Genomic DNA, 144,179 nt, shown 5'->3' with positions numbered 1-144,179 from the left:
TTAAATCATTTCTATTTATAGACAGATTGTCTAACTGTGGACTGATTATTTTGTATTATTTTCGCAGCTTCATGAGAAGAAAATTGTTAATCTTAAAATCTGACTGTATTTTAAGGAAAAATCTATATAAATGTGGGAAGTTCCAAAAGGTTCACTTCCTTCCCTCTGTATTTAGCAGCCACGTTGACATGATAAGACTGGTGAGGTAATGTGTTTTCCCTATGTATTCAATAAAAACCATAAAAGGACGAAAATAACAATTACTGCATTTGTGGAAAAAGCTTATCCCTCTGTGCAATAGACGTTTTTCACTCCTGTTTAGATAATGTTTGCCAACAGTTCCTGTGGCTAGCTGATTTAGGAAACTACTTTGCATTCTCTAAATAAGACTATATTTGTTTACATCCTCAGTTGTTAGGAATGGGCTCATGCGTGACGATTGAAAGGCAGCATTGGTTTTGGTCTGTCATGTTTGTTGACATTAGAAAAAAATATAGAATAACAGCGGCCTTCCCCTTTAAAATGCTAATGACTGGTTTTGGTTATAAATTGGAAACAAATTTCACAAATACTATCTCCTCCCTGAAGTTGCAGGAGCTTTTTGGGTATTTGATGTGAAAATCATATGTTTTTCTGAGTCCCATTTAGCTCTGAATTGCTAAATGTAAATCCTAACAGTCAGAAAAAGGCTTGTGTCGGTGGGAAAAGGTGACCCTAAATGCATCCTTCAGTGGCTGCACATTGATGAGCAGAAGCAGGCGAAATTGTCCTTCAAAGGCCGTTATTATTTGAGCAAGCTATTGCAATGCACGGTGCACAGTGAGCCCGGAGCACGGGTTGCATTTGCTGTACACTCCACTGCAAAATGAGACTAGTCAAGCCCTAATGTAACCAGCAAAAGCTGGATAAAAATCTATACAAACTCAATTATGAATCAATTTGAGTTTGTGTCAGACAGTCTGGTGCCAACAGAGTGGATTTTTTATTAACTTATGGTCTGGGAAGAATGAAACACTTTTCATTTGTGTACTTCAGTATGTTGCTTCATGATTCAGAGGAAGGGTGTTCACACTTTGTCTTGGAGGGACTTATCTCTCTCATGGCGGACGGGTGGAGAGACGCAGCGTTTTGTCTCCTGATTGTGACATTAAAATGCTTTGTTTTCAGTTTTGTAACTTGGCTGTTTAAGATTGTCATGTTATGGAGATGTGAGGAGATAGAGACGCAGTTTAACGGAGCACAAGGTAGCTCAACAGTTGATTGAGTAATTACAATTAAATCCCTCCCACATTGATTCGTATTACCGCTGTAGTACACAAGTTCAGATGGATTTTTTTACCTTGCACCCCACTGTCCTGCTCCAGCGTATCAAACTAGGTCACAGAACAGACTTGAATATTCATGATCCTCTATGACAACTCCCTGCTATTCCATGTCAAGACCTATGTTAATTCTGAGATTTGCACATTTGAGCCTACTTGAAACTCTTTAACTCCACTACCTCAAATTTTGAGCACTGCGAGAGCCAGCTTGACAACTGCAGCCCAGCTGAAAAGAAAATATTGTGCCGCAGAGGACTCCGGCCATCCAGCGTTTGGCAGAGATGGAGCAACTTATTTCTTTGCTTCGCCGGGCATATGGCTGCCATTTTGGAGGGTCACTCAGGCTGCAGCTGTGATAGCTTGAGATGATATTGATTTGAACAAGATAGCCAGGTGGCCAATGTGGTTTCCAGCGGATGCTGTTGTTTTGCACATAGATGGATTGTGCCCCGATTCTCATGTGTCACCGGAGAGATGACAGTTGAGACTTGAATATTCCAAAAGGTGTTTTGTCTGTTCGACCCACCGCTCATCAACATTACAATCCATCTGTCAGTCACTGTCCACCGCGCCATTGTCATCAGCCAGTTGCCGTCCGTATTGCACTGCCGTGTGTGTGCGTGCACGTGCCAGGACGGGGCACTCACACATGCACACAAACACACACAAGGTCCCATTGGTTCCATTAAAAATTGCCCTACAGTAGTTTGTCCCTTTTTTGTCCCTAACTCACACACCTGCCAATTGCCAGGAATACCTGGTCTGTCCCATAAGGTCAATAAAGCACTAAAGAATTGCCCAACAGAAATGACAGCACTTCCCCCTGACATTTACTCTCAGTGTCTGATGACCTCTCATTAGTAAGAAACTGGGTCATATAGGATCTGGTACTTATCAGTTCTTGAGTGAGAAACGGAAGCTGTGTATACTTCATCTTGGGAAATAAAACAGCCCTCTTGGTAGTCATTTACTACTTTGCTGCCAAGAGCACCATCATTAATTGGAAATGGTGTGGAAGCCTTGGCATGGACCTTTTCTAACAAGTTGACTGAGAACCGAAGCTTTCGCAGCCAAACTGTGGGGCGCGTTCAGGACAGAAACTGTAGGGAGAGTAGCAAAAGTGACGCGAATGTGCCATCTCAGGCGAAGAACGGAAACAAATTCATTCAAGAGGTGGCTAGAAGAATCCGAATTAAAGCTAGCTCTGCGGAAAAACTATGTCCTGTTGTTGTTTTTACTCTTCTTTTCATTTTCCTCTATTTTTTTTCCCAACCAGTCATTCAGAATTACCACCACCCTGTTGATGTATCTTGAAGATGATTATCCACCGAGATTGGGCTTCTGTAGCTGAACACGCCCAGGGGAGCCTTATCACCCCCGCTGTAATAGACGAGAACAAAAGGAGTGGAGAGGGGAAGGAGAGGAGAGGAGGCAAGAATTCCACTGAGCTACAACAAAGAGCACAGTCAAATCTTCACCCCTCCACCACCCCCAACACGCCCGTCTGCGGCAGCCGCTCAACCTGCTCTCTCCGTGCGAATTGCTCGATCCTCGCCTTACCCTGGGAGAGAGATATTCCGGGGCATATTGATCATGGTCTTCTTACAGCTGTCATTAATTCAGACAACTCTGAGCTTAATGAGAAGTTTTATTTCTGCTGTCAGTTCCTTTGTTACTGAGTTGCATTAGACACGCACACACACACGCACAAACACACCTACTTAGTGTGACATAGATGCTGCCCCCCCCTCCCCCTACCCAATCCAACATTTAAAGATTTATCTCTTAAATGAGAACCTGTGGTAAACAGGCTAATCTGTTTGGCAGCACTCACGGTCATGGCTGAATAAAACATTTGACAATGCTAAGCTCCTGAATCTTCCTATCTCTCGCTGGCAAAAGGCCTCTCTTTGCCTCCCTTTAGGGCTCCTCCATTGTTAATCCCACCGATCGCATTCTTCTGGCTTTTTTTTTGCAGTGCTGCAGGGGTGTGGCCGGACTTTTGTCTCGTCTGACAGAGAGTTCATTATGAGATTGGCGAGGAGCTAATGCAATAACGCTCATCGTGTGCCGCTACCGGGGCCAAGTCCAGCCGTTCATGCAGCACTCTGCTCTTCTTCCTCTCCCCTCTCTCTCTCTCTCTCTCTCTCTCTCTCTCCCTCCCCTCTCTCTCTCTCTTCCCCTGTCTTGAGGGGGCAGCCTGCCACCTCTCCTGTGGTGACAGGTTTTCTCTGAGGTATTTAACCACTTGTCTAGCAAAACCCCTTTTAATTGAAATTACCCATTGGCTGATAAGCTTCTGGAGCCTTATCAGAGAAGAGATATAGTGGTTAGGGTCTTTCATGCTGCAATGTTTAGCTTGCTCTTCTCACTATGTTTCTAATTGTCTATCTCTGTAGCTCTCACTTCAGATATGTTTCTTTTATTCCAAATTGATGATCTTTTATTCCTGTGTATTTCTAACGAGTGCAGTACCCGTTCTTAACCCCCCTCCTTTGAAAGGACTGTCCTCTTGGTCTGTGTTTCTACTCTAGAGCTACTTCAGAATTACTCCATGTCATTAGTGAGTCCTCTTCAAACACTTCTACAATATACGTTAACTTTTTTATGGTTTGTGTGCTGGACGTTGTCTGCAGAGCTTTTTAAGTAGAGTCTATGGTGTTAAGTTAAGAAAACTTTGCGTTCATCCTACCTGATTCATTTCCAATGAAGCCGTAGTACCTCCACGGTCGTTTTACAGTCAATGCTTTTCATAAAGGGAACTGAATTTGCTGTATTACTGTTCACTCAATCTTTAACCTTAGAGCTCTGTAAATTCAGCTCAATAGAAAGCATTGCAGCCACAAAACGAACGTGGAGCTTTTCCTCTGAAGACAAATTGCTTAAGAGGAAGTGATTATCTGAATGTTGTCTCCATGACAGAGATCAGCAGCTGCAACACCCATGAATGTCTGTGTCAGTCCGATATGGGGAAATAAAAGTAATGAAATTATCAAAATGATCTGCTAGGATCGCCAATTGCCAACCACTGCTGTAGTTTATCCGAGGGCGTAGAGGAGGTTCAACTCGGTCTGGCGGCTTCCTGTTAACCCCTGCTGCCCCCTCCCACTCACTGCAAGGCGCTGTTTGCCTCTTTATTTAAGTTTAGTTAATATTGAACATTAAACGCATATTCGACACTCCACATCCTTGAGCCAACAAGCCAAGTGTGAAGATCATGAGATCAATGGTTTTTGAGGCTTTTTCTTTTTCTTTTCTCTTTTGCCCCCACTCGAACATGTAAAGCGTCCTTGGGTCTCTTGAAAGGCGCTTTATAAATTCAAGCTATAATTATTATTATTAATGTTATTATTAGATGTGCGTTCCCCAGACAGACAGACAGACAGACAGACAGACAGACAGAGATTTGTGGAATGAGATAGATTATCCGTCCCTCACATCGTTTCTTTCTTCTTGCTTCTCCTCCACTGTTTCCCGGTTTGAAAGTTGGCCGCTCAAGCATTGTGCCCTGTCTCTTTGGTGATACAGGTGGTGTACCAGCCACAAAGTGTGCAATACACTACATGATCCAGTGAGCACTTTGGTTTTTATCTGACATACACAGACCTATGAGCCACTATGACACGCCTCTCCTGTTGTGAGCTGTCAGGAGTCAATGGTTAACAAAGCTGAAGGTGCTTCAGCCAGTAGCAGCACACACTGGTATTGTGGGTTTTTAAACCTGATATTTCTGCAGCGGATTCATCAGTCAGCACACAAATGGCCAATTTATCGTTCTGCTGGTTCCGGCACATTATACACTAATGCTTAAGAACCATAATTAGGTCAGTAACATTCTGTTATTTAAATTCTGTGACAGTCAGACCTTGACAACCATTACAACACTGTGATGCTGCTTTCTGACATGGTACTAAGTCCGGATTTTCCAGAGGGGGGTGTGTGTGAGAACGCAAATGTATGAGTTAGTTGCTCTGGACATTTTCTGGAACTTTTCCTGCCAGCCACCCAGAAAAAATGTCCAGAAATGTCAGAGTGAGAATACAGCAGTAACATTTCTGGAAAGTTCAAAGCAAGCGAGTGGACGTGTTGATGACGCTTCTAAAAAGAAGAAGCTGTCACTGGTGTTGATGTGCAAACACTGTGCTTTTTGCTGGGGAGTAAATGCATCATCTCCTGCCTCCCATGATCTACCCAGGTGTCACCCCCCCGCCTGACTGTTCCGGAAATGTTCCTGTTGAGGTGAACGCATCTGACCAAGACAATCTCCTGCTGCGTTCTCCATATGTTAAAGGCAAATAAACTCTGTCCGAACCCAATGGCGACATTTTCTGGAGATCATCTGAAAACATCTGCGATAACAGAACCAGGGGCAGCAATGAATTTATTCTTTCGTAATGCAAAGGAACATTTAGCGATGACATTATCATGTATGAAACAACTGACTCTGGCACCCTGGAGCATGCACACTCCCTTTGTGTAACACTGAAAGAAAAATGATGTTATCAAGTCAAATACCTCGACAGTGCATCGGCTTTGCCAATGGAAATGCACATTAGCTTAGTTCAATATCGCCTTTTGAATGGGATCCAACTCAGCAGGCTAAATTCAATATGAAAATGCAATCAGCATAAAGGTAAACAACCTCAAATGTATCTATACCTTTCCGGAGATGACATGAATAGATGCACAGTGGGACGTGGCCGTGAGTACACACGGCTCAACAGATTGCTTGCATGTTTAACAAAACACATCACATGCTTGGAGAGATAAAGCCAGGGATTTTTTTTTTGTTTGATATTCAAATACTTCTCCTATGAGTCAGTAAATCAACTTCAACCCCTGCCCTGTTGAATATAATTTGAAGGCTATGCCCCGACGAATAGAATCTGATGAGCGCTTACCTTTGCCGAAACTCCCATCACTCTTCAGGCCATGACACAAATGAGTGGTCATTTATAATGAAGAGGCTGTTTTTATCAGAACAAAAAAAAATCAATGTGACACCGTTGTTACAACTGAATTATTCATCAGCTGTTATTAGGAACTTTCATTTACATGTACTAATTGGACTGACTGCTGCGCACATGCCTGTATGCTTATAGTTATGCTTAAGCTGTCAAGTGCATATAATGGATAATAGATGTTTTATACGCATAGGTGCTTGACTGTTTGATTGTTGAAATGATGTGTCAAAGTGGCTGATGTTTCACAATAAAGCAGCAAATGGTTAATATGATCCACAAATGACTCAGTGTTTTCCTCCACTTTCAGATGTTTTTCTGGATTGGTCCAACATTAAATACAGGTTGTGTGTTGGCCTCACGATTATGTTTGCAATGAATAATTTTACCTGCAAATTAAAACTTGTGCTAAACCTGACAAAATCAGCTATTGGCAATACAATGTCAGCTACTAGTCACCAACTGTAGTACTATTAGAGCTCATTGGTTTATGTTTGTGCTCTCATGGTATTCATGGTATGTGTTATCTTCATGTCTTGCAGAGGCCAAGTTGTGTTAAAGGTGCAGCTGCAGGTAACTGTTACCTTACTGCTACTTGCAATGCCGACTTTAAAGTGCCTTTTTAAAGTGCTTGTTATTTTAATAACACTTAACCAAACAAATATAAATAGTTATAATATATGTGATTTAGTATGTAAACGTAATTTCTAAGAGATAGAGTTAGAGTCACTATTATGCACAACAATGTAAGAGTGAACTATTCAATGGTGTAAAGTACTGACTTGGAGTTTTTAAAAGTTACATTTCAGAAATAAATATTTCTTACTCTACATTATCTAGCAGCTATCACTACTATATACTCTACACAAAGTTTTACCTTTTGTGATCTTACAGTATTTGTACTTCTTAACTTCTCAGTTGGTTTAATGAAATTTATTATTTATCCTTATTATCCAATGTTTCTTTACAAAAAGCAAAAATTTGAGAAAAGTCAAATTTCACAATTTGTAATAACAAAGTAATAACAAAACTTGATTGTAATGAAGTGTTTTAACTTTGCTGCACACTTACCTCACATTAAGTGGATCTGATTATTTCATCCACCACTGTACTTTCATAAATAATCAGTATTTTCTACCCGTGTGTAATCCAGCAGACGAGCACAAAGCTTAACTGAAGCTGCAGAGGAAGAAAGTCTTTCTCAGTGTGACCAACAGGTTAAATGAAAGTCTTAGGCATTCGTATTTGAAAGTTACTCAAGCATGTTGCAAGCAAACTAACACGACTGAGGACTTTTAAGTAGGAGAATGAGTAGATTAAAAAGGGCTCCTAAAGAAAGGGGAACAGGAAGGAGGAATGAGCTACAGATGGCGGCGAGTGTGGAAACGTGCCGGCGCTCCGGACGGGCGTGACCTGAGAACCAACCATGTGGAGGTAGAAGGGCTCGCTGAAGCCACCTGAGCCTCGACTGTGTCTGAAACAGGAGTGCTTCGTTGACAAGCCATCAGTCAGAGACTCCGACAGGGCTTTCAGCAGACCCCCCCCCCACCCATCCTCCCCGGGCCCCCTCCCTGCACCAGCCCCCTGACACACACGCTCGAACCCTACACCGCAACGTATGTCAGCACTGTCATTAGGGTAATTGCTGATTACACACACAGTTGTCTCACCCAAGTCTGCCGTGCGTACGTCAATCCACAAGCAGCTTTTCTTTCGTTTGCCATGACTGGTCTGAATGCAGATCGTTCAGGATGTTGAATTCCTATTTTTCTAACAAACTCTGCTGAGAATGGTGGAATGTTTGACTTTGACCAGTTTTAGTGTTTCACTCCCGTCCCTCTCTCACAGACTGACGGCCTGTATGAGATATGACTGTCCACACGCTTTCGTTTTGAGCCCTGCAGATGGATAAGTGGACAACGTGTCTCGGACAGCCAGCTCTGAAAAATCACACTTATTATGCCTTTTGACAGTCGAGGTATCTGAGTGAGTCGAGGAATAGAAAGTCCCTGTGGGGTTTTTTGACAAACTATTAGGCTTGTTGTTGTTTTTTTATGCTATCTGTTGTAAACTGCTTTCAGACATGCACTGAACTTTGGATATTTGACTCAAATTATCTGGAGGGGCTGTATGTGAGAATGCAAATGTCAGAGTAAGATGCTCTGGATAATAGCTAGACTTTTTCCTGCCAGCCCCCTATTAAAAACTCCAGCGAATTCACAATGCAGGAGTGTGAGCGTGTCGATGACGTTTCTAACATGTGAACGACACATGACCAGAAGAATATCTCAGAATGTGCCAAGAGAAGACTCCAATGAAGATTTCGGAGCTTTGAGCTGAAACGATCCATCGTCAGTGTCGATGTGTTGTAAACAAACACATGATTTATACATTTTGTCCGGCCTCCAGCATGATCCCCCCTCACCTGAACGCTCTGCACAATGTCCTGCTGTTGTGAACGCATCTGACCCGGGGAAGCTCCTCCTGCATTGTTCACATGTTTTGGCAATTGGGTCTGGATACTGTCGGAACCTTACATTATCCAGAGTTCGTGTTTGAAAACAGCAATAGTCCTCAGTCTCTGCACTCGAAATGTCAGCGACCCATTATTTCTTATGTTCAAATTCATATTTTAAAAATAATTTGACCACAATACTCTGCAGATTCACCTGTTGAGTTAAAGCAGCAGCTGTTTACGCAGTTTGTCCACAGCACTGGCTTCATCAGCTACATTTCAGCCTGGCACAGTCCCGCTGATGAACGCTCCAATTTGTATTTGGGGACTAAAATCAGCTCTCCTTGTTAAAAATGCATGATTTCATAGCAGCTCCATGATGAAAATATGAACCCATTCAAACAAAGGCTCACCTTTGCAATTGCACCAATCAGGAGTGCTATGAAATGGAAGCCATGCTGATTTGGCCTTCTATATTTATGTCCTTATCGTGTTGATATCAGGCGATCACACAGAGATGCCTTCAGAATTTGTTATTTATCTCTGTTTGTAAACCCCGCGAGTGGGAAATTGCTCCCGCCTCATTCCTTTGCATTTCCCTTTTCCCAGGGCAAACTCTGGTAGCGGTGGTGAGGGTTGAGCTCCGTAGAGACGGCGCTTGAGGTGAGCAGTCCCCCATCAGTGCCAGGTGATGAGTTTATTCGCCCTCGCTCCCCGGAGGCCCCGAGGTCGTGACCTCCCATCCGTTCCCTCACGCTCTCATTCATTTCACTTTCATAAGCGCCAGTAATGACTTTGCAACAGTGAAAGGCAGAGAAAGGAGCCTGAAACACTTGTTGGGCAGAAGGGGGAATCTTCTTCCATGTGATGGCAATTGGTTGTGCTCTTGGAAAATGCAACGAGGGGATAGAGCTATCACAGAGGTCACGCAGCACAGGGACAACAATTATTTTCACCTTCTCATGTATACACTGCCTTATGCAGCTGGTACTCAAACAGATTGACACATGCCTAAACGTACACACGCATGCATATAGCACGCACACACTCCCACTCACACAGGGGCTGGTGGAACGATGGCTCTGTGCATTGTAATATGCTTGGGAGCCTGTACAGGGATTAGCAGCTCATTTCAGTGGCTGCACAGTTGGCCTTCACAGTCTCCCAGAGGAGCAAGACAGCTGTGTGGGGGTCTAGGGGGCTTGTTTAGAGAGTGGGTTGCAGTGTGTGTGTGTGTGTGTGGAGGAGGAGTTGGGGCACGGCGTATGCTTATCTGACTCCAAGGGGCAAATTTGAGATGGTTCAATACCAGCTTAACCAATACACACCACTGCACTTAACTGAAACGGGACAAAGCAGCCGACTCCCACCTCTCAGGAGATCTCTTATCATATTGCTCCTCAGCTTAAACAAACTACACGTTGGTGAGGATTTAGAGCGGCTTCAGCGCAGGCATGTGACGAAGCATGAACTCGTGCGCTGGAGAGGATTTGTGATGATTAAAAAAAAGAGAGAGAGAGACCCTCAGAGATCCAACTTAATTTTAAAGTAGGTTCCAGCTAATTTGAAAAGATAAACACAAACATTGGTTTCTTTTTTCAACGGAGTACTGAGGGCGCACGAGGCCCAGACTCTGTTGTGATAATTACATGTGAAACCACTAACTTTAATTACATTCTGGTCAGAGCCAACCACTCCGGTGACTCGTGGTGATAGGATCCAGGTGGACCTTATTATGAAAATGCAGGAACGGTCTTGAGTGATGAGGGGTCATGTGAAGATGTGCTGCGGTGATCTCATCTGTGGAGAAACAGGAGGTTTCTGCAGACACCCAAACGCAAATAAATATTGAAGTGGAAGTTAGCTGCTCTGTCATCTGGAGACTTTGGATTCTTGACTCACGGCTTCTGAAGTGACAAGGTGTGAATTCTCCGATTTGATGACCTGCACTTAGGCCTCTTCGGTCTGTCTATTTATATAAGTTTTTCTTCTTTACAATATTTGCATTCCACATCTCGGTTTTTGAAGCCTGGCATTCGGAGAGAAATGCTGCCACGAAATACTTTTCCGATGAGGATTAAAGACAGGTTTACACATGCCAACATGTTTCTAGCATTTATGGGCGAGGTTGTCATTGTTGCCAGCCATATAATAGCTGGATCTTAGCTTCTTTGTTGTTACAGTTTAAAATTTCATGCCTGCTGGTGGGCCGGCTTCCGGAATCCTAAAACGTCATCTTTCAGCTCCAAAGCAAACACTGCCGACTCCGGGACGAACGGAATAAAGGAAACAGAACAAATCCAGAGTTCAGCGTTCCAAAAACACAAAGTCTGCCCTAGTAATACAGTCGGACATGAGTCAGGGACTCAGTCCTCTGGTTATTTCCCAGGCAGTCTGAGAGTTCTACAGAAACTAAGAATAAAGAAAAAAGATCCTCACCAACTGATGCCACAGTTTGCAATTTTGCAGACAAAGGAACCTTTTTTTTGTATTGTATCCTTTCTATTATGTCGGTCACCATGAACTTTTGGGACTGGTGGCGAGTCCAGGCTCCATCTCACAGTTAGCCGGCTCTCTAATCCAATCTAGAGCAATGGTGTTGGCATTGCAGTGCCCAGGCTTCAGCAGCAGGGGTCTGCTTTGTGAGGAGAGGACGGGTGTTATAATTTTGAGACCCCCTAACCATGGAGGGGTCACTGGCTTTGCTTTTCTGGTTTCCTCTTACTGTGTCGACATGAGGTGTGGGATTGTGAATTCAAAGGCAAGTTTTGCTTTGAATCACTGGAGATGTCACGATGAGAAAAAGAAAAGAAGGCAAACAAATAAATATACACTATATAGAAAGTGTTTTCTCCTCTTTCTACTAAATGTTGCTGGCTCTATTTTAGTTTGAAAACTCCAGGGCTGCATCCATATGGTCGAGGAAAAACTGAAATGTTCTGAAAAGATGACGCCAATGATCCCTCTCTGATTGGTTCTTACCAGTCGCAGCTCAATTGAAAAACTAGAACCTTACGAACTCTTACGGCCTCTAACAGTCCATCTTGTCCTCAGTGCGAGAAAAGAAATCCTCTGTCCATCGTTGTTTCTGGTTCATGGTTTCCACTGGCACTCACATGACCATGTATATGAGTGGTCACATGATGTGTTTGTTTTACGGTGTGTTGGAATGGACAGAGATTAGTGATACGCTTAAACACTCACATGAGAGGAGATTGATTTAGTTTTTAAAGAATTTAAAAAGGTTTAAAATGATGTGTGGATGTAGTTTATGGATGTGTCAATCTAATGGACAAGTGGATGCCTGCTCAAATAAGACCTTCCTATCCTCACACTTGAGGATAGGAAGTCCTCTGAGACAAAGTTAAGATATAATTGCTTTCCGTCAGACCTCCAACTCCGTCGTCGTTCCCCCCCCCCCTCGACAGCACATCTTCCACTGAGGTTTTAATGTTTGGGTGCCGGAGAGGTTTGAGAAGAGTCCTCGCCTCATTGTCCCCGGACACAACAGCTGTGACTTAATGAGTCCTTTCCAAAGTGCTCACCCTTTGCCCGTGTCTGAGCCGCTTCCACCGCTGCCTCCTCATTGACCACATGACCATTGTCGCCAAGTTATTCACTGGGTCTTAATGGTAAGACACAGAAGAATGCAGCGGTGGCTGAGCCTTTGCCACCTCGGAGCAATGGTGGGAAAGCTCCTGAACTCAATTCCAACAGCTTATGTTTACCATGACAAACCAGTGACCTATGGGTTCACTCTAGCAATTTGGGGGAGAACCTCCCACACACACACTTGGATATATTCTCCTATCTCTCTTTCTCTCATTCCTCAGCTCCATTTAATCTACTTCAATATGTTTCTGCCTCTGGATCCTAACAAGGACGTTCACAAAAGGGAAAAAAGAAAAACCTGACACAAAAAGTTGGTTTGTAACCATTTTTTTTTTTACCTTCATTTCGAGAACTAATAGTTTCTGAAATGGAAAATTCGGCATCCTCATTCAACCCAGACAAAATAACAAGGACGGAATTCTTGGCTCTCTCTCTGTCAAAACATAATATCATTACCCGAAAAAAGGCACTCGTCTCGCAGCGAAAAACTGGGTCCTGTGTGATCTCCGTGGCTGGAGGTTGTGGAAAGCTGAAAAGAAGCGGGGAAATGTGATGTGGTACAAACCTGCAGCCTGGCGAGGGAAGTTCGGATGTTGCCATAGCAATTGAGATGAAATGCACAAGTAGTTGTTTAATTAAATCCAGCCTCTTTTGTAGATTTGACAGTGAGTAGGGTGGTGACAATAGGCAGCGATAATATTAAAAGTCCATCATTAGACACGTCTTGTGGAACCATGCGAGTAAATTCATTTCACTTCCACACTCAGGCGATTCGACTGGGACGGCTGGAAACAAGCTTTTTGGAATTTTTCTCACATACTCGGCTCATAACGGAGCCGCCAAATAAAAAAAGACACTTAACATGACCATAAACTCGTCTTTCATTCCGCTCCCTCCTCACCTGAGCTACACCCATGTGAGGGGACTAATTGTGTGGAGTGTTTGGTACCCATTTATCCTTGAGGGGAGAAAGAGCGCCTGTCAACCCCGCCGCATATGCATACAAAGTGGTACGCTTCTTTATTAAGGACTATACAAACAAGACTGTATTAAGAGCCGCGAGCAGAGATGACGGTGAAGAGCCTGGAGTTACACGCCCTTAACCCCGGCGACAACGCAGCATGGAGCTGTCATTCCAGTCAGGTGTCATTATCGCGGCAGGTCTGGGTTCTTAGTGAAGGCTGGCAGCTTTATGATTTGATTCACTTGTGCTGTGAAGTAATTAAAAAGGAGGGTGGCATTAAAAACACTTGAAGATGAAAAGCAAGACACCTGAAATTGTGGTATCCGTAAATCCTGCACAGCTAATATACTTCAGCGTATTGAAATGAACAAAATCCTTATAGTAGATTAATATATAATTACATTAACGTTATGTCTTGAATCTCTTAAATGATTTAATATTGCCCACTTTTTCTAGTATCGGAGATCATATTGTGAACTGAAATCCAGACATGTGTCGTCCACCCACACCCTGAGTTATCAGAGGGTAAAAGTCAGTGTGTTTGACACTGGACATGAACCTCAGAGAGGAAAAAAAAAGGCTTGTTGAAAACCAGATTCCCGATAACCTTTCCCCTCTGAGGTTGTGCTGCGGAGGCCACGTCTCTCCCAGCCTCCCTCTCACGTCTCCTTGACATGCCATGCAAAGTGAATGACATGATATTAAAGCACTTCCTCATCAAGATTGAAAGGCGTACATTCTTTTTTTTCTTTTTTTTTTTGCCTGCAAGCAGTCAATTATTTGACAAGTACACATAATGAACAATGCAAGACTAGTCAGAATTTAATCAAAAGGCAGAGACAGGGGCCTGGTGCAGATGGGAAATGATTAACACAGTTAATCAAACATCCCAGCGTTAGGTTAAACATGGCAAGCCTATCCCATCATCTGAAATATGAATGGGATCCCTTGCATATTTCCATTTTTCCATTTCCTTTTGCCCATGGAACATTTATTGCATTTATTATGTTGACCCCTATTTATTCTGCTGCTTTCATGAAGGTATTTATGTTGGCCCTGACATCTGGGGACTCATTTCCTCCCTTTGGTGTGAACCCTAATGCAGACAAATTCGAGGTAGCTGACACTGAAGTAATTGTCAAACGCAGACTAATCCGAGGGGTATTTATGTAAAGGTTATTTGGTTTTGCTTCTCAGTGGGTTGCTATTGTGAAAAATCATGGGGGGGGGGGGAAGAAACACCCACATAGAGTTGATAACACGAGCTCTCTTTCGAAAAACCGATGCATCAAGCAGGTCAAAGCATAATAGGTGAGAAAGTGTTCAGACACAGAGACATATTTGATCCGTGGCTTTTCTCTGGCACCACTTTGACAGAGACCCATAAAGAAAGAGAGAGACAACTTTGTCCTGATGTAACACAGAACAATTATCATCTGACATTGGCGGAAACTGATTATATACTCATTAACAAGATCCAATTTGAATGTCCTTGTCCTTTACGTGACAGTTTTCTGCTCATCCTGCTTTTGTACTTGTATGCAATTTGCATGGAAACATATTTTTTAGCTCAAGTGACTAGTGAGGCTTCTTTCCAGATCACGTTTTGACATACAAAATAAATAACACAAAATATGGCACAATAACAAAATAGCATATAAAGTACAGTATGATATAAATTATAGAAAATGGTCGCTTTGGATAAGCAATACTCAACCAAATATAAATAATACATATAGGCTGATGTATCAATAAATAATGGTCGAATGATATAATTCCTGCATTATCAATATGTTCACTTAAATGTGTTCTGCTCCACTTACTTGTTATAAAGAATGTTTAATATTGTAACATTGCTTTAATTAGGTGGAAAATCTTAATTATTCCTTCACCAGTCTGGTGTATATTTAGTCTATTCCAATTAACGAGTGTCTTTTAAGGTACAGGATCAAAATAAGAAGGGGGATGTGTTTTTGTTTGGTCCTCCACAGCGTTGAACTTGTGAAGGTCTCAGTTGTGTGGCGGGGGGGGGAACTTTTGTGCAACTTCAAAAAACATCTCTTCATTTCGCAACCTCGCGCAAAGTCTGGAACAACGAGTATTGTTCCTTTTTCCACTTTACCATGCAACAATAATTAGCCGTGATTACAAAGTATCTCTTGAGAAATTGGGACAGAACAATTTAGTTCATTGTCCTCGGAAATTAGAGTTGCCCTTTCTCTCCTTGTCTTTTTCCCCTATTGGATTCATCTGTTCCTCAGTGAGCCAGGGAGAACACACCACTAATCAGGCAAACAATTTGATTGGCTTGAAAGAGATTTCGCTCTGACTAATTTTGCCTAATAAACAGTTGTGTCAAATGATTGGAATGGGTGCAATTGCAGACTTATTAAGGGATGCGTATTAAGGAAGGTGTTTTGCTTTTTTCAATATGTATATGTACGCCCTCGCACATTTGCACACACGGCCTGTTTCCTGTGTGGCTGGAAACACATCACCTCGGAAAAGTTGAGCTGTTAAGTCATATATGTCGAAGCTTTCTACAAATTGAACAACCCTTCAAAGATTGTTGTTGACTCTCTAATAGCTTTAGGCATCAGAAGCAATTGCCATCGTAAATTTGTCCATTTTTATGCCTTGCTGAGCAGCCTCCGTATTTAGAAGAGTAATGTTTTATGGAAATAAGCTATATGTATTTAAAACTTATAATTGTGTTCCTTTATACTGGCACAAAGCAGTTACTTTTAAATTAGTAGAATTAATCAGAATGCAAAATTGAAGGGAGGAATGTCCGTCCGCAATGATGAATGCTTAAGTAAGATTTTGCTTCAATTAAAAATTCAGGCAATTATAGTAAAAGATTATTGACCTCTAAAGGGACTGGTGAGGTCACATGTTTTCCTCCGTCTTCACAGTATAGTGTTCATCTTCATTAGGGAGAACAATTGAAGGCGTTTTCGGCTCGTACGAGAGGGTATTAACGCAGACAGATTATCCTCTGCACACTTCACTAATAAAGTTGATTTCTGTTATTGTCTGCCCAGGTGAGGGGAGATTTTGAAATATTGCCTTCTTCCCACTGACCTACTCGTCCTTCTCATCAGTGCTTCTTTGGACTTTTTGTTTCCCCCCATTGTTAATATGCCAACGGGAAGATTGATGTGTAGTTGTTTTGTTCTGTCGGAAAGTCATCCAGACTTAGTTTTAGACCCAGAACTGTGAATTTGTCCCAAAACATATAAACAGTGTCTAGTTTTGACTGAAGTTAATGTAGAGCTCGGTTGAAAATATGTGTAGGCCAGTCATGAAGCCGTCTTTGTGCCAAATTCTTTTTCCCATTTTACTTTGTCAGGTTTATACATGATTGTAATCCGGAGTCCAACTCTTTTTTTCCAGTGCTGTGGGAATATCGAACTGAAATTGTACCAATCTAAACACATGCTCTCAAGCAGAGGGAGCGAGGCCATTTAGGCGATGTCCGAATCCATTTTTTGCAATTGGTTTAAAGGGGTTGTACGTAAATATCTCTTAATTATTAGTGTGTGGGTTTTGGGGGTAACATGCCTTTAACCAATCAGAGTACTATCTTCCATTCCCTGTACAAACCGGCTGTGCCTGCACATTGGCAGATTGTTGGTGCAGGTAGTAAGAGAGAAAGCTTCACTGGTTTCACTTTGCACACGAGCATTTACCATAGTCTATGTATTCGCATTTAATTATATTATATTATATTTGGTTCGGATCCAGGAATTACTTATTTAACTTTCTGTGACATCGCGTAGAGGGCGTTTTTTTTTTTACATTTTCACCATTTTCCCAGGGAATAAATTACAGGTCTTGATGAAAAAAATCAGGCCCATTTAGTTAACTGATGTCCATGAGTGTGTGAAATTTGGGACAGCTTGATTAAATTTGAGGGACTGTTGGCGGAGGCATACGCCTTATTGAGTCAAATATAAAAGAGAAAAAAAAAACTCATATATTTTCTTTGGTGCTGAACAACTTTTTTTTATAATTATAATATATCAACTTGATAAATAATAACTGAAATAACATTGTGCTCGGCAGAAAAACCCTTTGGTTTCAAATGTGTTGCAATCGAGAGTTAATGGATCTTTCTTTCAACCCAGTCGTTTCAAAGTGTACCTAGCAGTCACTGCAGGTTTACAGTGCAGACGCCAGATCTTGTGTTTGAAAAATATGTCCACATTTACACGACACAGAGTGCAACACAGCAAAGTGAGGCAAATTGGAACTGTTGGCCTCTGCTGAATCATATTACCAGTGACCATATATCACTTTTTATAGGTCACAGGTGAAGCACATCTGTTTCCACTTGGCTAAGTTTCCATACAAAAACATTTGAATAGAGATTCTTCACCTTTATCTGTTGCTCTCGTGTATTTGTTAAAAAACCAGCACGTCGCTCGTACATCAAACCTGAGAGAGAGCAAAAGGCTGCTCTGTAAGAAAGCATGTTTCTGAGAGGTTTGGATTCGAGGACACAGTTGAAGGAGTTGTGAGATTCTTGAACGTTTACTTCACGTCACACTTTTGCTTTAAATGATTTGTTTATGTGGTGTGGTCTTTTACCAGGCAACTTATTTGACAGTTGTGCAAGCCAGAGCCCGACGTGCCCACACTGGACCTTGCTTTTTTCAAAGTTGATCTCAAAGCCCCTCATGTGTTTGACTTGTCTTTAATTGCTTCCTGTCTGCTGGGTCAATTATAAGTCCTGGACTCTTTTTAGGGGGGAATGACTTGGGCAGCAATTTTTTTTCTTGAACAGACAGAGTGATTAAATAACTGAAATTTGAGCAGAATGATGAGATCATTCATTGGGACTTGATTTGATAATATTTTTCTTGGTGTGCCAGCTCCCAGCGCACATGTTGATTTACATTTAGACAGGAATTGATTTTTGAGGCTTTCTTGGGTGTGTTTAATGGGGGAAAAGGCACAGAGACAAAGAAAACTGTAATGATTTTAAAAAGGCTTAAGATATTCTTACTCTTTTATCCTCTATTGATTCTGGGTCAGATGCATGCTGGTGTAAATACCCTATTACTATTGTATTTAACACGTGATATGAGCTGTAAGAAAAAAACACTTTGATTGACAGTCGGCGAGTGAATTAAAAACACATAATCAGCTTTTTATTTACATGTGACAATCCTTTCATTCTGAATAAACTCCAGCAGTGAAGTAAAAGCAAAATAATCTCTGTCTAGTTAATGATTGATCATGATACAATGATTGAAAATGTCTGGCTACAGTTTGGATGAGTTTGACTTTTAAAAAATTTGTAATACAACATATGGTCAAACCAAAGTATAGAGAAAATCTTAAAAAAAACAATGAAAGTTAAATTGTACCCAGCTTTTCTCTCATGTCAAAATCTATATTTACAAGCAAGTCTAAAGGAGCTTTTACTTCAAGGACCCTGGCGAGTACGCCTAACCCCATTGTCCACTATATGTTTGAGCAGAGTAAACACTTACAGGTATTTGTTCTTGAGTATAGTTCACGTTTACTCAGGTACAGCTCACATCAGGTGTGAGCCATAGACTCTATATAAAGATGGACGACGTGACAGCTCCCCAGAAGTGAAGCCAAAGCGTCTCCATCGCCCCCCTGGTGGCTGGCTACAGCATAGGTCCTCCTCCATGTTAGCAAATGGGACATGGACCAAACTAAAAAGTCAAAGAACATGGCAAATAAAGTTTCCTCAGAGATGGTTTCTGTCATTTTAGGTGCTTCTTATCACACTGGTGTGTGGTCAAGCGTTATATTTTCCAGTGACTTTGGTTTTAATTAGCTCTTTGATGCTGTTAAAAAATGGGGTGAAACTTCATAATTGACAGCTGAGACTGATTCGTGATTCGTCGAGTGCATGTATACAAATACCAATCAATACCATGGATCCAACCAACAATGGCTACATCACTGGCTCTGACTCCAAATGAGTATTGTTATCTGAGATATTGTGGCTACAACTCTTCACAGTGGGCGGAAGTGACGATGTGGAACTCAGACAGCAGCTGATGCCTTATATATACTTATATATTTTAACGTAGGCTTGATGTCATCAAGGAGACCAGAAGGTGGAACAATATACAAACGCTAACAGAGTAACATGAGAAATCGTCACCCCCAAGTCTGAAGATGTCTCCCACAGCATCCCAGTATATCTCCCTCTACTTGCGTCACCCATTCCAACAGCACATCCATGAGTGGTTAGACTTGATGTCACTCTCTGTGTTACATGTAGGTGTTCGCATCCTATTGGATAGTTAAGTATAAATATGCATAACTAAATCACATTGTGTCCTTACGTGTTGCCTCTGGTGAAATACGCAAAAGAGTTGAAGTTGGTGCCTCTCTGTCTGGGCACATCTGAGTTAGATATGAAAGTCCCTCAATGTAGACACTACAATGTACTGTTGATTGGCCCTTTATCTATAACCTGACCTTGTGTACTGCTGAAAGAGAGAAGGGAGTATGTGTGGAACAAAACAGGCCCCCACTCTCCCAATGGTGTATACAGAAGTAATGTTATATACACTATATACATAATATATAGTGGCATATACAGGATGTGCGAGGATGGTCACAAATTCCTCAACAACCATAACATGTGACATCATAATATTCCATTCAAACATGGCTGCAAAAGGATCCCTAAGGTTTCATGGGAAAATGAACTACTTTGTTTGAAATGTGAGCAAATGAAAACATAGAGTAACAACTGGACAATAAATTTAAGAAATATTTTAAGAGTATTTCCATGTGCAGAAGTAAACTCAAGGCAGCAGAGACATAGTTGATGACCCAAGTGCAAGGCATCTTTTTCTTTTTTGTGTGTATTGGCGGATCGCAATCCACCTACATGCAAGCTCCCTCCTCTAATATGAAAATGCCCTCACTCCAGAGCTATAAAAAATGTATTTCCCATCACATCATTGGCCACAGACTGAAGTTAAACAACTTACTGATAAGCTTTGTAAGTAGTCGAACTTCACATTATTTGCACCAAAACCTCAGTTTTTATTTTATTCTATTTAAATAAGCCAATAAAAGCCCTGTTGCGTCTTTAAATCAGCTCTGTGCCGACTTCTTCCAGTGCAGAAACAGGGCAGCTCCTCGAGGTGCTGCAGAAGTGAGGTCAAAACTCCACGCCGCATGGTTACCCGTGGCTACATAAATATTAACCAAGTCTCCACTGTGTAGAGAGGCCTTCTCTGATTATGAGTCTACTCCGAGAGTGTGATATCCTAGGAGACCACTAAAGCCAGCTTGACAAAATTGATGAGAGAATACCGAGAAAGTCGGTGCAGTCGTGATGTGGAGGAGTTTCCTTCGCTTTGGAACAGATCAAGCTGCAGGATTTCATGCAGACGATGCAGGGGAAAGAAGCACCACCGGCTCGCACTACTCATGCATCACTTTGAACTTCTGCTGCAAAACGGCAGGGAGAGATGTGACAGGAAGAACACGAGGAACACAACTCCTTTCGGTGTCCTAAAACGGATTCTTTTATCTGCACCGTGCACCAGGCAATACGGCAAACACACCACAGCTTTAAACAATGTGTCATTACTGGAGCGGTTAAGCGGACGAGTACATGACACGAGCAAAACTCTGAAGCCGAGTGTGTCCACAGGTCAAGCTCAGAGAAGTTGAATGAAATAAAGGGAAATAAAGTAGGTCAGTCACTTCAGGAACAAACGATTGAGTGATGGAGGTTTTAGACGCAGCTTTGTTAATTGTGCTCTGAAGCGCATAACAGCCACGGCCAAATCTTTGTCCTTCATCGGCGAGAGGACGCTGATTTGTCGGGGGTGGGCTGCGGTCCTGTGACTGGTCATGTGTGCCTGAGATGTCAATCATGTGCAAATATTTTGGGAGGGAACCAATAAGCATTGTGAGGTGAACAATTGAAGGTTAAGAGGCAGGCTCGGAGCCACATGCGGAACGAGGAGACGTTGGCTCTCAGGTCCGTCTGACGCATCCGCTTGAAATCACACCACAGTTCTATCTTTACTAACCTGCAAACATACGTGTTCCCTTTTACTGCAATGCATAAAATCAGTGATCATTTCTCTTGTTGTTTTCCACCTTCTTCAAAGAATCAAAGACGGAAGAGAAACCATTTATCATGCACCATTTGGCGAGTGATCATGTGCAATATTGTGCCGCTGTTGCGCGATATGATCATATCAGAGTCCATTATAACCACTTGCACATAAACAATTAATGTGCAACTCGTCAGAGAAATGGCTGCGTGAGCCGAGGTCACAAAAACAAGGTGGTCCATAATTAGCAATAAAATAAATGAATAAACTGAAACGTGTGATTCTATCATATTTCTGTCTTTGCCTACTTCATCTGCTTGTGAGTTATGTTCATTCAGAAGAATAGCAACACAAGTCTAATGCCCTCTGTTGACAATCTGAGGAAGCAGATTCAAATGAATTCGGCAGTTTAAGCTGCTCAACGCTGAAGCCGTGCAGACACCACATGTGTTTTTGCTCTGGGCTTATAAATAAACATTTCTCCAGATATGGATATCTGCCACTGGGTGACCTTTTATTACATCTGTTTTCCCTTTTTTTTTGTCCCTAGCAAGAAAAAAAATGGCAGTATTATTATGTAAAATTATGCTTATGAAAACGCAAGTCTGCCCCTCTCCCGCGCTCACCTTCACCTGGCAAGCATGACTCAACTTCACATTTCCCCACAGAGGGTGAAAGGCAGTTTCTATTGAAGCCAGGTGTGTACCCATGTCCTGTCTGATAATGTTTCTGGACATAATTCCTCAAGCAGATCATAACATGGTCCAAGTCTTCAGCAGATGGAGAAATCAACATGAAACAGTTGTGACCTGTGTCGTCTTTATTTTCAGCTTTTTTTTTTTTATTCAAAGATAGAGGCTCTGAGGAAAATATTAAAATATGTACCAGCTGCACTGAAAATTAGATTTTTTTTTGTATGGAGAAATGAGGTTGACTTTTTATGAGGTTTTAATGAAGATTAAAATTATATATATAATGTCTTCGAAAATCTAAATGAGCTGTGATCACCTTGCGTTTTTTTTTACAGCGAATACAAATCATGGATCACCACGGCGGCGTACAGTATATGTGGAGCGCCAGGGTCGAAGCCGCGGCCGCCCAGCAGAACTCCCTCGCCTGCCAAATGGTGTCATGAATCATGTAAAAGAAAAGTGCAGCGAGGGAAAAAAAAAAACCACACACTCACAATTGAGGAGAGGTTCTTGGTTTGGAAAAAAAGTGCTTTGGCTGTGTACCCACCAGCAGCAGCAGAAGCTTGACCACTCGCTGCTGCTGCTGCTCAGGCCAGCGTGTTATCCTGCAGGGGCCGGTCGGAGGGAGGGTGGAGTGGTGGTGGGGGTCTCTGCCTGTACTTCCATGTTCCTTTTGATGCTTGGTAGTATTACAGTAAAATGAGTCCTCTTTCATTGGTTGAATAGGCCGGACTGCCTACTGTGACAGAGCGTGAGGCCTCTCGTGCCCCGAAAGGGAAAGGCAGCGTTGCATCTCCAAACAGAGAAGCCCAAATAATGCGGGCGACTTCGTAAACCTTGAGCTAGAGGAAGAGGAAGAGCAAGAAAAGAGGAAGACGATGAGCTGAGTCCTGCGTGCACATGATATTAAGTTGATGTGATTAGTGTCTTCTTGCACAGACTCCGAGTCAGTGTGGATCCGGAGTCCAGTCCGGGTTTTGGCTGCGGCCCGCTGCTCACACGGCTCCTGCAGGCAGCGGCTCCGCTCCTCCACTGCGCTGGCGCTGTTTACTGGAAGCTGCCCGATCCTCCACCAAGTGTCTGAGCACCGTGAGCGGGGTCTTCTCCACAGGCGAGCCGCCGCTGAGCTCCAAACTTCACCCAGCCTCAGCCAGACACAGGAGCCCGGAGGAGAGCAGCGTTCGGCGGCTAGAAAAAGTAGCGAGGGGGGGGTTCTGTCTTCTCACCCCGGCACCAGACACTGAAAAAAGCCACTCTTTTACCCTCTTTCACTCACTCTTGTTGCTTTTATAATTTTTTTTAAAAAATTGATCCTCCTCCTTCGTCTTCTCGTTCCTCTTGTCTGTTGCTCCTTCCCCGGGAGTGAGAGCGCACGCAGGCGGGAGACCCAGGGCGCACGAGCCGCTCTCAGGGCGCATGAGGTGTTGGGACTGAGCGCAGAGCAGAGCAGCACCTGGCCGGCCATGGAGGCGTGTGTCCCGGGCAGGGGAATGTGAGGCTCCGGGGCTGAGTTTTTTTCTGATTTTGGAAAAGGGGGGACCTGCCTGCCTGATAGCCCGAGCCTGTGTCCCAGATCGAGGGGAGCATGCCTCAGACCTGCAGACTCTCCGCTGCAGAGGAGTTCCCATCAGACTGTCTCTCCACAATCTGACATTTTATTTTTTTCCCCCACCACATTTCCTCTACATTCACTTTTTTTTTTGTATATCCTTGCTTGGCTTCACTGAATTAAAGGTAAGAAGCAGTTTTTTAAATTACTTTACAAGTCAGATCTAAGCAGCAGGGGGTGTTTAACTGGTTGATGTGAGGTGTAGCAACTTTTCTTTCATTGCTTGGTCACTTCAGAGTCATGCGTTTGCCTTTTTTGCACTTATTCAAACAAACACAACCGAGACGTAAAGCTGCTTAAGTTTTTTAGTTGGTCGTATTCTTGCTTTTTAAAATGTAAAAAGTCAGATTTCATTGCAAGAAACATTGAAATTACAACAAAAGTCTTTTAAAACAGAAGATCCCATTTCACTAGGTCCAAGGCACTAATTGAAAAATGGTTAATGAAAACATAACCAGATGTGGATTGATTTGTTCGGCTGAATGGAAACTATTTAAAAAAAAAAGTATGTCGTGGAAGAGGGGCAGTGAATTTACATGTGAACCAGAACGTGTAAAGCGCCATTTAAGGTGGAATTTCTGCCTTTAAAAAAAAGTTGAGTTGGAGTTTAATGGTGGTGAGTATATTTTTCAATCCACTGATGGTCCCTGTAGTTGGGTCTGAATGGGGAGGGGAGGGGAGGGGGGGGGGGGGGTTATGCTGGGAGCTGTGACCTGAGAAGCCATGTCGTTGTAACTTGTAGAGAACATTCACAGGCTAATCCATTATAATTGGGGCAGGGGCTATTTGTCCAAAAGAAAAGAGAAGAGAAAAAACCCCAGTCAAGCCTCGCCTACCCAGTGTTATAATAATTAGTTTTGGAGCCAGAGATAGCCCATGATGCAATGGTTCTACAAGCGCAGGAAATGTCATGGAAATCAATCAAAGAAAGGAAAAAAACCCCCCAGAAAATAAAAGGAGGGGTTTGGATCTAACTCCAACGCAGTGGGTGCAGAGTGGCAGTAAAATTAGATCCTTTTTACTGCACATGTTTTATTTAGGGCCGCAGATTGCGTCTTGTCAAGCATGTGTTAAAAAGAGTAGGGCAGCAGCAGCAGCAGGAGAAGAAGCGCACATGCCTTCTCCTTGCCCCCGACAAACACGCGGTCAGACCCGGTGATGTTTGGCAGCCAGGAGCAGAGCTGCAGCCTCCAGTGATCGATCAGTGCAACGGGATAAATTTAGCTCCGGTCTTTTCGGTGCCCTCCGTGTTTTTGTTGTTGTTTTTTTTTTGGGGGGGGGGGGGGGGGGGGTTGTGCCTTTGATCTTTAAAGAGAAACGCAAGACTGGGAGAGATCCATGAATTCCTCCTGCCTGGATTAGAGTCCCATCAATGTGTCTCATTCCTATGTTTAGTCTGTAGAACACGTCCACCACCGTATCTGCCCAGCGGTGGGATACAGTTACTCTAAAATATCCCATTTGTCAAGCTGTGTGGGTTTTTTTTTTTTCCTCAAGTAAATGTGTATTTAAATGATCTAATGCATCAATCCTGGGTAAATAGGCAGAGCTGCACAACCTTTCCTGTGACACAATTCTCGAGATTATGCAAAACAAAAGAACAAACCGAGTGTTTCTGAGGATGAAGTGGCTTCATCTCCCTCCCTGCACATAACAAAGTGACATTCAGTGGAACACAAAGGCAACTTTTTCTTTTTTAGGAATCGGTATGAAATAAGCTACATGCTTTTAATCAGGCTTCGGGAGCTGTGCGCTGCTCCTTCAAGCCTCGCTACTGGATAAGTCCAGTTTCACATGTTTGGGCATTGGGGGGAAAAAAAATTGTATGAATTAGCACAAGTGCAAATTCCAAGTGTTTGCAAGGAATACATTAGCATATCAAAGTGGTCAAAGCCTCCAACACAATGGAAGGAGTCGTATTTTCTTGCCACAGGTTTTTTGGCTGAGTCTGAAAAGGCTCGAGAACGAATGTGTGAGCTGGTAAAACTGAAAGACGTGTGTGTGTGTGTGTGTGTGTGTGTGTGTGTGTGTGTGTGTGTGTGTGTGTGTGTGTGTGTGTGTGTGTGTCTTTCCCCCATTCTTGTAAGCAGGACTGCGTTACATCTCATGTATAACATCATCTCGATTTGGATTTGTTCGTACGCCGGTGTTGTCAGAGCGTCCTCACAACAAGGTGAATGCAATTGCAAAAAGAATGAAAAGTGGAGACAAAAGGAAACATTTGGGAGTTTGAAGTAGAAAATCTGATGTAATTATAAATTCTTAAACAATGTTTATTGTAGTTCTCAATTTGTCTAGAAGCAAAATTGTAGAAATTGTTCTTCCATTTGTTGGCTTCTAAAAAAAACAAACAGGTGTATCTACACTCGGTGGACGTAACACAAACTCCCCCTGAACGCGGATTTAAGAAACTGTCTTCTCAAATGTCTGGCTGCTTGATATCTTTAGCTGGAGCACGCCATCATGAGCGTTTTGCCGTTGATCCCAGGCGGAGAGAGTACGTTTTCCCAGTCTATATAGCCTTGTTTCCTTGAAAGTGCGTCCGGTTTCAAAGAACTGCAGCTGCTCTTGATCTGCTACAGAGCACCAGATTGCCTCTCTTGGCCTGTGCGTTCAATCTCGAGGCGCTGATCAATACAGCCCGGCACACTTCTGTGTGGGTTTGGAGGAGAAAAAAGTGCTACATATCGCGCTATTCTCAACTCTTTATGTCACTTATTTTTTTTTTTTTCTTGCAGCACACAAGACTCTAAAGAAGCCAGGGAGTGTGAATGAGGGAGGGAGTGTGACCGCATCAGAATTTGTGGACATGACGGACTGTTGCTGTTGCTTCATTTTCCGCTGGGTTATTTATTTTTTTTCTCCCCACAGCAGCTGAGGTTTTGTACTGTTACGTATCTTTGACGCGTGCGTCACACGGATCACAATGCAGCTTTCGTAGTCTCTCCAGATTTTTAAATTCCAAGTAGCCAGGTTCTTCTACTCCACCTTTATCAGGGAATCTGTTATTAATTTACTTCGACATGAGCTCACACACGCTCACCAGGAGCTACATTCGCTCATGTCGTTTTTTCTTGCGCAGTCTCACAAGCGTCTTTGTTTGAGAAGCGATTGGCGAGTCCCTATGCCTGATTTAAAGGTTGCATTGTGGCTGAATGGATTGTTTGTGCCAGTGACACTAAGGGGATGTTGGGCTTTCATCCACGGTGAAAACCAAATTGAGGCTTGTGTTTTGTTTTTCTTTTCCTTCACTAGCATCACACTCTTTGTTAGCTAACAATGTACGAGGAGCGAGGGCCAATTTCAAGTTGCAGTTCTTACAAATGAAGTGTTTGCTGCTCCGTAGCAAAACCAGACGAGCGGTGGAGGCTGTGAATGTGTCCGGAGTGGAGGATTTCAGGGAGTTAAGGCTTTTAGATTTACATCCCGTTGCTGATGTGCCTCGTAAATTGTGGCTTTGTGTTTTCCGATGCAATCTTTTCTGTTTTTAAACCACCTACATGGAGCCATACTGTGCGGATAACTGTTCGCCATTAAAGGGAATAAACAAGGCTGTAAAAGAAAGCTATGGCAAATTTGATGTAATGTGCAGGCCTTTGGTGGGCCAGAATATCTCCCCTTTCATGACTGATTTTATTTTACGATTGGCAATCAGTAAAACGCTGTGCGCCCGTGTGTCTCCCCCCCCACCTCCCTGCCATTTTGTGAAACATTTGTTTCCACTTGCCAAAGGCCTCTGGTGCAGCGGGGGATTCGGTACCCCTGAAATGGCAGGTGAAACTTTCTGCTTGCCTGAATAATTTCCGAGCAGAACGGTACACAGCAAGGACATGGGCGGTGGAAAGTTAGGGTCAATACAAACTCTGCTGACAAGAAACAACATGGATATTAGCCGGTGGCTCTCGTTTAGCTCTGGTTAAGTGGCAGCCTCCCTTAGCTTATCTGGCATCTCTTTTTTCACGATTGCCTCACTTCATTTTGTGCTTCTCTGAAAGGTATTCAGGAGAAAAGGAAGTGCAAAGTGCAAACCTGTGTTGTAAAAAAGCCGCCACCCTGGTCATAAACCGACGTGTGCAACCTATTGGCCTGGTTTCTGATCGTAGCTATCGCATTTTACAGCTCGTTGAAAACACAACGTGGACTTACAAGATATGCTGCGTGCCATTAGCGCTGTGTGTTTAGGTCACTCCCAAGACCAGCGAGGGAAATGTCTGTCAATGAGGCGTCATGCAAAAAAAACACGTTTAATTGTTTTTACAATTTATTGTTTCACAGATAAAAAATTAAAGCCGTTGCATGAGCGACAATTACTTTCTATCACTTGGATAATTTAAGGATAATTAGAAAATTACAAACAAACATGCTTTGAAAAAATTAAAAAAGTGCTTGTTTTCATAATTACATTTATAAACCTGATAGCTATTTTTCCTGCTCTCATTTATTATAGTTTATAAAAAAAAAAACATTTGAAGACCTACAATGTAGACAAAACACACACACACACACACATACACACACACACACACACACACACACACACACACACACACACACACACACACACACACACACACACACCCTGCCTGTCTCAGTCTTTTTGCTATGTGAACAGGACTCGTCCTTATCTGTGCACAGCTGCAACACTATTTGGGAAAATATTCAATTTCTGTGTGACAGAGGAGAACCTGGGAGGCAAGGCTCTGAGCAAACAGCAGTTATTGCGGCTCTGCCATAGCAGCCGAGAGCAAGGTCTGGCTGGGAGAGAGAGGGGGGATCTGCGGACGTCTGCCAGGGGAAGGAGTAATGTCTCGGCTGGATTATAGGAGAGCGGAGCACATCCACACTTAAAAGCCCCCTTTTCCAGCAAGACAGGGCTGTTATTTAGGCATAGTGCGTGTGTGTAAACACTGCAGAGCAATATACGTCTTCCATATAGGCGGCTGTTGTCCTTGACAACTGTGACTCATTGCACGTGAGAAAAGTTAGACTCCCCATCCCCCTTTTTTTTTTATTTAAAAGAAATATTTAATGTTGGGCTGTGGGCATTCTTCAGATTAGCATTATCCTCAAAACTAGAGAGCAGTGTTGAACATTAGAATATTATTTTACTTTCATTCAAATGGAAGTGTCTTTTTTTATTTATTTTATGCAGGTTTTATTTATTTATTTTCTTTATTCATCTTTTTGGAACTTCACTTCTGATGCTGCTCTGGCCGTCTATTTTTTTGCACAGCAGTTGTGGTGAGTTGCTATTTTGCATTTAAGTAAAAAAAAAACATGATACTGTCCCAGAATACAGAATATGAATACCAAAACAATCTGAGATAGATGGCATCAGTTGGAAGAAAATCACTCCACTACAGTTATAAATATATATATATGACATATATTAAAAGACACTACTACGTCTTCCAATGGGTGAAAGTGGAGGCAAGAACTAGTTGTGATTTAGTGAAATTATGTTGCTCGCTAGCTCTTTTGATGTGTGTGCTCATTGATGTACTGAGAGTGCTTTAATTCAGACGACTACAGTAGACACTCTCCTGGATTGAAGTCCATGTTGGAATGCAGTTTGTTGATTTGTAATGATCAAATCGACCAAAGCGTGAGTGAAAAATACGAGAAAACGTGAAAAAGTGCATCAGTCATATATTTCATCTTAAATGCTTGGTTATGTAGTTCCATTGGGAGTCTGAGGGTTTGATGGATGACATTTTATTGTACAGTATTTAGTTGGGGAGAGTGGAAGCTTTGTTCCAGTAACGTGGTTTGCCAAGTCAGATGGAGTGGAGCGTCTGGTCTGGGAGTTTCAGAGGAATATCACAGGCACGGTAACTTGCTAAAAACTAAGCTAATCAACAAAATAATTGTCTGTTCAATTGCTCGCGTGCCAGAGACATCAAACACAGCCGAGGTTGAAAAAACAATCAAATTATCTCTTAATGATTGCTCACGCTGACAGATGAGCACTTGTGAGCTGGTTGTGTTCGAAGGCGACATATGTGAGGTAGAATGAAACTTTGTGGTCGCTCATGTGTTCAGTTTGAGAATCCATCATCACGTGTGGTAAAAAGCATAACAATGTTATCTTATTGTGTGGTTTTTGGCGTCGGAACAGAGAGAAAGCTGTATTAGTCTGTTAATTTCCGACAGTGAATCATGAATCCTGCTGCTTTTTTATCTGCGCTGTTCCCACCATGTGTGGTCCACAAAAAATGTTTCTGTTTCCTCTGCAGACTGAAGTTTGGCCCCTATGTCTGCTCTCTTTCTCTCTCTCTCTCGCGTTCTCCCTCCCTCTCTCCTTCTTTCTCTTTCCCTCTCTCTCTCTCTCTCTCTCTCTGCGTAGATAATGTCTCTCTGCAAATGATTTAACCGCCCTCGTCGAGGCTCCTTCCAGTAATTGAACAAGCAGAGACTGGGAGCTTTTTACAGGAAAACAATAGTCATATTATCTCAGATCTCTCACTGTAGAACTCTTGAGATTCAACCAAACTCTTAGCTCGGACCGGACTCTGCCGACTGCTCCGAGGGTCTGAAATGAAGCAAGGAATCAGGTTGGCTTTCTCGCAACAACAAAAAAAAGAAATTCAAATGGGTGCCATTCATTTTCATGCCGCCAAGATATATTGAAAGTGTCGCATGATTGGAATGCATGCCTTGCAAGATCCACCTTGGGGTGTTGTGCAGCCTTGGGTGGTACTTGGTTGACTTCGGATGCAGGAACGCCAGAGAGACTCGGTTGTAATTAATCAAATTGTTTTTGACAAACAACGAGGGCGCTTGTAGCAATAATTAGTTACAATTTTTTTTATATTATATTCTATTAAAATGGCTATTAATCGCATTTACGTGTATGCAGAGTTTCTATGTTATTATTGTTATTATAATAATTATTGTTTAATAGATGAACCTCTTGGCTTGACAATGTGTCTCAAAGCTCCGTATTTACGTGTGATTTGCCGCAGGTTGAAACGTGTTTTGTTTTCTGGCAGAGCAGGGGGAGCTTTGATTGTGTTGCCGTGGAGTTGGATTGACCTTATGTGTCAGAATGAGGTTTTTCTAAGCCTTGTTTCATACAGAGCACTCTTAGACTAAAATGGCCTTAGGAGGAGTCGATCTTGACAGAGATGCATTGTCTCAGGCAGCCAATAAACCACTGCACTGAGTGGGTACATCTGTGAACCTCATCTCGACTACAGTGTGGGGCGAGCAACAACACGGCAACTGTCACAGCTGCACCTGCTGCTGTCTCAGTACAGAGCGTCCCTCTCTGTTGCCCGTAGAACCGCATCACTCTTCCCTCTCGGTGACAAGCCAGAGGCGGTGGTCTCTGCTTTGGGTCAACCGGAGACGAGCTTCTTGGGAAAACATTTGAAAAACAGAGGACAAAATGTCAGTACCCCCCCCCCCCCCCCCCCCCCAAAAAAAAGAGATGTTAAAATGAAATTTCTGCCCCGAGGGCCAGGATTTGGTTCCATCGGTGCGTGGGTATAAAAATTCCCGTCTGTGAAGCATAGTGGGGCTCGTGAATGCTTCTGGCATAGTAAAACCTGACCACCACTTGAGCGCTCATTCCTCAGTGCATTTGTCCAGCTACGGTAACAGTGTGGGGTATGATATGACAGCGAGTTGTCTCGTAATATTGTGAATGATGAACACAGATAAACGGAGCTGACTGGTCTGCACACGCGCCGCCCCTGCTCGTGTATTGAGGCCATTCAGAAGATGATCTGATCAGCTAAGAAGAGATTCAGCAGCATTAAAGGCTCTTAAATCTCATATGTGCTCATATTTGCCGCGCTGCTGTTAAAAGTCGCACGGGATCTAGCATTGAAACAGCATTACTAAACCCCTCACACCTCATTTGGTTCACTGAATAACCCGGAAAAAATAAATATATCGCAAAAAATGACTATTTGATCAATTGTACATCAACACACAGCCATCATGCCGTCTCAGAGAAAGAAAAAAAAGATATAAGGGGAACAATGCCGAGAGGATTTTTTCCAGCCTGGAGAAATGATGCAACATATCCACTTTCCTGCCAAATTGAATGTAGGAGTGTGAACAGCGATGCAGGGACGTGAGGAGTGGGTCTGACGTGGATGCAGATAGTGTGGGATTAACGCAGGAGAAGATTGAGCGACAGTGGCCGGTGACTTCTCTTTACAGCTTTGCTTGTACAGCTGTGCCAGGCCTGGCATTCACTGCTGCCTGTTGGATCCAACTCCTCCTCCGCCGCCGGGGGGAGAGGTAATGAACATCTTAAATACTGCAGATAAGTTGAGCTCCTGAATGTGTGTAGATTAATCATGAATTTCTAATGAAAATTGAAATACTTTTTATTGACACCTTGGCGGGATTCTTTTACGATTTGATCTTTTTTGGCGTGTGGGCAGGAAAAGTACATATACAGGCTGCCCTCATTATTCATCATGCCTCCTTATAAATGAGGTGTGAGGCGGCTCCGCTGGTGTGAATGCTGCTATAAATCACACATACCCTGACTGCTTTATCCATTAGACTGCCCTGTTTGTCTAATTCAGCTATTCAGTCCCGAGCAGTGGTTTAGGTAATAAAGCCAAGTGTGAGAACCTCAGCTTTCCACTAACACCTGGTGTGTTATCACTGGGAGGGAGATGTGGAGAAGCAGGAAGGAAGGGAATTAGCCAGAAAATGACAATCAGGTTACATCACAGATTCCTTCAAGTCTTTACAGCACATGCCTCTTTGACGCAAGCCTATATTTACTTTATTGTAGTGACTGCTTTTTAACAAGAGAAGTGTAGAATGTAAACATATTGATTCTTTATATTCAAATTTTTCAGCTGATCCTATAATGGGCTATGTAATTTAAGAAATACGAGAATTGTCTCAGTCCATTTCAGAAACATCCTTAAAAAATTAACTAACCACATTTTGAGATACATGATTTTCTTTGGACAGCCAAAAAAAAATAGGAAATTTATGTCCTCACTGTTTGTTGAACTTTAAAAAAGAAACAGCTTTACTTGTGTTTTACGCTGTGACCTGTCAATTGCAAAGTAGACAGACTTTGGCTTCCGACTGTATTCGGAGTGCAGAAGTTTCCTCAAAAAGTCATTTCAGGTTTTATAGAGAGTTTAACGCAGCCACACTACATAAAATCAGTCAATAAAGCCTGAAAAGACTTTGAGGAGTCTTAACTTTTTTTAGAGGTAGCTGACACAGATCAGTCGACATTAGCTAATTAATGAAGTGCTGAAAAGACATCATTGGCAAGCTACTTTAAATATTTTAATAAATAATTCACACTAAACAGCTGTGTATGCTACTAGGAAATGAGACAATGGAACATTGAATCAATCAAATGTGTTTGTGATTACGAATCACCCAGTGATAAAAATCTAAACCACAGTTAAATGATGACCAGACACAAAGCTCTGAGCAAGCTGCACAAACCCTCATGTAACCGCATCTGTGCCCGGTAACACATGTTTCATTTTTAGCATCAGCATCCGCAGCTGAACCAATGTGATGAGCCGGTTTTCTGTGGTAGTTGATGGAAATGGAGAAAAGAGGCAGTGTAAAGAGGACAGTCAAATGGGAGGCATCAACGGGGTGCATTTTTGTCATTGCAGAAAGTGGAGCCAGTGGCATTTCTGTCATTCATCAGCCTGAGCTGATTACTAGTGAGTCTGGAGTGAGCTGACAGGATGCGGCTCCCGCAGCCATTACCATCAGAAATAGGTCCAGCAGGCCCGGAGGTAGGCGAGGCGCTGCAGCCCGGAGAGGCAGAGACCTAAAGGATGGAAAAGTTTGCCCTAAAACACGTTTCTGAGTACGACAGTGAGGTAGAATATTTAGATTAGATATGTAGTTTGACTTTAGAAGTTCTGCCTATGATCTTCTGCTCTGTAAACGATGTGATACAGACAATAAAAGTGAGACTGAGTGGGACTTGCTCTCAACTGGAAAGTCTCATAGGCTCCTGTGCGTACAGTGCATAAAACGGAGGCGTGTGCAGACATTACTTGGGGACAGTCAGTGATGTAGCCTAGTTTATTGTATTGGTTATACTCAGACTTATCAGCTCTGGGACGGGAGATCCAAGTGGATAAATCCATAAAAACTTTATGGATTTCTGTCGGTCCACTAGCCCATCGATGCGGCAGCCCACTGGGATTTGTCCAAGGGTGCCCGATGGCCAGTACAACACTGGATATGCTGCTATGATTCACTCCCGGCCTCGTACACACCCCGGTCCCTGAGCGACACCCCGTTAGAGCCACTGCAGTGGTACTTTGGTATTTAAACCGAAGTTTAAACATTTTGTGCCAACACTAAAACATGTCATGTAGTTTACACAACACAATTCATACAACTGGAGCAATAGTGGCACCAAACAAAAAGTGCAATTTGATACTGTGGATATTTTGGGGTATAAAACAAAATATGGTTGACAGAGATGAAAAATATTCACAGGACAGGATATTATATATTTATTAGTTCTCCTTTTAAACTTTAAATTTTTTTCATTTTATTATTTATTATTGTGGTTATTATTCACACAGACAATATGAGTGACTGTAATTAAACTTTACGGGATGCAAATCAACACACTGCTTTTGAAGCTGCTGTTTTGTTCTTCGTCAGTTTATCATTAATGAATTCTTGTCAGATGCTGAAATCATGCTCTGCATAGTGATAAATGTTGACTTAATGAATTGTTAGATAACACCTTGCCTGGTTAACAATAAAGTACAAAAATATGCTTGTAATTAGGCCTTAATCCAATTCCCATTTAATTAGCATTTTCTTTCCTGTGTTTTGTGATGATTAATTTTCAGGTATTTTTTCACTCTGCTGCAGAGATAAAAATACAAAAAATTACTTTTATATTCAACATCCAACTTAACTGCTTATACACGCAATAATAGTGTAATGTAAAGGTTTAACTACTTCTCTGATATAATCGACCAACCATTTGATTGTGTAGGGAAACGCCTCCTGGAGAAGCTTGCTGTTGAGGGAGATTTCCTCTCCTGCATCTCCACCACCATGGGACTTTATCACACTCACTTCATATTCATAGTGTGTCCCATTCTTCTGTCGTTATTTTGTACAACTTAGAGCTGTAGCAATTACACTTCAGTGGATTTACCTACGCAGAGATTCAGAGATTAACATCTCGGCTTCATCCTACCTTCGGCGCTGCAGTTCAAAGGTGCGACCCAAACCCCAATCCGCTATCGTCTGTCAGTTCAATTGGTCGACTTTCCACACTTTGTTTGGGAATTTGAATCCCTTTGTTATTCAAAACAGGAGGACCTTGTGACGGGGGGGGGATAATTTCCTGTTAAATGTTTTATCGCTGTCCACTTTCACAGTCCCCTGCGTTTGCCTGGTCGCTCTCCTTGTGGCTTCAGATTCCCTCGACTTTGGTCTCGTTATTCTGAGGAAACAAATAAAAAGAAGAAGCCCTATTTGTTTTCCCGCCTGTTTTTTTGTTGTTGTTATCACCAAAGAGCAAACACATATTAACCATACACAAGGTGCAGAAGCAGCGATTGCTGTATCTGCTGTCCTATTGTGGGTGGCGGGAGATGATAACATAAGCCATGGATTCATTTACATAATTTTTAAAATCATGTCAAGCCCGAAGCCCGAATCATGGTCAGTGGGAAGCCGGGGGACATTCTTGAAAAGAGATATTTTTTGCCTCTGTGATTTTGCGCTCTTTAACCGAATATGCTGAACATTACATTTTATAATTGTCCCTGTTTTGTCATCTGTTACCACCGGAATCTATTTCGTGCAAGCCAAGTGTTTGCTAGTTGACATCCCTCATCCAAACCGAGCTGAAAAACACTCTGGTATATAAATACCTTCACTCTCTCTGTCCCGGAGATGCTGCTCCATTGTACAGTATAGGCAGGAAGGAGCGAGATCCTATAGCACCTTAGTTATTGAAATAGGGGGCAGGAATGAGCCAATGGGTGCTTGTTTGCATCACAATCCCCCCACTCAGTCCTGATGTTATGCTAATGAGCGCTGTGGAGAAGGCTCAGCCCCAAAAACTGTCCCCTCTCTTTCTTAGCTGAAGGTGGGCAGAGGGCAAGGATTAGTGACACTGAAACTGCACCGAGGAATCTAATGACGGAAGCCTGGAAATTCAAAGCAACTTAAATGACTCTTTTGTGCCTGTCTTCCCTTTTACTCCACCAGTGTTTCCTTGATATAATGCAGCCGAGTGCATCCAGTTCTGATCAGAAGCTACATGCCTTTTAAACACTGTCATGACATGTATATCTTTGAATAAAAGCCAATATACCGTCATCAGGTTTTACAAGCGCCATTACCTGTCAGGGCAGTGCTCAGTGAAGATATATGGCTGACAAGTGATTGTATCCGGAAAAGACTGCACCCACTTCTTTTGTCATGAGCTTCGTGACAAGACGTGTTGCTATACCTCGTTTTAGGTTGACATGCGCCACTTGCCTTGTCTGACAAACGCATCCGTGCCATCTTTTTTCAATTTAAGATGGATACGGCAGCACTGGGACAGAAATGTGCCAGGATGAAGCCGGCTACATGAGATCCGCTCCTCTGCTCAAATCATCGGCATGGTTTTGCTCCTGCTGTAAGGTCCTTGTGTCGTCTTCTATTTTGGTGCGGACTAAGATTATGCGGTGTCCCTTATTCTGGTTGTTTGTCCCTCTGAGCCACAGAAAGATTAAAAGCCTCAATTAGACACCGAGCCAAGGTTGGCCACATTTTGCGCAGTGCCTCTCATCTGAAAGAATTAGCACCCATCAAAAATCGAAATGTCCACCACTCCAGAAATGCAATCACTGCTTTCCAATCTTCGGCGCTTTTATGGTTTTTACGTAATTTTAGAAAAGACCGTCTTCTTCAAAGAAATGGATACAAACACCAAAACTATATTGCATATGCTTTCCTGCAATGATGAGGTTAATCCCGGTAAAAGCTATTATTAAGCCTTGGTTAAATATACCGGTGACAAAAAGAGGAGACAAGCGAAGCAAACAAAGAGGAGAAGGATTTTGGGGCTTTTAGACAATGGAGATGTGGATTTTTGGAAACGGGCTATGACTTCATATCTGGATTGTACATTAAATGTAAGCCAAGTATGATTTAATGACACATTCAAGGTTAAGTAACACCCCCCCCCCCCCCCCCCCCCCCCACACACACATACACACGCACACACACTCACGTTGTTTTGTCCCAAAGATATTGCTCGGTTTCTCTTTTGTTTCCCGCATCAGGCTCTGTGAAGATGAGGAAAGAAATAAAGGCAGATAAATGGCTTATTTTCATGCTCACTCCACATCCATCTTAAACGTCTCTCACAAGTCATCTTCTCCGTTACCTTCTTCATGTTTTGTATTGCTGCCCACCACCTTAAAAATTAATCATCCTGTTTAATAACGCCTCACGATCACAGTGCATTATTGATGGTGAGGTCCTTAATAGAAGGATAGAGCAGGCTTTTTAACCCTTCAGCTGCTCATTTTTAAAAGGGAGCAGGGAGGGGGAGTCAAAAAAAGCGGCTTACTGGTGCATATCCGAGTAAATACAGCGCATTATCACCGTAGACTAAAACCAGGCCCTGTGCATCCAAAAGGGAATGGTCCCTTTTCTGCAAACAAACGTGAAATAAAATTAATAAGTTACACAAACTGCCGAACTCGCCAACAGTTTTCAGTGAACGTGACTTCAACGAGGGAATCTCTGACCTCCACTGTTGAGTTATTTGTTCCCCCACAGTTCAGTTTGAAGCCGGCTGACATGCATAATTTAAACATTTCTCACCTGACACCGAGTAGCTCTGTGTGGCTTTGCATGTGCACTTGTTCATGTTTTTGTCCCCGACTTTGCTTGGCCACATCGCATTGTGTTATTTTTGCATGAACGCAACAATGATGTACTCGTGCTGAAATTGAGAAGATGAGTCGGGGAGAGTGTCTGGGCCAACTGCCGAGCTCAGTTTGTATAATCCCTGATTTGTTTTGACTAATTTAGCCATGGTAAACTGGATCACACAACAAATGTTTCTTTTACGGTGTCCTAATGTGCTCTCTGAGCACAAACCCGGAAAGTATTTATGTGCACATACTAATTGGACATGGTTTCTGGACAGGGGAGGAGGCACTACATATTGCATACGCTCTGTGTATTCCAAGGTGAATCATGCCGTGTCAAGGACTTATTGGACTTGATTGGCAGGTACTATCGCCATGAGATGCCCATATAATGGCAGGGCTCCCATTCCCGACCTTCCTATTTATCTTTCTGTATTAATGTCAGCCTATTAATTCCCAAGCGGAGGAACATTTGGCAAAGACACCGTTTAACGGCCCTGGCTGAATCATTCTTATCTCCACAGACCTGAAAGGAATAGTTTTGTGCTATCAGCAAGTGGAAATGACATTTTCAAATTTCATTTGAGATAATCCACTTCACTTCCCAGTAAAACATCAAAATTACAACTAAAATGTATGGAACCTGTATTAAGACTTTGTTACCATGGCAAATTATCTGACTATAATCCATGTGGACAGACAGGTGTTGGTATCTGTTGGTGCTAATAGGATTTTTGTTGCATTGCTAAAGTGATTATGAAGCTAGGGGTTTAATATATATATACAGTATATTCAGGCAGAGGGCAATATAGCTGTCAGTGCCTCAGGACACTGCGGAAAAATAACATGTGAGACCTATAAATAGCATATACAGCGAACATAAGAATATTACTCACTGATAAACACAGTTCTCTCGCGTAAAAATCTGCACCTGAAATACGGTTGCATGAATTTTTTTTTCCGACAACGCCTACGTTTTTGTTTTGTCTCCATAAATGTATTGATGAGCCGGAGTGTTCCAGGGTTTGGTTCATGACTGCTTTATTCAGTAGCCATATGTCCTGACCAGTGGGGAGTACTCTAATCGATTAATTGAGTGGCTCATAAAAATGATGAATGGCGCAAACACTGAGAGCAATGAGCATGACAGCCACCGCGCTTATGTCACACGCTCTGGCTTTTACAGTGCGGCCCCGCAGGAAAGCTGGGCAGTGATTAATTTAATTTGCGTATTCTGATCCACAGATTCAAACAAAAGTTGTTTCTATCTGCTGGCAGAAGATAGAAGGGTTAGATGACCCCGGAAAGGATAAGCAGCTGAAATTATGAAATAAAAAAAAATGGATGTCCTGATGAGACAACTTAGATTGCGATGGTTTTGAACAATCTGGAATGATAGCTCATGGTAACGATTCGTCAAAATGTTATCTGCCAGCTTAAATAACGACCCCCCCCTCCCTCTCTTTGTTTTTGTTTTTCCCTTCTGTCTCAAAGATGTAATTCTCCCTCAGTGCCTCCCTTGGCCCCCCACCCTCCCCTCGAGAAGCTGTCCTGTCCTGTTGAGCAGCATGTTCCTGGTATTTCCCTGGCTGAGCTCCTGTCAGGGTCAGGGCCCTTGTTTCGGGCACCAGCAGTCAAAGAGTGTTTGGTTGGGTGTCATTCAGCTCCCCGGGCCCTGCGCTGCTCTCAATCATTCCCCTCAGCGGAGGGGTCATCCTCTGATTCCTCCCTGCCCCATATTTGACTCAGCAGGACTCCAGACTCATCCGATCACCGGCCCAATCTCTCCCCTCTAGAGTGCGAATTTTCTGATTTACGCTTGCAAATTGTACATCTTCAGCAGTGTCGAAAGCGGGAACACAATCTCTTTGGGGAATATATTTCCTCTACAGCTGAGGCTGAGCGTTCCCTAACTGAGCTCTATGTCCCCCAAGTATTTCTTTTTTCTTTTTCCTCCTCAAAATTGGCAAGAAAAACAGAGATAAGAGGAGTCTTATAGCATGTATGAATTCATGAGGAGGCTGTTGGGGGGGAAGAATGCAGTAGAAACCGAATGTGTTCCCCTCATTCAACATGTGGTGGTCAGTTTGCTCCTGATTTACATCTCAGTAGATCTCCGGCCCCATATTTCCCTTCCTTTGCATCCCTGTGATGTTCCGTGACAATTAACATCCCAACTCTTTCTTGAGATTTGTTGAAAGCTCGGGGGCTAATTCAAGGGTCAAGCAAGACTTGCAAGCTGTCAGTCTTTTATTGTAACTCGAGTCCCCCTCCCCCAATTGGGTTTCTTTATTCCGGGCCCCCCTCCCGCCCCTCCATTCTCCCAGACCTCGTTTGATAGAAAGGCCGGACTCTTCTTCTATTCTCCTGAGGTCCTCTAACAGCTAGAGAGGGACAACCAGGAGCTTTGTCTGAGGAGCCCGGCATTCTTTCACATCTGCCTCTTGTTTTCAGACCCCCGCTGCATTCAAAATTCAAACTGTCCTTTTTCAATCAGCCCCCCTCCCCTCCCTCCTAATAACCCCTTTCCTCCTAGTTACCAACTCTTTCATTTTGTCTGAAGAAGACCAACTGACAATTTTGTCACTCAGTTGTCAATTACAAGGCGAATATATCAAGTGTACATATGTTTAAAGCCTCCGGGCCCGCGCTCCTGTGGCTTCTCCGTCTCTCTGAACACACGAAACATCTGTGTGCAGTGGCTTCATATTTAGCCCAAACCGTGTGATGCCTGTTGACATCTTCGCAATCTGTGCTCAACAATCAGCAGAACATCGCCTCGATCATGTGTCCCGTGCCTGAGGAGCAGCCGCGTTGACGTCGATGCTCTTCATCATTTGTCTACCCTCTCTCTCTAAAAAAAAAAAAAACGAAAATCCAAACCTTGGCCTTGCTGCAGATGGTGAAACCTGCTCTGAGATCCCGCCAACCAGTCGAGGGCTTTTTGAGAAAACAGTCAAGGTTTGGTCGGCGGCGGTTTGTGTTACAAGGTGAAGAGAGAAGAGAAACCCCCAGCTGAGAGGGGAGACCTCTGCACGGTTAATGAGAAGCATGGCAGCCAGGCAGTCTCCCTTCAGTCTGCGCCTTTGGTGCCTCAGCATGTTAAACACTCACAGCATGATACAGAACATATTAAAGTATAGGACTGTTATCATCGATTTACAGAACACCCATCCCCACATACTACGGTTTAACATTCTGCATTTTTTTCGTGGCGGGGGGTCTCGACTGCCTCGGAGGCAGAACTGTTTCAAGGCATCTTGTCTTTGTCTTCACATACTGACACCAGAGGTCTGTTGAGCATGCTGCCTCTGTTTTTGCACTAAGCAATGATGACAGGGAAGCAGGAAAAATCATGTTGACTCAACACTGTTATCTCAGGCTGAGAATTATAATAGTTTTTTTTTTTTACATATGTAAACACCCACAGCCTCCAGAGACTCAGAAACATACTTAAATGCATACGTCTAATAATAGTAATTCATATGGTGCTCCGTCATATGGTATTTTATTTACAAAGTCTTAGAAAATACTACGTAGAATGAATCGTTTTGGGATTAAAGAAGTAGTTTAGGGGTTAGTGTTTTGGTGCAGCACGTAATCCACAGCATTAATCTCAACTGTGAAAAGATCAGCGTGTTTACGTGCTCACTAATAACTCTCGTCCGACCAGCGTGTGGCCGAACACAAATTATTTCACCTATCATGTAAAGACCTTAAACCAGGTTAGCTCGCCCGTGTCAAGGTCGCGAGCCCGTGCAGGCGCAGCATCAGTCTTTGAAATTGCACTTGGCATGTATATCCCATAGTGTCTGGTGTTTTCATTCTGTGCGTGCACCGCAGAGGTCACGGAGCGAGCCAGATGGAAAGTGGGACTATATTTGATAAAAGAGTGACAAGGCAGGGGATGGTGGGAAAATAAAACTCATTCTTTTGAGTGACGGTGAAACAAATTTAATGCAACAACTAACACCTCAAGTGCCTGTGTTGAGCCGCTCCATGAGATTTAATGCTAAAAACACCAAAAGAAAATCTATTCATTATTTATAAGATCCACCGATCAGCCACGACATTAAATCCAATTACCTGTTGTGTCTTTCTCTTTTCCGTTTGAACATAGCCTGTCACCCATCCCTACTCACATTAATTTACAGATCAAACACCCAAGTAAACTCTCAATTTATTATTACAGAACTCTGGTTTCTGTGGAGCATGTAAACGCTGTAACTTTAATCATAGCTTTGCCAGTAAATTACTTAATGTGGGAGAATGTAATGGCTGAATGGGATAATCATCACTCAGATCTCCACACAAGTGAATGTGTGTAATCTAAGTATTGTCTGTCTCATTAAGTGGACCAAACAGTAACGGCTAAGACTCTGTGCTTAAGCCTATATGCTTACTGTACTGCTTTATTGTGGAGACAATCTGCTTAAGGTCTCATTGTACTGAACCCTCAGTCGTGGGCTGATTATTCGTAGCCACTTGCCTGATCAATTTAATTGCTGCCGCATGCACACATCAGCTGAAAAAAGGGGTTAGGGGTCTTTGTCGGGATCCAGTGTTTGGTCTCCGTGCTCATCTGTCATTCGTCGAGTCTCCTGACTGCACATTATTCCATTGAAACTAAATACACTGTGGCTGCAGCGCTCCTGTTCCTGTTAACCTCTTTTAAATGGCTCTAAAATTAGAGGTCTCAGGTGAGGCGTAATGTCATACTAGATGAGCTGATTATGGCGGGTTTAATTATAACTTTGTTGGCTAATGTGTGCGCTCCGCATGTTTTTCCGGATGATGAATTATTACACTGTCTGAGAACTCAGACAAAATAGATCAAAGGCTCCTCAGCCTGTGAGTATCCTCCAGTGGAGGAGCCGACCGGGGCCGACTCTCTGCAGCTCTGACTTTCCATGACAAACAGATTCCTCACTGTCTCTTCAGTTCACTTCTCTTGTTAGCTGCAAGTATGATGGATAACAGTCAGTCCCCCTGAATCTTAGCGAGCAATCGCAGGTGGCAGACGGCGGAAAAAATGGAATGTTGTTTTTGAATGTGCGAAATAATAAAGAGGAAAAAAAAAAAACAGTTTCTAATGGGGTCCTGTGTGCCTTGTTGCCTTAGCGATGCCATATCCCATGGTGAATGTGCTAATGGTTCACGGGAGTGAGAGGACTGAGCTTAGCCCGGCAGTGTAAACACGCAGACAAAAGGGAGCTGTTAGTGGTGCGAAACACATGCCTGGGCGCGCAGGTAGGCATTAGGTTTCACCCGACACCGCTCCAGCACTGTATCCATGACAAGGGGAGGAGGCCATTTGCTTTTGTAGCGAAAGAGAGCAAAAACAAACAGTCAAACAGACGAGTACTAGAGGGGCAGGTATGGACGAGGTGGGGAGAGAGGGATTCAGGTTTGGAGGGGTGTCAGAGAGAGGGAGGGGCTGCAGAGATAAGTTGGTCTGTGGTCAGCCACAACAAAGAAGTGACCATTTGCTCGTGGTGTTTCTTTATGTGTTTGTTTGTTTGCTCAGGGGTTGGGGGGGGTCACAAAGTATCACTCAAACAGAAGCACTGTTACTTCTTGAGTCATCTGAAATAGCAGTCGTAGAAGATTCTGCTTATATAACATTATAATGTAGCACAGTTATTTATTTAAGTAAATGTGACTCAGCTGTTTACAAGGTGACATATGAGACTGTTTACGTTTTGAAAACTAGAATAGAACTCGGTAGGGATCATACAGCACCATGGTATATTTAGCAGTTCCTTAAATATGCATGTTTTTTTATTATTAGTTATTCCCTGGAAAATTTGTGAAAATGTTTAAAAATAACAACCTTGCAATTTGAAAGTAAACAGTCCTGGATCCGCCCCCTGATCCAGATCCACACCAAAACTTCATCGTTTCCTCCATCCAGTAGATTTTGTGTAATGCTGCCAACTAACAAACAAATGCAGATGAGTTATTATCATTATGCTGCATCTTTAATTGACCACGTAGACTTTCTAAACATAATTACTTAATTACATCAGTAACTCTTTTTCCAAGCTAATGTGAACCGACGTGACTGTAGCGGGATGTAAAGCTTTCTGACTAATGGATGTCAAGCTATTTCCGTGGATAATTTAAGCATTCAACATCACTGTGAGGTCATTTAACATCGTGAGTTTTGATGATGTGGGATTTAGCAGGTAGCAACATGTTCTGTTGTTTTAATCCTTTAAATTTAAACCTGTATGAAGGATTTTTTTTGTCCACAACAGAGAAGGAATTCTAATTTTCTTTTATCTGTCAATATCACCACTCATACGTCATGATGGTTCCATATACATTTTTATGTAAAAGCAACATTTTAAATACAAAAATAGTCTGAAAGTTAAAAATATGTCCTTTGCAGTAGGTGTAGAAAACAGAATTTGACACAGCACTGATCAGGTTAGCATCACTAGTTATGGGTCACGAGGAGATAGGGGGGGGGGGGCGGGCCTTATCTGTTTGATAACATCACTGGTCCCTCCCTGCTCCTCCTCCCTGCCACTGAATTGGTCAACGTTCAGCCGCCATCAGGGGGATTTCCCCTCCTCAGGACTATTGACCCTCTGAGCTGGTTTTATTTTAGTGGCTTGCTCGAGTTTGTCGGATTTCACAGCTTCAGGTTCAATGCTGCAGTGGAATGTATATGCAGCATCAAGTGTAAAAAAAAAAGAAAGAAAGTGTGACCGGGTGACTTCCTCTGTGAAATCAGGCAGGGGACAGAGCTGGCACATGGAATAAATTTCATCCCTGACCTGAACGTCTGTCTCGCTTTCTGCTCCACAGGTGAGAGGATCAACGATGAGCATCTCTGAGAGCGGTCGGCTTGGACTTTTTTAATCAGAACCTTTTTAGTCCCAACGCAAACCTGCCACAAACCATCACCGCCAGGCGCCATGGCGTGCTCCTTGTGGAAACTACACAACTTCTGCTGGTTCCTCATCACACTAGCCCAAGTGCACTCCACAGAGGGTAAGTAAAAAAAGAAGCCGTCGTCTTTGTCTTCTATAAAAACATTGTGTTTTGATCTCATGTCAGTATTTTTTTTATAGCATCTTTTGAATGAGTATTGTTTCAGGCTCAGTGGCAGCCGGTGCCAGGAATCTCTGTCGTCTTACTTATAGCATGAGCAGTGAAATTGTGACTCAAGCCAGAGCTGCTCCTTTGAGAGCGAGCAGTGCTTGTGTAAGTAATGCAGCTCTGAGGACAGTGGGCAGAGGCGGATGGGGGATAATCTTGAGTGGTTTCATTAGTTGGTAAATTGTGATTTGTCTGAGATTTTCTGCTTGAAAGCGCCAGTTGTTCCCAGTGGCATCAGAGCTGGATCCATTTGTGAATTCCTCGCTAAAAATGTTCTGCCTCACGGTGGGCACGCAGATTTCACACCTCGAAAAGTATAAAGCTCGGATGTGCTTTAATCATAGTGTATTTAGCTTTCATTAAATCACTCTCAGCTGTGTCGTAATTACAAGATTTATGCATCCGAACCATGTCTCATAAACTGTATCCCGTTCGTATTAGTGTTTAATCAAAGCAATAGAGGCCAATTTCTCAAACGGTTGATGACTGGATTTAGAATAAACTAAAGTTGGCATCTTTTCAGTGCAGTTTATCAGATAAGACATTACAGATCTGGATTACATAAGCGCTGGCAAACTGTTCACTATACCTGCTTTATTGATTTATTTAAAAAAATAACTCCTATTACTGATTAAAGTTTGGGAGGTAATCATTTCTCAAGGTGCCTAATTTACACTGTAGCAAATCACACTGGCAGGGTTTATGATATCTGCGTTTCTCCTGTATCATCTGGCCTGGATTTGATTTTCCATAAAAGAAGTGTGCGATATGAGTAGTGTGTGGTCTCTAAAGGCTCCGGTGGCTTTAGGAAGCACATCACAGAAATCACGTAAACGTGGCTATTTCTAATCATATGTATTCTGTATATGTTAGCGGTGCATGCCACGTGCAAGATAAGATGTTACAGCCTTTGAGATCTGGGTATGTATAAACCTAGTGGGGGGGGGGGCAGGGAAGATAGTTGCCTCCTCGTGGAGTTTCTGTCACATGTTTTACTACATCGGATTTCACCAGGCGTAGGGTGTTGACAGTGTTTGTAAGGTGGGAAGCCGGTGAGGGATTCCACTGAAAACTCAGACATTAACTCTATGAAAAAAGAAACAGAGTGAGAAGTGTTTCTACAGCTGCTTTCAGACATGCACTGGACTCCGCAGTGCAAATGTCCTGGTAAAAAAGCGGTGTCACACACATAGAGGACACAGACGGAGATGTCACGGACACCGGTGTCTGTGTGTTGTCGAGAAAATCACGTGATGTCCTCAGCAAAGTTAATACGTTGCTTCCTGTCTGCTGCATGGAAATGGGTCTGGATGGTTTCTGGAGTTTACCATTCACATATGAAGAATGCAGCCGGAGATTGTTCGGGCCAGACTCGTACCCATCAACAGGTTAATGTATGGAGCATGCAGGCGAGGGGGGGTGTGAGGGTAGAGCAGGCAGCATGCAGGAGGCAGGACATGACGGAGATGTTTTCTGCTGCAGAAATCACACATTTTAGTTTAAAGCACATTCACCCTGGTGTCGACCCTTCACGCCAAGAGCTCTTGAATTTCCAAGTTGACTGATCTTATTGGGTGTGTTCTATGTGTATGACCCGTGTCTTTTTCATCTTGAGATATTTGTGTTCTTCCATTTTCGTGTCCGTCGGGTGTTAGAAATTTCATCAACACATCCACTCACTCGCTGTGACATTTTCCTGCCGCATTCTCACACGGGCTCACGCCGACATTTTACTGACGTTTTACCAGGGGACTGTGCAGGAGAAGTTCCAGAAGAGAGCAACGTACTCGGACATTTGTGTTCTCACATTTAGCCCCTCTAAAACGTCTCTGTAGTTTCTCTATGGTTTGGTCAGGGTGCATCCACCACCCTGAGTGAACCTTCGTACATGGGAGTCACTGCTGACAGGTGATTCTGTGAGGTGACACCCAGCAGCTCCAACCCTCCCCAGGCAAACACACAGAGAGCGATAAGCGACTTCAGTTTGGCATAAAAACCCCGAAACTGAGGTCGAGGTGGAAACTGTAGAAAACGCCCAATCCAAATCAAGGGAAGAAATGAGTCAACACAACAAAGCACAAAGCCCATTTATTCATGACATTTATCATTCACCTTTCCCCCCCCCTGCACCTTCCCCCACTCCCACACAACAACAAACCCCCCCCCCCCCATTTCCCATCACAGCCTCAGAGATCAGCCCACAAACAGTTCATTACAAACAATATCCCCAAGTAAACATGCTTCATTAAACTGCGTCTACCCCTAATATCTTTTTAATGCATTTTTATAATTGAATTAAATGGGTTAGTGGAATGCTGTAAATAGTTTAAAGTTTGTTTTTTTGCCACTTGTTTTTTTATGTCTGAAGAAAGGGATGCAAACACACACACACACACACACAGACACACAGCTGGGATTGATACTGCAGCTGTGGGGGATTGTGTTCGTCGCTGACCTCCTTCTACACAACATTTCTCATTCTGCTCATTTGACTGCATTTGTTTGACTCGTCTCCGCAAATGTTTTAATCTGCTCAGCTGACTCGCCCTTCATCATCCATTTTCTGAACATCTTAACCTATACATATATGTGTGTGTATGTGTTTGTGTATACATATAAACACACATATGTATTTATTTATGGAACCCTGGGGACTACAGCCTATTGAACCTAATGTTATGGAATTAACCGGTTATACGCTGTGTGTTTTAGTATGGTCAGTACAAATACTGAAGTGAAGTGAATATCTTGCTCTATGAAGATATCATTTGGTCATTCAGAGTCAGTGAACAACTTAAACCAGTATAATAATTATTTTGCTGTAATACAGATATTTTTAAACAGCAAGAGCTCATACAGTACAGAATGTCCGTAATCGTAAAAAGACCCAGGGGTGCTGTCTTATGACATAGATACAGTAATCAATATGGATATTAATAGGGAAATCCTGATATGATATTAAGAATCATGATTCTCAAAGGGTCGTCGTGTGTACATTTGGCCATTTGGTTTAAATTTCACTGAAGAGCCATTCCAATTTTACACGTCAACTTTTTTTATAGTTCCGATAAGTACTACTCGAGTGATGTCAGATTTCGGGGGTAATCTGGGTTTGGGATAAAGACTTGTATTAGATGGAAAGTCAGCATTTCAAACTGAGGGCGTGGAGTGGACATGAAAGAGGAGCCAACAAAAGACTGATTTAAGATGCGGTTTGGGAGGAGCTGACTTCAATGCTTTTGGAGCTTGATCCATATCAGAAGGAATATATACATATACTTTAAATAAAATAAAAAGGTTTATGGAGTAATTTTTGTTTCAGATTAGGGCTGGACGACATGGACAAAATTAGTAATGAAATAAAAATAAAGCATAGATACAAATATGATTTGATAATTAGCACGATAAATGCCTAATTGTTATTTGTTTTATGATTAAATACAGATTGTTGCTCCTATTGAACCTCTGTTATATGCTATTGATGAAAATTATATTGTGATAATTATTAATATCGATTAATTGCCCCGCCCTAATTCAGATGATCGTACAAAGACAATATATGTTCCTCAAGATCTGTGATCACTTTAATCAGCTTGCTTTACTTTGACCTGCTCTGATATTTATTGGTATTACATCAACACAAATTTGCCCTCTGGCATTTGCAGTGATCTTCTTTGAAGCAGCAGGTTTATTTAGTGTCCTCTGTGAATGTCACCATAGCAACCCAGCAGAAATGAGGTGTAATTTATAATAATGACAATAATAATAACTTTATTTGTATAGCACTTATCTAAACAAGGTCACACACTGCTTACAAGGTTACAAAGTGTTTATGAAGTAATGACGTTTTCTTTTCTTGTTTTGCAATATGTAAAAACAGTGATGACTTTCCCTTGCAACACATGATTAAATTGGCTCACATGTCTTTCAAAATAATTTAGTCAAGTCTGGTGGGGTTAAAAGGATTTGTCTGTATCAGCGTCAGAATAACAATTCACACCTAGCTCTGCCGCCGCGCTCCCCTCTTCAAAGGCTTTTCCGAAGCTTGTTAAAATGACGGTGTCGCAGAATTAGAGAGCAGAGCAAGGATTCTGTGTCAGGAGGTAGAGGGAGGGCAAAGTTTGCCAGAAACCAAAGAGTGCTAAGAATAAATCAGGAGAAAATGCGTGTGCGTTAAGTTTTCTGATGTTTCAGATGGGGATCCATCTCCACTCATTGTGATCAACTGAATTGTTTAGAAATTAGTGTTTATTGGTGGTTTTTCAATATGTTGAACACCATACTCTATCGAAATATATACAAAATCAAAGTACTGTGTCGTTTTTCTCCAGACTCCTTGTTATTTCATTACTGTGGCGCTGGTTATGTTTGTGAGGTGACAGGTATATAAAGAGTTTGTCATGATATAAAAGCTGTGTTTCAGTGGCAGTGCTGAGAATTTCTGTTCGCTCCTTACGCCCAGAAACCGTGCTATTGTTTCTCCTCGCAGCTTTCAATGTTCGAAGCACTTGAGATTTCTCAAGGGCAACAGGGAAGGTCACCTTTAAAAGTCCTGTTTTTGTACCATGTGAAAGGAAGAGAGAAGACACTTAAAAACCTTCACCTCAAAGTGAATGGAATGAAATAGACAATCAAGGTGTTCTGAAATGTAATTACTGGAAGTAAAAGCCCACAGCTTAATGTAAGACAGAACCCGCAAGAACAGGATCGTGACACTCTCAGTGCTGCGCCGCTACCTATTTGTTCTGGTTAGCCATGAAGACATATTTATATAACTTCATGAAGAGGACCCGATCCCTCAGAACTTTTCTCCTGACCCGCGTCAAGTCGCTTGTTTTCATGGAAAGCAGATAATCATCTAACAGGGGAAATTCAATCAGGTTAAGTTCATCCATGTATCATAAACCCACTCTTCAGAGGCAGAGACACCATCTCTGTATTTGCCGACAGTCTTTTCATTCTGTCCACTAGGGGCCTCTTAATTACTAGTTTCACTTGCGCATTTTATGTTGGGGAAAAAAACAGAAAATACTGTCAAGCAAATATTTGTGGAACCATGGGCATTTTGGGCAGTATATCTTTTAAAGAGGGTCCGTGGAAAAAGAGAATAGTACCACACTGCGTCACCCCCCTCCCTTTCCCTGACCACTTAATTCGGTATTTAAGGTACTGATTGTGACTCAAAGCCATTAGGGCGGACGGTGAACTTTTCCTTGTCTCATATGTCTTCAGTCAACAACTTCTGTTGGTTTTGTCTCTCCACCTACTGCTTGATGCCATCGCGGTTGTTTGCAGCAGACTGGGGAGTCTGGCTTCCCGCGGAGCCAGGCAGGCGTGGGGCCTGTGTACGAAGACCCACCATGCTGTCATGTCTCTTTCATCGCCAGCCAGGCTTGGCCAACGAGGAGATAAGGAGACAATGACTGGGAGAGCAAGCAGTGGCAAGGTGTAACCACAGCCCCTGGGTCTCCTCCCTGCTGAGCACTTCAAATCCTCATTAGGATTTTCAGCAAAGGAAGGAGGGATTTTGTGGATTAGGCCTTTGTCACAGCTGGCTCCAGGTTGGTGTTTGTCATGCAGGAGAATAGCTGAGCGCTGACATCTTGCCACCCTTCTTCCTCCCACCCAAACACAGACCCTCCCTTCACCTGCATGTTCGAGGCAGTTAAAACATGCTCCACCAGCCCAAAGTGTGTGAAACTCATAGTTAATAACTCACTGCCCTTGCCACCAATGTTTTTAATGTCATTCCAGTGGTATGTTTGGGTCTGTGGGTTTGAGCTGCTGCATTAGCATTCTTCGTCATGGTTATTTATGCCGAAATAACCTTGGGAAGCATCATTAGTTTTTTGTTTGCTGTCGCGGTCCATAGCTCATGCTGGGATCTTTCTTGGCTGTGACTCGGATGCGGCGGTTCATGCAGGAGGTACGATGCCTTTTTTTCAACCCCAGTTGCTCTCCTCCACGTATCAGTTATGGCTGGAGCAATGTAAATGGTATTATATGAGGCTATTTATCCCTTCACATCTCACTTATTTCAAGGTTCCCAGCTTACATGGTTTTCCTGGGTTTATTTGCAGAGATCTGGCTGTTCGTCTAATGAAGTCAGGAGTCTTGTGATCTTCTCACACCAAACAACAGGACTGTGTTTCTCAACACGTGGATCAGCCTCTAACATGGCCCTTAATTGAGTTTCAGACTTGTCTAGGAGAGTGGTTCAGCGTGACAGGTCTTCAGACTCAGTGTGAAACCTAACTTCTCCCATCATTCTCGGTGCCGAGCTCTGTGGAGGCTCTTGCCGGGTGGGATCTCAGGCACACTAGATTACTCATCTATCCGCATGTCCCCATCTGCCTTGTAGTTTACCGTCATGCTTTATCTCACTTTGTTCTTGCCCAGGTAGAACCATGTGGGTCCCTAACAAGTATATCCCAGACAATCTACAAAACATGTTCTGATAAACCATACAGTCTGCTCACCGAATCCCAAATACGGGAAGACAAATCTGACTTATCAATCTCCAGTGCAGTGGTCTATAACCAAAGACCCATTGTTCATGGAGCATTTGTTGTTGTGTGCTTTTGTTGCTTGCCTCTGATCTGGCCGTGGCAGACATGACGAGCAGTATGCGGGCATTTTTGTATAAGCAGGCTTCAATTTGTCAGAGATATGCCTCCATTTTAAGAGTTGTGTTTTTGCTTGTTTCTTTGTCTCACATTTGTTAGTCGTGGTGGTAGAAAGAAAAGGCAACATTACCCCAGGGTGGAGGGTTTGCTTTTAAAGTTTCTGGTATATGTAGTGAAAGAAGGCGTGCGTATAGAGAAAATACCCAAAGCACGTATGATAGCAGATGTAGGACAGACCCTTTAGTTCTAGTTTTTCTGTTGCTGCAGCCTGTGTAGTGGACATCAAGGACTGCAGACAGACCTCACGCAAAGACTGCTGATGAAGTGCTGTCTGGAAGGGGCGGACGAGGGGAATGCTTTTGATTATCCTGTGTAGATGGTATTTCAAACAGGAACCAGCATGTTCACCTTGCGTCAGACAAATGAACCAGTACAGCTGGTCAAAGGGCAAATGCAGTGTGGCTTCCTGTTTGCTACCGTAATACTCTGGAATCTTAAGGTGATTAGACTGCAGTGTTTGGGTCACACGGAGTGCAGCGTTGCAATATTTAATTGCCGTCTCGACCAGCTTTTTCTGTGATTTAGAGGGTGATGTCACTTGTCATGAATGAACTGTGGATACTGTGCACTTTTCCTTCATACGGTGAATTACATGTGTTTATCAGTGTGAGCAATTTAGATCGTCTGCACCCTCTGATTTGAGCAAATAGAACAACTTAGACATAGAGGCATTGAAGTCGTCTCATGGGAACCGCCATTTATCAAAAACCATTGACTCATGCGTGTGAGTTTTTTATTCCATATCCGCTGAAATACCCAATGTAAACAACAACAATCTGCAGGTGTTCGAGGGGTATGTAATCACATTTTCATTGTGAGGACGGCGTTGAAAGGCATGTTCACTGAAGCACGGGGACGTGTGGTTATGGTTTGGATGACATGCAATGAAAACTGATTGCAGAACATGTAATGACAGACTCTGCTAAGAGAACATAATACATCGGAAGGCTTATGATTTCACAGCCTTTGCCGTTCATGCTCAAGAGTCAGATGCAAGATATTCCTGCTCGCCCTCAGTGGAATCCTCTTTGTCCTCCTGCTTTCAGTCCTGATTTAGAGCAGCTATAAATCCTGAAGAGGCTCCTGTAAACGAGGGGTGGTGAAACTACGCCCATAAATATAAAGGATTTAGAACCAGGGCCCTTTGAAGGAACTCTTGAGTGTCCATTTATGAAGCTTGTTAACTTACACAGTTTCCCTGGTAGGTTTTTCTCCTTTGTTCAAAGTTCTTTCAGCCCTTTCATTTAAACAGTGAAGCTTTTCTAAATGCTGCTTGACCTAAGGCAGGCTGCGGAAATACGTTGTCTGTCAAAAAACAAGGTTGTCTGAGCTCATTTCCCCTTTTTTGTAAGTTATCATTTAGCTGGAAAAATTAGAGAAGTGTGGGTGTACTCGCTGTCAAACATAACAGATGTCAGCTCAGTCCATTTGTGCACTTGTAGATCACTGCAGCTTGACCCCCTGTGACTCAATGTATGACCTTGTGAGTCATAATGACCCCTGAGTGCGTCCGTATGTCAAGGGCCTGGGTCGCTGCTCTTGAGCCCCCCACTCTCAAGTAAATGATGGGCTGAAGAAAACAATCAGTCAAAGACAGATTTCCACTGCGGAAATATAACAAATCAATATGACTGAAATAACTCATTTTAAGTCTACCCCACTTACTCTAAGTGGGTGTCTTTTATAAAACTGACTCAGCTCAGCTGGACCATTTACTCTTGCTTTAAATTTGCTATTGTACCTTCATTTCCGTCGCACACACTAAATTATATTTTAAGTAGTCAACAAGCAATAACTAAGGCAGAAAAACCAGACGGACATCTGATAAAAACCTTCAAATGAGAACTTCAAAGTGCCCCTGCTGTGACAATGTGAGGGCTGGAAACAGATGGAGGAGGGATAATGTTAGGGAGCAGTCTGTGATTCAGATGGGGTCAATACAAATCTAAATTTGTTCTTGATTTGGGGGCAATCAGGTCAATGAAGGGAGAAATACAAGTGTAATGGAAGGTTTTCATGATAATATTCGACCTGCGGATTATGAGGAATAGCAGCCAGTAAATTCTTGATGTATTGTAACAAGAGTAAAATTTAATTTTAGCCCGGCCAACTTTCTCGTCAAGTATAACAACAACATGTAATCCTTGAACCACAGGGAATCTGAAGAAAAATCTCCCTTTGATTTAAAGATTAAAAAAAAATCATAAAAATAAACACAAATAGATGCTGTTGTTGTCCCTCAGTTATATTTGACAGATGGATTACTGTCAGACGGGAGACAGAAGCCTAGGAAGCCACTGCATGTGAGTAAAATAGCATTGTGTCACGTGACAGTACTCTTAACTGAGGAGGAGGCAAATCTGCGGTTTAGTCCGACTAAGAGCTGCATAAAGAATTCAGTTGGAGCAGCAGTCGTGTCACCGGGGCATGACTATCCGGTTGGTCAGGGAATTTAAATGCCAGGTGGGGGGTCAGTCGAGGAACAGGCTGAATAATATGGCACAAATGCATGCACATGAGTGCAGAGTCTGGGGAAGAGGAGCTGCTGCTGTGGTCTGCTTGAGGAAGTGCACTCTGGGAATGCAAACCAAGCAGATGGACCTTTCTCATTTGTGTGTACTGCCACTGTTGACCCATTGGGAAATGCTTCCTTATTGAATCGAAGAGCATCAAACGCTTCATTGGAGCAGAGAAGGAAGATCCGGGCTGCCCAATACATCCATTTTGTTCCCTCCATCATTTGTAATGGAAAACTGTGGAAATTATATAGATTAGAAGTAGAGCTGACAAACACAAAAGCACGTCCAGTCTGAAAGGTTGAAAATATGACTCATATCATATTTTTGAAAAAGAAAAAAGGCTGAGTAATGACGTTCAAACAGCTGGACTGAAAAGCACCATAGCTTGTAGAAGGCACTGCCCTATATCAATACTCCTGGGGGATGAATCATCAGACCCGTCCACTGCTAATCAAACAAACCATGAGTCAGTTTGCTTGATTTCAAATATAAGGTGTAATCGCGGTTCACCCAACACCGACCAAATCATTCATTTCTGAATTGACTGTAGTTTTGAAGGACGTTTTACTCCCTGAATTTTTAAGATTGCTCTCAATTTACCTCAACATCGTCATAATGAATTGGCCAAAAAACGCCTTGACCCATCTGCGATAATCTCAGAAAATGTATTGTACTTCAAGGCTCAAATTTACCAGTGACCGTTTGTTAAGGACCATGAGACAAAATTTACTGTTTGATGGTCATCGCAGCCATTTCATTACCACAAGATGTCCTTGCTTTTTTGTCGTGTGACCTAAAAAGCACTCCCCTCCCCTCCTCTCTCTCTCGCTCTCGCTCTCTCTGTCTGTCTGTTTGTCCGTCTGACTCTCTCTCTCTCTCTCTCTCTCTCTCTCTCTCTCTCTCTCTCTCTCTCTCTCTCTCTCTCTCTCTCCTCCACACACCACCTGGCCCCAGGGCTATCCGATATTAGACAGTGAGATGACATTGTGTGCTTGTGCGAGTGCAGTCAGCCGACATGTGCAGATGATGTGAAGTCAATAATGCATTATGAGAAAAGGGGATTTATGACCTTGATGAGCCCCATAGAGCTTAATTAGGCCTAAAGGTTGATTTACATACAAGTGTACATGGAATTTGATGAGGCTGTGTTTTCCTACCGGTGCTCTGCACTTTCTCGCTCTGTCTGCCGGCAACACTTGATGCTTTCTATCTGTTCAAATTCTTCCGGATCAGGGGAAAAAAAAAACGTGAACATTTCTTGGCTACCATCTTCACAAGTGCCTGTGTTTTGTCTGGACACAGTAAAATCAAGTCCTGAGCTATGGGATCAGATTTCCTTTTTTCCTGGGCAATGATGGTATTTCCTGTGCAGGCTTATGTGCTGGTTAGAGATGAGGAAGAGAGTAAATGTTAAAGGAAAAGTCCCTGACAGGGCACATTTCTGTTTAAAGAAGCCCACCTTACCACCAAGGGAAGAAAAAAAAAAACCACAGTCTTTTTTCCCCGGTGTCTATTCAGAAAGAAATGACAGGATCTTTTTCAGAGTCATGTACCTATATCAAAGATGCTCCTGATAGCCCCCCTGCTGTTGCTATGGAGGTAGCAGAGATGTAAATGAACTGGAGTGAATTGCCTGGTGGAGAATACAAATGAGGTTCGAATGCTTGTTCCCCTGCTGCTCTTTGCCTCTTCTTCTTCTCCCAATATGTTTTCCTCTCCTGTCTCCCTCTCTCTGCACAAGTGTATTTCAAAGACTTTACCAGTTTTCCCACATATTTTTTATATTTATTCTTTCAGGGAAAAGTGGATTCAAATGTTTCCCCCCCCTTATTTTTAAGCTATGTCACAATGGATGCTTTCAAATGACTTTTTTCTGTCCTGCACTGAGCATCATGCAGACGAATGGATTAAATAACAACAGAAAAATCAATTATTTCCCCCCCCCATAGAATGACTCATCATCTCTGATACAAATATGAGCCAGGATGACGTGTCAGTCTATTCGGTGCCACATAAGTCAATGCTTCAGCATCAGTTGTCAGAGTTAAATAATCTGCAGATGTTCTGGGCTGAATTACAGAGGAGAAAAAACCTCGACATCAGTGACTGTCGTTTGCTGTTAGCCGTGCCCAAGAAATGACGTCAGCTTTCAACACACGAAGCAGAGGAAAGAAAAAAATCTGAAACACAGCCTTGGGTTAAAGTTAATGTTTAAGACATTAAGAAGAATATTAAATTCCGGCAAACCAATAGCGTAATTCTTTTTTTTTTTTTTCACAATGGCCACACAGAGTCAGCAGTCTACCTCATACCCTGCTGTTTGCAGGATATATGCAATATTTTCTTTCTTCTCCTCCCCTGTGTGGACCTGACTTCTTAAGAATACACGCTGTTGTAAAGGATATCTCTGGATTATAGAATCAGCACTGTGGGAAGAGTCTCGACTTAAAGGTTTCTTTTCCTTCACAGACTTCCTTTGCTTGTACCAGGGGGACGCAGGGGTGGGGATGTGGGGGTGGGGGGGTATGTGTGGCAGAACCTGGAGGACTCAAGCTGCGTGTCCTGTGTCTCCAGGCTAATGCCATAGGCCACACTTTTCTTTAACCCCAAATCCCCCCAGCAAGCGACCTTGTCGGCTCAGGAGTGCCGAATAATGGCGAGCGGCGAGTGGAGATGCTAGCTCATTTACAAGCAGCTGTTTGGCTCCCATCAGAACGGCGAGGAGAATCAAAGGGCCGCGTTAACGGCGGACGACAAGCGTCAGGAGCGTCCCCGTCACACTCCTCATTGGCTCTCGACAGAAAAAATTATCTGGTTTCACATCAAAATAATCTGGAGAGCTCTTTTGTGCTCTGGCCACAATGATGGCAGCGTGAGTGGCTGAATGGGCCTTTTGATCGGCCTCTGCTCTGCCCCTTGACTAACTCCAGAAGCATGTGGAACTCCAGGTACAAAGGGTCATTTTAATATGAAAAGCCATTTACTGGATGGAAGATAGCCCTGATGAAAAGCGAAAATAGTTCCGCCGTCATTTATGTTGCATAATCAACGCTCAGCAACAGGGAAATAATTTATCTTTACTGACGGAGACTCATGTTTTGGTGCCCTCATTAGACGTATGGCTCTTTCAGAAGCTGCATACGTTCAGCCGTGTATACTTCACGTGTCCTTCATGTCACGTCTCGGTGATTGATCATGGTAATGCGTAGCTTCATGGGACTACATGGTACACTGTCCCTAAATGGCTGATGAAGATCCTAATGGCTCCTCGTTGCTGTGAAATAGGAAGACATTTTGTTTTATTGCCTCTGCTTCACTGATAGTCATATCCTACCAGATGGTCACTTTCCGATTGATTTGGCTCATCTGTGGAGAAAAAAAAAAAGAATTAAAACGTTACAGCACCAAGGAGACGGTATGTAATGGGTCGCTTTTACACACGGGAGTTTCTCACCATTCTTCAGCTGCGGAATCATCACAGAGGTTACACATGGTAGTAAACGCCAGCCTGGGAAGCTTTAAATAGAGGTTCCTCATTGGTGTAATAAAGTGCTATTACCCATGGAAATAGAGGTCCTGTGCGCCCATCAAAATCAATTACTAGCAGGTGAGAACAACGTGTACAATAAGCCCGTGTCAAAAGGTTTAGGGATCATGTATTTTAAAATGCAAACAGCTGTTTTCTCCGCTGGCAAAACACAAAACTACTTAAACTTTAATTTACGCTAGTTGGTTGTGAAATATACAGTATTTTTAAGGCTTAGAGTCTAATTTCAGCCTGTGTAAAAGAAAGAGTAGATCCCCGACTGAGTGGTTTGCCTTCATATAATGGCACTGATCACTGCTCAGTTCAGTGCTTGCCACATAGCTGATGAAGAGGAATTGAAATGCTTTTCTAGTGGTGGGTGGGTGACCAGAATGGTTGATTAGGTAGAGTGTCAACAAGGCCATGATAAGGATCTGGCCAGTAATGTCTCTGCTCCACCATGTTGCCATGGTCACAGGATTGAGATTTTTCACATATTTTATTCTGCCTCCAAGCCAGCGACAGATATGGCCAGCGGCAAAATAAATCTATTTTAACAATCTAAACGCATGAGCTGAAGCGCAAGATGCAAGTGCATCTACGGCGTGTGCACATCCACTTTTTACTGGTTTAACTGCAGAAAAATATATATTGCTGCGCCAGGCACATGGTTCAAAAAGGTCGTGCTCAGTCTCGTACTTAATCATGGGTGTGTTTTGCATGTAAGATGTAATAAATTATTCCCTTTAGAAGCCAGGTGTGCTTGCCTCTTGGTAGATAGCTCTTACAAGACTGTATTTGCTGAAGGGAGCAACACTGAACGCTTCTCTGCAGAGGAAACACTTTCTCGTTCAGGTACGAGCAGCTCGATGCCCACGAATGCAGGTGCAAATAGTGTTATCTTGATAACGTGACTTCAGATCAAGCAGAATCACCACAGCCTCAAATAAGAAATTTGCTAACAATATCTGACCGCGCTGCTTTGCAATGGGTGTTAGATAGGGCGGGGGTTTATTTCAGCTTGTAAGTCTCGGCCACCAAATGTCATCCCAATCTCGTGAACGTAATATCACAGTAACATAAAAGGGAATTTCTTCTATTTCCACACATGTTCACTTGAGCTCAAGGATCAATTGAGTTTCGGTGTGCACATTTGGTGAAGTATTGAATTTGCGTCTCGGGTAGCTTGGGTGGAAATGTGTGTGAAACAATCAGGTTTATCAGTCTGTACCTTCTTTGTAGCAGAATTCCAATTTGAACCATAGTCTCTCCGTCTTGACTACAACATTGTTTAGTATCAGAATTGGGTTTAGAATATGAGCACATGCAAGTAGTTTGACAGTTTGTTTCGCTCAATGAACTCACACAGCGACATACAGCAGAACAGGATGAGCGTGGCTTAACTAAGTCGAATCAAATCAATTTTATTATATTATATTATAGTATGAGTTTGGACAGACATGAGTGTAAACTGCAACTTGACTGGTTGGCGGGGGCATACAACAGCAAGGCAATCATTCTACATGCCTTGATCCTTTCCTGCCGTTTAATTAGTGCTCAGAATATAAAAATCCTCTTTTTAGGTATTTGATTGATAGTCATCTCCCTTGTCAGCCCTTGTATAGGTTCGGATGTTCTATCACAGTGAAAGTACATCAAAGCTGAGAAAATAACATCTCGTTTTTTGAGGAGGACTCTGAAGTGTGTGCTACCCGTGAAGAGGGGAGCGTTGAATTTCCCCTTTCAGTGTGCACAGTGTCTGTGTAAGATCCTAAAACGAACTCGACTACAAATCCAGTTACGTGACTCTATTTTCGCACCTATATGCACCAGTGGTGTGCCCCGTGTCTGGCACCGTTTTGTTAGCTCAGCAGCCTCTTGCCAATCATAAAAAGCACAGAAAAGTGAAAAGGCCTCAGACACACAATAGCATTTACTTTCAGCTGCTGCAATAAATGGTTGAGTTCATTCAAGGTGATTTCATAAGACTTGTCTCACAGAAAGCTTCAAAGTAAAGGGAGTTAAGGGAACTCGATATGTTAACACACACTACATTTTGATATTCTTTGATGGTTTACTGTCACCATATAGAGAATAAGTATTTTTTGTATCATACACTCCCTGAATAATTACAACAATGACCCCAAGAGAAAAGAAATGATTGTTTTTATGGCTAATTTGAATAATAAAATTTACGTGACACTTTAGCATATTCCGTTTATAATTGCAGTGCATTATCATGCCAGAGCACGATCAATAGTGTTTTGGTGCCTTCATATGACGAGAATAATAATAATAGCATATGGAAACAGAGAAAACCTTTGCCTGAATTAAACCCTCCATTATTCAATGTAAAAGAACTTAAACCAGTCATTGTACCAATGTCTATCGTTATGCCTCACGGCCGGAGGTGTTTGGTTTATGGGTTGTCTGTTCGTCTGTATGTTTGTGTTTTCATACGTCCAATTCTCCAATCGCGATATCTCTGGAACCCCCCGAGGCAATTCCTTTAAATATCGTAGAGACTTTCACCTGTAAAAATATACTGATTCAATTTTGTTGATAAAAGTTCATAGGTCAAGTTCACTTTGACCTCACGTCCATTCCAGTCTTGTCAACATATTATATCCACAAGTGCCTTGAGGGAATTCCATTAAAACCCTTGCTTAGATTCAATGATGTGTGGCCATAACACAAGAATCTATACACTAATCATGACAAAAGTTCACATAAATGTCATATAGGATAAATTGACAAAGAGATGACATTTGATATTTAAAAGGACAAAGGTAAGCTTCACTATGACATCATAATGTTCTGCAAACACACTTTTATGACCATCATTCAACACCATAACTCAGTGAAACAAGAAGAGAGTGGGACCATATTTCACACGTGGTTAGAATTGGTGACACTGAACTTGGGTGTCCACCATGAAACTGTGGTGATTATAAAGATGTTCTGTGCTGCCAGGTTGGAGATGTGTGTGTGTGAAGCAGCCATGTTTCAGAATGTGTCGGTTCTTTGCGGCAGCAGCCACATGTAAAGTATCGTCCTCTGTCATGACTACAACATTGTGTTGTATCAGAATCACCTTTAATTGGCCAAGAATGTGAACTCATAGAAGTAGTTTTGACACTAACACAGTAGACATACAGCAGAAAGACACAGCTTAACGAAGTCAAGTCGAATACAATTTTGTATTCGTCTTTGTATCGTAAATCAATAAATACACATAATAAATCCTATTAAATTCATTCAAAGTCGTCATTACATATTATATGGGTTTGGACAGACATGGATGTAAATTACAACTGGACTGGTCGTCGGAGAGACAGTAATTCTAGCCCTTTAGCTCATTCACTGCCATGTTGAAACTTCCTGTTGCTGTCATGGTTATACCGGGGCAGGTATAACTCATACTGTGCTCAATGATTTGATTAGTAATGGTGAACTGGTATTTGTGTTCCCGACATCTGGGGTGATTTAAAAAAAAAATCATGGTATCAGTTTACTGCAATTTACTGTCAGGGCCCAGCTCTGACTGTATTTCTCTACCGTGTCCAGCAGTAGTTGTGATCCCTGTTTTAACCAACTGATATTTCTATACATGAACATTGCTGTTGAAATTACTCAAACTGATCCTAGTTTGATTTTGTTGTTTCAAGAGGAAACATTTTCTGACGACTTTGATTCTGAACAGGATATCAAATAAGATAAACTGAACCACATTCACAAAATTAAAATAAACATTACATATAAACATCAGAAAATGTATTACTTTATAATAGATGTTGAAATAAAAGACAATGAATCTCATTTATGGTGCCGGATTTAGTTTGCTGCACTACTGGGTGTCCCCATTGATTTATCTGTGTCGCTCATCTCCCCATATACCAAAAGTACCATCTGACACCAGGGAGAGAAAGTAGTTTAGCCTCAGGTCTAATCAATAGAGAGAAGCTTTTGGAGGTTGTTTACAGCTGTGCTTTTGGTCCATGATGCACAAACCCAGCTGGCCAATAAAATGCACTTAGACGAGAGCAATTTTGTTTGATTTCCAGAGATTTGAACACAAAAATGAACCATTATTACAGGGCCTGTCATCAGCGCGGCTGAAATGTTGCTAGTGTATTTCAGTAAGAGTCAAACTGTATTCTCAAGCACGCATTTATCTCCTCATACCGCCGGCCTCTGTTTTCCTACTTAAGCAGAGACTGCATCAATTCTACAACACAAAACCAGAAGCAGAGATTGTAAAGGCTCTGAAGAGTATTTAAGTGTTTTAGCAGCGTTCCAGGCGCACGGAGCGTCAGCGGGTTTTGGCTGCGGACTCGAAGATTAAACTCAGACGTCTTGCATATGGCCAAAGAACCCGGGCACTTCCAGCCATGAAGTGGGCCAGTGCAAGATAATGTATCTTACCAAGCAAGCCATACGTAACTGCTGCCCAATTGATCCATGTAAAGTCTGTGACCTCTATAGCTACACAAACCAGAGTTCAGTTCATTTACTTATATAATGCTACAAGCCTGTCCAATTCTTCAGCTTGTCCGTTCTAAAAAGCTTTTAAAATCTCATCTGCACCATATGCAGACAGTTTTTCCCCCTTTTGATCAGACAACTGGTGAGAACAGACGTGTCTCCATCATAGGTTTAACATTATATAATGTGGCATTTAACTGATGCTTTCAGCTGGTTCTCACACAGCTTGGCACGATCTCAGACCGGGCCGTCAAGTCTTGTTCCCGACACACCGTTTCTTCTCTCTTTTTTCACACCTGGGCTTTTTCTCTCAAGCCATCGGCTCTGATAAATTGTTTGTCACTGAGCGTTAGTCTTTGACTCCAGAGAGAAAAGGGGCTGGATAAAAAAAAGAGAAATATGGCTGAAACCTATCATATTTGAAAGCCTTTTACTTTTTCATGACTAGCAGTCACATGAGAAAGTTTGATGTCAAAAATAGAAGGTAGAGTGAAAAAAGATCCTGCCTTTTATGTTTGTATGCTCCCAAAACAAATGAGGTTTTGAGCCGTTTTCAAACACAAACTAGGGAATTTTTTTATAAAATTGGGTGCAGACATTTTCCAGTTTGCCTCTCACATATGAAGACAGCAGCAGGAGATCATCTGAGTCGTTCGCAATATCAGGAAAATGTCCAAAACATTCAGGCGAGGAGTTGAGCTGTGGAAATCACATATTTGTGTATACAGCACAATGGCGTTGGCCCCTTGTCCCCAAAAACTCAAATCTCATCGTTTTTCCAAGATGAAATCTTCTACGTATACAACACCTCCTTTTTATCCTGAGATATTTGTATTACTTTTGTTTTTTTCAGTTTTGCATCCATCATTCACAAAAACTCACAAAAGTACCAGAAAAAATGTTCGGAGCAACTCACTCGGACATTTGCGTTCTCACATCCAGCCTCTCTGTTAGGTTTCAGGAGAATGCCCAGGGTTCAGTGCCTGTCTGAAAGCAGCTTTATAGAGGGTAAAGAGTCCAGGACAGCTTCCCTCCACCGTACAGTTATATCCTTTGTTTAGCCTGAGCTCTGCACTGAGCACCTTAGATGTAAGACTTTAACCTGATTGGTGCTCGAGTGGAAGATCAGGGAATGAAAACTGACATTTATCTTCCTTTTGTAAAATACCACAGGAGCATTTCCTGGTGCGGGGCACCACACAGAATGCAAATCCCCTGCATTGTAGCATAGCATTTAATCAGACAGAGATAATGATATTGGTAGTTAACCGATGAGGCATCCGATGGGGTAAAATGAACTCGGCCATTCCCGGTCAATTTGGCAGAGCTGAAGTCGCTGGCTTTAAGTAATCATCTCGCAGGATGACTCATTAAAAATAAACAAGTGCTATGTAATAGTATTGTAAACAACTGTATTGGCCAGACTGAGAAGTTGTTACTGCACCTTTTTTCCCCCCCTTTCTCCAGAGACTGTGAACTAAACCTCTTTAGGGAAATAGAAGCTTGGAAACACTAACAACATAGCCATCAAGCAAGTAGCAGGAAACAACACTGTTATTTAAAGGCACAGGAGGTGATTGAGTCACGGCAGAAATGAAGGGGAAATGTAGGTCCACAGACGGGCAGCTGCTAAAAATGTTTTTTAAGCTTTATTCCACTCTCTTCTCATACTTGACATGACATAGCCGTAAAAAAAGAAATAAAAAGGCTCTGTCCAAAAATATCTCGTACTGGGTTTGGTGTAGTTGTGTATGTGGCTTTATGTGTTTGTATGTAGTTCACTAGCAGTTTAAATATGGCTTTTGGCATTGTTGCAGAGCACAGAGCCACAATATTGATTTCTTTTCTATTTTTCCTACCCCCCCTCACCCTCTCTGACCTGACACTCACACACACACACACACACACACACACACACAAACGCAAACACACTGTTTTTCCCTTTTTTCCAGCCTCCCAATGGCCGTGGTTCGATTGTCAGCACTGCGATGTGGATTAAATTGCACTCATGTTGTACGGATGCTTTTTGTACTTTTTTGTTTTGGGTAGAAAAATGAACAAGTGAACCACAAGTCCCCAGTGACTAGTGACTCTGTGGTGACAGCGTGTCCCCACATTGAAATGAATCAAGGGACATTGGTAACCCAGAAGAAAAAAAAAAGGTAGCTGAGCGTTTGAAAACAAAGAAGCATGACAAAATGAATTCTTAAAGGAGTTCTATTTTTCTATCACATCAGCTGCTGTCACATTTGGTTATTGATGTTGTATCAGTGCGCTCACCGTACATACTAACACCATTAGCTCGCTATTGACATCTGAACTTATTATTCTGATGTATGCCAAGCAGGATTCACTATCCACATATCAAGTGTGATTTATTTTGCTGAACAGTTACAGCCACTTAATTTAAAATAAGAAAGAACGAACATGCACAAAACTGCCACTCTTGTGTACATTCAGCACGTCCAACTCAGATATCCTGTGTCCTCCGCCTCTTACCATCTTCCCCTGCGTCAGCCGAACTATCCAGCCCTCTTCGATTTTCACTGATAGAGCTCTTTCTGCCTCTCTCTCTCACCTTCTCCCTCAGGGTTCAGTCGAGCCGCCCTGCCATTCGGCCTAGTGCGGAGAGAGCTGTCTTGTGAGGGTTACCCCATCGATCTGCGGTGTCCGGGAAGTGACGTCATAATGATCGAAAGTGCCAACTACGGCCGGACAGACGACAAGATCTGCGACGCCGACCCTTTCCAGATGGAGAACGTCAACTGCTATCTTCCAGATGCCTACAAGATTATGTCGCAAAGGTAAAAAAACGCAAATGTCACAGAACAGTGTCAAAAATGTTTTCCCAGAAATGAGGCCAGACTTACAGGACCCTTAGAAAATACTTGATAGGGCTCAACAGCAACAGTTGCATAGTTGCCCTGAGCAACCAGATCTGGAACACAGTCAAGCATTTAATTTTGTCTGGTTGCCCCTGTTGGCATCTGTTTTCCCATGTTTAAAATCATCTTGTGCATCCCTCGCCTTTGGAGTAAAATCCTCCACCGAGGAGAATAACAGGGCAGATGTAGGACTGATTTACTGTTATCGGAAATAGCAAATCTGATTATCTGAATGTAGAGGGTGTGGAGGGACAAAAGAGAAAGTCAACAGCAGCCTGTCGGCATCAGTAACCTGCAAGACATGAGCGTTAGCACTGAGTGAGCTGAACCTGAACTAAAGAGAATCAGAAACTCCATCATAACTTGAGGAGTGAAGCCGAGCTGATAAACAGAACAGAGCAGATTGCAAACATCCACAGTGATGTACACTGACGCACTCACAATGGACACCAGATTCACATGAACACAACAAACACACAACAGGCTGAACAGACTGTGAAACTGCACTGATCTAATCTGGCTGCTGTGAGGTAATTCTTCTGTCTATTGTAATTTACTCTGTTAAATACATTACCTTGCAAATGTGCAATCTAGATTAAGTATGCTAACATTAGTCTATTACACTTAGCTTTGTTTCGCCTTATTAGTGTAGCTGAGCAACTTGCTTTTAGTGAAATCCATTTAGTGTGTGTGTGTGTGTGTGTGTGTGTGTGTGTGTGTGTGTGTGTGTGTGTGTGTGTGTGTGTGTGTGTGTGTGTGTGTGTGTGAGAGGAAAAAGCAATTACAAAAAATGTATTAAAAATTAAATAGCAAATAAAATAATGTTAGGTTCATTTTGGTGTTATAAATTAAATATGATTTGAATCCAGTCAAATAATAAAATGTAAAAAAAAAAAAAGAAAAAGAAAGGTAGAATCATTCACCTTATTTCACCAAAAAAAACAACAACTGATGGCTGTTTGGCAACATCCCAACCTTACCCTCTGATTATATTGTGGTGATGATGGGTCACCGAACAATTAGTCTGTCATTGGTTCTGTGTACTTCTATAGATCAGTCACACAAAGTAATATAGAGTGTTTTAGGCATTGTCTTGTTAATGCAGAATATTTAAAAAATAAATTTTAATTAAATTAAATATTACAGATAGATTAATCACCAACATCTGACAGCTGACTGCAAAATGTGCTTATTTGGAGGATTTCCTTGTGATGAAAAATAACTAAGTACATTTTCTCAAGTAATATAGATAAGTGCAGTTTTTAAGTATTTATAGTGAGTAGTTCCACTGCTGCTTATTTGCTTTTACTCGACCACAATCCAGTGAGAAATATTGTGCTTTTTGCTGCACTATGTATTTAACAGCTATAATTATTAGTTATTTATATATCAACCTCGTGTATAGAAAACATGGTCACATAATCAGTTTCTAAATTGAATGCACCGCTATGGATTAAACCAACCAATACTTTATATATAATTGTTAAAAAATAGGGTGTAGTTATAGTAATCCTGACAGGGACAATTCTCCAGGTTTCACTTGTACTTTAAGTACATTTTGTTGCCAATACTTCTGTACGTTACTGTAGTAAAATACTGATCGCAGGACCTTTATGAGTAATGTTTATAGTGTGGTAATGCTCAGTTAAATAATTGAAATACCTCGTCGATCACTGATATTTCCTTAACATCAGCATACTGCTCCCCTCCATCGGCCCCTCTGGTACATCCTGTTGGTCAGATTAAGCGCTGGTACTTGGCAGGACCAATTTAGAGATGCTCCATATCTCCTAAGATCCCATTGATTGATCACCGGTCACAGAGATGCCCCACATTTTTAAAGCCTCTGTCTCTGTAGCCATCAGTCATGTGAAAGGAAGGATGATTTAGTGTGGAAAACAAACCAACCGAGGTACATGTTTCTGCACGCACACACACATGCACCACGGCGGGGTTCCACTGGCAGCGCTGCATACATGAGACCCTATACATGAGACCAGTTGTCACAAAGGTATGCCATCTGAGCCAAAGCGTGCGGGATGGAATGACATATGAGTGCCACAGAGAGAGATATTGGATGGTATGAGAGCGTCAGCAACTCTGGTGAGTCGCCATGGGAAATAAAAAATAATGAAATAAAACAGTCAAGCCCTTGTATTCAGGGGTTTTATTGTCAAGCCGTGTTTGATGAAGTCAGATAGCTGACTCACATTGTCTGTCTTGAAAGGCTACAGCCTGCCTGCTCCCTGCTTGTGACCCTGTGTATTACGCTGCCCTCAGCCTTGCTCGTATCTTCATATTAAAAACAGCCCACTGAAGCACAAAAACACAAATATCCAGCAGGAGCCGGCAGACGAGAAAAAAACCCCCCAAACAGTCTCGTCCAAAAGCTCTCCAGCAGAGGAGTCGGGTTCATTCCTCATGTGCATATCCTAAGTGTGCCAGAGGCCCGGAGTTCAGATGTTATTTTAAATGTGTTTTTAGAATTTCAATGTTTCTGCTGAACTATTGTACTGGGAGCAGAGAGGGAAATGTGTGCGTTCGAAGAAAAAGCACTTTGGTACAAAAGGTCTCTCTCAGGTGCGCGGGTTAAAAAGAAATCACACAAAGAAGAACCCCATAAGAGTTTACATCTGATACCACAGGAAGGAATCTAAAGGAGATCTGCAGACACAAAATACTGACAGACACATATTTACATAACGGGCAGATACATTGATTTTTTTTGTGCAAATTCCTGTGAGATATTTCGCCATGGAAAGTGTGTGAGTTTATCAGCTTCGCCAAGGAGGTTATGTTTTCATCGGCGTTTGTTTGATTGTCCGTTAGTTAGCAGCGTTACACAAAAACTGCAATACAGATTACCATGAAACTTGGTGGAAGGAACTGTGGGTCAGAGAAGAACCCATGCAATTTTGGTGCAGATCCAAAATTTTATCTCACTTTCTTTAATATTGCGAAATAAGGCAGGTTTTTTAACATTTTCACAAATTTCCCAGGGAACAACACATGGATTTGAAAAAATCTATCATGTTAAAGGTTGAGTGCGTACGATTTAGGTGAAAGGGATCTATTGGCAGAAATTGAATTTAAAATAATCCTAGTGATGTTTTCACGAGTGTGTTTCATCTACATTGTATGAATTGTTGTTTTCTTTACCCTAGAATGGGCCCTTTTATATGTAAATACTTTATATTTACTTTTAGAGCGGGTCCTTTCTACGGAGGCCGCCATGTTTTTTACAGTCGTCCAAACTAGAAAAACACCTTTTGAGTTTTTATGACAACTGAAGGCTGCCACAGGTTCTCTTTAATGTTTTGGAAGGGGAGGGTGAGATGAGGGGTATTCAGCTGCAACATGCAACTTCACCACTAGATGTCACTATATTCTACACACTGAACCTTTAAGGGGACTGAAATCTTTAAGTTTTTGCAATTTGGTGCGGCTTCATTGAATTTAATGCAACTTTTGGTCCTTGGCAGAGGAATGTGCTGTACTGAGGGTTATTAGAGTCATAATTGCAAAAAATTTACCACATAATTGAAATGAATAGTTACATAAATCCCTATGTAGTTGATACTACTAATATTTTGCTCATCTTACTGATATTACAGAATGGCTGAAATATAAAACAGATTTGAGGTCAGTTGACAAATGCCCCAGATTGCATATGCGATGAGGAGTGATTTTTTTTTTCTTCTCCTCGTGCCATTCATTTACATTAATAGACTAAAATATGAAGCAAATGTGATGAAACAAAAGCGCTGCTGCCAAACATTTATATCCTCAGCCAAGAAATCTAGTGAATTCTTTGCCTATTTTGGATGCAGTGTTTGTTTCACCGTTACAAGGTCTGAGTCCGTCACTGCTACACCATATACTCACCGTATATGGGGGGGAAAAAAAGTTAAGTATTTCCTACTGTACACTTTCCCATAAATAAAGGAGCGAGGTGCCAAAAATATTTGTTGCCATAATAACCCTGCCCTATTAATTTCAGTGTGTGCGTAAAATCACATTAGCACTTGTGTGGAAAACTGTGTTCACTTTTAAACATCCGAAATTGATGTGTTCCTGAAGTGTGGAGAATTGGATTGAGGCTTCGCTGAGTTTGATAGATCCTGTTGGCACTTCAAGTTGTTTTTATATCTGGCTGGCATATTATATTCATGAGCACAATGATTTTATGAAAATAGCCCTAGGACTGTTGTGGCTCAATTAGAACATTCAGCTGCAAGCAATTAGTCGACTCAAGTGGGTGATAATCTGTACAGGAATTTTTCATGTGGACACCTCCCCAGCAGATGTGAAACTGCATGGCAGTACAGTTTGAAATAATTAATTCATTGGTAATAATAGTCAGCGAGATGATTTTTTATGTGATTCTTCTTCAGGATTTTTAGTTTTTAATCATTACATTTCCTCATCTGCACTGATGATAATGATAATTGCAGCCACAATGTATTCCTACCACCGATAATATCCACCTGATTAAAACTGTGATTTAAATACATTTAAATATTTCTTTTTTTAAATTAATTTACTACATGCATTAACCATCTGGTTCTTCGTTGTTATTGATTTAAATGTGACCACTCGTCCTTATCACAGCAGGTTTGAGCAGCAGCAAAGATGACAGTGACACATCTTGACTAATAAGTCTCACATATTAAGATATAGAATGTGAATAAGCAGCTCACATTTATTGATCACCCCTTTGACTAATGAGCTCCATTGGAAGTATTCGATAACAAGGTCATTGATTGGTGTAACCGAACATGGCTGGGTCCTGCCATGCTTGTGTAACGTTGGTTCTTTCCAAAGGGCGTGTATCATTTCCATGAGTGATCAATGCAGATGGGTCTCTAATTGAGGACGTGAAATACATCAGGGGGATGACGGGACAACTATGAGCCAGACTGAGCTCATTTTTATTATTAATCATTAATTAAATATATGAAGTATCACGAAGGATCATTACAGCACACCGTTGGGTATTTAGAAATTTCCAGTTATCTGAACAGCTTGACTCTGACAAATATTGGTAATTATAATGAATTGGTGAGGTAACAGCTGACTTTTGATGTTCAAATGACCAGGCATTAGCTTGTAATCGACTGTATTTACCAAATTCTAGTCAATAAAGTGTGCAGCAGCTCTGCAGACTAAATGATGCCTCTTCCACTATTTATATCAGTGACAAGGCCGCTTGCAGGGCTCTCCGAGGAGCTCCATTGTTGCCGCCTGACAGCGCGCTGCCTTGTTCTTCCTCTCTGTACATACAGTGCTAGTGCGTTATTTAAAGCACAGCAGATTAAGATTTCATAAAGATCAGATTCAGCCCGGGCGTTTCTGAGGGGTGTACACAAGTTCATGAGCCATGAAACTGCTCTCTACTCAAAGACCATATCAGTGATGATGTGCTAAATTAAAAAAAGAAAAAGTGTCTGAACGGTCGTCAGTGGCTCTCATCAAGCAAAAAATACTGCTAATGCCAACAAATAACACTAATGGAAAAAATAATGTAAATAAAAACTTTTCTTGCTCATTAGAATGTGGAGAAATTGATTTTGATACATTTGCCATTACTCTTACAGTAACAGCCTGAAATTACACCATATATTTTCTTTTTGTGGAGGCTACCCCTTTAACACTTCTGGATCTATTAGAATATAGTGGGTTTACAGTCAATAGCTAATATTGATTTAAGGCGATACTGGTCAATGCTTGTTGCTCCAATGCAAGAAAATATCTTGTTTTGGCAACTTTTTAATTTGGCTGCATTAGACCTAACATAAAAAATTAAGCTGATTGTTTCTTTGAAAATAAATCGATTGATGATTCAATGATAATGAACATTAATAGAAAGTAAATTTAATGTAGTTTTTTTATTATAAAATTAAGTGGAACAGATCTCTGTAAAGTAATATGAATGAATTAACTTATTACAATTAACTAACCAATAACAAAGATGAAACTTCTCAGTTTCAGATCTTGACTGGTAGCTGGCCAGTTTAGGTTATTTTCATTGTTGTCTTTAGCTTTTGCTTTATACTCTGGTGAGCTTCCATTTCATTCTTCTGTCTTATAAATGTCACATTTCGACCTGCAGAATGTCACCAGAGCATTTCCACCGACTTAATTCAGTGGCACGACGATATACCTTTGCTGGTTTAAAAATCAATAGTTGATGGGCGGATGTGAGTCAGACAGCCTCCCTCCTGACTCTCTAAGAGCCTGGAATCCCCCCTTCAAGCACCATTGGCAGCTTCAGTAAATATAGCATAAACACAGGCATATGACAGTAATTACACGTTTCTGGGATGCCTTACCCCGGATATTGGGTCATACCCCAAGTTGAAAGCAGGATACTAATGGTTAATTTTTCTAATGACCTATTTCCTGAAACATTATTGGGCCACCCTCTTAGAAAATTCTCTAAATAGACCGTTATGGGTGCTCAAACATCTAACGTGTCTGCGGTGCATCTGTGTTTTGTGTCCTGTGTGCAACAGATTGTGCTTTTTTTTTTTTTTTTTGGTGCCATGCTCTGGCCCTGGAAATGATTTAATTTTTCAATGGTCTGTCTGCTATCAACAGGCTCGCCTCTTGAGAGAGATGTCTGCCTTGATAATTGTGCCGTGAACCTCATCAGCATTTCAGATGAAATGGAGCTAGACGGGTCACTTTGAGTTTAAGAGATGCTAATTTGATTGAAATTCAAACTGGGAGCACCAGGAAGTAGATTGTGCCTTTCTCTGTAATGTGCTCCCCTCACTCACGTCGTTTTTCTCCTCCTGTTACACAGCCATTGTTTTTGTTGCTCCGCCTATAATTTTTTTTATTGTGAATTCCAAGTGGCTGCTTAGGGTTCCTGAACTCTGTGGAGTCTTTAGGGGTAGAAAGTTGAGCGGTGGGGGTAAATCTGTCTAGGATTTGGGATTTAGGTCTTACTCCTTAGTTTAACCAGTTATGTCACATGAGCAGCACATGCCACATTAGCGGCTTTAAGTGTTTGCGAAAGACCTCCGTGACTTTCTGCCACCGGTTTAATTTGATGTGTGGGAGGTGGTCGACCAAAACCAAATTGTTAACCGGATTTTCAAGATTTTACACAATTGAAGCATTACATGTTTAAAATTAGCCAATGATTTTTTTCCCATAAACAAATCAACAGAATTAACGTGATTATCTATAAAAATAAAGGCTGTGTAACAAACTGCACTGATCTACTGCACACAACATCATTCATTTGAATCACATTTTATCTTTTACAAAAAATGGATCATAGAAAAGCAGTTTGAATTACAGTGATTTATGGTTGAAGCAGATGTTTAAGAGAAACCTTTTACTCAGTTTCTTATAGTGGAAAATACATTTTCTATTACTTCCTCTTCTCATGGCAATTTTTTTTTTTACACTTAGCACATTATCTTTTTGTCCAATTATTCCTCTGACATGCTTTGTGATTGCAGTGGAAAAGGTTAAATTGCGTGTGGATACATGAAATCAGGGACGCTATCAGCTGCACCTTGTTGGCATCTTATCGCACCTTACCCCTGTCAGCGGGGAGTGCTCCTTCTGAAACGAGATTTGCACCATTGCACGCAGCATTTTCTATGACACTTTAATTGTACTGATGTCTGCCTCTTCCATATGGTCAGAGATGTGATGGGATTACGGCTGGAATACTTCAGTGTGATTAACAGGCCGATCAGGGAAATGGAAGCAATCAAAGCAGAACATTATAGCTCCATCCTGCGCTTGGTTTTAGTTCAAGAAAGAAAATATTTTAGAACTATTCTTGAAGCCAGGAGATGTTTTTTTGTATGTAAATATTATTGTGTAAATTGTTAAAAGATATTGAAAATTATGGATGTAATGATAATGAAAAGCTTCTTTACTTTCGTCAATGTGGATTTTTAACATTTAGTCCTATTTGTCTAGAGTTAAAAACACCAAAAACCCTTTTAATTTTCAAACTAGACATTCCTAGAAGAAAACGTGTCACAAATGTGTTCGCTACAGTTGCACCAATTACTTTAATTGAATTAATAGAAATATGTGTTAATTTCCACAGATGGCATCATGTTTTTCTTTATATGAGGACACCAAATAATTACATAATGTCCCTGCCACAAATATAATTATTCCCAACAAATTTTGGCTTATCGTACTTCGTATTGAGTCCGTTTTTCCAACCGGCTCATAATTTCTTCTCTTGCACCACAGGATAAATTATATTAGTCGGCTCCTCTTTCCACTTTAGCTTGAGTGAAATTGTTGAGCGGCCAAGGTATTTAAAGAAATGGAATGTTTCACTCTGGAGAAAAGTGCAGAAAAGCTTCCTTTGACTTAATATTCATTATGTGCATGATTAATTACTATATAGCCTCAGACTATCAAAAGATAGTCAGAGATATCATATTTTACATGTATTTAATTAGTGTGCACTTTGAGACCTGTGCCCTGGCAGGCCCGAATGCTGAACTTTTTATGCAAGGAATTTCAATTACCCACGCTCCCTCAATCTACGGGCTAGGTCTATACATAGAGTCATTAGGGCTTTTTCAATTGGTCTCAGGAGATGCCCGAGGTTTCACAGATGAGACGGAATAAGAGTCATGCAATCCCATAGATCATGGCGCCCCTGCTCCACAGCTCTAAAATTAGGGCAATATATCAGCAAGAGCTATCAACACTTATGTCAACATTGTTTCAAAAGAAATATGAGGGTTTTTTTCCTCCCAGTGCTTGCGTCCTGTTGTTTAATAGATTTGACTGAGAAACGATGGCAGGTCTATGTCTCATTAGTGCCATGAATTTTATTTTTGATATCATTCTGTTTCATATGCCGAATATAAACCAGGCATTCATTTCCTGCTCCCATTGGAATCTGTTAGATAAAGCACTGTAATTTATATTGCTCCTGCGTTATATGCTTATGCATGAGGAAACGGGACGGAATCATCAAAGTGACCATATAATATATGGAAAGTACTGCAGAGTCATGAAATATTACCCACAAAAAACAAGCAGCGCATTATGGGCTCAGCGTGAGGTGCATGTTTTAATTCTAAAACAGTCATTAATTTCCATAAAAACAAATACAATATGCTGATATTCTCATCTGTTATCACGTGTGAAGGTCATTAATAAAGCGAAATGCCCCTTTGAGACCTTTGCTAAACACAGATGCACACACACACACACAGATAATTGTGTTATTATGGCTGTGTGCTACAAAACAGCATTTTAACATGAAGAAAAAGAAAATCCCTTTTCTTTCTTAGTGTAACTGTTCCTTGTCAAATGCTTTTGAGGTAAAAATGTAGCAACTATCTTTAAAAGCACACATGCTGATTGGAAGAAATAGAACAGGAGGAGGAGGGAGATGAATTTCTTAGTAGTAGTTATTGAAATAATAATGGATAATTCCATTTCCTGCCGTTGTTTTTTTACTTGAATTCAGGTGCAGTTTGTTAAACTGAATAAATGTTTGTGTGTGTAAACTATAATATACAGCATTCCTTCATGGTATGCAGCTAAATGGTGGTTGTTTTCAGGTTGTTTGTGTCTGATCAATGCCATGCACCTCACGAGAAACCAAGTCCTGAGTGTCCACTGACCTATATCTTATATAATAATGTTTGGACACAGAGCAGTGATTAACTCAGCAGCCCAAAGCAGAGACAAAACCCAAAGCACAATACAGTGCAACCAGTAATGCGTTTTCCAATGATCTGCTGTAAATGGGTGCACTGGCCTGCGATAAGAAGAAACAAATATCATCTCTGCTCCCTGCTAAATCAGCAGAACACAGTTATTGATCTGGCTCCTCGCATTGCCAATAGAATTTTAAGTCCCCTCGGTAGCAAATACGGCTTTCTCGCAGTATTGATGTCATTATCATGATTTCAGTACAGCAAAAGGGTGGTCACCTGCAATTCCCCGAGCCTCGGAGCACCCCACAGGCTCAATTAGAATGTCTGCTCTCCAGATGTTAGAGGCAGGACCTGAATTAACTTTTGACACAGCTGCAAGGGGCCGCTAAAAAGATAAACAAGCACATATTTGTATGTAACAGCAGAGACATAGGATTGTCAATTTCATAAAAAATACTAGAATGGCTTTAGGTAGAGGGCATACCTCTGTGAAGCCCCAACAGTCGCCTTATGAAATCACATTTTAATTCACTAGATCCAGATTTTTATTTGGATCTGCACCAAATTCACCAAACTCATACATATCAGTCTGCTAAACATGACAGATTTTTTCCCCCCATCAAGATCTATAAATTATTCTTTGAGAAATCAAATGTTAAAAAAGAACCTTGTCTCATAATGTTAATGCAATGGAGTAGAACGTGCATATTTGTTCTTATAATAGCATAAAGTCTTCTCTCTTCTTAATCCCACCTGACTCTGACAACTGTACTATGAACTAAACATATTTTCCTCCACACTGAGCTCATTCTGAAAATTTCAAACTGTAAACGTGCTTTGAAGAGTGATATGGTATTTCTTGCCTTTCTGGGTAGAAATATTATAGAAGCTGGGCTGGTGACCATTACTGAGACCTTTGATGGGTGCAAATTCAAGTGGCACATTTAGATACTCAGCATGTGGATCCCTTCAGAGAAAGAGCAAACTCAAATCAGTATGTTGGGACATTTTAGTGAAACACACCAACTTTTGTTTATGTGGGGGGGTCGGGTCACATGAGGTCCCTATGCAGTTGTCATCCAACATAAAAAAAGGCTTTATAGTTTTCCTTTGTTTGATTTTGTTGCCTTGGTTTGTATGGTTTATGCATATCTAATAATTCACACACATTCTTGTACTTCTTACTTAGTGGGGGCCGACTAAAATGTCCTCACTCCACAAGGTCTATGTTCAAAATGGTTCTCACAAAGATAAAGTAAAAGTAAACACACACCCGCGTATTTGATAAACACTAGCATGAACAAGGTTACAGAACAGAATGTCTGAAAGATTTATTCAGAAACCAATGAATGTCGGCCAGTTAGCGACGAGACAGGTCATATTGCATTAACGCAAAGAGAACCAAAAAATTCCTCCACAGGCTTTTTGGATTCTTCCATTCACACAGATTATCTAAGCCCTTGCAAAACGATAAACAGAATAAATGGTTAGTACAGGGCACAAAGGACTTATTTTACTCCTTACGCATAGCTGAGAAGATCCAATAGGCAGAGAGCTGAGTTAAAAGCGATTGAGTTGTCCCTGACTGTATTGGTAGTCGACTAAACAGCTCTGCTAAATGGTGACATCAGTTCACCTTTCTTTTGGTTTTTACTTCTTTGTTGGTGAATATGAATATTTCAAAGTCTAAACACGAGTTAAGAACATTTGTTTTTGCATTATTGAGGAGTCTGTACTCCACGAGTACACAATGTTTTGACATTTCTGCATTTTCGCAATTTGCTCGAAAAGAGTTTTGTGGTTAAATGTGTTAATGTTTCCTTGTTTTGTTTTTGACAGATGCAACAATCGGACCCAGTGCATTGTGATCACGGGTTCAGATGTCTTCCCTGATCCCTGCCCAGGAACCTACAAATACCTGGAGGTCCAGTATGAGTGTGTGCCCTACAGTAAGTACAACCCCTCTGCCATGAGTTGAGAACTTTCCCTCCCCCACCCCCCTCCACCCTCACATCCCCAGTTTCTCTCCTCCACCCCCCATCTCTCGTGTCATATCATATCCTGTCCGACTTCTTCCCCCTGCCTTGTCCAGACAGTCTGCTCCCTCCGTCTGCAACACCTTCCAGCACCATTTTCCACCGTCTCTTTTTCCATCTGTGTCACACCATGAACTTTTCATGAAATATGACCTGTAAAACCCTGTGGTCCTTTTTTCTACACTGGCTTTTATTATTGATGTGCTCACCCGTGTTTCCAGCGGATCAACGAGGCTGGTTATGAGGCAGCAGAACATAGGGAGGGAAGAGGAAGTCATGCTGACTCCTCACGATGGCAAGCGAGTGGTTCATTACTCTTAAGTCTTGCATGGAGAAGTCTATCAGGCAAAGAAAAAAAACAACAGCCTCACCTTGATGGCTCAATATACAGTACATCCAATACAACAGGTGTTGAAATGTGTTAACAGATGTTTCATTATGTAACCGAACAGAATGGCTCCACTCGTAAGTCAACACGGTAATATTTCATTGAAAAAGATAGTGTTAACATTTTGTCTCCTGCATGGATGCTAAAATATTCATTGCCATTCAGCTTCCAAACAATCTTTAGGTTTGCCCTTTGTATTAGAATTCCCCTTTGTCCTTTAAGCTGCCATGTTCATTTGCAATTTGTGGAGGAAATTCCCCCATGTAACCTTTACAGGCTGATTAATGGCGAGGATTAGATGATTTGCGAGAATCACTAATCAGGTGGAACTGAAATAATTAGAGTGGGAATGATGGGAAGGATTTTAAGTATTTGGCAGCTCATGTATGTCGATTCAAAAGGGTTATTTTGCACATTGATATCATGATAACATCATATTTTAGTTCTGAATCTTCTGAAGAAAAAATATGCCCAAATATAAATAGTGCACCTTTATGCCCCAGCACTTTAACACATCACTTATACATAGCTCATTACCAGTATGCCTGTCCACACTGCTACCCTCAGTGTTGAATCAGAGCATCATTAGCTGTTGAGACTCATTTCAACTTAAAGGTTAACCTCTCCAAGGCTTTGAGGACCAGTAATTATGAGCCTCCACACTGAGCAAAGCCAAATCCTGTCGCTTCCACCTGAAACACCCAACTACTTGTTTTTTTTAACTCTTCTTGTTGTTTTCTTTTTGTGGACACTTGCGTCATAGTTAAGTGAAGTATTGATTCTGTGTCTTGCTGTGTTACCTCAAACTGTAATAGTGGGATTAGCCTCAAGGTGCACTCATGTCCACCCAGTGCTATGATTATCTTTTGCCTCCATCTTGCACCAAGGAGACAGTCAAGCCTGCCATAGTGTGGTGGACAAAAAAATAAATCTTCAGCCCAAGGACTTCCAGTTCTGGCAAAGTCTGTCTAACAAAAAAAACAATTCCAAACAGGTCCTCACTTCACTCTGAGCAGTTTCAAACATGCATGTCTGTAGCCCCATCTTTTTGCTTCTCAAGGTCCATGCCCCACCAGAATAGGACCAAGAACACAGAATGTATCCTATCGCAACTGCCCCGGTAAGTGCTTGGTGTTCTCCCAGTTTGACCCAGTCCACCACAAGCCCAGTCTAGCCTTTCCCACTCAAGCCCTGTTGTAAAGTGTGATAGACTCATAGGCCAGTTCCATGTTTTGTTGTTTTCCTCCCAACGATCCTCTGTCTCCTCTTACCCCCAAAATAAAACGCATACAACCCGGATCATTTAGTAGAGTCAGACAAACATAGAAAAAGGCCACCATAAGGGAATATTTACTGAGTTTTTCCACACCAGAGCGAACCCTCCCCGCAGTTTTCTGTCAGGATTGCAAAGATCTTAGCGTAGTTTTCTAGTTTTCACATGAAATAGATCATATGCCAAATACCAAGCGTTGTGATTAAAAACATTGCAGTGGATCAGGAGCTTAGGATCCCCAGGATTTGCTGGGATACAAGACTTGAGAATTTGTTTTGCAAGAAAACGCATTAAATCCCCATTAAGCTGATCAACGACGGGGCCGCAGACAGTGTCCTCATTTTGACTTGTAACCACTGCCCCTCAAAGTCTGTCTGTCCCATGAAATACAGAAAGCAGTTTAATAACATAATGTGAAAAACTGTTGCGTTTTATGCCACCGACTCAATGCAGTGGGGTATTTTATTAATGCATTCCATTGTCTAAGCATTTGCATAATCACACAAGCAATTTTAGTTTTTTCACTTCTGTGCAAGTGGCCTTTGCAACAAGTTGAATACATTTGCACCATTTCCATCCTTTTGGCTTTGTAATTTGGTTCTTGTCATGAACTGCCCTCATTAGCAGCATTATCTTCACTTTCCAGCCAAGGATGTAAATTTTGCCTTGGCACCGAGTCACCTCTGAATTGGCTCTAGTATTTTAAATTTTTTTGAATGAAGCAACATAAAATCCATGATGTGTCTTTATTAAGCCGTCTCTGTGAAAGCTGTTTGTGATGGGGAAAATGTTAAAAGTAACCATCCCTATTCTACCATTGTAAATCTGTAGAATAGTGCCAGTGAGCCCATCAATGATAATATTTTCATTTTTTATCACATGATAGCTCCAGTAAACCCTCAGCTCCTTGTGATAGCGATGGCCAGATTATAAAAATTAAAGTTAAGCTGTAACCGCATGAGTTTTGGGTCCCCTGTGGTGTTTTTGTTTTCACTTTCATCCCCTCTTTTTATTCAGTGTAGTTTACATGATGCATAACTTTAACAGAGGAGTCACAAACTAAGTCTCTAGTTGACAGTACACATTCAACCATATAGCGATGCAACATCTCATTAACAGTCTGGATAATTAGATTAGAAATATTTTGTAGAAAGCAGTAACTTCCTAGAGCAGTGGTTCTCATCCTCTTCCAGTCACGACCCAGTTTTAAACACATTTATTGCTCATAAACTGTCTGCATCTCTTTAGCCACATGTCCCAGTAGATGCTGGAGAGTGGTTTCGTGCTTTTTTCTATCTAAATATTTTGGCATTTTATTACAGCTGAGCATGTGGGTGTTTGTGTTGTGAAATGAGTATGAGCTAAATTAGGGGGTGCAGGTGTGGCACTGTACATATTACTGAAACAGAGCTGAGAAATGGACAGACAGACAGACGAAAAGAGAGACAGACGGAAAGAAAGAGAGAGAGAGAGACAAACAGACAGAAAGAAAGAGAAACAGACGGACAGAAAGACAGACAGACTGAACACATCACTTAGTTCGGTTTTTCAGTGTTCTTGTTCTTCATGTTTTTTAAATAGAACTTTTGGCCCTAATTCCATTTCCCCCCCCATTGTGGCCAAACCACAGACAGAGAGGAGACATCAGTGCATTGAAGGGAGAGAGAGAGAGAGAGAGAGAGAGAGAGAGAGAGAGAGAGAGAGAGAGAGAGATGAGGTTTTGTTTTCGATAAAAAAATATTTATTTGTGATGATAATGATGCAGAGAGTCTGCTGTTGAACTTTGACATGACCCACCTGGAGACGTAACCTCTTGCCCCAAGTCATGGCTGCTTGGTTTAGACAATATGGTGGCACAAAAGTGCCAAAATCAAAGGCTTTTTTGTGTCCAAGTAGAAACTCACACGCACTCGCACTTTGTCTTCTTAAACAATAAAAGCTATTATAAGACAAATTATATCCCCAGTACGATTTGATGTAGAAGTGTTCCACCAGTTTAAAAATGTTTATATTTTTCTCCACAAGCATCTGACAACCCTCAGTAATTATCCTGTGACCACCTGTGGGACCCCAGGTTGAGAACCACTGCTCTAGAAAGTCAGTTTGGTGGGAAAAGTTTATGGTGTCGGCGGTTGGGTTGTGTCGTATCTGTTTGTTTGTATGTTGCTTATATTGAAAGTGTCTGACTCTCTTCCCTTCCCCCTGTGCAATCTGCAGGAAACCTCCTCGGCTTTCTGACTCTCTCTCTTCACCCAGTGACCGATTTCTGATCACACTGATTGCTATTTCATTTCTTATATTTCCACTAACGTCATCAGGTTTTCTGTCATGTGTTCTCCTTTTCTTTCCAGATTTGCTTCACACCCTCTTCTCTCTGACCTCTCCTCGGCTCCTCTGCCGAGGCAGCCTCTGACTCAACTGTTGTTAATTTGTTTGCTTCCTATCCTCGTTTGATCTCTTAGTTAGCTGCAAGACAGAATGGCGAAATGTTTTTTTCATGGATCCCATTGAAACTCTTTTTTTCCACTGAAGCCTACGTCAGATTCATCAGTTACCGCAGATCCAAAGTCTCATATGAACCCGCACTAATTGGAACTTGAGGGTTGCAGGATTCAAGAGGAACCTAATTTAAGATTGCTCCAATTATCTCATGCTGCAAACTGGCCCAAAATGTGTAGGCTACATTTTGTATTTCAACCTATGAGGGAGGACTACTGTATATAGTCTCTACTCTCTACTAAAATATTGCATTGTTGAGAGTATACGTCTCAAATATAGTGATGTCCAACAGCAAAGTCTCCAAATCAGTCCACATTTGTATAATTTCTTTTAAGTAAAACATTTTTCATAACTGTCTAAAAAAGCAGTTCAATTCTTTTTGCAATAATATATTTCCCAAGCTTTTCTCTGCAAAGAGTGAGAAGAAGTACAGTTGAATCACTGCAGTTATTTTTATGTAATACTCGTCTTCTTTCACACTCAGTCAATAACTTGCTGAGTGAACATCAAGCAGTAGAGTTGAATTGTTTTGTAAAGTCGATTTTCTGACCTGGGCTTCAGACCACCCTGAGAAACACGTCTGTTCTGAAGAATATTTATTGCATCTGTGTAGACTTGTCTTAAATAATTTTCTTAAGAAATGTTGCAGTCTTATTGTTGTAGTTCAAACATAAGATGTTGCTTTTCATGCAATGATGTTTTATTTTAGTCTTAAGATATGATTTATACTGTAGCCAGTGACTAATTGTGAGGCCGGGTAATGATTCTTGAGTGTAGCTTCTTCAGAGGGCCTTGTTTCAATGTGCACCTGTTGGCTAAATCATAGTGGATTTGCATTACAAAGCACAAAATAGCTGAACAAATGAAACACAGTGTTGTGGAATATGGAATTAAATACATCTTTCAACAGTGAGTGCACATAGTTTATATTAATGTATTTTGCACCAGTGATTTACATTGATTACTTGCTAGAGGCCAGCATTGGTTTGTACGTAAGGTTAAGTCAGATTGGTACTTTGCAGCATCTTGTCATTAGTCAGGTGTCATATGGGTGCATAATATGAAATGGAATGTTTATCGTATACGAATATATTTTTAAATGATTTTATTATTTTAATTTTAATAGATATTCATCTACACTGAAAAATGAAGCAACTACTTTTAATTTAATTTTACTTTTCAAAAAGAAAAAAATACAACTGTCTTTATTTTTTACATTTTATTATTCTTTTACAGCTTTTTACCTGGTTTAAAGTGGTGGGTAGATTTATAGAGATCACAGTTTAGATGCTACTTGGTTTGACCTTCCAACCAAACCAGGGTCATGCAGAATTAAATATTATATGAAATATATTCAACATACATCATTGACAATAAAAATGCTATTAATAATTATCACAATATAATTTTCATAAATAGAAATATAACTTAATTACAATATATATGAATATCTTGCTTATGTATTTTGCACATAATTGATCCACCTCAGATTTATCTGTGAGTTTCTGCTCATTAAGAAAAGTAAAAAAACACAACATTCACTCAGGATCAAAAATCTGTCTTTAAACATAAAAGAAATAATAATGTGACATTTATCGTCATAATTACAGCCGTAATTTTTGATATCGCTAGATTTTAAATTTTTATCTTGATATAATAATAATTTGGCCATATCACTCAGCTCATATTGAAATTATGAAGTAAATCAAAACGTTCTCCTGTAATATTCACAGGATGAGCCTTGGTTCTCTTAATGTTTATATACTCATGATTTTTAACACATTTATAACTAAATGGATATAATTTCCTACATGAATCCACAGAATTGATATCTTGTGTATTAAATATTATCCTTTACCTGTGAAAGTCCGATGTCGAACCTGACTGAAGTTGTGCATCACTAATAGAACATAGTTAATTAGTTCAAATTAAAAATAAATCCACCCACCACTGGGCTATAAACCATCTGTCACCATTCTCAATCTACTGATCAAACCATTTTTCTTAAACAGGACCCTGGCAGCCGTGTGTCAACTTTCTCTGTTTTCCTCCTTCTCTCTGAATAGGTGTACCTGTCTTTGTCCATGTCTCATAACATGTTTCTGCATGTGTAAGCATAGCAATGACAGTTAATTCATATTAACCTCTTTTTTTCCCCCTTGCACCCCTTTCATTCTCTCTTCCAACGCTTAAAATAGAAGTGGAGCAAAAAGGTAAATAACAGACACGATCCAAACCCTAGCTCCTTGTTTTGTGGCATCTGGTTGTAAACTACCTATTTTCCCATGGTGGCCCCTACAATCCCATCGCAGACGTTACCTGTACAATCCCCCCCTAACTGTAATATTGATGGCTAGTGTTGTACGACAAGCGAAGTAAGGCTGGCCATAAAAAAAAGACAGTCAAAAGGCAGCCAAAAGATGTAAATGGGGGTATATTGGCTGCAGTCCATAGGGGCTTCCTCTCCTCATTCTCCCCCGGTGCTTTCTCTACTCAGCAGAATCTCCTATTGCCTGGCTTCCCAACCCTTTTCCATAGCATGTCATGGTAACAGTGTTTCTTGGCCCCTTTTTCCCAAGCTATTGCTTTTTCTACTATCCCTTTGCTGTCCAAGCCCCCCTCTCTCTCACTCTTCTCCCCATTATTCTCACCTGACCACTTGCTGCTTTCCTCTGTTGATTCTTATGCCTCCTATGCCTCAAAGCCCAAACACCAAGAGACCCCTAATGAAAGTTTTTTTTCTTTTACTCTTTAATTTTAATGGTTGTGACATCTGCACCACTTTGTAATGACAACCCTCTCAGGTATATACCGTAGCAAAGGTGGTGCGACCGAGACACGTCTAGGTGCACACAGACATTTTGCAGACTCTGCCGACTCCTGCTCTCTCATAACCTCTCCCGTCTGTTGCCGTGTGACTTTAGCCAATTGTTTGGTTAAGTTTTGTTTCTGTTCTATTTCCCCTCATTTGTGTTCTATTCCCAACAGTAAATGCCAATGAGGCCAAGCTTCTTTTTTTCAGACTACTTTATATATTTAAACATTATGCTTAATTAACTTTCCTGTTTCTTTTTTTCTTTCTATGCACAAAACCAAAATCCGTACACTGCTTGTGAATATTGGCTATAGCTGTTAGTCGATTTGGCCACTCTTCAATGTGTGTTTGTCCCCACTCCTCTTGGACAACCTGTAAAAATAAAATGAAGACATTAGACATTTTATTGATATCATATATAGTTTTATATAGTGTTATATTTCACCTGTTAACCTGTGCCTGTTTTTTTTTTTTTTTATTCTACTCTTCTCCCATTACCAGTTTTTATTTGTCCTGGGACTCTGAAAGCTGTCGGTGAGCCTTCCTTTCTATTTGAAGCGGAGCAACAAGCCGGCGCCTGGTGCAAAGACCCGCTGCAAGCCGGCGACAAAATCTACTTCATGCCTTGGACTCCTTATAGGACAGACACTCTCATTGAGTATTCCTCCCTGGATGACTTCCAAAACGCCCGGCAAACCATCACCTACAAGCTGCCCCACCGGGTGGATGGGACCGGGTTTGTGGTCTACGACGGCGCAGTGTTTTTCAACAAGGAACGTACGCGCAACATCGTGAAGTTTGACCTGCGAACTCGTATCAAAAGCGGCGAGGCGATCATCAACAACGCAAACTACCACGACACGTCGCCTTACAAGTGGGGCGGCAAAACTGACATTGATCTGGCGGTCGACGAGAACGGGCTGTGGGTGATCTACGCCACGGAGCAGAACAACGGCATGATGGTGATCAGCCAGCTGAACCCCTACACATTACGTTTCGAGGCTACCTGGGACACGGCCTATGATAAACGCTCAGCCTCCAATGCCTTCATGGTTTGTGGAGTACTGTACGTGGTCCGCTCCACCTATGAAGACAATGAGAGCGAGGTCAGCAAGAGCCTGATCGACTACATTTACAACACCAAACAGAACCGTGGGGAATACGTTGATATCCACTTTCCCAACCAGTACCAGTACATTGCAGCTGTGGATTATAATCCGCGAGATAACCAGCTCTATGTGTGGAATAATTTTTACATCCTGAGGTACAATCTGGAGTTTGGCTCACCTGATCCAGCACATGGTAAGTACCCAGCCCCCAGTCATTTCTCCTGCAGATAATAATGGTTAGATTGCACTGCTGAAATCGAGATTTTAGTCACTGTCAAGTGCACTTTGATATTCTTTTGGTATTCCCCATCTATGTATCAAGTGTCACAGCTGACTGATTTTTAATTTAGAATCTAATATGTGCTAGATATGTTACGAAAGCTTTGGAGTGTAGGAAATCATCTCAGGGGGGAACTGTGTGGTAAACAACACCTCAAAGCCAGTTTCCATATCATAAGGGATCAGTATCACAGGGATTTGGTGAGGTTTGCCTACTGGGTGATCCCTTAGTCCCTGGTGCTAAGGCTTGAGGGAGCCCTGCTAGCATATCGCCTTTTTTAAGAGTGTAAGACCGGGAGAGAGAGGTGTACTCTCACCCCGGGAAACATACATGCCTGGACAGGTGCAAAGTCTCGCCTGGGGCAAGGTTAGATCATTCTCCCAGTGACGCTGAAGCTCCAAATCTCCATCGGCCATTAAAAGAAATATTTCACACTCTATGGGAGGATTGTCAGGATTTAAAGTTCTGTCTGAGAGCAAAAGAGATGAGAGACACAAGGGAGACGAATCAATCACCCTGGGTCATATCATTAAAAACATACACTATGTTTTTAATTTAGCTGTCAAGAGCTGAGGGGAGGCTAGCCTAGGCTTGCTATAGTCCTTACGCTGAGACTATAATAACAGTAATTACCCTAATCCCCTCCACACCCAGACTTTAAGTCCACGTAATGTCCAACACAGTCAGTAATGAGCCACGGAGGTCAAGCAACTTTTCGCAGATTATCCAAGAGCTCAATATTTGTTCATGTGTTTGCAAGTCCAATCTCTTATTGATGGGGCACGTATGGGTGATGGTGGCTAAATCCAGTGGAGCCTCATCAATCTAGCCCGACCACGGCGAGCTTGACATTAACAAAGAACGCAGTCCAGATCTGAAAGCAGCATTAAGATGCAGGGGGGGGGGCACTGAGTAAAATCCTGTAACAACCATGAGAAACAAGATTAAAAAACATTTTATTTTTTATTTTTCCAACTCTGAATAACATCTTTGAAGTTAGGCCATTTTTAAAATTAAATATTTGCATGTAACAAGTTAATTTAGAACAGCTCAGGAATATGCCACAGTCTGATAACGTCCTTATTTTAGTCATGTCCAAAAAATAATTTCATTCACTTGTGCCGAGAATTTCAAATGAGCTGATTTGTAACCAGCACTTTGAATTTGCAGACAGCTGCTGTAAAATTGTCATAATATTACCCATTTCTGCTCTCTAATAAAAATATATCTAAGCATGTCTTTGCATGTCTTTGCATGCCATTATATTTTTCCATACAGTAAATTGATTACCCAGCAGTCAAGCAGCAGCCTCCACAACACCTTTTATTTTTTCAGCTTGGATAGTTATGGATTCTTGGAATAAGCTTCGCATAGATTGGCTGCACGCTCAATTGATTTATTCAGCTGTTGAATGGACGCTGATTACCGATAGCGAAATCAGAGGCTTTACCCTGAAATGAGACGGCATTCATGTTATTGTTGTGTGTTGTGCCTGTGTGCATGTGTGCAGGAGAAACATGCTTTACATTGTTGATCCTCACAATCAGACCCCCCCAAGCACCCAAAGGAACCCACTACACTTCCTGTAGAGTATCCTACTAATGAATCCAGAAATCTGTCTGTCCTAAGAGAATCTCAAAAACTACTCATCGGATCAACTTCCGACTTGGCGGACGTGTTTCAGAGAACCTAACGCTAACTTCACACTGCACTAACCCATTTTCACTGGTCAAAAAAACCACTAGCACCCACTAACATCTGTCTTTTGTCTGCAATGGGAATGGATACAATCAGCATTTACTCCCGGGTCAAATGACTCTGCAGTAGACACAGTTTTTTATCACCTCCAATCAGCACTGATGGAAACACGACACCCGGGTGAACGTGGCAATTTGTCAAGACGGCGAGGTGGGAGAGCTTCTGTTTTGCACTGGGGGGGGGGAAACAGGGAAGTAAACTCCTCCACTGGCAATGGCAAATTACCCGCTGAAAAAGATGCCTGCGATTACCCTCGTATACCCTGTGTATACCTGCTAACGTTGGCCCTGGTGTATACCGGCTAGTGTTGGTGTAGAAGCGGTAGTGTATTTGATGATTTGGTGCAATAACATGAACATCAAAGAATGTTGCTTTTGGAAATTATAATACCTTTTAATCATTTTGAACAGAGCAAAAACATAGTTACTAGTATTTAGTCCCAGCACCAAACTCTGCTCTATTTGCTCCCGTATTCACACATCTTTATTTTATGGTCAATACGGAATCAGTTTTCTTTTCGTGACAAAGGAGACATGAGTCTGGCCCCGCCGCTGACTAATGTATGTTGAGATGCAGTTGATGTGTCGAAGGGGGAATGGTCCAAGACGATCATCAAGATGTCAATAAACGTGTCCTCCCACACGGCTGATGTTGGCACATAAATGATGGCACTTTTTTCTGGCTGTCACTGGACGCCCTCTCTGCAATATCTCCATGTCTGCTTCACTAAGCACTAAACCGAGCCGTCACAATGCCTCTGTGGCGGTAACAGTCGAAGGTACGTGTTTTTAAACGGCGTTCTGACAGAAAGAAAACTTGCAATGAAAAATAACATTCCAGCTCTGTTCAAATTATTGTAAGCACATCATGAGAAAGCCCAGCACATTAGCATGCAGGAGGCATTGTTAATACAACACAGCATGGGTGATTATTAATGTAGATGCTCGAGCTGTGCTAATTGTTTGGCTTTTTTCTTCAAAAGAAAAGACAGACGATCTTCAGGTTTTGCATTTGAACGCTGAATTTTCCTCTTCAAGAGAATTTCAGAGCACGCACAGAGGATGTGTCTTCGTGGGGAGCAAGGTTGACACTGTGTGTATTTGCTATCGTGCACTGCACTTCCTACTTCCTCCTTTTCCAGATTTAGCAAATGCACAAAGATGTCTGTCACATGATTCGCTCCGTCATGAAATTCAATCACATCAAAGTGATGTTCAGACCCTGTGTGGCAGACAGTTGGGTACTTGTCAAGTCCAATAACGTTGCTCGTGTCGAGGCAAGATCATCTCTTGTAGGATTATGGGGGAGTAGATGGGGTCACATCCAACAAGCGGCTTCACTGGAAGTGGACATTAAATGGGTCAGTAAGTCCCTCGCTTGGCTTTGACCAACAGCGCAATAATCCACTCATTTAACCATGGCTTCATGCCTGCTTTCCCTTTTGCATATAGGATCTAATAGAAAGACATATTCCTTTGTCGCATATTGTAAATGAGATGATTAAATTGATTTAAATGAGGTATACCCAGACAAAACCCATTATGCACCCATTTCTATGGACCATTTATTCACGCCAGGCTCTGAAATGTGGTCTCAAACCACTGAGTAAGCATATCAAAAGCTATTTTTTACCAGAAGTATGCACAAACAGAACGATGGGACACAGGTGAGCCCTGGAAACCTTTTATTCATCCCTCGTTGCAAAATTAGATTCTGAATCACTTCCGTATAAAAGCCCCCAGTGCTGCAGTTAACACCCACACAAATCAAGACCTCCTCTTTAATTGTTCAAATGTCAATACATTTGCATACAGTTTCAATCTTTGCTGCACCCTCAAATTATACATTTGCATGTGGGGATCGTAAGGGAGGGAATGACCCAATTTGTTTGAAATTATAAGTTGCGGCCCGGTGACGCGGCGTGCCAATTAGCTTACACAACTCTGCATGTGGTCAAAACAATGCCCGGTAGCTGCGTGTTCGGAAAGTGCTTTACAATGCAAAAATGCTCAGCTGTTACCGACGCTTGTGAGTCACATGCATTAGCAGCCGCCCCAGAGAGGCTCCCTCTTATAGTCTGATGAATATACAACTCTCGAATAAGCGCCACCATGATTCATTCCCCGTCTTCTGCGGGGCCTATATAGAGGTCAACTTGTGCACGGCAACATTTAGAGTGAAAAGGGACACACGCACACACACACACACACACACACACACACACACACACACACACACACACACACACAGATATGGATACTTTTAACGACAACAGCTTTCACAGCCATCTCAGGTGGTAAAATGGCTCAGACGTCTGGCTGCTACATGTGTGACAGTGGCACAGGAGAACGGATCAGGATCTGTTAAAAACGGCCAATTTGTTTGTTTGCCTTGACAGAACCCCCCCCCCCCTTTTCTTTCTCTCTTTTTCCCTCTCTCCGTTCCTCTGTCAGCTGCCCAAGTGGACAACGGTGTGAAAGCAGAGTGTATTGATGTGGAAAATCACCTTCTTTGTTTTTGTTTTTCGGTCCCCCTGTCATATTCTTGTTCTTGCTGTTTCCTTCCCTGTCTGCCTCCATCTCTCTCTTTCATTATCTCTCTATTGCAGCCTTTTCTCTCTTCGGTCACTCTCTCTTTTTTCCTATCTTCCCTCCTTCTGCCCGTAGACGCTCATTGTTCTCCTCAGTTCGCCTCCTCCTCCTCCGCGATCACCCGTGAGCTGGGTCTTACATCTGGATACGTGCGCACATACCCGTATATGCGTCTGTTTGGCTTCTTTCCGGCTTAAGTCCTGGTCAGACTGTTCAAATCATGCCCGATGAGAGCGGCGTGCACTAAATGACAGGATTTAAGTAAATCCTTCGCTGTGCCTTTGGGAAACTGTAAACACACACACACACACACACACACACACACACACACACACACACACACACACACACACACACACACACAGTGACAGATGACCATCACGCACATGACAATCAGGGGATCACACACAACATAGAAACATTAGTTCAGTGCTGGAGCAGATTGGTAGATAACAATGTTTATATTTACAGGATATTGTTACACTGCAAATCCTGATAAAAAGAAATTGGGGTTAGTCTTAAATTCAATTTTGTCTTAAATTGCTCTGGATTGAGCCAGGCTTCTTGAAAGGTGGCGTTTCTTGCAGAAGCAGCAGAAGTAATGGAATTTCTTCGCATTTAAAATACATCAGTTAAAGTTTTTTCTGGTTCTTTCTCACATTTTCACCAGATCTAAGCTGTCGTCAACCAACAATCTGCAGCAAACAGCTGAGACTGGATGTAAACATCCTCTAAAATGAGCTTAACTTGTGGCCGACCTGTGTGGTGGTGGTAGCAGGAACAGGCTAATTCAACAAGTTCCTTATATTTTTATAGCACTTAAATTTGTCCGTAAATCTTTGTCTTTTTGAGTCGTTAGGACACTATTGGCAAGCGTATGTTCAGCAAACGGCCTCCGTCTTTACTGCTGGACTTGTATCTCCCTATATGCCAGCTTCTATTCTTCATTCCTCCCCTGTAGCTTTTTTAACCACCATTTTATGACATAGTGTGACGTTATGCCGTCTACACCGTGACCCACTGGTCTCGTTCTCGGTTACGATATCGGGGGTGAATTTAACTGGGGCGATAAAAAGGGGGGGGAAATCCCACGATGGGGATTTACAGTCTTGTTCACAGTGTCTGTGATATTACATCGTAGGATAATACCTAACCACCCCGGTGTCTGGTGGCAATAAAGGCTACTCGGCACATGAGGTCGGGGGGGTCACCTGTTTCCTCAGAAATCCGATCGTGATCTCTGCCGCTCCTCCAGCGCCGAACATCGTGGAGACACGACAGCCAGTTGTTGCCAGCCAGGTCGGAAGGGGGGGGTTTCAACCCTTATCCAAAAACACACCTCAGGATAATGATTTCTCACAGTCCCGAGCTGCCAGTTACCACTTCTCCCCGGAACGTCTCACCCTCTGATGTTAAACGAGAGTGCACGGCGTGTCCCAATGATCTGCTGACAAAGTATGTGGGCAACAGCAAAAACCCGGGGTTATGATTTAGGATGTCACAAAGAGATGTTTGACATAAAAGCGAGAGGAGGGGGTGCGATTATGGTTACGCTGAGCCCCATAGCCAAAGGGATCCACAGCCTCTTGTTTGATTACAGTCCGTCTGTGAAACAAGGCATATTTAAAAGAATTATTACTCATCCCCCCCCCCCCATCACTCCCTGACACACTTCCTAGAGGAGATTTCTTTTACCGAGGGCTGATTTTTGCGTCCACATATGTGTGTGTTCCCCTAATCTGCATACGTGCAGGTTTGCGGGACTTTTCGTACCGCGCTGCTGTGTTAATGTGTGCATTCGCAGCCCAGCGGATGTAAATCTGTGTGCAAGTGTGTAGGAACAGCCCTGAAATAGACACCCTCCTGTGTGCGCAGCATTAAATATCAGTCCGCTTGGCACACTTAAGAGTTAATGCTTGAAATTTGAGGCACGTACTGTACCGAGAGAGCTGCGAGGAGAAGAAGAGGGGGAAAAACGCAAGGCTGGTGTCTGGCAGCTGCTGTGTCTGTTCTCTATACTTTGGTGTCATTTTGTGTGTGAGGGTGTATATGAATGTGTACATGTGTTTATAAGGAATGTGTGCGCTCGCATGCGTATGTGTGGGAGACTGACTGACTGACTGACTGCCTGCCTGCGCCCATGTGAATCAATGTGTTTGTGCTGTGGGAAAGAGAAATATTGGACAGAGCAGTAAATAACATAATCCAGCTATTAGGTTCTGTTCCCCACGACATGGACATGCACTGTACACACCCTCACAAGGACATGACTCGTGGGAAATTATACGAATTTTCTCTCAGCTTTCTTCATATTTACTGCTGATGCACAAGCAATCACACGCCATGCTCCCCCCCTCCACGGCAACAAATGCAGCACACGGAGCGAAAGACGTGTAATCCAATTTCCTTTGTGTATTATTGTTATTATTGGTAGATATCAAAATGCATCACAAATGTATTATAAATCATCACACTATTTCATACCCAAGAACAGCTCCACTTCCATCAGCGCGGCTGCACCGAGGGAGGACTGAGCGAGTGCACGTTTGAAACGCCGATATTTCAGTGGCAGCATTAGCACAGGGAATAATTTACTCTTTGTGTTTCTTTCACAGTTTCAACACCTTATTTCAATTAATCTACACTCGGCTGAACGACTTGAAAACCCGTGGGTTATTCATTTACTGTCCACCCACTATATTCTCAAAGTCCCCACACAAACACTGTTCCTAATGGCAGAAACAGACTTTTGAGTTGTTCAGACTTCCATCGACTTTTTAACGTTGGCTTCTCCATTAGGAGGAGAAAACCACCCAGGATTCACACGTAAAGACCATTTTCAGCTGGTCAAAAAAAAACCCCACTAACATTCGGTAACATCTGTTTTTTGTCTGCAATGGGAATGGGTTCAACCGGCATTTACTCCTACAGTAGACAGTAGACACAGGTTTTCGGCGGTGATGGAAAAAAGACACCAGGGTGAACACGCTAATGTGGCAAGACAGCGCCTCAGTTTTCGCAGCATTTATGACGTTGAACATTATGTCCCTGCAAATTTTGGTGTAAAAGAAATAAAAGTGTACAAAAAGACTTTCTTCAATCTTATCACAAAATAAGTGTCCCCACAAAAATGGAGCTAATAGGTGGATCTCCTGAACGGCCTTGTTTCACATCACCATGAGCTTATTACATGACAGGGGAGGGGATGAGGGAGATCTAATGATCATTTTAACTTTTCATGTGGCAAATTAGCTGAAATAAATGCTAAATGCATGTTCCCTTCCCATTTTTCCTCCTTCACTCAACAGCACCTGATAATGTGTTTGAAACATTACCCTGATGAACAGCCATGCGGTGCCGACTAAAAGTGAAGCTATTAAGCATAATATAAAAGACACACACGCTGTCAGTATTCATTTGTCACCGTGGCATGACTGCTGAGTCCTGGTAAGGGCTCATCTGGGCTTCACCTGAGAGCGCTGATGTCGTGTGTGTGTGTGTGTGTGTTTGTGTTTGTGTTTGTGTGTGAATGCGTACATGTATGCATATGCTCTGACAACACTCGAAAAGGCGCGATCCTCTCCTGGATTCCTGTCTCATTGTCTGTCATCAATCCCAGACCCCTAACCCCCAGTGGTAATAACAGAACCACAGAGATACAGCCAAGTGCAACAACGTGTGGGCGTCAAATCACACAAACGGGTTATGAATAAGTCTGTCCTGACTATTTGGGGGGGGGGGGGGGGGGGAGTTACTTTGGAGAGTAGCACCGCATGCGCTCACACTCTGTGACAGCTAATTGAAGGCTCCCCTTGGGCTGAGTGCAGCCGAGACATAATAATCAAGGCGCCTGTCCTATATAGCCCTGAACTTGGGATTTGCTCCTTTTGTCATAATCAAAGGAATATTGCACAGATGTGTGTTTCCACAGCAGAGAACAGAAAGATCTGGTCCGTGTTATGCATCACAAAAGGTATGGAAAACACTGCAGCAGCGCCAGTGGCAACACATCATGTCGCCGCCGCCTTGACTCAGAATATAAACGTATCCATTTAGACATCTATGTGAGGAAGTGACCAGCCGAGAGGAGTGTCCCGTTTAATACCTGTGGGTTAATTCCTCACCAGCTTTCATTGGATTAAATTAAACCAAGCTATGTCATATAGGTAATAAGATTATTGTGTTGCTGGCAGGATTACGGTCTGACGCGCTACGTGCACAGGAACAGCAGTGGTCAGAGAGACGCCGCATTGTTTATGCGCGGATCTCTTCGGGAAGCGTAGCCCACATTCACATTAGCCTCTTTTTCACACAGGAAAGAGGATTAGCTAGCATCACAAACATGAAATGAAACCTCCCCACAGGATTATTCTAGCCCTTCTACTTATGTCCTTTTCATAATGTTCCTTGTTAATGAAGCTGTTTAATGTACAGCTGTATCTCTGTGATGGTGCACACGACTTTAAGCTATGCCAGCACCATTTTTTTTCTCCCCCTGTCTCACAGACATTGGATCAGCAAATCCGCCACACGCCCCTTTCCCAAAGCCAAAACCATCCATTTCGCTGTGGGGCAATCCCCCTCCAAAGCTTCAGGAGAGCCAAAACCCATTAGTTCCTGCCATGTTTTAACCGAGTCGAACATTAATTACCTCCACAGTTTTCGCTGATGGCAGGTAACAAGAAAAAGAAAAAAAAACACTTCAAAGAAATTTCATCGTACATGTTGTAACTGGAGCTCGGAGCTCGACATCCCCGGCAAGCCACGACAAGCAGCCGCTCCTGACGGAGGAGTGTAGACAAGATACAGTTGTTAGTTGACATGCTAAAGGAATGTACTTGGATCACAGCAGATGCCTTTTTGATTTATTGGCTGTAGTCGCGAGCCCTTCATCTTATATCACGCTGCCGAAACGCTGATTGATTTTCATTTTTATTTCTGTCTGTATCCTAAACTACCCACCCATCGAGGCTGCCGTCTTATCCTCTATCATCTTTCAGACTCTGGAAACGGGAAACCTACAAAGGGCCTCGCAGTTTCTTGGGAATCTTCTGGAAGTTTGCCAAGCAACTCTGACCCACATGTTTAAAAAGCTGCAATGATAATAATTTACTCACTCTGTCGACACACACTCGTTTCCTTTTCAGACAGCAGAGCGAGAGGGAAATTTGCACGTTTTTTGTTTTTTTTCTCTTTGATGATTACTTTCACCTCTGTGAGTCCTCTCAGTGAGTCGTGACAAAAAAACAAGGGTTATCGCAATAAAAGGGTATTGGTGCAGAATAGAGACGGGCATTTCTCCCAGCCTGCTAAATGCTGGTGCAGAAAGGACGCTAAGCACAGGTTTCCTCTCAACCGCTGTGACAGCACGAGCAGCCGAGGATTTCACCGTTGAGTAAAAGAATGCAGGTAGGGGAGGAGAGGCGAGAGGAAGCTGAGGTGAAGCCAGCCAGCCAAATCTGCCTTCGGCTCGGTGTCAAAACAGCCAGTCAGCTGTGTACACCTTCATGTCACCTCACCTGCTTGTGTGTGTGGGTGTGGGTGTGTGGGTGGGTGGGTGGGTGGGTGGGTGTGTGTGTGTGTGTGTGTGTAGCTCCATAGCCCCCACCAGGAGGGAGAACACAGAGTCATCTTCTCTGGTCAATAGAGCCTAATTCGCCACAGGTAGCAGGCAGCCTCAAAGACGATTTCCCTTCAGCTCAACTGTGCTGAAGCCTTTCATCCACACCTTGGGGCCTACGGTGATAGTAGTCTGTGTGTGTGTGTGTTGGGAGGGGGGGGGGGGTTGCTATCTGCCTGACCCATTATCCAGTGGAAGCCTCTCCCCTCACAATCCGCTGGACGACAGAAACTGTCTTCTCCTCCTGCAGCTCGGCCGCATTTGTTCCTGAATTTTTCCGTCGTCGTTTCCTTTGTGTGCATCTACTTTATCTCCCTCCCCCCCTTCCCTCTCTCTCTCTTTCTCTACATCTATATATATTTCCCCTTGTCCTGCCTCTGACTCGCTCCCCTCTTTGTCGCGGCGTCTCTTCGATGTTTTTCACTCGCCGTTGTGCCACAGAGAGCGACGGCGCTCCGCTCGAGCAGCGCAACAGCACCTCTTCACATTCTCTGCATGCTCTACAGGCAGCCTAATGGAGGAAATCAAAGTACTCAAATGTGATTACGTTCAGTATGTGCATTGCATTCCAATCAGAGCCCCTTTGACTGATAGAGCTCTTCTTTTTTTTTAAGGATGCGGGGGGGGGGGGGGGGGGGTAATGCTTTTCTTTTTGTAGTTGGGGGTTTGCAGCAGATTGATATAAAACAACTTCTGTTTATCCACATTTCATCAATGGAAACTCCCTTATGATCGACTTTTATATGTAATTACAGTGGCTCGACCACGTCTCTCTGCTGTATCACATGAAAAATGTCTTCATAGTCTTTTCCTTAGTGGTTCATGTTAAATGTAAGGAGCGCACTATTTTCTCCCTTCTCAGGACTGAAACATATTGTTTTTGCCCGGGGCGCTGCATGAGTTACTGCGCACCTGTTTCATCAGAGTCAGAGAAACAACTGTAAAGTGAAGGTTCAGGCTCCGCCGCCGCTGAGCATCCAGGTTCCTCCGTTGCTCTGGTGAAATTTAATCAGCCATGCCACAAAATCTCCCAGGCAAGAACGATTTGCCAGGCCGGAGGATGTTTCTGTAATTATTGTCTTGTTCGCTGCAGACTGAGTGCCTTGGATACGCCATAGTCAACGGGAAGGCAAATACGCTTGTTGCACAAAGCACTTAGCAGCAATTTACACAACAGGATACTTGGTTGTATGAACATTACAGTGCGGAACATTTTGAGGGAAAAATTAGGAATGGCACTCGCCGGGCGCACCATTAAAGTTTTGTGGGGCACGAGGGCACCAGAAGGTCAAGGTTTGAGCGCCTGCCACCGCATTCTCTGCTCTCGGTATAAACCATATGATGTGTCCCAGGGGTGCCACAATTATTGCACTAACTCCGCAGGTGATACGATTATTTCCTTTTTAATTTTGTTCCCTGTTCTACGTTGTGTTTTCATAAAGACTGATAAATACGTGTCCCTCTGAGAATCAAACTTCAATAATGAAATAGTTTTATAATACTGCTCCACCCTCTTTTTTTCTTTTTAGCTCCACCACAGTCAGAAGTCACCGCGGCCCCGCAGCCTCAGAGAACCACAACCACCACCACGACGACCACGGCGCACCGGGGCGTGGCCAACACCAGCACCACAACAGGGCTGAAGGAGGGCAGCAGGGGAGCGCCCAAGCCCCCTCCCGTGATTCCGCAGACGACTTCCCCTCCACCTCTGGAGTCCTTCCCTCTACCCGAGCGTTTCTGCGAAGCCACCGAGAAGAGAGACATAATGTGGCCTCAGACCCAGAGGGGCATGGTGGTGGAGCGACCTTGCCCCAAGGGAACAAGAGGTAAACAGGCAACCGCCCCCGCCCTGCCGCCTCTCACCTCAGGGCCGTGTACTCGCTGCTTTCAATATGACCTATACAGTCTGTTAGATCTGTCTGATATCTTGGCACACAGTATTTTTTTTATCTGTAACAAGCACCAGTTTCATTGGGAAAAAACACTTTGTAATGCTTTTAGGTTTTAACTGTGTCATCGCAGGTCGAGACGTGGTTAAGTGATTTGTAACGGCTGTGTTGCCGGAAATAAGACCAAGCTGTTTCTCTCAAAGTGGAGACGTGCAAACATCATTTGATTGTGTGAAATAAGGACTAATTAGGACGTGAAGAATAATGTTACGACTTTGTAGCAAAAACAGGCAAAAAAACTTTTTTTGGGGGGGGGGTTACAAACAGATTTGTAACTGTACGTGTTTGGAGTTCTCTTTATCTAACGAATTTCAGTGGACTTTGTTCTCTGAACTTTGAAAAGCAAACAGACAGAAACAGACTGTGACTATTTGTGTGATATGAATGAATTTGCATGTTTGTAAATATGTTGTTTGTGTGCGATTTCTCCTTATTTATTTTCTATTGTTGCCCCGTGAAGGACTTCATGGTAAAATAAGTTCGACGTGACTTGACTACTCCTGCTCTTGTTTTCCCTTTCAGGCACGGCGTCTTATTTATGTGTCCGCTCCACCGGGGCCTGGCACCCTAAGGGCCCTGATCTCAGCAACTGTACCTCCCACTGGGTCAACCAAGTCGCCCAGAAGGTTTGTGTGGGCAATGGCGTTCTGTTTTGTTTCTGAGCAGAGTGTGTTACTTAAAAAAAAAAAAAGGGTAGAGGGAAGACAAAATAGTGGAAACACGTCCTCGTGAAGAACTTCAACGCTGAATTACTTATTCACTGTTAAAAATATGGCAGTAAATCTGGGTCATATTAACTTGAAAGCACAATTTGAGAAAAGAGGACTTTGATATGTGTTTCAAAAGTAAAACGCTGCAGAGGCCAACATCTGTACTTCAGCTGCAAAATATAAAAAAAACTGAATAAAGCACATATATAATGTAGATATGAAGGGTGACGTATGTGCTGTATATAATAGTTGCACATGTAATATTTTGACCCAGCTTTGTAGAATTGTATTTGCCTCCAAGTTAAAGGTCTTTTCCATGAACCTTATTTTCTCCACCCTGTGCATAATGTGTGTAGATCTCACAGCAGATATAGCAAGCAGCTCACTGTGTACCTGTTTTTTCCTAACTTACCACACAGTAAAAGAAGAAAAGAAAAAACTGCTACCATGGCAACGTCTCTGGCGTGAAGAAAAACTAAACCCTCTTTTCGTAAATGGCATTTCAAGGACTAATTCAAGTGTGATTTGAGGCTGTAGATCCGTCCACGTCTGTCTTCTTGCATTCTCGTGAACCTCGCTCTCACTCTTAGTACTTATCCCCCCCTCCACAGATTCGCAGCGGTGAAAATGCGGCAAACTTGGCCAACGAGTTAGCCAAGCACACCAAGGGCCCCATCTTCGCCGGGGACGTCAGCTCGTCCGTGCGCCTCATGGAGCAGCTGGTGGACATCCTGGACGCCCAGCTGCAGGAGCTCCGGCCCAGCGAGAAGGATTCTGCAGGGCGGAGCTTCAACAAGGTAATCGCATCCACCAAAATAAAAGCACTACTCTCAGTGAAATACTAACTCCATTATCTCACATAGTCTCTCTTGCTGAATCACTCCGCAGTCAAGGTTCACGTGGCCAAGGGGCTTATGTGTATCTTTTAAATGATAAATGCAGGATTTTTTTGCTCCCCCAACAGTGATACAGTTTGTAGCTGCTGCTGTTTGCCACGTAGAGTGTGTCCCTTTCTTTTCAAAGTCAGGAAAGAGGAAAAACAGGACAAAAAACAGAATAGCTGCATGATTTCCGACTCTGACAAGGAGCAGACATTTGTATTCATAGCAGCATTTTGTACATTTGTAGTAAAGGCCATAATTGGGCTTGTTAATGCTTCTGCGATGTGTCAGTAAATGCAGCATTTCTCTAATGTGAGCGGAGGCCCTTTTATTCTTCACCCTTCAGGTAAGCAGGTCAGCGACACACCAGGCAGTGCACTAAGCGATGGGCTGGAACCGCGACTTAATATTTAGTTTTTTTTGCATCCAGCGCATAGTCAGGACCTTGTTCTACAAATCCTTTTTACCTGTGCAAATTGATGTCTCTGTTTTTATCTGTTCTTTTTTTTTTTCTTTCTTTTCTAATTAAAACAAAGCTTCAAAAACGAGAAAGGACATGCAGGGCATACATGAAGGTACTGGAGCAATGTTTGTGCCCACTCTTCTTGCTGCCGCCCCCTTCCTCTGTTCCTGTATCTGCCCCCCAGCCCAAGTCCAGCAGCATGTAACCCCTGCACTGTCATGTCCCCCCCCCTCCTCCCTGTGCTTCCTGCTGTCTTTTTGTTTTCGAGTAATTGCCCTACACACAGACACAATTGTACCCAAGGTGCATTCTCAGTCAAAAGAGAAGTCAAGTCCAGTTACCGTGGCGGCTTCTTCTCATGGATGTATATATGTGTCTCTGTGTTTTTTTTAATGCTTTGACAGTAATGGTGCATTTTGCTTTTTTCATTCTGTTTTGTATGTTTTCTGAGTGTCTAGTCAAGATTGCACGCCTTGATGCATAACACCACCACTCAATGAACACCCTGTTCTTACATTCCTCTCATTGTTCATTCGCTGAAGAATTTGTCTCTTTTGTGAAAAACTCCCTTCAGTATAAAACGCTGCTGAAAATTGCATCCAACACAATTTGCTGATTAAATCCAGCTCCCTTTTATTTTTTTCAAGGACCTCGACCCGACCTTTCCCCCCCCAAGTAACATCAAAATGAAAATTGTGGGTCTCGTTTCACAAGGACGCAGGTTTTAGGTCATTTGGTTCATAAATTAAAGTTGTAAATCTGCAACTCTGTCTGTTTAATAGGGTAAGACAGGTCAGATCATTTTTTTCCCCGTGTTTCATTGAACGCCACCAGGTTAGGTCCACACGTCAGGGTATTTTGTCCATATATAACTCTCTACCTTTAGGGAGCTCATTGTCCTACACCTGCCACCAAAGTCACCCCCCCCCCCCCCCCCCCCCCCCCCCCCCACAATCCAGATCTCTCCTCTGGGAGGGTATTAAAATGGATCGAGCTAATTAGCCAGTCAATGGCCGTGCGCTCATAAAAAGAAAAGAGGGAAAAAGGGAAAGAAAAAGAAATTGCACACGCGTCGTCGCACCACTTCTCTTAAAAACGTCCCATCATCATTTTGTTTTAGTTTTTTTTTTTTAAATGTCACAACATGTAGATTTAAAGTCGGAGGCCGTGATGGTATGAGAGAGGGTTCGTCAATGTAAACGACTGCACTTATTTGACTAATGACAGAAAGACATGTGGGACACAGATTGTTGAGTCAGTGGAATCTGACATCTGCCAAACCTGACGCAACACCACATTAGCAACCCACCGCCGCCAAGCCCCCCCCCCCCCCCCCCCCACCCCCACCCCCCCCCACCCCCTGCAGCCATCGCCTGCACTCATGATCTGATTCGACACATTGATTTGATCATTTCCTGAAGAAAACCCAGCGTTGTGGTAGAAGACGTGGATGGAAAAATGGCAGCATCCTCCCACACAAAGATATGCAGATTGATAAACTGACCTTAGGTTTGAATGTGAGAGTGAAAGGTTTTTTCTATACGTCGGCCCTCTGATGAGCTGGCGACCTGCGCAGGGTTTATAACGTCTCCCACCCAATGTCAGCTGGGATTGGCTCCAGCTCCCCCTGCGACCCTCAAAGGGATAAGATATAGATGATAGATGGATGAATGGATAAAGTTCTATACTTTTCAAACCTTTGTGTGGGGAGACTGTGCCGTTAAGTGTAGTTAAGCACATGAAAAGTTGAAGAAAAGAAAAGTTCCTCCACGTCAGATGCTGAACTTTGCAATTAGAAAATTCCACAGCTTTTGGTACGTTGATGTTCATCAGACCATCTTCTTAATATCCTGTATTTGGACCTGATGGGCTCCTAGAGTCTGACCTGAAGCAGTGTCCTTGAAAAAGAAACTGAATCCACACCAACGTCAACACTCATGTTCGTTTCTCCATCACAATCAATATTTTAAATTTTTTCTTTCTTATCTATTAAATATCTGTGTTTAATCGTTTTTTTCATATATACAATACAATGTCCTTTTAGCTTTTTTATTTTATTTTTCTCTTCATCTTCATTTTAATCCCAACAGATGTGATTCTTCAAGCCACAGCTTTTTATTCATTTCATCTCAGTGTCTGCATGTCACTGCTCATGCTTGCAAATATTTATTTATTTATTTCATTTCCTCCGAGTTACTCAAATATCTTTGTCTTTCTTTGCGCGTGTGTGTGTGTGTGTGTGTGTGTGTGTGTGTGTTTTTGGTCTGGACTCAGGCTATTGTGGACACAGTCGATAACCTTCTGCGACCAGAAGCCTTGAAGTCCTGGCAAGACATGAACAGCACGGAACAGACGCACGCGGCCACCATGTTGCTGGACACTCTGGAGGAGGGGGCGTTCGTCCTCGCCGACAACCTCATGGAGCCCGCCTTCGTCAAAGTTCCTGCAGACAACATAAGTAAGTAAAGCAGGAGTTTGTGGTAAGCAAGCGACGGGCGTTCTCGATTGATGTAAAGCTCGGTTAATTTCATTACCTTCAATTCGTCGAGAGAGAGACAGAGAGAGAGAACAAGGCCGCCACTTGAAAAAGGACTTTGTTTTCATAATAAGCATTTAAACCTCGGGGGAACAGAAAAAAAACAACGCATATTAGGTTTAACGAGCCGCTTACTGACAAAGTGATGAATATCAGACAATTAAATAGACTGGATTCTCTGATTGCGCACGCTTAGTTTATAAATGTATGCGTCTAGACCTTGTAACTCTATACATTAATGTGAACATTAGCCTGCTGTGGGAGTCAGAAAAAACAACATTGTTTATCCACAGCCTCCTCTTCGCTCCCTCATTGACTTCAGCATGAAGGAACATGAAGGTTTTTCTCTTTGCTCCTCTCTCAGGGCTGTTTTCATGTATTAGTTATTTAATGATCACCTTGTGACTGACATTTTTATTGTGTAGCCCTTTGATTTGAGGATACATCGTCTGATCTCTGCAACATTTCAAGTAGAAGAAAGCTTTAGCAACATACTTGAGAGTTAAGTTTTTTCATGCCCTGGAATCGAAGTTACTTAATGACCAATATCTCTCTTTCTCCATTTTTCTTCTCTCACCCCCCCCCCGCACCCTTCAGTCCTGGACGTGTACGTGCTCACCACAGACGGCCAAGTTCAGGATTTCAAATTCCCACAATCCAGCAAGGGGGGCGTCTCAATCCAGCTCTCGGCCAACACTGTCAAGCTCAACAGCCGTAATGGTAAGAGCTCCTTTAAACGCACCAATAGAAAAGAAGAGAAAGAGAAACTCGGTCAAGGGAACTCTGCTCATTCTCAGCGTAGGAGAAATTAAGATATACATGCGTGTTTGTTTGACTTGTGCTCTCCTTCTCGTTTCTTTGAAAAGGTGAAAGGTCCGTCTGTGCTCTACCTTTTCTACACCAATATTAACAGGGTTTTTAAGCATGAATAAATGTGATTAAAAAAGGCGATTGACTCAATTTCCATTGTCAGTAGAGTCCCCAGGTGAGTCATGTAAAATGCATGAATGCGTCGGAAACCATTGCTGTCTTGCCAGTGTGGCATCTTGCGCGATACGGAGGGGAACAAATCGCTGTTCGTTATTCCCAAGATATAAAAAACAATAAGAACACAAACGTTCAATTGAAGTCATCACGTAGCAGCTAAAATAAAGAGGAATAAGAAGAAATTTGCACATTCTCCTGGTTGTCATTCCATCACTGTTGATCAGAGCTGGAGTCGATAAAACACACAGAGTCATTTGCTGATTGTAACCATTCCCATTGAAGACAAAGGCCAGATGTTAGTGGGTTTTCAGAAAAAAGGTTATCTTTTGTCCCTGCAGTTTTTTCATCATACATTTTCTTAATTGTTCTAGAAGCTGGATATTCCTCATCTTCTGTTTTTTTCCCCCTCTGTCACTCTGCAGGAGTTGCCAAGCTGGTGTTTGTCCTCTACAAGAACCTGGGCCAGTTCCTCAGCACAGAGAACGCCACCATTAAGATGGCCGATGCTTATGGCCGCAACGTGTCAGTGGCCGTCAACTCCGACATCATCGCCGCCTCAATCAACAAAGAGTCCAGCCGCGTATTCATTAATGACCCCGTGATTGTTACCCTGGAGCACATCGATGTGAGTGTCCCTGCTGGAATGAAGGGAGAGGTCATATTAAAAAAAACTCCAGGAGGGAACATCCAGAGTAGACAGAGATCTGCAATTTGAATTGTAAATGTCTGACTAGGTCAGTCGGCAGTTTATTTAAGTCATTGAACATCAAATTAAAGGAGTCTTTAGAACCTAAGTGAATTCTTAATGAAAACTAATTCTTTAATCAACATTGGGATATAAATGATACCCATTTTCTTTTATAGTGGGGGGAATTAGCTCCTAGATTAGCCATACAATCTAGGATGAAATTACTGGAGCACCAATTATCTTTCGTCTTTTAAAGTTGTCACTAGAGTTCCCAGAGGGCCGTGTGTGACTCCATCCTTTATCAGAGAAATTGTGCAATTCCAAAGACATGCCGTCAAACAATTATGCCTCTGTGTTATTAAGTCCTCATGTACGCGACCATGCTTCGGTTGATTTTGCGAGCATGTGCCAAATGAGATATAACATATGAATTGCTTCATGAGAGCTGTGAAGTGAAAAATCCTCATCCATGTCATTGTGGGGGGAAATACTTGGTGTGAGTAGGGGGTAAATGGCCTCTGTGTTCTACATGTACTTCAATTTCAGGCAGTCAATTATTTGGACACTTAACCATATCTCTTGTTATCTGCAGATGGAGCACTACTTCAACTCCAATTGCTCCTTCTGGAATTACTCTGAGAGGAGCATGATGGGATACTGGTCCACCCAAGGCTGCAAACTCCTGGATTCCAATAAAACACACACCACCTGCTCCTGCACTCATCTCACCAACTTTGCCATCCTCATGGCGCACCGTGAAATCTCAGTATGTCACGTCTGTTCTTCTGTCAATTTTATTACAAATCAAAGTATCTAAACTTACTTTTATGCAGTTTATTTGAATCTAAAACTTTAATGTAATTCTCTGTACTTCACAACACATCGACTCAAATGAATGAAGAGAATTGTTGTCGACTGCTCTGACAGGTTGTGACCTCAGTACAACCAATATTTTCTATGCTTTAAAAGTGTTTTATTTTCTTTACTACGCAAAAACTACTCAACCAATTTCTACTAAATTTCTTAAAGGGGTGAGACATGGTTTAAGGAAGAATTAGTTAATTTGTGGTGTGGATCCAAATCAGGGGGTTGATCAAGTATTTATTTATTTTTCAATTGTTTCTCTTCTCATCATGGATGAATTTTTCAACATCATCCTTGATTTCTCAGGAAATTATTCATGGACCTTGATAAAAATAAATCTGACATTTTAGGGGACTGGCATTTATGAGTGTGTGCAATTTGGTGCGGCTCCAAATTAAAATCTGGATCTGGTGAATTTAAATGTGGTTTCATAAGGGGACCGTTGGGCCTTGGACTACTGATTGACAGTCTAGTTATTTTTAAAGGGTGGATTGTACTTTTCACCTTGCTCTAACTATAATAAATTCAATATTCAATTTTTTTTTTTTGATGCAAAAGGGAAATAAACCACAGCAAAAATTTAAAAGCGTTTATTATTGTGGCTTATGCATAGCATAGATGAAAAAAATGCATCTACTCATCTCGACACACTGGCCTTCATCAGAGTGACTAATTAGGAGTAAAGAAAGAATTAATTACTACTTAATCAGTAATTCATTATTAAATCTGAAGGGGGTTCAGTACTTTTGATTCGGTCACATATGATTTTGTAAATAACTAGAATGGTGCTCAGTAGAACGCATATCTCCACCAAGACACCTTAAAGTCAATCAAATAAAACTCATAGAAATAATTTCCCTAATTGTGCCTGATTTAAAACAAATACATCATCTGAAATCATGAATTCTTCTCTGGGAAATTGGTGAAAATGTCAAAAAACGCCTGATCTGGATCTGCACCGAAATGTAACAGACAGACAAACAAATACCATGAAATCATAACCACCCTTTTGCAGAGGTAATTCTGTTTCTTTCCTTCCCTGTAGACCTAATGCGAAAACTTGTTTTTTTCATATTTCATAATCCGGCCTCTAACCCTCTCCCTCCTCCAGGTTAACGACAGGGTCCACGAGCTGCTTCTCACCGTCATCACTCGCGTCGGGATCGTGGTGTCCCTCGTCTGCCTCACCATGAGCATCTTCACCTTCTGCTTCTTCCGGGGCTTGCAGAGCGACCGCAACACCATCCACAAGAACTTGTGCATTAATCTCTTCATCGCCGAGTTAATATTCCTAATTGGTATCGATATGACGGAACCCAGGGTAAGCTAGGACGACTGCGCCCTATTGATTTGGTTTTGATTCATTCCCTGTCTCTTTATCTCCTCCCGCTCCCATAATGCAACAGAAGACCCTCTCAGAGTGAAATTGATGGGACTTTAAGCATTGTTTGTTTCTAACCTTCCCTGCTTGTCCCTGACACGACACGAGTGGGACAGCACCATTAATATAGATTACTAAAGGGCTGTGTCTTCCACTTGACAAGTCGTTTTTCCTCCCTCACTTAAAGCCGCAGTTGCCATGGCGACATCCATACAAATTTTTATCTATTTTTTTTTTTTTTTCATCTTTAATTTTCACAGCATTTTTCTAAGAGCACAAAGGGATTTTTTTTCTTTCTGTTTATAGCCGGGAATCAAACCGTAGAAAGCTGAGCTAACGTTTGGGTCCTGGCATCTATTAACTCTGACCTTAACATACACATGGCATTTAAATAGCATGCTGATGGGAAGCTACACCTCTGAATAGTCCGAGCCCGTGTAGTGAATGAACACATATTAATGTTTTAAATCAGTTTCACTTTATGTTTGTGCTGAATGAGTTCGGCAGCAGCGATCAATGTCATCCTTTCAGGAGGTTTCAGTAAAAGACCGAATGTGATTTACAATTTCTCTTTAATAATAATTTTTTTAATCACAGTGTTTTTTTATGTGAACTCTTAACCTTTGGATTATTTGAATGTCTCAATCGGTCGTTGTTCTGTTACAGATCGGCTGCGCCATCATCGCGGGGATCCTTCATTTCTTCTTCCTGGCCTCCTTCTCCTGGATGTGTCTCGAGGGGGTCCAGCTGTACCTCATGCTCGTGGAGGTCTTCGAGAGCGAGTACTCTCGGAAGAAGTACTACTACGTGTCTGGTTACCTCTTCCCCGCCATCGTGGTCGGGGTCTCGGCGGCCATCGACTACCAGAGCTACGGGACAGAGAAAGCGTGAGTGCGGCCTTTTTTTCTGAATCCTCGGGCTTCCCTGTTGTGTCCTGTGCGTGTGGCAGCGTTTGAAAGGAAATCTACTCATCGTTTCTGCCGGCACCTTACGACCGTCCCCGGAGACTTCACCCCCCCCCCCCAAAATGTAGCTCCCTTTTTGCCAAGGACGGGCAGCTGTTAAATTTTTTATGTCATTTCTGAAAGTGGCTGACGGACTCAACACTGTGGTTTTCCGGGGGCAGGGTGGGGGACGTGGGCTACATTAATGCCTCTCTGCTCAAAGACCCTCCTGTGACCTCTTGTTTGTAAATGCTCCCTTAAAGAGAAGAGTGCTGAAAAAGCCTTTTACATAGATTAATGACCATATCTCAGCTCAGGCCCTGCTTTGACGAGGGGCTCCTTCATTGTGTGTTAACGTTCAGCCGGTGAAGGGAGCGTTTGAAAAGGCTCCAAGTTAAATATTGACAAGAAATCACGCGCCCGGTGTCATTATCCACAAATGTCACCCCATTAATTTTAACACTGATATTATTTTCCTGCCGTGTGCTGCCCCAACCTGAAGTGTGTGTGTGTGTGTGTCTCTCCCTCGCAGGTGCTGGCTAAGTGTGGATAATCATTTCATATGGAGTTTTATTGGACCTGTCACCTTTATCATCATGGTAAGCTGTTTTATTTTCCTTTGAATCCTGAGACTGACAGAGTACGGAAGGGACTGAGAGTGTGAGATGAAAGAGATGCCGGAGAGAGATAAAGGAAGTGAGATGGTTGAACTGAGGGGAAAGTCAGCAGGATTTCTGCTCCGAGTCTTCTCGGTGATGACAGGTTAATTTTGCGGCAGAGAAAGATTCCGTGGCATCCTTCAATCCTCCCCCTCTCTCACCGGCCGACAAGGATCAGGATTTGATAATGTACTTTTTTTTTAAACGCATTTACACAACTCCCCGTAAAGTCTCGCACTGCAGACGTTGCCAAACGGCCTTCAGGTTTACTGCATTTATGATTAAGGGAAGAAAACAGATTAAAAATGGCCCCAAGGCTCAATTTTACAGCATATACAGTACAATATTTCTCTTTTTTTAGACATGCTCCTCTGCATCTGCCTCCTCGTGTGTTTGTCCGCCTGCAGTAAATAGCACATGACAGTGTCGGAGAGAGGAGGAAAAGCAAAGGCACCTCTGTTTGGTCAAGGACCATCAGGGGTGAAGGACATATAGCATATCGTATTGACATATGTCCCATTGAGGCATGCAATTATTTACTGGTCATGACATTATTATCTCCCGCTCCATCAGATAGGTTCAGAAGAATGAGACCTCGGGGAGTCTTACCTCCCCGTGCAAAAAAGGGAATGAAATAGCAGGTGGTATTCCTCAGATACAGTATATCCACTCAGCCCACCGCACCATGTATGACTTTGCCCTCGCGCAGCACCCAGGGAAGAGGAAGCTCCACAAACTCGTCTTGCCGCTGCGCAGGGAGGGTGGTATTTGTTCAGGTGCTGTGTTCATTATCCAGCATAATGGTTGGCACTGTATCTACAGATGCAGTGACCTCTGTTGAACATCAAACTGACACTGAAAACATACTGGCGAGAAGGGGGCACCCATGTCAAACTCCAGCAAGTCTCCGCTCAGCCATTGGCAGCCTGCATGGAGCTCTCAAAGTAAAGCTATAGTACAGCTCTTTGTCTGTGCGCTAACAAAATGAATAAAAGATGACTCCGCACGCTGGACTGCATTTCACAGTTTCCTAAAAGAGACATGTTGCCACTCGATGTAGCATTTAAAAATGGAGGAGGGAGCTGACAAATGTCTGTGTTGGATAAAAAGAGGAAATAGTGAAATGCTTGTTTCCTTTTTTCTCCACCATCGCTTTGCATGTGCGAGCTGATAATTGAGGAAAAGCAAATATCGTATCAAAACAAACAAGCAACTCCCTGTGTCGGCAAATGCTTTGTCAGCCGCACAGGAATTCGTCTCCCTTCCCTCGACTCGGCCCTCGTTGTTCTCCAATCGCGTGTTGCCTCCACGATGACTTGCATGAAAAATGTGTCTGCGGTGGAAGTGATGATCAGGATCCCGGCGGTGATGGCCGGAGAGATAGAATCATGACCCCGCGAGGAGCTAATGTATTGCAGCAGTGCTAATGTGTGCTCAGGCGGCGCACGCCGCTCCTCTGGTTCTGTGCAACAATTGACTCAAAAAGACAAAGTACTGTGGAAGGGAGCGTCTCGGGGGAGCGTGCAGGAACAAGGTTTGTCTACGCGATCCGTGACCCTGGTTTCTCTACAAATTGGCTTTGTCCTTGTCAATGAAGGGAGAGAGGGAGGGAAGGAGAAAAGCCACAAGAGCAGAAGAGAAAAAAAAGAGGAGAGGAAACAGTGCATCGCCACCCCGGCCATGTTTGTGCCAAGTAACATTGGTGTTGACCTCGGGTGGTCATGCTTTTTTCCCTCATCTCTTTATTTCTTCCCTTTCTCTTTCTTTCTTTCCGCTCTTTGCTCAAACGGGTCGTAAATACCGACTGAAAACAAAAGCTGGTGGAAGGCATTTAGATCCTTGTTCTGAGGCTGAGGCTGCCCCGTCTCTGGGCACAGGGGGTATTAGCTCCATGAAAGGGGGAACATGGAAGTAATGAGTGGTGGGGGGAGCCATTAGTATGCTTGAGATAGCTTCAACACAAGGCCTCTTGGATCATGACATGTCGCGAGCAGTTCTTATCATCCGGACAGCTCCATCTGCACCTTTAATATTTTATTTGCGGCAGTTCATTTGGAGTTCAGTGTGTACACACACAGTCCACTTCAGAAAAAAGCTTTCTCCTGCGTCCCAGCGTGGCGAGGTGCTTCTGCATGGCTTGCAGTGATGATTCAGAGACAGAGAGACAGAGCGGAGCGTCGAGGCAAAGCTCCGCTCCAGTAAAAAAAATAAAAAGGTAAGGGGGGGGGCTCCCCCGGGAAGGGCTGCGAAAGCATGTCGGTTGGGGGTGGGAACATGTGCCGTGCTGCTAGGTTACTTTAAAGTACTGTGTCCCTCTCCTCTGTCTCATTGGATCCATGTCACCACTCCAGGCTGTGTGAAAAAGCCTCTTTTTTTTTTCTGATGTCCTCGCCGTCCTGTCCCCTCCCCAGCTGCCCCCCCCCCCCCCCCCCCCCCACTGTCTGACTCACGCAGGCGACTGATAGAAATATTGGCTGATAGCTGCGAAACAAAACACAGTTTCAGTGCTATGTGATATGAGAGAAGGTTCACCATTTTTCTCTCTCTCGTCGTCCCCTCTCTTTCACTGCCTGGGTTATTGTGAGCGGCCGCATGAGCTGATTGCATGTGGAGGGGGTGATGTATTGATCACAGGCAGGTCTTTTGATAGCGGCGTGCACCAGGAACACGGATCATTTCTGCTCAAGAGTGAACGGCCGTGGTCTGAGTCCGGCTCATAAAGGTCATTCGCTTGTTTCATGCCCTTATAATAGCGGGCGCATCTCCATCTCCACTGTTTGGCTGTGTGAAAGACAACAGGCGCTGTGGAGACTCACCTTGAAAAAGAGCTTTTGTTGTCTTTATTTGTACATCATTTATTTTTGTATTCACATGCCACAGATACAAGGAGCTCGCGCATACTGTATTTGTCTGCTGTGTTTTGTTTTTTTTGCATCTGTCTGAGGCTTTGATATGCACAATTGGAGACACATTTCATTTTTCTCTCCCTCAGATATTCCCTGACATCATTTATACATGGCTGGCTTGCAGTACAAACACAGTCTGGTTCGGCTGCTGTGAGTGCATGTACATGCTGTGTCGGGGACTAGTTTGCCCCAGAAGAAATGTTTTTTGAAGTAAATTATTTGGAGCGGCTCCTTGCTGGCCCATCCAGCCTCTGTGTTCAGAATCACAGTATTGATTTTTAAGGTAGCGCCTAAACGCGGCGAATCGTATCCTTGTCTCAACCTGATACGTGCCACTGGCTCCTTAAGATTTAATACATCGAAACAAGCAGGCGGACGTCATCTCCCCCCCGCCTCTCCCCTCTGTCTCTCTCTTTCATCTCTCCATGCAGAGAGTGAAGAAACTCTACCTGGTTACCTGGTTTTACCTTGTAATATTTCACTGTGTAAAACGAGATGTAGGTTTTTGCTACCAGAGGGGTCTCCTATTTCTCCTGCCTCCTTCATTCCCCTGTGACTTTGCCAGCCGGCTGCTGTGTGGCTGTTTTTTCTTTCTTCCTCTTTTCCTTTTTTCTTTTTTTTACAGTGATGGATTTTAATGCATTTCCATGCTCTTATTGATATAGAATGACACTAAATTTGGCGCCAGTCAGCCCGTCTGAGCCTGGCTGGAACGATAGATGTTTATTGGATTAGTCTGTGGACATGCAGAGATTTGAAGGCTCTCCTCTTTTAATATATTTTATAGACAAATTAACAGTTTCTTTTTCCTCTCCCTTCCCCCCCCCTTCCCCCTCTGCCTCTGTGATATCTCTGAATCGTACATCTCCATGAATTAACACGGCCATTACTCTGTTTTGACAGCTCAATCTCATCTTCCTGGTCATCACAATGTACAAAATGGTGAAGCACTCCACCACCCTGAAACCAGACTCGAGCCGACTGGAGAATATAAAGTAAGTAAAGCGTCTCGCGCTGAACACAGACTACACACAATGTAACACTGGTGCTTTTCTGCCACTGCCCCCAGGAAGAATAAGGCTCTTTTACTTTTGAGGTAATGATTTTCTTTTTCTTTTTTTTCTTCGCAATATTTTATAAGGAAAAGCATTAGAGCCTCAAAGCCAAGTTTCAGCGCCGGACATAGCGAGCGAATGATTCAAATATAAGAATACGCGTCGTTTTTTTTGGAGGGGGTCAGTTTTTTGAAGTAATCCACATCAAATGGATTTAACAGAGGGATATTTTATTTTGACTCTATAAAGATTTTTTAAATGTAATACAGACATTCACTCAGACTCTTGGCGTTGCTCTGCACGTCACGATGACTCCACAGACTGCGAGTCGTCTTTTTGTCCTTTGTTTCGCTCCAAGCCACCGGCCGCAGAGCTGCACTGGCATGACAAACATCACTCTGAAGCTTCAACCCAGCTATGAACTGGTGGCTCTGCTGTGGGTGGGGTACAGTGGAACAGCTACCATGTGTGCTCGCTCGCTGCTGGAACATATCAAACCCTTTATTTTCACTCATAGATTCCAGCTTCTGAACCCAGAGAAAGAAAAAAGAAAAATTCCTTCCCAACACAGCCGCCGCCGCACGGCCACCCCCCCACACGCTCTCCGAGTCGCCCTCCACTTTTTTACGACGTGTTGTGCTTCGAGTTTTTCCTAATTGTTTTGTTTTTTTGCACTCTTGTGATCACAGTATTTATTGCTGTTTACTGCGGGCTGGATTTCAGGGCTGCTTCCATTTGGGGTTTATTTGGTTTTGTTGCTCACAGAAGCACAGCGTCCCAGAGTCAGAGAACATCTCAGTTATTATATATCAGCTTCCGCAACGAGCTGTTTTTATCCACAGTTATGTTATTTCCTCAATGAATGTGTGCAACATTACGGCACTGTGGTAAAACTGCAATCAGTAAAAACAGCCATTATTTGAGTTAGACTCTACTCCCTTATCATCAGAAGGGAGTATTAGGGCCCTATTGAAGAAAAAGAAACTCAACTGTAATGAGGGAGAATGTCATAAAATGAAAGAATAAAGAAGTAAGAAAAAAATTTAAAATATAAAAAAAAAATAGGCAACATGGAACCTGTGCTCGATCCTGGATCCAACATCTTCAACAAGATATTTCTAATGATATTTCTATGATCACAACCAAACGTTTCATTCTGCACAGAAGAGGCATCTTACTCCAAGTCTGTGAGCTTCTTTCTTCTGAATAGACGCAGTTTCTTGTACAATCTTTTCAAAGTCCTGGAACTTGTGATAATGTGGTACTGATGAACCCAAAGATGAAGTCTTATGTTATTTATGAAACTAATTCGAAAAACTTGAAAGCTCCACATTCCTGATTTTAACACGGGGGACATGCTGATCCTCTTTTACTCCCCCCCTAACACGTAGAGGGGGTATATAATAATAAAATTATGACTTAATTATTGTAATATTACGACTTAACGCTCTTAAATAAAAAAAATTATTCTCATATTTTTTAAGATTTATTTTCACTATATTATGACTTTACTCTCGTAAAACTATGACTTCATTCTCATGAAAGTACGACTTTATATTTGTCAAATCACAGCTTTTATTAAAACTTTATTCTTATATTAATATGACTTCATCCTGGAATTCTCCGATTCCCCTCCCCGCCCTTAAATGACCCTAATACTCTGCCGTACTCATTAAGCCAACCACAACTGAACTGAAACATTGTGGCGCTCAGATTAGATTAATGATTGTTTATCCTGCACAAAAACAATGTGTATTTATGGCGGTTTTCCCTTGTGCTGTTTTTCTTTCTTTCTGCTTTTGTGCCAAAGTTTGGTTTTAACAGTCTGTTGTCCACCGGTGTCATTGCATGTTGCATGTGAAGGCAAACTTAACCCACACCCTCTCCTTTTCTCTTCCACCGCTCTCCTCCTCCTCTCTCTCTCTCTGTTCCGCACCAGTAATTATCGCGTTTGTGACGGCTACTATAATACAGATTTGCCTGGGTAAGCTTTTACTGTACACCTCAGATGATGTTACCCACAGAACATCACCCACGCATACAGTAACGCAAATGCAAATTCAACCACAAGACAATGTGCTCTGACCGAATGCTTCACACAGGAGTTTGTAATTGAATCTCCAGCAGCAAAAATACACAAGTTTCAGTTCTTGTCAGACCCTTTACTGTAATTGCCTCCCCTGATCTCGCCTGGATCAAAGTTGAAGATATGCCGACTAACCCACGCTGTTCTGCGCTCTGATCTAATTGTGTTTCTCTTTTCCTGCTCATCATGCTCTCTAGCTATGAAGATAATAAACGGTTTATCAAGTAAGCACACGTTGCCCAGAAGTCTCCTCCTCAGCTTGTAGTCTATTCTCTCTCCTCGTTTTATTTCTTCTCCTTTCTTTCGTTTTCTCACTTTGGCCGGTTCATCTTCTCCAAACCTGCAGCTTCAAAGCTACACATCAACTGTCCAAGCGAGTGTCCGCTGTCACCCCCGTCCATCATCTTGAAATCCAGTGTTGTTGTCGATGTTGTTGTTGTTGTTGTTGTTGTTGTGTGTGTGTGAGCATTGAACTGTGCCCACTGCTGGTGTCTGAAGGCTCCACAGGACCTTCACACACGAAGCTGGGTATCTCCGTTTTTCCTTGAACTCTCTCCACGTCCGCCTAGTTCTCCACTTCTAATAACACACTCACTAGATAATAATAAGCAATGATAGTATGTAATGCTTTAAACACCCTGTGCTCTCTGATTATGCCGGACTGTATCTTCTAATGCATAAAAAGTTCTTACAAAAAGCAGATCACAGTTTCGCTTCCTTCTCGTCTGTTTGAAGACAGGAGCTGCATTCGGGTTGAGAGTGTGTGTGTGAATGGAGGGGTGGGGACGGTGGGGAAGCGGTTTTCCATACTGTTAGCGATTGTTACACTGTGACTGAACGCCTCTCATGCTAATGTCGCCCTCTCCTTGTGTCTGTGTTTTCTCTGTGGTTTAGATCCTGGGTCATGGGTGCGTTCGCCCTCCTGTTTCTGCTGGGCCTGACGTGGTCCTTCGGCCTCTTCTTCATCAACGAGGCCTCGATCGTCATGGCGTACCTCTTCACCATATTCAACGCTTTCCAAGGAATGTTCATCTTTATCTTCCACTGCCTCCTGCAGAAGAAAGTAAGTCTCTCGCCGTCCTACGTGTTCAAAGACACATCGTTTCTTTTCTTTCCAGGTCGAAACGGCCTCTGAATCTTAAGCAGTCGAGCCGAACCCTTCACGCCGGCGTGCGAAATTCACCGACCGCCGCGGCGGGCTGATATAAAGAACAAACACCGCTTGCCTCAGGATCTCGGGCTAAGTCATATGTAAAGTCAACATTGTATGTAAACACTGCGCTGTTTGCTCACGCAGGTCCGCAAAGAGTACAGCAAGTGCTTCCGCCACACGTACTGCTGCGGTGGGCTGCCGACCGAGAGCTCACACGGCTCTGCAAAGACTTCCACCACACGGACCAGCGCTCGCTACTCCTCCGGTACCCAGGTAGACCAACAGCTTCCTGTTCACATACACTCATCAAACATGTTGTTTTAAATTGCTAAAGTTTTACACAGTAGCTCATGAGAATGCACACGAGCATGTAGGTGTCGCACATTAAATGCACGCCATGCTGCTTAGCCTCAGAGTCGGATCAGGAGACACAAAACACGCTGCCACAGTTTTACAAGCAGCATCTGCCGTACTGCATGAGGAGCTCTCTCCTGTTCTGCCCCTTTAGCACTCGCTTTTATCTTTTCTCTCACTAACGTCACATGCATGGGAAAACGGCACGGCACTGTTTAAAGAGCAATGCAAGCATATATTACTGAGGGGGGGGGGGAAGATGACGTTATAAAAGAACAACATGTTTGCTTTATGCCCTTTGTTATTAAAGGCTAATAGAGCTTATTAAAAGATAATACATCCAGATGTCTTTTGCCCATAGGGAAACATCACACTTTAATCTCAAGCCTTAAACAAGATACTGCAGCTCAAGTCGTTTCAAAGTTGATTTAAAATAAGAAAAACATAAGCTGCTTTCAGACATGAACTCCGGAACTTCAGTACTTAGTTTTGTTTCAGAACCTGGATTCTTACCGGAGTTTGTCTTCCACATATGAACAACGCAGCAGGAGATTCTCCAGTCAGACGACTTCGCAACAACAAAGAAAACTTCCGTCCGTCACGGGTTAGAAACCTCATCAATCCGCCCACTTGCTCGTGGTGAATCTTCCGTATAATTCTCACACGGACTCACTGGGACATTATTCTTAGTTTTTACCGAGGGGCTGGAAGCAAGAACGTCTGCAGCAACTGACTCAGACATTTGCGTTCGCTAATTCAGTTCTGTGCATGTCTGAAAGCAGCTATACAGAGGAAGTCGGCCTCAGCGCTGCCCTCGCTTCACAGCACATTAGCAGGCGTGTGAGGGGGGGTGTAGTCCGGAGTATGTTCGTGTAGGAGATGAATGAAAGCTGATCTGAAAGGTGAGCGGGCTTGTTTAAAGTCCTAATGACTGTCCCTTGTTGACCTGACAGAGTCGTATCAGGAGAATGTGGAATGACACCGTAAGAAAGCAAACCGAGTCCTCGTTTATCTCAGGTGACATCAACAGCACCTCCACCCTTAACCAAGGTCAGTTCACACCTCATTTCTCTCCACATGCACACCTATGCACACATTTCATCATCCCGCTAAAAATACCTCCAATGATCTCACACCGCCGGACAGGATCCTTCTCTGGTAATCATAATAAATGCCTCCTGCTTGAAAAGACAGAGCAGTGCGGTCTAGGCCTTTAGTTTAGTCTCTCTATTCTGTCCTGCCAGTGAGGGATTACAAAAATCCATCCTCAAATACTCTGTGCGCTGTCATCCCGGCTGGTAACGTCACTCGCAAATTGGGGCAAGGCTCGGGGAGCGTTTTTATCTAAGTGCTGCCTGTCCGTAGTTCACGGCCAAGCTCAGGGGAGACGGAGACAAAACCCGAAACAGCAAAGGGGGAAATAAAGTTTTATTTCAGGACAGTCCTAACACGCAGAGAGAGAGAGAGGGAAAGAGGGAGAGAGAGGGGCCATTTGTTGCCTGGCGTACGGAGGGAGGGAAAAAAAACCTGTCATTTATTATTTAGCTTGAGCACAAATATGATGATGAGAAGATGATGTTCAACTCTGGCTGACCTGGAGCGCTTAGTGCGTTGTTCGACTCTCTGCTGCCTCTGAAATGGCTTTCCAAGCATGCGAAGGGTTTACACTGAGGTGGTTTGACTTTGCTCTTCTCCTCCTCTGACTCCTGTCGCTGCTGCGCTTCACCACCGCCTTCCTTTTTCCCCTTTTTTTCACTTTCCACAAGGTGAAAACATTACATCCGAAGCTCTGAAGCATATTCTGCCTCGCTGACGATGTAGAAGCACGACTTCTTTTTCCCTACAGTTCCATATCCGGGGGATCTTAATGTAAAGGTTGGATATTGATCACTCTGGGGTGTAATAGCCTAGTTACCCTGGAGAGTCCGAGCACTAACGCAGGGCTCTATCTCCTGGAAGCACTTCCCTGTCATTAAATTCGTCCCCGGAGAAATCCCAACATGACAGATGGCATTTAGCACAGGTGATAAATGACAGGAGAACACACGGCAAACCGGGGAAAACTCAAAGGCAGATAAGGTATTCGGAAAGAGAAATTACAAATGTGAGTGTAAATTAAGAGTTTGATATCAAAACTTGGAAGGATTCCGCTTTTTGACATTGGGAAGATTTTATATTTGGATCCAGTTAAAACAGGAAAAACCTCAGATCACGATCAAATAGGGAATATTTTTGAGAAATGATATTTACACAGAATAAAAAGTAAATCTGACTCGTGAAAAGCAGAGATCACAGGATGCAATAATTAGCGCAATGTCTTCAACACGTCTATATAAATATAATCGGTTCTGAACAATCTGCAACGCAAATGAGCTTGAAAGTTAAAGTAGCTGCTTTTTAAACTCCATCAACGTTCATGTGATGAAGGCCTGCAATTATTTTTGGCAGCCTGCAGACGCAGCCGGTTTGTCGCTTCTCAAAACTTTTCCTCCACATTCTCGACTTCAAGATAAAGCGCCTAGTTTCAGATTGGGCTGTTTCTGTGCCAGATACCCGGGATGACGCCACACACGCCTCAACAGACAAAACCAGCCTGACAAAGTCCCTCATTCCTCCCTTCACTTCTCTTCTTCATGACACTCTCAGTCACTGTTGGCTACGCTCTGCAACTTACCTGCTTCTTCTTCTGTCTTGCCCCCTCTTCCAGGAATGACCGGGAATTATCTACTAACAAATCCTCTTCTCCGACCACAAGGCACTAACAACCCTTATAACACCTTGCTGGCTGAGACAATCGTGTGTAACAACCCCACGGCTCCAGTGTTTAACTCGCCAGGTGTGCTTACTTAATACTTTCATCATGCGTTCAGGCTCTTATTCGTTCTTTTCTGTCTCTCTCTCCTTGTTTCTCATGTTGAGGCCAAATTAAAAGCAGGGTGTTCGGCAGTATCGCCTTTCCCTCTGAATCATTGTCTCCCAAATACTTGATACAGTACTTAATGTGTGTGTGTGTGGGAACATGCACAGGTTTTCTGGTGGGACGGAGATTTCTGTGGTTTGTTTTCGATCGGGCCTCTCCGTGTTCTCATATTTCTCAAACTCTGAACGGGACATAATGATTAAGATGGTAAAGAGATACTGCACATTCTAGATTCAGATAATGTAAACAGTGGTGTAGACTTGAAGCTACAGTGTAAACTGCATGATTATTAAGATTTATGGTGCAGAGATATCAGGTGATTTATGACGTTTTGTGTTTTGGTGGGAGTTTTCACTTTAACACTTGTTAAACCGCAAGAAAAGTCCATGTAGCTCAATACAGATCTACTTCATGAAACTTGTGCATTAAGTTGTGTATGTGCAGATATGTTTGTTGATAGCTGACACACACAAACACATTTGGCATGTAAGCATATATCACACTGTAACGACTGTGCTGTGATTGTCTTTGCTCTTCTATTTCGTTACTGAAATGGGATTTCTCTGTGTTTTGTGCTTCTCCACTGTGCTCCCCTCCAGTGACCTACAGAGAGACAAGTATGGGAGTAAAACTTAACTTTGCCTATCAAATGTAAATTTTTTTCAGCATGCTTATTAAAAAACAGCCACCACCCTGGCACAATCACTGGTTTACTTTAGGCCATTAACACACACTCAGTGAGCAAGTGGTTCACAAAATTATCTGCCTAAATTCTACTAATCTGAACAGAAATTTACAAAAAAAAAAAGAAGACCACTCCAGGCGTTTCTCGTAATCCTCCAGATCTGACAGCTCTATCGCAAATACCCATTACTCTGCTTCTCTGTCCCTTCTGCCTAATTTGTGATTTAACGGATCAAAAATGTTTTTTCTGGAAGAAAGGAGCATTTATCAGACTGGTTTCTTTACCCTTTCTTTCTTTCTTTTAAAATTCCTTTTCTGCTTTCTTTGCTTTCCTCCTGTGGCACTCAGCAGCCTCAGTGTCCAGTGTTATTCCCCTCACATCTTTGCAGACAACACCTGTCTGGACACTAAATTGCCTCCTAGCAGGCATCAACACATGGATGTCATGGCAGCGGCTGTTTATTTGCCCCTTTTTCATCTTTTAAAAAAATATCTTTCTTCTCATTTTTATCTTTCTAATGCGGCAAAATCTGGACTTTTAACAACCTACAGCAATTTCAGTCGAATATCCCATTCGTCTTAATTTTAATGTCTAGATCTGTTAAGAACACATAGCTGAGCACATTCTCTCCTTTATCTCCCCACTCAATCATTACACAACTAATATTTATCTTTTTCCGCCGCTGTTTTCCATGACCTCCATGCGTTGAGAAATTCCTAACATGACCGCGTCTGACCTCGTCGGCGGCTGTGTTATTCTTGAGCTGTTCTGCTCGTGACCGGGGGTCTCACTGGGAACTGTCACTGTGACGGATGCCAAGTCCGGGGCTGCGGGCAATCTCTGACCTTTTGCCAGCTTTGGGTGCACAAGCTGCCAACTAATGGACAAAAAAAAAATAAAATAAAATAAAAAAAGAAGAAGAAAACAACGGCTACGGAAAAAACAAGTAGCTGTTGGGATTTAATTCATGAAAGCGAAAGCTGTTGAATGCTTGCTGATTTCATTTGCTGAACCCTTGCTCTTGCTAAGTTGCAGTTAAGACGTTTTTTACTTTTTTGTTTTGTTGTTCTTTTTGAGTGATTTTTTCTCCATGTTACAATAAATCATTTTACTTTCTTTTGTACATCAGCTGCTCTTAGACCAGATAGCCTGAGCAGACAGACATGATGTGAGTTGTCTAAAGTGAGTCTTTTCACCTGCTGTGTGTGGTGATGGTGGAGTGCTGCTTGTGGGCTCCCCTTGTAGTGGGAGCAACGATGGCTGTCCCATGTTGATACATTACTACTTTCCCTTTTTTCTGTCCATGTTATCTTTTACCCATCTCCGTCCTTTTTCTTTCTTTCCTTCGGCACAACCTATTAGTTGCTAGACAACCTGTAAGTGTTGTAGCTTGCCCGTTCGTGGCTTCATACTTGTGGACATCTACCTTTGCCCGGTGTGTTGTGACGTTGATGACTGTTCCAGTGTGTTTTTCCTTAATGTTGTTTGGGATCTTTTTCATTGCTTTGTCACATTCGTGGCAGACTAAAATGCACAGTGCTCTGCTTATTTTGAAGCAATGTCTTAAAAAAAGGGAAAGTCAAAATGTATATATGAGAAAGTAAAATGATTTCTCATTGCCAACAATGCATGCCTGTATATTGTATGTTAAGGATTGTGCCTACTAACGGATTTATGGCATGGCTTGATTTGACTGGAGTTCTCTTTGTGAAACTGCATCCTGAACAGCATTAAACTTGTGTTTGTTTCCTTCATGCTTATTGGTTGTGACTAATGTAAACTCCCCTCACGTCTCCCTCTCTTTGCAGGGCACTCGCTGAACAGTGCGGTGAGGGATACAAGTGCAATGGATACTCTACCGCTAAATGGTAACTTTAATAATAGCTACTCGCTCCGCAATGGGGACTTTGGCGACAGTGTGCAGGTAGTAGACTGCGGCCTCAGTCTGGACGATGCTGCCTTCGAGAAAATGATCATCTCCGAGCTAGTACACAACAACCTGCGTGCCTGTAACAAAAGCCACCAACAGCAGCAGCACCCAAGTTTACACCACCCGCCCCACCACCAGCAGCCTCCGCAGTACCACCACCACCATCACCACGTGGAGCGGGCTCCGCCCAAGGTGACAGTGATAGGGGGCAGCATCAGCGAAGACGACGCCATCGTAGCCGACGCTCCGTCTTTGGTGCACACTCGTAACACAGTGGGCCTCAAGCTGCACCATCAGCAGGAGCTGGAGGCGCCGCTCATCCCCCAGCGGACTCACTCTCTTCTGTACGCACCCCAGAAGAAGGTGAGGACCGATGGGGGAGTTGACACCTTTGTCAGCGAGCTGAAACCCACCAACCCTGACGATAGTCTGCAGTCCCCAAACAGAGACTCCTTGTACACTAGTATGCCTAATCTTAGGGACTCGCCGTACCCAGAGAGCAGCCCTGACGTGGTGGAGGACCTGTCGCCGTCTAAGAGGAGCGAGAATGAGGACATTTACTACAAGAGCATGCCTAACTTAGGGGCCGGACACCAGCTCCAGGCCTATTACCAGATAGGCCGAGGGAGCAGCGATGGTTACATTATTCCTATTACTAAAGAGGGCTGCATCCCTGAAGGCGACGTGCGGGAAGGACAGATGCAGTTAGTGACAAGCCTTTAAATGTATTCAGATCATCCCCAAACCTCTTCCTGCACTTTTGCAGCCCCTTCCTCCTGGAGGACACACTAGGGGAGGAAAGAGAAGTGAGGGGAAGGGTAGAGTTTGTTTTATGTTTGAGGAGAAGCCTAGAATCCCCGTCACTCACGTCAGCCATTTACAAACCTCCCCTCCCCCCATCTGCATCGCCATCTCCTTTCCCCCATAAACGTGCCACTCTCCTCATCGTCCTCGCAGACCAACAGACTTGGCGCACAGCGACGGCAGTGCAGAGTTTTAATGAGACTGTACATAAATACAGAGTCAGAATTCAATTTTAAAGAGACAAGCCAACTATGTATTTAAATGTGCTGCTGCTGTTGAATAATTGAGAAAAATTTAAGGTACGAAAAAAAAAAAGAAAAGAACAAAAAAAGAAAAGAAGGAATAATTACCATCTACATCAGATCAGCAGTTGACCCGGTCTAAAGGTTGTACATACACTCCCAAACATCCTCGTTAAATCCTGTTTCTTTTGTTTGTTTGTTTTTTATTGTAAACAAAACAACACCCCTGGACCAGGACCCGGACAATATTTGTGAAATTTCCTTATCGGACTGTTAGAAAAGGAATTCAAGGTCCTGGAGTCGTTCACCATGAAGTTTGGATTGTATAACCACTAGCAATCAAGCCCCTGGCCTTATATTTTCTCAACTGTACATTGAACTGTTGTCAAGGAAAATGGCTGAAATATATATTTTGTTGTATTGCTAGTGTAAAAATAAAAATTCATGGGAAAAAACGTAAATATGAAGAAACCTTTTAATTGCAAAATTTTACGTTTGAGAGACTATTGTGTAGAAGTTGCACATATGTTATACAGTGTGTTTATGGTTCCAACACTTCATTCATGGTAGTACGGTTGAACATAAAAAGCTTTTGAAAAGAGTGGAGGAGTCGGCAGATTTCAAAGATGCATCACCACAGTTTTTCACTTGTGAACAGTGTTTTTTGCTTAATGAGTTCCATTGATACCACCCATCGCAATATGTTTATTCAGCATTACTTTAGTAGAATGGGGGATGCAGACCCCCCCAGTGAAAGTGATTTATGCATTGCACAGTTTTTTTGTGTAATTTTGAATGAAATAGAGCTTTCTAAACGGTCACGGCAGAGTGATGGGCGGAGCAGCAGCGAGTTTCTATCATAAATGTAGTTCTTCCGCCTGGTTATGGACATTTTATTTATTAAAATCTTTCCAAAAGATAAGTGGGAAATGTGTGAATATTTTCCAGCACTGGTATACATGCTGTACTGTAGCTCATGTTTTTTATGTAAACATGTTACCAAGGGGCTCATCACTTAAGACTGATGTAAAGTTCAACACTTGTTTAACAAATAAAATAAATGTGAGATTTTTTGTCAAATGCCAGTTGCTCTTTAATGCTTTCTGTTTTTGGTACTATTTGAAAAAAAAAAATGAAAAAAAAGAAACAAGCTTAATTATCTTTGCTATGGACAAAAAAATACACTTTTGACTCAGGTTATAAGTAAAGTCCCGAGCACCTTGAAGGTAAATTGGTGATTTATTTTTCCCTCTGGGATTTATTTGCTTTTTATTTTTTTGTTCTGCTTTTCTTCAACCGCTGCAGTGTAGAGCTCATTTCACCGTATGTGTTAGAGAAGCCAAATCTTTCCATGTGATTCAAAGATGAGAAACTCAGGTAGGAAAATTGCATTGTAAATGTTCCTCTGTGTGGTTGTAACACTAATAAAGGTTCAAAATGTCACTGGTTCACAGCATCGTCCACTTAGTATATTATTGAATGAGTACTATAGTCCTGGCACCATTAAGAAGCCCGGCGCGTTAGGAACCTTGTCTTTAATGCCACGTAGGAGTGGAAACCCGTCCATGGACCTAACAAGGGGTCAATGTTACACTTGGCTGCGGTTGTAGAAATATATTATGTATAATATGTCCGCCTATGACACGTATTTGCTCTAATTACTGCCTGCTGCTGCCGAAGCCCACAGTCAGTTCCTGTGCGGCTGTATGCCTCAGGTAGGCTAATGCTAATTTCTGAAGCATTTTAATATCACACCAGAGTGACAGCTCTCTGCAGGGGGGCTAGAAATTGCACTGTTTAGCATTTGGTATTAAAGGAAATGACTCAGAAGTTAACAACAACAACCAAAAAAAAAAGCACTTTATGACAGAGCCGGTGCACATAATGCTGTGTGGGCTGCGTGTTGTTTTGACTATTTTTTTTTTTTTAACAATTATGTGACATTCTGTGCAATTATCTGAGGCTTCGGATCGTCACAAAGCAATTTTTTCTTTTTTTTTGAGATCTCACCAAGTGTTGAAGTGATTGTTGACTGTGGAAATGGCAGACTTAATGATGTGCATGATAATGAGGAGCAGAAACCGATTTCCGTCCTGTATTGTACAACATGCAGCCACATTCAACTGTCTGAGAACAGGTATATTTTTTAAATTATATTAAATAAGAAATATTCTGCTAAACAATTATAAATCACATTTGAAACTGGAACAAAATTAACAATAATGATGCTCAGTAGGGTGCCTACCTTCGCCAAGGCCCAACAGTTCCCTTGTGAATCCATGTATAAATTCACCAGATCTGGATTATTGGATCTGCATCAAAATGCACACAGTCATAAATATCAGTACTATGAATATGTTTTAAATTTTTTCATCTAGGTCCATGAATTATTCTCTGAGAAATCAATAAAAACGTTGAAAAACACCCTATCTCACAATGATAAAGAAAGTGTAAAAACAATCCCATGATGTGTTCCTGATACGGATGTGCACCAAAATTTAAACGATTCTTCCCTGAGCCACATCACACCCTTCCTCCAGGTTTAGTAATAATCCGTCCAGTAGCTTTTGTGTAATACTGCTAACTATCAAACAAACACAGATAAAACCAGACATACACAACGGAGGTAATAAGCCAAACCACAAAAAACATATCAAACTATTCACTGACGTAAAAACATTGAGGAGAAGTAACGCGCTGCAGGTTTGTCTTTGTTCTCTGACGATAAATCCCTCTCCACCTCTCACCAGCTTTATCTCATCACCTGAAATAGAAAAGTAAAGAGTCAGTCTCAGACAAACAAATAACTGCCCCTCCCCCTCTTCGTCACCCCTCTCTCTAACTGCTCTCTAACTTTATTTTCATTATTAAGTGCAGGGAAATATGATCCTCGCATCGGCTATTTGTCTGCGACAGGGAATGTGGACTCGGCACCCTCTGGCTTTGCGTGTGGTCCTCTCACCGTGCAGGAGCCTCTCTAATTCACCATCTATTGCTCAGGGAGAGACTTGCCCTTTGTCAAACATTGATTCAGAAGTAGGCCAGGAGCCGAGGGGCCGAGAGCTCGAATGCTCCCACAGAGGAGCGAGTCAGCCCCTGGAAACCGAGCGGGAGAACACTGTCAGCAGAAACGGGGAGAAACTGCAAAAGACTATTTGTGATTGTCAAGTCAGAAGTAATTTTCAGGATCCAAGGAATTTCTGTAGGATATGATGCAAGTGCATGAAAGAAGTTTTTTCTTTTTGATGAATTCATTTATTTTTTCTCCAAAATCCCCAAATGCTCTGAAGCTAAATGTTTCCGTCTCCTGTCTGTGAGACGGGAAAAAACAATAAAGCTTTTCCTAAAAGCACTTTTGGTATTTTGGTCACACAGAGATTTCATAAAAAATTCATTAGATTAACTGTGACAAGCTTCATAAACTTAAATTAAACAACCATTATCTGCTTTTAATTAAAGATCATCACCACATTTCTGACTTTTTAATTTGACACCCCCACATTTGAAAAAACAAGAATGAATGCTTCAGTGTATTTTGTAAGCCTCAAACCCAAATAATTTAATATGTGGTTTAAAAATATACTGTGTTCCTACAAGTCCTCATTCATGCATTTGTTAAAAAGTTCGGTTTAAGAAGTTTTATTTCAAACACTTGGGAATTTGTCTAAGGTTATCGATAGCGGCTGCAATATAGTTTCCGCTGCAGCGACTCCTGTGAACGCAGAACAGTGCCAATTATAGATGCCATCAACGTGGATGAAAGCAGTTGTGTACATGCAAAGGAAAACCTCTCAAGCCACAAACAGTATAACTGGCAGCGCAAAAGTAACTTCCCAAAGTCTTGAAGTCAAAGGGGACCCTTTAACTGCTCACGCTTTTCTTCCCGCTGCCTCTTTTGTCCTGTCCCCAACTTCAAATGTGCAGATTTGTGGCCCATGGGCGACTTAGATCCGGTCCCGTTGAGGTGAAAAATCCAATTAACCTGCAGCTCCAACTGCCTCCGTTATAATCCCTTCCCATAATTATGAAATTACCAGATGCAGGATTTCAAATGAAAAAAGGATGAGAGCGACTGGCTCAGAAAAAAAGATGAAATAAAGCGTTCCCTGCCAGTATACAGAGTTCCAATTTACCTCAAGGGGGGAACAGCTAATTCTTCTGACTGGGTTTTAAGGTGAGACCTGCAAAAGCCCTTGTAATCAGAATAAGAAATATCCCAACAAAAACATCAGGAGGCCTGGATCTTCAAATAGTCATTGAGATAAATGGATGGGCTCCTGCTTGTTTTGCATTTAGACGTTTAAAGGGACAGTATAAATACACAGAATGTCTAGACCTTGACTATGAGACACTCTGGGATCTTTTTTAGGAGGAGTAAACCTTCTATAATTAGGACTAAATAATAAAAGGTTTCTTGATACATTATTTGTTCGTGAATTTAAAAATAATTGTGTTTATCTTAAAGTCTAAGAAGACATCCATTCATCTATTATCTGTACTTATTATCCTTGGAGGGTCGGGGGGGGGGGGTCGGAGTTAATCCCATCAGACATTAAGTGAGAGACGTACCACACCCTGGACAAGTCACCAACGTATCACAGGGCCAACTAACACAGACAAACCACTATTCACATTCACCTAATGTCAATTTAGAGTCTCTAATCAACCAAAACCCTGAATCTGCATGTGCCTGGACTGAAGAAGCTGTCGGACCTGGAGAAAACCCACCCAGACTCAGGGAGAAGCCACGAAGTCCACACAGAACGACCCTGAACCACGTTCTGGTTCCTGCCATGAAGTGACAGAGCGACCCACTGTACCACCGTGCCGGCCCCCTAAGAATGTTGCCTTGCTGCGCTGTTGAAAGACTTGAAGGACTTTTTACTTAAGTTATGCACTTTTAAAAAAGACTGCTTTTGTGTATTTGGATTCATACTTTGTGTTTAACCATTCCTCTGCCTCAGTTTAATTAATTTCTTGTGATCCCTTATGTTGTGTCATGTCCTGCTTTATCTTGAACTTCACTTCCTGTGTTGGTCTGATGTGTCACACCTGTGTCTTTCTCCTCCGGCAGTTATATCGTCTCTGTTTCCCTCTTGTTTTGGTCACTTTGTGTTCTTGCACATGGATTCTCCTCATGTTTCACATTTCTTTCATGGTGCTGTTTGCCTGACCCTGAAAACAGTACATCTGTTTTGTTTCTTCTCATTAGATTCATTAAACTAGTACAGTTCACGATCTTGAATGAGCTGCTAGCTTGGCCTGTTTTTACGCTCTGGAGCTACTCCAGAATTATTCCTTGTCCACAATATATTGTCACTGTTTATTGCCTGTGTGCTGGATGTTGTGAGCAGATGTTTTTATTTACTCTATGGAGCAGAGTGAAGTCAGTAAACTTTGTGTTCATCCCACCTGCTCTGTCTGCAATGAAGATTTTATATTCCATGTGTTTCATAAAATGAAACTGTATTTGCTTTTTTACCGTGGGTGTTCGGTGTGTGGCTTTTTATATACGTCTGTTAACCAACAGACTCAAGTTGCTAAAAAAGTAAGTGATTCTGTGAATGTTGTTTCCATGACAAAGATCAGCATCAGTCCAATATGGTGAAATCAAAATATTGTAATTCACAAAATGATTTGGCCGAGTTTGACCCAGTAGCTGAACACTGCTGTAGTTCATCCGAAGACAAAACACAAGATATGGGTTCCACATACAGACAGACTGAAACTGAAGTTTGTGGGAATGGTCGGTAGATTCACCTTCACCAGCCTCAGCTTCTGTGCCTGCATTAAGTTCCTAGCTAAACATGACAAATATACAGTAGGTTAGTATAGTCGTATATAAGAAGACCTACTGTGTCCTGTGTTTGGAGGCCAGAGCCTGTTGGAAACATTTCAACACCGAGCTACTGTAGTAAGTGAAACAAGTAATTTAATTTTCTACTATTAATTTTTACTTTTTCAAAAAACAAACGGTTTAAAACCTCCTGTAAGTAGAACACATTACCATCCCTGGGCCTGTTGAGCCACGTCGAGACGGAGAATATATTTAGATCATTTTTGTTTCGCCAGTTAGAGAAGTTTAACTACCCCCTCTCTCCAATATTATTCACTGACTCGTTAAGTCCATACAATTTCCTGCTAATAGATGCAGCACTTTAAACATAGAAATATCTACTGCAATGTTATTTGATAGTGTTCCACACTCGCATGTTATGCAATGAGTTACACATTGTTTCTCAGTAAACAGGATTAATGCTTCCTGCTCTTCCTGAGTTCAGTTCCTTGGCTGCAGAGACTCCATCTCATCAGGAAATCTAACATTTGTATGATAAACTCATTGGCACTTGCCGTGGGGAAGCCTCGGGCAATAACGATGGGATCTCCTGCTGTGTACAAGCTTCTGCAGGCCAGTATAGATAACTCCCACTCACACTTCACCTACTGTACGCCCAGGCCCATTCAAACTAACCCATTATGCTGCCGAATTCTCACCGCATCAGTATCTACGCTCATCATTCAGCGGAGAAGAGAGGAAACATTTAAGAACTTAATGGCTGCTCACCTCAGCCTCTCGACTGCACTTCTTGAGGGTAACTGCTTCCATTTTTACTCTGAAAGAGCTGTTATTTTAATAAGCACTCACAAATTTAAACAGGCTAGCAAATATCTGAACATGTGCTATAATACAGCCAGCAAGTTCGCACAAGTTTCATTACTTTTCACAGTGTTATTGTGGCAGATTTAGGATGCACCGTAAAAAAGGCTCAATAATCAATGTGTCAATATCAAAAAACTGTGGAAGCTTCAGTTTGTCCATTTTAGAAAATTAAGTTTTAAGTTAAAGGTCTCTTTCTGAGTTCAAAGTATCTTCGGACTTCAGATTCTCCTCTGCTCTCTAAAGTAAAACTTATCTAGATATTAAGTTAAGTAAAGGAGGATTAATAATATGTAAAACCAACTCATATGCTTCAGGAAAAATAATCATAAATTATTCAAAGCTCTGAAGTATTTTGTGTAAGTCTTGTGAAAACTTTTAATTGAATATGTTAATTTGTAGATTGTAACTGTTGATGCCATCTTGATGTAGAAATATGCACATTTTCTATTTAAGATGATCAAGGCGTCAATATCTATTGATTGTACTTTGGTCATGTCTCATTGAAACACCTTGACTGGGAACTGAAGTCATTCACACTGTGAAATACACGGGATCCATAAAGCAGGCCCTGGTACTGTGTTTATAATTGATAAGTAGAGGGAAAACAGTTGTAACCTTGAGTAAAGGTGTGCATTGTAGCTGAATATTGATTCCGAGTTCCCTAGCTGGTGGCAAAGGTGCAAGTCGACTATGAAAACAAGATATAAAATATATTATGAATGTTTCAGTCGGACTGCAGCGCCTCATTAAAATTCAGAGGGGCCTTTGCAGAGAAACCTTGTCATGCTAATTCTGGCCAAGTGGTCCCACAGGGTCCCAGCAGCTGTGAGTGAGCGTATACATAACTCCAAGAACATTCTTTTTATCTGTGATCTTTGTCATATTACTCTCATTGCCTTTGTGTTGTCATTGTCCTATTTGTATAGTAGTTTATCTTTGTCATATAGCTGGTTAAGACACTAGGAATTCACAAACTCCCTCTACCGCTTCTCATTTGAAGGAGCACAGAAGCCGGAAGGATTTTCTCTACAAGCATCTTTTCTTTGCACAATTAGTCGTGATTCCACATGTTTTGAAAATAGCGAACCTCCCCTTGTGTACGCAACTATCCAAGTTCAGGTCAGTTGTTTCATTAATGAAATAATCACCTCGTTGATAAGCTCAAATACTATTAAACCCAGACCCAGAGCAATGAAACAGGAATACACGAACCCACCTGGGAAGCAGAAGGCGACAGAGGAACGTACAGCACACTATGTACTGTATGCTGTATAATTTAATGTCTACTGAACCGACGGGTCAGTTCCAATATAGCCTGAGTGAAGTGTAGTGAGATCTAATCTTGTTTCATTTTATTAAAATGAGAATGCATTTCAAGAAATCAATCGCACTTTTCTGATTCATAGCAGCAGTTTATTCAACCACGGTGAGCAGCACCAGCACACATCACTGCTGCGTCGGCTGACTGCTGTATTTGCAAATATACATTTGATTGAAGGCAAATGTGTTTCTCCCTTTTGTCTGCATGAGTTTTCTCTGGGTACTCAGGCTGCCTACCACACTCCAAAGACATGCAGATTGGATTTAGGTTAATCGAGCACTCTTAATTGACTGTAGGTGTAAATGTGAGTCTGAACGGTTGTTCATCCATATTAGTACGGTTTAGTTTGAAAACGGTGCTTTCACACGGGACACGGGAAGCATTTGGTTGTTTAGCTGCAAAAAGAGCTAGCTTCCTATACATTGTAAAATGCAGAATTTAACTACACAACAGCTGTTAGCAAAGACAACAGGGTCAGCAGCGCTTGTACTTGATTCTCCATGTTGCGTACCACCCTGGTAGCAGAGGCTAATGCTGGTTGTTTTCTTCCGGAAGAGGGTCATGTGATAGGAGCCTGATGACTTGGCGATGGCTACGTAGTGACTGAAAAGACCCAATCAGCAAGCGGATGTGAGTGTCTTTGTCATCATTTCCAAACGTCTCAGTTTTAGCGGCTCTACGCTGTAGCCTATGTTGGTTCTACGCTGGAGACCTGTTGAGGGTTTTCTCTCGATCAAAGTCAGCTGCTGGCTCCTGCTCCTCCCGCAGCCCTAAAAAGAACAAGCGGTATATATGATGGATGGATAACAAATATGGAAAAACAACCTCATATGGACTAAATGTAGATCATGTAAGACTGTTAATAAATGATATGTCCTGCACTTGGGAGCAAACCTAGAATAGCTCTACAAGTTTGATTCGATTTTGTATCATGAAGCTGTATGAATATGTATTTAACAGATTGTTTTGGAAGTGGTGGGATGGTGCTACAGGAGAGAAAGCCAAGCACGACTGCTTTGTTTCCCTCTTGAAGGAAAGCCCTGAAATCCATCCACAGTACATTTCTTAGCTGATGAAATTACTGGCATGACCTTTAGAGCGTCCCCTGTTCAACTTTTAACGTCTGATGTCTCACAAATGACAAAAAGATGTCTTGCCAATCACGTAAATTACATCTCGGATTCAATGGATCACGTTGCAGATAGGAAGGGAGAGGAGCATTATGTTGACTGAAAAAGGGAGGACAAGCAATTAATGATATCTGAGCAGGGGTTTCATATCTCCAACAATCAAAATAGATTTGGATGATCAGATGGTCTAATGTCAGCCGAGCTTCCGCCTTCCCGACCATTTCTCCGCTCATACAGACGGGTAAATTGCTTTGAGCTTATTTGTGATAATCATAGTATTGACACTAGACGGTATGAATGGTGGCTATTATATGTTCTAGCAGAAGCCCCGGAAATAGACTTTTAATTTGAATGTATTTCAATAACATTGAGTGTAATGGATTATGGTGGCTCTGCCGCCTGATTGATTAGTTTCACTCTTTATGTACAGTGAAAGTCTGGCCGCCGCTGCAAATGTCCTAACTGGGGAAGCATTTTAATGACTGTGGCTCGACTGCAATTCAATGCATGAGTCTGCAGTGCAGCCATTATGGTAAATGCTCTTCGCGCTGTCTGTCTTGTGTAAACCTACGATATTTCCTCCCTGGACATGAGCTGTTGCGATGCATTAACGCAGAGCCAGCGGGATCCCAACAGATGTTGAATGGTTGTTATTGTCTTGAGTACATCGGCGCTTTTCAGCTTGAAGGTGATATGAAGTAGGAACCGCATTACGACCCACTTTGAAGTTATAGCTTACAGCTGTGGCTGGCAGATCAGTGGAATGAGATCATCAGTATATCTCTATATATATAGAGAGAGATATATACTTGGAGGGATCATAGGGTGGCCAATATTGGTTGGCCCCCGCCCCCCCACAAGGTTATGCGCCTAAATTCCAGAGGCCACAGAGTCCAAACTCCAGATGCTGTCACTGAATTGTGGTTTGTTATGAACACGGAAACTGTGCTTTAAGTGGGATCATTTCAACAGCATGACTGCCAATCATTATTTTTGCATGAAGTTTTTGCAGTCACTGATGCCAGGCTGAGATTTGTTTGGGGACAGAAACACTAAGCTGCTTTCATTTGTATTCACAGGGCAGCTCCAGTATCTGCGGGGTCTGTCTTTATGTGGCCAGTGTGCCAGCAGCACTGGAGGACAACCAGATGCAGAGAATAACAAGTAGAGCTGAGGCTACAGCCAAGGTATCAACATGTGTCATCTGGATAGACGTGTCAATTTAAGTGTACCGCTGCAATGTGTTGTGCCTTGAGCTGCGCTCCCTGCATTAATTTCCTGTTGTCTGAGTTCAGAGTGTTTGTCACCCGGTGTCAGTCACACTGCCGGTTTCTCTCTCGCTGCTCAGGGACCTCGCCGTGGTTCCAGGAAATGCTGTTTCCCCCTTAACAGTACACTGGGTCACTTGGTCGATAGTGGCAGAGGTTCCACTGGGGTCAGGGCGGCTGACAGGGGTGCCCACTGTCGCCGCTGCATGATAAATGCTCAGAGGAGTTCCAGCCGGAATCCGAACACTCCTGCAGGAAGAGAGGATGTCGAGACATATGAGTGAGGGAGGAGGTAAAAGGTGATGGTGCAGAGGAGAGTGGGCAGATGTAAGAAGAATTTCTTTTCCTCACAACTCGGCTGTGATCAACACATAATGACCCCGTGAAGGCATGAGGCTCGTGGCCGGACAAGACAAAGGCCCACTTGATTGAAAGAGAACTGCAGATTAACCAGGCCCTCTGTATATATTTGCTCAGAGGCATCAATCAACAGTGGATGGACTACTCTGAATATTAAGCAAGGTGATTATACAGCACTGAAACCTCACTCGCCTTGGGGATTCTGGCGTTGAACTGGTTTACAAGCAAATTGTCAAAAATTCTAATTGATATAACAACACCAAATTGTAAAATACACTAGTAAATCGGTGAGTCATCCGTTTTATTTACTTACAATTTTTAAACTTCCATGAAAACCTGATTTGATTAAAGGCCTTGTTTAGCATCTGGGAAAAATCAGAATCTGCTGAAAGGTAAAAAACATGTTGGTATTTGATTTACTTTATCAATCAAATAATCAAGCTTTATTTAAATAGGAACTTTTCAAACACATCAAATGCAACTCAAATGGCTTTACAATACGTAGGATGTTAAAAAGGAGTTAAACACTGGGATTTAGTGATTAGCACAGCAAAGTCATCAATAAAAACAACAAATAAAGCGAAGATGATAAAAGATATATAATCAATCACACAAACATTTTTTGTAAAAGAAATTAGTGATAAAATATGCAAAACTTTGAATAAATAAACAAAAATAACTAAATTCCAGTTTCATTAACCTTGATTTTTTACAAATAAACTGAGAAATCATTGATATTTCAGGTCCGAAAACATTTTGTATTTTAATTGAAATATTTTAGCAGCATCACTGTGCCCTTAAAACTATCATAAAGAAATATGCTGTTTTATGGACATATGTAATCATTACCTCGACCAGGGAGGTTTTGTTTTCAGCAGCAGAACCAATTACATTCTGGTGCAGATCCAGATCAGGGGGCGGATTTTTGTTGATTTCTCGGAATAATTCATGGATCTTGATGTTTAGTGGACTGATTTATGAGTGAGTGCATTTTGGTGCAGTTACAAGTAAAAAATCTGGATCCATTGAATTTAAATGTGTTTTCATACGGGGACCGTTGGGCCTTGGCGGAGGTTTGTGCTCCACTGAGTGTCATTCTACTAGTATAGATAATTTTATGTCTGACATTAATAACCAAAGGAGGCTCTTCCCACTGTTAATATTCAGTCTAAGTTTTTGGTAGCCACTAAAATATGCTCCACAGTTGACATTTAGTATCGTGAATTACTGTGTGTTCACCTTTACCCAACAGCTGTCGCCACAACTCATTTTATCTCAACACCCAATGCAAACTGGTTCACGGTGAAGGTAACAGACAGTAAATAAAAGCGGTGTGTGACAGCCGGCTCAGAACAATTTACTATACTTGTAAAACACGACATCATAAACCTGCCTACCTAAGAAAACACATTGACTCATAATATCTATATAATTGGCCCAGATTTGTAATCTGACACCTCTCGGAGCTAGTTGCTATTTGACAACGGGCACGATGGTGAAAAGGTATCATTTTAGCACATTCTGTAATTAACCTCATGAATATATATTGGTTTGTGAGTTTTTCCAGCATCTTAGATTTTCACCTTTTGCAACTGATCAACACCCTCAGTGGCATCTCTGGGTTACTTAGCCACATCTCAGTGAAAAACTGCTGACTTACCCTCTCATGGAAACACCACATTACCCTATATGCAAAAAAACGACTTTGTCTAACAAGTGAGCCAAATCTCTCCAGATAAAGTTGACGTACTGAGGCAGCGTCGCTCTCAAAGTTCCTTGATGTCTCCTATTGACAGACAATGATCGTTTAAAATCCGCCTCACGGGATTGGACCGCTCACAGTGATGGCGATGGCTGCTAATTGGGGTCATATACTCCCTGCTTAATTCCCCAGCCTTTACAATATCATGCACATGGTATCAAGAGTCTACTCGGAGGTAATCTGGAGAATCCATTTCATCCTTTTAGAAAAAGCTGACAGCAGTCCACTCGCCACTTGTCGTAAAATATTTGCAAGAGAAAGAATTAGCAGGGATTAGGACGTGAATCTTGTAACAGTGCAAACAGGTGACGGGGAGTTCCTGCAACCTGTTCCAGAAAAATGAAACTGCAGAGTGGATTAAAACGCATTACAGGCCTAATTCAGTGTTTCACTGCACCTGAACATTTCTGTGTCCTGCTGCCTTTCTTGTCCTTTTATGTTTCATTATGTGATGAATATTTGAGACAAAGGGGATGGGGGGGGGCCTAAGGTTTCATTATTTGTGAATTTCTGACATTTCATTGTGGTTAAGATAAAAGTCACGACTTTACATCCTTCAACATCAAAGCTTGAGCTTGTCTGATTAAACGTAAAGTTAAGGATTTTGAGACATTTTATTCTGTATTTTGTAGTTCACAAAAAACTGATTTGTGTTTTCAGTTTTCAACAATTTGAAGGCAAAAGGTTCTAATTCTGTTCATGCTGATCCTACAACATATATACTCCACTCAGATGGTTTAAGTTGTTTTGTCCTGAGGAGAGTGAAGTGTGCTTGTAGAATTCAAACTAAAGAGTTATCAACAGGCCATTCTCCTCCTCCTCCTCCCTAAGATATATGCCAGCACTCAATTTCTTGGGGACTAACGACAAGAAGAATCCATTTTCTTTGAGACCTTCTTTAAATCCTAAAGTTTTAGCAAACTAATCTGACAGTGACCAAAAAAATAAAATAAAAAATACACTATCCCTGAGATGTGGCTGTCTCAAACAGCCCCAGAAATCACTTCTGGCTCATTCACCTCAGATCTTAGCCCTCTCAGTGTCCAAAACCTCCAGATTCTCCTTGATATCTTTGAATCACTGTCTCTCTTATCAAACACCTACGGCTATGTGGCTTCCGTGATACTGTAGCTCCCAGCAAGCTATTTTCAGAAACATTGTGTGAAGTCTCCTCAGCAGAATCGGACAGAAAACGGGCCGGAATGAGAGCAGAGGAAGAATATTGATGTTGTTTCAAGTTTTATTTGTCATGTGCGACTTAACACAGGGTCAACAGTACAATGAAAGGTATTCGACTTTGCATTCAAAGCCATTTAAGGTTAATATTTTTACTATTAGTGAAGCTGCTAATTAGTTTCACATCCAGGTTAATCAAGCCGCTGAGAACAACTTCACAATGTAAAGTAAATAGCCAGTGAGGAATATCAGTCTGGGTGAGCAGAAAAATAATTCCAAATAATATTATCACTGTGATACTTTAATTAGCATTAGATTAGAAATAGGATTAGATGAGAAGTTAAGTGCTGATGTAAGAGACAGTACAAACCCAAGGTGCTTAACATTTCTACCACAGTTTTATTATTACAAATATCATTATTACCTACATTCACTTCGAATGACATTAAATTACACTTCCACTAAAGCAACAGTTTTTTTTCAGTGTTCAGTTTCGCAATGGGGACGACAGCCAGTCACAAATGACTTTGCTCTTTTCAAAATTTAGGAGGAAGGAATCGAATGTTGAAGCATTTGTCTTGTGACTTGCAGTGATTTTCGGCTACAAATGTCTGCACCAGGGCTTCATATTTTTTCCCGGAAAATGAGACTTTCTCTGTTCTGGGGGCAGAGGCACTCTATCCTGGGAATCCGGCAGGAAATTGATTTTCTTTTTAAGGTATGACTTCAGATACCGTCACGACGCATTGGTCATATTTTAAATGACACACAATGTAATGAGCAGATATATGCATGTGGGTTCCCAACGTGCTTTGTGTTTTATGTACGATTCGGTTTGTTGCATCAATAATTATTATGACAAAAGGAAAGATTCATGTTGGTAGACATGGGAATAAACAATATAAACTTTTCATGCAGCTTGAACTTTGCGGCAGCTGTGAGAGGTATTATGATCACGACCGTCTTTCTTTGGCGCTGCTGTGACATATGTGCATTTTCCCATATTGTGAAAAGAGGATCAATCATACGTTGGCATTTCTGCTTGTGCAGGGTAGTGTTTTGAATCCTTTCGTCAGCTGTCACCTTCAGTTTTGCCCTGCTGAGATTCCAGATGTTGATCAAAGCCACTGTTCTAGGCAACCCACTGTCGAGTCTGGCAATTGCATCCATGCCATAGGGTATAAAGGTTTTATGCAAAGTATTGTACTGGGGAATAGGGATATGTATTTTGCACATATCAGCCCTGTTTGGTTTCTGCTTAAAATGAATGTATATAAATGTATCTTTCCTGATTTCCAATTATATTTCCTAGTAAACAGAATGTTGGAATTGGATTCCCGGAAATCCTGTTTTCACCAGTTTAAACCAAAGTCTGCGCGATGCTAACAAGAGAATACAGTCAGTCCTCATTAGTATATTGAGAAAAGCAGGAGTGAGTGTATGTGAGCCTGTGTTTGGAGCTGTCACGGAACAAAGATGAGCGGGAGGATTGGGTCACAGCGAACCCACAGAGAAGAGTGCAGGGGGCAGAGGGCAGAGGGGGAGGCTAATGTGGAAATGGAGTGTCATTGTGTTTCACCTTAATTAGCCAGAGTCGCCACACATTCTCCCCCAGCCTCGGTGTAGTTAAGTGCCTCAGCTGCTGCCTCACATAATGATAAAGTGGAGAGAAACAGGGCGACACTTGCCTCGGGAGGGACTGATTGTTGGGTATTATCATTCCTCATCAGTCATTTATTAACCTTTTTTATTACTGAAGGAAAAAAACCTTCAGTAACGTGAGGTTTCATGTAATGTTTCAAAGTCAAAGGTTAAAACCGCAGACTACTTGCTGAAATTGTTTGCTTGAAATATATCAGGACTGGTTGTGTTACATGGTTGTTCTTTGGCTCCTTGGATAACAATCTCACAAACGGCTTTCTGTGTGTAATGAGCTAATGATCTGATCTTTTATTAGAGAGTCAACTGTGAACGTAAGGGGAGACATCCTTTGTCGAGTTATTAGTGTTGGATCTCCGATGAGTTCACACAGACACACACACGTGTCTTTGCCAGCTGTGAAGAGATAGATTGCACTAGACCTGCTTGTCAGATACTTTATTAACATTAAAACCAATCACTGTTAGTGAGAATGTGTCAGGTTTTCAATGTACTCTGGTGCATGTTGAATTGTTGTTTTAATGCCACAAATTATCCACAGTTTCAACATTATGTCCAAGGCTTCCATGATTTTTGCTTTGGAGATACCGACTGAAATAACCATGCTAACCGGCTAGCCTCAGCCCGTACCATCTCATTAAATCACTGTTTACCTCTAGAGGTGATAGTGAGTCAGACTGCAGCATCCATTTTGTGCAACATGACAGGAAGACGTAGCGCTGCACAGAGCTGACCACTTTCTCACCTTGGTTTGTGGTAATGAACAACACTTCAGAGATTATTTTCAAATACTTCTTGGCGACTCTGACAAACAAGAAAAAAAGTAAACAACAAAACAGACATCAAGTCATTGAGACGACTTTGAGACAGTTGCAGGATGACGAAACCCAGCTTTTCCTTTTTTGTACATTTATTTATCCTGTTTTTTTATGGCAGAGCGTTTTATTGCTGCAGCTGTTGTTTTCCATGTCATTTGTATTAAGGGAAGAGAGAGCATCCTCTCCCACCATTGGCAACTCTGACACTGCTGTGATTTATCATCTCTGTGAATAATTCGCAAAAACATTAGATGTCTCTCTCTCTGTTGAGATAGACTGGTGTAAAGTTCCTCATTTAAGACGACCCGTGGGATGCTGAGGACAGAATCTCTTTCAGCGAGATCGCTGTAGGCTGAAGCTACGGTCGGTTGCTCTGGACCGATCATCATTAGCTGTTAGTTTTATACACCAAAAAACAAGGCTCTCCAGTAATGAAAAGTTGTGTTTCCCACAGTTGCCAGCATAAAAGTACAAGTAAGGTATTTTGCCGGCATTGGCAGCGCGATGTGTCATGAAACTGTAATCGGAAGTGTATTTCAAAATGACATGAAAATGTTTGTGTGGACAGATATGCAGACCTCGTCCTCAAGCTGCTGGGTGTGTTTTTCTTTATTTGCATTGCCGCATAGATAAATCACTTGACACCTTTATAGTTTGTGCTTTGGACTACAGAGAATAGCTTTTTCTGGAGGAATGCAGTACCTTTGTGTGCATAACCCTGTGCTAGTCGATTTATCACCAGACAGTAATTTAAGTAATTAGGCCAGTGATAAATCTAATTTTTTAAAAAGGTTCAGGGACAATTGTGTTATTGAACAGAAGTTCAAACACTGTGTTATACATAGTGCAGCAGTGCCTGCAGGGCGTAAATGTTATTTATCTTTAGCCTTTTAGCTTTTTTGTTAAATCAAGTTGTGGGTGTGGTACTTCCATCAATATACAAAAATGTTTTTGTTTACATTTTCCAGCTTTATTTAAAATACATGTATACAAATTCATTTGTTTCACTTTATAGCTGTTTGTGTTCAGGCAAATGAAAGTGAATATTGTGTTTTGTTTGGCGAAGCAAGATCGTATATCGGCTCAAGGGTTGTATCAGAAATGCTCTTTTTTCCTACCCTATGTTTTGGAGGCAATTCGTGGATACAACAGTGCTGATCTCCTCTGAGGCGTGCCCCAGATGAAACAAAGCATACACCTCAATAGGTCTCCATGGGACCGGCGGCTATTTGACTGGCTTTTGGAAGATTGACAAGTGAGCATTATTTTTCACAGGAAAGTGGCAGGCAGTCCCTTATGTGATATGGAGGCATGTGAAGGCTTGCTCTCTATCTTTCTCTCCATGTGTCTTTCTCTTTTTTAACACCTCTGCTATTCAAACTGGCCTCTGAGCATTTAAATGATCAGAATTCTGCAACATGGCTGTCTGCCCCCGCGCTGTCAAATTTGGACGGATATGTTTCAGCAAGTGAAAGAGGTAGACATGGATGATACACATACACTACACAGACCCGTACACTCACACACACACACACACACACATTTGCCCAAGTCCGGCGTCACTCCTCCAGACAGGCAAACGCCTCTCGGCGTACCCGGCAGTTGAGCCGGGCAGAAAAGTGGAAAAATGTGCTCCTCAGTGGAGATGCAGTCAGTCATGCAGCTGTCCAAAACCAGCAGCTATCTTTTCAGTGAGAGAGTAGAGGGCAAAAGGCCAAAGTCTTTTTATTCAACTTTCACTCATTCATCAACCATAGAATCGAAAGTGATCTTATAATCGTACGGTTCAAACAGGAAATAACTACATTAATAACCTCAATAGTTTTGTTAAATTCCCATTTCCAGATTCAAGAATGATGATGTTCATAAATGGTGTTTTATTGGTTTAAGGACAACAGACCAAAGATGATGTAAAAGAACCAAAAAGATTTGATAGAAAAACACACATTTTAGGAGATTTGTGATTTGTGACACTAATCCCGTATTTTGTCTTGTCCTTCAAAACAATCTCCGAATACAATTTTTAAGTCGATCTCTGTAAGAACATATGTGACTGTTCCCAAAATGAGATGGTCACACAAATGACCAATCGTACAGTCATATGACATAAGACAACACAAATATGTACATGGATCTAAACTGGTTGTCACTGTCAACACAGACAGATTAAAGATAATAAGAAAATAAATAAGATCCAGGCAGTCATTGTTATTGACAACACCATAGTGTGCCTCTAGTGAGCCGGAGCTCGCCAATTTTCAGGAAAATAAGCACAATTTAGTCATCAAGGCGAGATCTGTCTCGGTGTCTGCCTGCTGGCACTAAGGGGGATATGGATTCCTCCATTATCAGTCTGCTGTTGAATAAAACATGTTAATGTTGCTAAGCTAAATTGTGGCATGCTCCAGAACTTATTTTAAGTGGTGACGATCCATCCACATTTAGAGCAAATAGGAGTTGTGTGAAAGGAACAGTGACAGACAGCTGGACCGCGACAATGGCTCCGCACAAACATGTCACGGCTGCAGTAGCAGGTGTCACCTCTCAATGTTTAACCGTTTTAAGTGATGTGACTAAACAGGGGGGGGGGGGGCACTGCGAGCGTCCCGTTATTTTCAAGTGAATTTAATGAAACATGGCACGATAAACAAATTCGGCGGGGCTCACTAGTGTCACAAGCGACTGATTTCATTTACAGAGCCAATAAGTCCTGTTTCTCCTCAAGTCAGAGGGAGGAACGGAGAACGACACAGAGGAGCCAAGAACGAGTGCGTCTGCCTGCCTGCTCCTATATACATCTGTCTGAACAGAAACGTCTTGTGAAAAGTAGATGGCTCGCTGAGTGCTGCGCTGCTGCCAGCACTGATCCATCTGGAAATGTTATCTTTTGGGTGATTTATCTGGAGGCAGCTATTTTTGTCTGTGTTTTTGTAAATGATTATTCTAATGCCTTAATGAAATCTGGAACATCTTTCATATCTCGCCCCGACTGAATTCTGGCATATATAACACTGACCCAAGATAGTAGAGTGCATTTTGGTTCATTAGAAAGTCTTTCTTATATATATCACGCATAATAATCACAATTAGTGTATTATCTAAAATACTGTGGTGGAGTTTAAAGGCAAATCTGATGGGAGGGAGCAGTGCTGTGCTTAAATTTGCTCCGAACCGGAGCCAGGTCTTTAGCTGACCCTGTCACCTGGACAGGATGTTAATAAATTGCCAGAGAGAAATCTCTCCATATCTGGACGTGAAACTTTTGCTGGTCAGCAGAACGCATGTGTGCTTAGGCTGGGGGGGAGTCACCACCTGCCTTCCTTGCCCCTTGCAAACAGACTGGAAAAAATTGACATATTGGTCACAAATAGTTTCATCTGCCGGGGAAATCCAATATCCCCAGGATATCTCTGGGAATCATCCGTTTCACCATGTGCACGGGATTCTGAGGAGACCTTAGAGTCCTATAGCAGGATATGTGAGCATTATGATGGCTATGATACACAACATTGACATTCTGAAAACGGCCTGTTCTTTGGATTTTCACAGTGGTGGAAATTGAACAAATCAAATACACTGTATCTAGACAGTGATCTAAATCCTCAGAGCCCTTTTCAAACTATTTGGACATGAGATGCATCACTAACTTTCTGCAGGAAGTGCCTCCACATGTCATGCTTTCGACTTTGACCCTTTTGAAACTTTCTAGAGGGATAGATTGAGTTGCATATGGTGGAAAGGTTCGATTATGTGCATGAATTATGTTCTCCTCTGAAGTTTGCAAGTTAAAATCAGCCCACGTTAATGGCTCTGCATTTGTTAGACTTAAATAAACAAGGAATACATTTGCTTGCGTAAGCCTAACGCAACCGAGTGTTGGATTTCAGATCCATTGTAATGGTTGTTGGCAGGGTTGAAGGTAGGGAACAGCTGGAGGCTCCCCATGTGTGCCCGACTAGCAGGCAAAAGTATGTGTGTGGGAAAAGTATGCAAACACGAAGGATCCTTTCACTGCTGGCTGGAAGAGTGTCCTTCACAGAGCCTAATTCACGGATAGCCCACAAAGGAAGCAAGGTCTGACATGAATCATCTCGTAATTCACTGACAAATAGATAATGTGTGGCTCATAGAAGAGGCAGGATGGGGTACAAAGCCACTCCAGTAGCTTTAGTGTTATAGAGGAAAACTGTGATTGTCCTTTTTTTCTGCGGCAAAAGGCTAAAGGTCGTCCAAGGCCACAGTGGTCTGTGCAAGATGCAGCAAAACGGTAAAGCATTCACCATATGCTTTGAAAAGAAATGTCCACTGACGGAAGCTGCAGCTGCATGAGATGGCCAAAATCAGTAAAAAAAAGTTGCAAAGACCTCAATCCATAAGAAGTGGTGTTTTTCTATTATTTTATTCTCACTACACAACACTACGCATCTCCTTGTTAGAGGAAGATCAAAGACCCGGTGCTAATTAATTGTGTTCAGGGGTGTACTTTACCTGGATGAAAGGCAGAATGATTAGGAATCATCCTTGTTTCATGCACTGGAAAGATGGAGCAACATTCAAAACATGTTGTGCAGCCATGTTGGCGGTAGGAAAAAAACATTTGTGTGTTATTTCAAAAAGAAACATTTAAAGGTAAAAATAAAATAAAAAGTTGAATCACATTTACAACTATCATATCAGGAGTATAGCTGAGGGGATGTGTAATTTTACCAGAGTAACTAAGGCTTCAGGTGCACAAGGTTGGAAAGCACTGTCACACAAAAATAAACAATTTGTATCCGTCCGAGTTGACGACAGTCAGTGGCCGTAGGTTTGTGTTTTCACCTTGTAAACGTTATCTCTCAGGAACACCTTAAGGGATTCCTTTCAGGTTTGGTACAAATGTTAAGTTGGACTCAAGGATGAAGTCAGTAGAACTTGGTGGCCAAAGATCTTTGTCAGTGTGACCTTTCAAAACCCTTTTTGTCTCGTGAACGTGTTGCCGAGTGGCAAGAGAATCTGCTCATATTTGGTAAAAATGTTCACTGATGCACTGATTGGATTTGGTTGATCAAAGATCAAGGTCACTGTGGCCTAACAAAACATGTTTTTAGCTTCTTGAACATGATATCTCAAGTTTGTCTTTAGGGATTTTCTTCAAATTTTGACCAGTTGTCCCTTGAACTCAAAGATAAACTGATTAGATTTCAGTGGTCAAAGGTCAAAGCTCCCAGTTATATTGGGGATGGCTATGCCAGTTTGTCTGCCACTTTGCTCCAGACTGAAATATCTCAACAACTGTGGGATGGATTACAATGAAATGACAGCACGCTCAAAAATGGACAATTTTAATATGCACACTGTCTGTCACAGAGTCAGTATATAGTAAGAATTTAGAACCGAGAAATAGTCTTGTTTGCATTTGCCGAAGCTTTTATTTTGATTGACTTGTGGCTTGTATAGAGGAACCACAAGGACATATGGATGTCGATGGACACAATGTGTTACAGAGAGCTTTCAGTGACAGGAGACGCTCTGCCACATACACAGCTTCTACAGCGTGTGCACAATGTCAACAAGCATATATACGGACAGAGGGAAAATAAACATAAAAGCTTGCACAGGCGGTACAGCAGGCGACTTCTCTACCTGTCATTAGGCCGTATGAAAGCGTCTTTACACAAAAATGTGCTGCGAGGAGATGCACATTTGTCACCCTAACTGTGTTATCTTCTGAGTCCTGCGTGCATACGCTGCGAGTCTACACCGCACAGAAGCAGCTGGGAGAGACAAAAAAAACATCTTCAATTTACAGCTGTGTCTGCTCCCTGCTGGGTTTGCATGTACAGCATCAATCCATTCACAGTAGGAATATATTACACAGTTGACGCATGGAAACAGAGAAACAAACATGCTCGATATACGTATCAGAGATTTCAAACTGCCGCCTAATAGAGTCGTAACTCCCCGGCTCTTTGTCTTCTCTCCCTCTTTCTCTTTTCTTGTCCTTTTTTTCCCCGCCCACGCCCCATGTCCTTCTCCACATGTGTGATATGTCAAAGTCTTATTTCCATGTCCTGGCGCCACTTATACTCAAGGCAAACACAGGGCGGTATGTGTTGATGATTGTCAGCAGTGGTCATTTATCATCTGTCAGGCTTCTGTCCTCTGAGGAGGTAAATACACCCAGTGAATTATGGTTGTTTTAGTCTGTAGGCGGAATCCCACATGACAGCCAGCAGAAGGCCGTGACAAAATCGTTTATGAGGAAATAGTTTATCATGGCCATGGTAAACATTGTCCATCAAACATGAGAAGAGCAATGGAGCTACGACTTTGACGGGCCAGAAACTTGAAAGAGAGACATTTGGGAGCTGAAGTGGACGCATGAAAGATGTAATTCAACGCAATGGTGGGGAAAAAACAACAAAATCATTATGATTCTGTTGTGTCTCATTTGTTCACTGTTGGATCCAGTCATGTGTTTGCATATTGGTGTGTCTGTCTTGAAAAAAGGGAAGGAGTATCGTGGGGATTATAATTCATATCAAACTCAAAGCTGTGTTTTCATCATCAGTGGGAGGGCTGTCTGATCGGTGTGTCTGGAATTTCTACTAGATGAGTCACGTTTGTTTTGTTTCTCTATTTACTTTTCTCTAGTATATCCAGTGTAATTCTTAAGAAAACCTACTTACCTTCTTGCCCTCAAGTATTCTAAAGAAGAACTGATTTCCATTTGAGATTTAAGCGAAGACCTGAACAATAACCCGCTTTGTTTCTCACAGAAGTTTAAGCCACATTCCTGGTGGAAGGTCTTTGAGCGGTTCAGCCAGATGGACGGCGTATCGGAAAACAGGGGAGTGTGGGGGCAGCGGGGCCAGTTCCACACCTCGTCCAGTGAAGTGGTCCAGTCATTAACAGACATGACCCTTCTTTTCCTGACCGCAAAGGAGATTTCTGGCTGGAGCTGCTTTTCTCTAAGAGCCCCCAGGCGATCCCAGCAACATGGCCCCCAACATATGGTGAGATGTATGCACCTGAAAACAGA

The 144,179-nt window shown here is 42.3% G+C and overlaps 1 protein-coding gene across 21 annotated transcripts; it reads left to right on the top strand.

The window, feature by feature from the left end:
- The first annotated feature begins 22,819 nt into the window (after positions 1–22,819).
- adgrl2a (adhesion G protein-coupled receptor L2a) lies at positions 22,820–122,453 on the top strand. 21 transcript variants are annotated; one of them, XM_034582627.1, is made up of 27 exons: positions 22,825–23,815; positions 44,375–44,560; positions 64,475–64,688; positions 76,274–76,383; positions 77,919–77,978; positions 82,829–82,843; positions 83,947–84,747; positions 96,333–96,629; positions 97,275–97,378; positions 98,074–98,259; positions 98,880–98,918; positions 101,081–101,264; positions 101,940–102,062; positions 102,752–102,954; positions 103,610–103,783; positions 104,993–105,202; positions 105,929–106,149; positions 106,739–106,805; positions 110,675–110,766; positions 112,766–112,810; positions 113,110–113,136; positions 113,807–113,975; positions 114,210–114,338; positions 115,373–115,469; positions 117,127–117,255; positions 117,939–117,956; positions 119,833–122,453. In XM_034582627.1, exons 2-27 carry the CDS (start codon positions 44,485–44,487, stop codon positions 120,675–120,677), a joined length of 4,635 nt encoding a protein of 1,544 aa, XP_034438518.1. In that variant the 5' UTR covers positions 22,825–23,815; positions 44,375–44,484; the 3' UTR covers positions 120,678–122,453. The 21 variants fall into 21 exon arrangements, with proteins under 21 accessions (XP_034438510.1, XP_034438511.1, XP_034438512.1 ...); XM_034582619.1 differs by lacking the exons at positions 112,766–112,810; positions 113,110–113,136 and adding an exon at positions 119,154–119,206 and having other exon boundaries at positions 22,820–23,815; positions 119,833–119,972; XM_034582620.1 differs by lacking the exons at positions 112,766–112,810; positions 113,110–113,136 and adding an exon at positions 119,154–119,192 and having other exon boundaries at positions 22,820–23,815; positions 119,833–119,966.
- The last annotated feature ends 21,726 nt before the right edge of the window (positions 122,454–144,179 follow it).

Source organism: Hippoglossus hippoglossus, chromosome 4 (assembly GCF_009819705.1).
Source record: "Hippoglossus hippoglossus isolate fHipHip1 chromosome 4, fHipHip1.pri, whole genome shotgun sequence".
Taxonomy (NCBI): Eukaryota; Metazoa; Chordata; class Actinopteri; order Pleuronectiformes; family Pleuronectidae; genus Hippoglossus; species Hippoglossus hippoglossus.
This window is presented reverse-complemented; position numbering and strand designations above follow the sequence as displayed.

What these genes read in the sequence shown, in the direction of transcription:
- adgrl2a (XM_034582627.1), top strand. Translation starts at nt 44,485, where the DNA reads ATGGCGTGCTCCTTGTGGAAACTACACAACTTCTGCTGGTTCCTCATC. An exon ending in TACAAGATTATGTCGCAAAG is followed by an intron (nt 64,689 to 76,273) that starts GTAAAAAAACGC and finishes TGTTTTTGACAG; the next exon opens with ATGCAACAATCGGACCCAGT. An exon ending in TCAACCAAGTCGCCCAGAAG is followed by an intron (nt 97,379 to 98,073) that starts GTTTGTGTGGGC and finishes CCCCCTCCACAG; the next exon opens with ATTCGCAGCGGTGAAAATGC.